This window comes from Phyllostomus hastatus, unplaced genomic scaffold, assembly GCF_019186645.2.
Source record: "Phyllostomus hastatus isolate PE091 unplaced genomic scaffold, TTU_PhHast_1.1 phas_contig_17, whole genome shotgun sequence".
NCBI classification, from domain to species: Eukaryota; Metazoa; Chordata; class Mammalia; order Chiroptera; family Phyllostomidae; genus Phyllostomus; species Phyllostomus hastatus.
In genome coordinates, this window is record NW_025333664.1 from 18,493,769 (window position 1) to 18,595,899 (window position 102,131).

General features: G+C 43.0%; 1 protein-coding gene across 2 annotated transcripts; it reads left to right on the plus strand.

Moving 5' to 3' along the window:
* Nucleotides 1-1,795: 1,795 nt before the first annotated feature.
* LOC123815311 (ubiquinol-cytochrome-c reductase complex assembly factor 1) lies at nt 1,796-98,560 on the plus strand. Of its 2 annotated transcripts, XM_045833587.1 has the most exons (10): nt 1,796-1,888; nt 14,597-14,701; nt 23,459-23,554; nt 24,493-24,600; nt 31,216-31,288; nt 37,462-37,519; nt 51,703-51,811; nt 86,870-86,947; nt 93,657-93,770; nt 97,060-98,560. In XM_045833587.1, the coding sequence occupies exons 1-10, from the start codon at nt 1,865-1,867 to the stop codon at nt 97,192-97,194; spliced, it is 900 nt and encodes a 299-aa protein (XP_045689543.1). In that variant the 5' UTR covers nt 1,796-1,864; the 3' UTR covers nt 97,195-98,560. The 2 variants fall into 2 exon arrangements, with proteins under 2 accessions (XP_045689543.1, XP_045689544.1); XM_045833588.1 differs by lacking the exon at nt 31,216-31,288 and having other exon boundaries at nt 24,493-24,610.
* Nucleotides 98,561-102,131: the final 3,571 nt, after the last annotated feature.

Below are 102,131 nucleotides of genomic sequence, written 5' to 3' on the forward strand. Positions count from 1 at the left end.
AAGATTTTATTTATTTATTTTTAGAGAGAGGGGAACGGAGAGAGGAAGAGAGAGAGAAACATCAATGTGTAGTTGCTTCTCGTGCACCCCCAGGAGGGGCCCAGCCCACAAGCCAGGCATGTGCCCTAACTGGGAATCGAACCAGCCACCCTTTGGTTTGCAGGTCAGTGCTCAATCCACTGAGCTACACCAGCCAGGGCTAAGTTTTTTATTGTTCACAGTTGTCCCCATTTCCTCCCACTATTCTCCCATGCCCTACCCAGCAACACCCCCATTCAGTTCTCTGAAGTCAGCTTCCTAAACCTGAACCAATCTTCCCTTGCTTAATATTCTCTACCTGTTTCACACTATACTTAGAATAAAATCTAGACTTCATCTAGAAGTCCTTGCATAATTTAGCCTCTGCCTATCAGTCTACCCATCTCTCTCAATTATCTCTTTAAATTAATTACAATTAATTCCAATACCACTCTGGTCTTCTTTGGATTCTTACAATAAACCCTTGTTCTCTTCCATCTCAGGACTCTTGTCCTGGAATCTTCTTTCCCTCTCTCACATTCCCAATGTTTGCTTATCAACTAGCATGTTCAAAGTCACTTCCCATGGGTAGCTCCCTCTTATCCTTTGGATTGCAACTTCTACATCACCTCCTCAGAGAGGCTTTACCTGGCTACACTCTCTAAATCTAGTTTACCACATTGTTCTCTAGTATAGCTGTTTCCTTCACAGCACTTCACACAATATTGTTATTTTCTATGTTCATGGGCTTACTAACTTTTGTGTGCTTTCTCCACCAGACAATGAGTTCTGCGAAAGCCAGTATCCACACCTGTCTTCTGTCCAGCACTTAAGTCACAGGTGGCAAACACAAGGTCCATGGGCTGAATCCAGCCTCCACCTTGTTTTATCTGGCCTTGCACTTTGTTTCTACCTGGCAGCACTGAGTTCTCACTTAACTGTTACGGAGTAGTTACATTTATACAGTCCTAAAATTACATTTGGCCCTTTGAAGGCAGCCTTGGGGCTGATGTGGTCCCCGGTGAAAATGAGTTTGACACCCCTGACTTAAGTGAACATGCAATGGGTCTTTGTTGACTAAATGAAAAGGCACAAGTCCTTCAGCATCCTGTCCCTCTGCTCCCAACCAACCCCAGGCAGGAGCACTGGCACGGACTCTCTACTATTCTTGGGATACACTGGAAGAGGTCCTCTAGCCACGCCTCTTCTCTCCAACCTCCTCAGGGAACTCCTTGCACCCTTTATTCCTTCTCCTGCATCTTCATCTCTACAATAATTTCCTCCAGTATTCGAAGATGTTTCCATTAAACAACCACACAACCAGAAACCCCAAAAGTTCCTTCCTCTTCAGACCTCAGGTCAGCACGTGGCTGGCCCCTTCCCCTGACTTTCAGGACTCAGTCGTGTCCTGTGTTCCTCTACTACCCTTTCTCGGGCTCTTTCAAGGGAGCTTCCAAGAGCCTGGGCAGTGGGGAACTTCGTGCGGGGGATGAAGGGCTCTGACGAGGGAGCACTGAGTAGTGAGGCTGGGTGAGTCGGGGGTTAAGGAGAGAGCTCTGAGAACCCCGAAGCCAGAGGTCAAGGAAGGACGGTATTGCGGAGAGGGCTTCAGCCTCTGCGACGCAGCAGGTGTAAACGAGAGAGGGAGGAAGGTGCGTCCCGTGGGCTGTTTGGGCCCCTGCAGCCTCACGCACCCAAGAAAAGCGAGCTCGCGGGGCAGCGGCCTTTGTGCGCCTGCGCTGCCGTTGCCGGGCACCCGCTAGCGAAGGGACAGCCGAGAGCAGCGGTGGTGGCAGCGGGGGACTCCGGAAGCTCACCCTTCACCCGGAAATGGTTGTTGAGGAACATGGCGTTGCTGGTGCGAGTCCTTGTGAGTGAAGGAGTAATTTTGCACGGTCGTCCTCCGGGGCCCGGGGTTGGAGTCGGAGAGGACGGGGTGGGAGAAACTGGAGGGAAGTGCAGGAGTGGAACCCGTGCGGCAGCGAGGCTGCGCGGCCGCCTCTCTGCGGGGAAACTGAGGCAGCTTCCCACCTCCTTTTACCCCTTTTGGCCGTATCTCCCTTCTCTTTGGAGGAAAAGGAGAGTGACATCTGACCTGAATTCTATGAAGTTTGGTTTCCCTTAGTCTACACCTGTGACATCCTTCCCTCAGGGAGAGGCAGCACGTGGGGCACTGATTGGAGTTTCGGGAGACCTAGGTTCTATCTCGCGTCTGTTATGTCACTGAAATACAGTGTGAAGTTGGGCAAGTCACTTTCAGACCTCAGGTGCTATATGTGAAAAGTGAGGACGTTAATCTGCGGTCCTTTCGGATTCTGAGGTTCCCTGGATTTGTTTCAGAGATCAGTGAGTCAGTTCTTAACGGTCATATTATTAAGTTGAAAGCTGCACCAGAACCGGGGTCATATCTGTCGTTTTCACTCTGCCTAGCACAGTGTCTGACATACCGTAGCTGTTCAATAAATATTTGTCGAATGAATGAATGAATGACTGAAGAATGGAGCAGAGAAGGAAGGACCACTCCATTTCTTAGCACCCTTATGGGAAGCTACTGCATCTCTTGTGATTCAGTCCCGATCTTTCTAGCACATTGCAACCTCTAGGAAGTAAAAAAGAAAGTGGCAGTGGAAAAGTTAGGAGGATACAGAGCTTTGTTGCTAACCATGGTGTGATGGGAGAGTATAATTTTAGCAAGTCTTTCAAAACCTGGGTCAAGGACATGGTTTTTTGCATAGCAGACACTTTCTGCCCCTGCCTGTTGCTATCTTTTGAGTTGTTACTTTATACTTGTGTTTCTAATCTTTTTCTGTATGGCTCACAAGGACTGCAGTTTTGCTTCTTGGGTTTCTTGTTAGCCTAGCTAAGTGCAGTGCCTGCGATTGCTGCTCAGTAAATAATTTGTTTGAAGAATAGTTCGTATAACATGTGGAAAATCCACTTGGTGGAGTATTGTTGATGCAAGGCCAGAAACGGATTCAGATCTGAGGACTGAGGAGGAAATGGCAACGAGGATATCCTGAGTTACTTGGTTCTTCAGATGGATATTTGGGGGAAGAGATGAAAAGTTTGTTGGGCTGTGTACCTACAATGAACACCTTGATTTGTTTTGGAAGTTAGTGGATGCCCCAGCCATGTTAAACATTCTTGCTCCTGAGTGTGTGGACTGTTTCAGGTTCATTTCCTTTTAGGTGGGAGCTTCCATAGAATCTACCTCTCTATTATGGGTGGGTTCTATTAGTTGGATCTGCCTTCTACTAGTCATCCCCTGCACTGTTTATCCTTTTCTATTCATCTTCTTAGGTATAAAGCAAGTTTAGATAAGGAAAGTCACTTTCACTTTATGCTGTGATTCTTTGAAGTCTTCTTAACATGTGTTGTAATGTAGTGTGTGACAAAGCAATGGAAGTCCCCTTAGGACGAGTTGAAAGTGTCAGTAAACATGAAGGTAGCAGATATTTATTGATCGCCTGCTCTGAAGAGGCATTTGGGTTAGGCACTGCGAGGACCTCATAAATACAGGAAAGTGCACGTTTAGGAGTCTGAAGGGCCTAGGCTGAAAGCTTGGCTCCATTACTTACAAATGGGTGTGACCTTGAGCAAGTCACCTAACATCTCTGAGCCTCAGATTTTCTGAACAGTAAATTTGATAGTATTGATCAGAGAATCAGCTGATACTAGTGATGCTTAAATGCTTTTATTCCCTTTTAGCCCAGCAACCATTTGAATGTTTACTATGTTCTAGGAACTGAGGGTCAAAAACATATACCTTATTCTTAGCTTTATAACCCAATAGGAGAGACAGAAGACTAATACAGTACTTGGAGTGTGTGATAGACATCTATACCAATTGCTATGGGGTCAGAGTAGAGAGACGCCTACTCTGAGAGCAGGCGTTCACCAGGGAAAGGTGCCTGAACTAAATGAGAGCACATTTAGTTGTGCTCTCCCCTCTGGTTGCTGTCAGTTAGAGAATGGGTGAAAGGGCATAAGAAGAGAAGCATTAGCTTGTGCTAAGAATGCTAGACAACCAAGTAACTAAACACATGTATGTGGCTGAACTCGGGGGGCATTTATGAGGAAATGGCAGGGGAAGAGGCTGGGCTTCTATATCATGGTTAGGAGCTGGAGGTTTATCTTGAGGCAGAGGGGAACCATTCAAGTATTTTAAACAGGGGAAGAGTTATTAAAAATTGTTATATCCACAGATTTTTAGAGAGAGAGAGAGAGACATCAACTTGTTCCACTTACATGTGCATTCATTGCTTGATTCCTGTATGTGCCCTGACCAGGGATCAAAACCACAACCTTGGCATATCCAGGACGTGATGCTCTAACCAACTGAGCTATCCAGCCAAGACATGGGAAGATTTATTCTTTAAGGTTTTTTGGGAGCACTTACTGTTTGTCCCCCTCATTTAAATTTTTTCCAATTTTAAAAAATATTTTATTGTTATTCTATTACAGTTGTCCCAGTTTCCCCCCCTTTGCCCTCCTCCACCCAGCCCATCCCCCATTTCCACACTCATTCCCCGCCCTGTTGTCCATGGGTCATTCATACATGTTCCTTGACTAGACCCTGCCCCTTCTTGCCACCCTTGTTCCCCTCCCCGCTTCCCCTCTGGTTGCTGTCAGTCTGTTTCTTGTTTCTGTGCCTCTGGTTCCATTATGCTGGTTAGTTAATTTTGTTCATTAGGTTCCTCTTATAGGTAAGATCATATGGTATTTCTCTTTCACTGACTGACTTATTTCACTTGGTGTAATAGTCTCCAGTTCCACCCATGCTGTTGTGAAAGGTAGGAGCTCCTTCCTTCTTTCTGCTTTGTAGTATTCCACTGTGCAAAGGTACCACAGTTTTTTGATCCACTCATTTACTGATGGGCGCTTAGGCTGTTTCCAGCATGTGGCTATTGTAAATAGCGCTGCTATGAACATGGGGGTGTTTAAGTTATTTTGAATTGGTGTTTCAGTATTCTTATGGTATATTCCCAGCAGTGGAATTGCTGAGTCAAAGGCAGTTCCATTTTTAGTGTTTTGAGGAAATTCCATCCTGTTTTCCACAGTGGATGCACCAGTCTGCATTCCCACCAACAGCACACTAGGTTTCCCTTTTCTCCACGTCCTCGCCAGCACTTGTTTGTGGATTTATTAATAATAGCCATTCTGACTGGTGTGAGGTGATATCTCATTGTGTTTTTAATTTGCATCTCTTGGATGGCTAGTGATGTTGAGTATCCTTCCATATATGTCTAGTGCCATCTGTATGTCCTCCTTGGAGAAGTGTCTATTCAGGTCTTTGTCCATTTTTTAATTGGATTGTTTGACTTCCTGACATTGAGTTGCATGATTTCTTTATGTATTTTGAAGATCAAACCCTTGTCTGAGATATAAGCAAATATGTTCTCCCATACGGTGGGTTCCTTTTTCATTTTGCTGATGTTTTCTTTAGCCGTGCAGAAGCTTTTTAATTTGATATAGTCCCATTTTAATTTTTTTTCCTTTATTTTACTTGCCCTAGGAGATATATCGGCAAAAATACTGCTACACGGGGTATCTAATATTTTACTGCCTATGTTGTTCTCTAGGACTTTTAAGATGTCACAACTAATATTTCAATTTTTATCCTTTTTGAATTTATTTTGGTGTAAATTTTTTAATCGAGGAATAATTTACATACAATAAATTGTACTTATTTAATTGTACAATTTGACAAGCTTTGACACTGGTATGCTTCTGAAAGGCCATCACAACAATAAAAATAATGAACATACCCATCACTCCCCCAGATTTCTTTCTGCCCTTTTGCAATTCTTTTTCTCCTGTTTCTCTCTCCTCCAGAAACCACTACTATTCAGGGAACACTTTTGTTTCTTCTCTAATTTTTAAATTGAAATTAAACAATTTTATTTTGAAAGTGTTGAAAAAGTTTTAAAAAGTCAACATAGTAAACACATACCCACTTTTATTTATTTGTTTAAAAGATTTTATTTATTTTATTTTTAGAGCGAGGGGAAGGGAGAGAGAAAGGGAGAGACACATCCATGTGTGGCTGCCTCTCACATGGCCCCCACTGGGGACCTGGCCTCCGACTCAGGCATGTGTCTTGACTGGGAATCGAACCAGTGACCCTTTGGTTCACAGCCCACGCTCAGTCCTCTAAGCTACACCAGCCAGGGCACATACCCCCTTTTAGAGTTTTGTCTTAATAGATCCCTGTAGCAGTTGTGGATGGATCAGAGAGAGCTGAGACTAGAGACCCCAAGGCCAGGAAGGAGCTACTTAAGTAATCCTGGAAGAAGTGATAAAAGCTATACTAAGAGGGGAGGAGCAGTGTGGTTAAAGAGGAAGGGATGGTTTCTGGAGGAAAGAGAGTCTGTAGAGCTTGGTGAGACGTTGGATGTTGAGGGTAAGGGAGGAGGAGTTTTTTTTTGTTTTGTTTTTAATCCTCATCTGAGGAAATGTTGGTTGACTTGAGAGAGAGAGACATTGATGTGTGAGAGAAACATCAATCTATGATCTCCTGTGTGTACTCTGACTGGGGTCCCACAACCTAGGTGTGTGCCCTGACTGGACTCGAACCCACAGCCTTTTGGTGTACGGGATGATGCTCCAACTAACCCAGCCACCCGGCCAGGGCAGAAGGAGGAATCTTAACAGTGAGTCCCAGGTCAGCAGTGTCCATTGAGAATATCCAACTAGAGGTTTTTAATTTTTTTTTTTTTTTTTAGCTGGAGAGTTAGTGTTCAGGGGAAGGAGGGAGGGAGGAGGGGAGAGAGGGAGCACTGAGATAAAGGATGTAGTAGAAGCAAGATGTTGTTGAGATTTCCTGGGCAATAATGTTGACAGCTAACATTTATGGGGCACTTACCACACGCTAAGCGCTCTTAAATCCTTTCTATATGTGAACTTAGTTCTTACAACAGCCTTTTGAAAGGTAAGCACTGTTATTTTCCCCATTTTACTGATAAGAAAATTGAACCACAGACAGGCAGTATTCCTGAAATATTCTCATTAGTCTTCCTTTACTTTTTCTTCTTTCAGACTTAATGGCCAATGCTTTTCCCCTCTCCGGTGATGGGTTTGGGAAGGAGGAGGGGACTGAAACACTGCTGTTGCTGAGTAGCTCCAGCAGGGGAACTGGACATTTGAGCAGTGCAAGGTGCCTTGCTTATTATATAGTTTTATGAGCTGCCCTGGGCATTAGTGATCATTTTTACTTTTCTTTGACAGTACTGAAAATTGCAGAAAGCTACTCTGTACTTAAACATTTTTTTTTTCAGTAAAATACACATGATGTAAAATTTACCGTTTTAACCATTTTTTATTTTATTTTTTATCCTTACCCTAGGACATGCTCATTGGTTTTAGAGAGAGAGGGAGGGAGAGAAACATTGATGTGAGACAGAAACATCGATCGATTGCCTCTTGCACACACCCTGACTGGGCACAGAACCACAACCTAGGCGTGTGCCCTGACTGGGAATCGACCCCATGACCTTTCATTTTATGGGACGATGCTCCAACCAGCCGAGCAACACTGGCCAGGGCCCCTTTTCAAGGATATAGGTCAGCGGTATTCAATGCATACACATTGTTGTGCTAGTATTACCACCATCATCCACAGAACTTTTTTCATCTTACAAAATGGAAACTCTGTAAATCCCCATGACCCCCTGTGCTCAGCCTGGGGCAACCACTGTTCTACTTTTTGTCTTTCTGATTTTCACTACTATAGGTAATTCATGTAAGTGGAATCACTATGTGTTTGTCCTTTTGTGACTGGCTTATTTCACTTAGCACACGTCTTCCAGGTTTGTCCAGATGTAGCATGTGTCAGGATGTCTTTCCTTTATAAGGCTGAATAATATTCCATTGTGTATATATATCACATTAGTTTGTCCATTCAGCTGTCAGAAGACACTTAGGTTATTCTACTTTTTGACTATTGTGAAATAGTGCTACATTGAACATAAGGCTATATAATATCTATCTGAGTCCCTGTTTTCATTTCTTTTGGGTATAAACCAAGAAGTAGAATTATTGGAACATATGTTTAATTTTTTAAGGAATCACCATTCCATTCTCAACAGCAGCTGAACCGTTTTACATTCCTACCAGCAAAACACAGTTCCAGTTTTCCACATCTTTACTGATACTTGTTCATTGTTTTTCATAGTGGCCATCTCAATGGGTGTGAGGTGGTATCTCATTGTAGTTTTGATTTGCATTTCTCTAATGATTAGTGATGGTGTACATATTTTATATGCCAAAGGGAAGGGAGGGAAAAAGAGAGGGAGGGAAACATCAATGTGAGAGAGAAACATCTACTGGTTGCCTCTTGTATGCACCCTGCCCAGGGACGGAACCTGCAGCCCGAGTGTGTGCCCTGATCATGAATCAAACCAGTGACCCTTTGCTTTGTGGAGTGATGCCCAAACAAATGAGCCACACTGGTCAGAGCATTAACCATTTTTTCCTTTGTTGCTTGTGCTTTTAGTGTTATATCCAAGAAATCATTGCCACATTCAGTGTCATGAGGCTTTCCCTTATCTTTTCTTCTACAAGTTTCCTTGTTTTAGGTCTTAAATTTGGGCCTTTGACCCATTTTGAGTTAATTTTTTGTATATCGTGTAAGGTTTTGCTATTTTTTTGTTATTTTCTTAGCATTTGCTCTGGGTATTATAATTAGCATCTTGATTCATAACACTCTATGTAGATCATTACTATCTTGATTTCAATAGCAGTATATAAAAACTTTGATTATATACAGCTCCATTCCTTCCCCCTCCTTTGTGCCAATATTGTCATTCAAATTGCATCTTTATAGATTTTGTCCCCATCAACATAGATTTATAATTCTTGTTTTATTCAGTTGTCGTTTAAAAAGTAAAAATAATTACAAGCAAAAAAAATACATTTATACTAGATCTTTAATTTGTTTAAATAGCTACCCTTACCAGTGCACTTTACTTCATGTGAATTTACATTATTGTAGTGTCAAAAGTCTAATTTTAGCCTGAAGTTCTCCCTTTAGTATTTGTTGTTGATCAGAAATCCGTTATTGATAGATTCCCTCAGTATTTATCTGGAAAGTTTTGTTTTCCTTTGCTTTTGAATGATAGTTTTGCTAGATACAGAATTCTTGTTTGACCATCTTTTTTCCTCCAGCATTTTGAATATTTCATCCCACTGCCTTTTGGCCTCCATGGTTTCTGAGGAGAAATTAGCTCTTCATGTTGTGGAGGATTGCTTATAAATGATGAATCACCTCTCTCGATACTTTCAAGATCTTATCTTTGTTATTGTCTTTCAGCAGCTTGGTTATGATATGCCTGTTTGTGGATCTCTTGAGTCTGTCTTACTTGGAGTTGAGCTTCTCGGATTTATAAACTGATTTTAGAAATCAAAATTGGGATGTTTTCTGCCAGTATTTCTTTAAATATTTATTTTATAATATATATTTTTTTATTTTTAAAACTTTTTTATTGTTGGCACTATTACAGATCAAATATTTTTTTTCTGTGCCTTTATTTCTCTCCTCCTTGTGAGACTCCCATTATACATATGTTGGTATGTTTGGTGGTGTTCTGTAGGTCTGTGAGGCTCTGTTAAATTTTCTTTATTCTTCTTTCTGTGATTCAGGCTGGATGGTTTCAGTTGACCTATCTTCAAAGCCACTGATTCCTGTGCTCAAGTCTGCTGTGCACACCTCTAGTGACATGTTTGTTTTTTTTAATTGTTCTTTTCAACTCCAGAATTTTTATTTTTAATTTCTCTCTTTATTGGTGTTCTCTCTCTGGTGAGATACCATTTTCATACTTTGCTGTAGTTCTTTAGATAAGATTTCCTGTAGATCTTAACTATTTAAAATGGCTGGTTCAAAATCTCTGTCTAGTTTGTCTAATGTCTGGGCTCCCTCAGAGACAGTTTCTATTGATATTTTCTCCCCTGTGTATGGACTTTTTTTTTTTAAATTACGTGTTTCATAAATTTTTGTTGAAAACTGGAAACTTCAAATAATATAACATCTTTGGAAATCAGTTTTTTCCTTTATAGAGTTTGTTACTGTTTTTCTATTTAGTGTTTGTGTTCAAGTAATCCTTATTTTACTTGATAATGGCCCCAAGGCACAAGAGTAGTGATGCTGGCAATTCACATACTCCAAGGGGAAGCTATAAAGTGCTTCCTTTAAGTGAAATGGTATCAGGCATCCACGGGGCTGGGGGGGGCGGGATTTATCCCCTACAGATAATGGGGACTACTTCCTAAATTTTTTTAAAAAAATGTTTTAAAAAAATTATAGAGAGGGAGAAAGAGAGGGAGAGAAACATCGATTGGTTGCCTTCTGCAAGTGCCCCATCCCAGGACGGAGCATGGAGCCTGCAATCCAGGCATGTGCCCTGACCAGGAATCAAACTGGCGACCTTTCAGTTTGCCGGATGAAGCCCAACCAGCTGAGCCATGCCTGCCAGGGTGGTACTTGCTAAATTTTATTTGTAGTCCAAAACCAGTACTCATGGAGCTTTTGCACTCATCTGTGGACGTGTGCAAGGGGGTGAAAAATTTGAGCTACAACATGCATGTTTCTTGCTGAGGTTGAACAAGGTCATACTCTATTCCTTGTTTCAGCTTTTAGACTGTAAGCAGGTGTCCTTTTCATGGTCTATTTAGTGCCATGGGTATGTGTGTATGTATTTATGTGTTTATTTGCATTTTTGTGCTTTTTTGGTGATTTCCCTGTTTAAAATGGCCTCCAAGTATAGTGGTAGGTGCTAATGATACAAAGTGCAAAAAGGTCATGATGTTTATTTTATTATGGGGAAAATTTGTATGTTAGATAAGTTTTGTTCAGGAGTGAGTTACAGTGCTTGCCATTGGCTATGAGTTCAATGTTAATGAATCAATAATATATATTAAATAAGGTATGTTTAAACAGAAACACATAAAACAAGGCTATGTATTGATTGGCTGATGAAAATGTTGTGAATTGAGGCTTGCAAGAACCTAACCCTGCATTTCCCCTAGGAGCAATGGTTCAGTATTTGCTAACTCTACTTGTGGTCACTTTATAAAATGTAACTGTAGGGAATAGGAGAATTGACTACCTGTAAAGCCTTTTCCTGCTCATGAGTGAGCCAAAATAAATACTATGTATCTTAAAAACTACATGCAGAAACAGATTGGTTAGTGGCCTGATTAAAGAATAGTAAAAATAAGAGCTGGGCTGTCAGAATGATTTGGAATATAAATAAAATTACATGCATTTTATAAAATGCATAGGAAATAACTTGAAACCTATCCTTAAAATTTTGGTTTTGAAGTGTTGGTGAAGCAAAAAGACAATAAAACTCCCACTTAGTAATGGTACATATATTATCCTAAGTTAGAGCAATAATTTTAACTGGGAATGTATTAGTACCTATAAGAGGGAGAGAAGTACTTCCACAGATTTATGTTTATTAAATGAAATATTATAAGAGGAGGAAAGGACAAAGAACTGGATAGGGTCAGCAGAGCCAGAACTTGGAGTCTAGGGAGACGCCCCGAAGCAAGGGAGCTCGTGGTTTGGGTGGAGAAGAGAGTCCCAGAGGAAGGGACTGCCAGGGGGTTAGCTCGTGTGGAGTGGGGTGGTGATTCTGAAACCAGAGGATTTGAGTTGGGCTCCAGACCTGCTAAGTGGAAAATAAAGGCAGGGTGTGCAACTATAGTGAGTCTGCCGGGGCCCAGTTGGTAAAGATCGGCTGTGTGAGTTTGACTAAAGAGGTGGATGGAGCCTCCTGCAAGCTTCTGAGAAAGGGAATTACAGGTTCAAAATAGTATCTTAAGGAAATGGTTCTTGCTGCTGACTGTTTGCTGGGGAAAGAGGGGTTTACTTGCATAATTCAGTGACAGTTGTTAATAACAATAATGATGCCTTTGTGTGTGTGTTTTACTGTTACCAAAGTGCTTTTACAAATGATCCTTGGAACACTCCTGAGAGGTAGCTTTTTTTTTTTAAGATTTTATTTTATTTTTAATTTTTTTAGAGAGAGGAGAAAGGAAGGAGAGAGGGAGGAAACATCAATGTATGGTTGCCTCTCACGTGTCCCCCATTGGGGACCTGGCCTGCAACCCGGGCATGTGCCCTGCCCGGGAATTGAACCTGTGATTCTTTGGTTCACAGTCCACACTCAATACACTGAGCTACACCAGCCAGGCAGCTGAGGTAGCTTTTGTTATTCCCACTTTACATAAGGGAAAATGGAGGCCCAAAGAACTGAGTAACTTAGCTCAGGGTCACCAAGCTATTTCATGGCGGGCTTGGGATTCAAACACCTTTCCTGCTATATACACCTCAGCAGTTTTAGTTAAGGGTCAGACAGGCATTGTTGTTGCAGGGTTGGAGAAGGACAGAACGGAGCCGATTGTTCCTTTCTTTGAATAAGAACTGATTTAACATATTGGCAGAAGACCAAGTAGAGCCAAAATTACAGAGCAAAATTTTGTTGACCCTGGAAAAAATATGATGAAATTCTTCAGAAAATTTTCCAAAAGTTTTCATTGTTTCTACTTGTAATTTTCTCTTACTCCCCCCACCCCCCACTTCTTTGAGCCTAAATCTGCAGAAGTTTCATCTTATCCCATATTTACATTTTTAGGAAAGGAACATTTGACACTGAATGATTCTGGTAAAACCCGTCAGCATTACTTAACAAAACCTAGTAGCTGTCTCTCACTTGAAAACCATCTCAACAGATCAAACCTCAGCTGAAATAAAATATTTTTAATCTTTACTCTTCATTTGAAACAAAGTGCCATGAGTGGCTTATTGGAAACAGTTGATACAGATTTAGAACTATGAGACACTTTAGAAAGCATCTCTGAGTTTAACATTCTAACCTCACTTCTGCCCCTTCCTACCTACTCGTAAGGAAATGGAGATTCAGACTTATTAGTTACTGAAGTGCATACACAACAAGGCACATTTGATGATTTTTCTTAAAATCCTGAAAAGCAAGGATTTTTCTTAATTTTATAGAGAAAGCAACAAATACTTGACGCTTACTAACAGTGGAGCCAGGAATCAGATCTGTGCTTTTTGATTCCTAGTACATGGCTCTTCCCACCTTACTATGCTGTGGTTTAATTGGTTCAAGACTAGGTCTAGTGTTAGAGCTAGAGGGACTTTGGAGATACTCCCGTGGTCCTTTCATTCCATAAATTATCATGGATCCTGGAGTTGTGCTGCCTGGGTTGAAACCCTAACCCTGCCATTTATTAACTATGTGGCCTTGGGAAGTCACTTATCCATACGTCAGTTTCTCTATCTATATAATTGGGACAATAACAATATACCTAGGTTGTTGGGTGGTGATTGGGAGGTTTAAATGAGTTCATATAAGAGCCCAGAAAAGTGTCTGGCATGTAGTAAGTGCTCATAAGAATAATCGTACCTCACTACTTGTTGGCTTCAGAACTTGTCAAATCCTGTACTCACTGCATTTTGATGAGAAAAAAATGTTTCAGCACTTGGGCACTTGTTAGGGACTCACTGCACTTGCTAGAACTTGTGTGAGCTGTGATGCCACTCCGCAGGAGAAAGTGCTTCATCATTAGGTACTGGTTGATTTCAGCACTCCTCACGAGTTCCAGAAAGATTAACGACAAGTACCGAAGTACCACTGTATTACTAATAATTGCTATGAGGAAACTGAGCATCATAGAGTTGAATTACGTGTAGAGATCTTATTAGAGTAGCTGAGTTTAAACTAGAATCCAGATCTTTGACTCCTGTGTTGTAGTTTATGCTTGGAAAATTGTTTTCAAATAATTTGTGTATCCAGTCCTCACTGTGACCCTATAAGGTCTCCTGGTCAAGTGTAAGAAATCCTTGGTTTCCCCTGAGTTGGTTCCTATAATAGAGATTTCCAGTGCTGTGTACATGGATGCCATTTATACAGTGGAGTGTATTTCAGGTTCATAAAATAAAGTAGGTTTCTCATTTAGCAAGATAGAGCTCCTCCTTTCTCCAGCCTAGCCTTTCACTTTGGCCCAGAGATGTTTCTGAGGTCAGTAATGCCAGAGGGAAAAACTGAATCACAGTCATAGCTCAGCCATTTAATCTCTCTTTTGTCTTGGGAATCAACTTGCCCGAGTGTGTTTTCCCAGCCCAAAATTTCAGCCGCAGTTTCTTTATCATTTTGGGGATGCTGGTAATCCCAGCACTGCTCACTATAAAAGAATTCTATGAATAACAGATAAATCAGTTTGAAAAGGCATTGCAAACGCTAATTTAAACGATGCTTTTATTGTCAAATGCCTGAAGTCTGCTTATTTTATTCCTCTCCTGAGAGGCAGCCTGTGTCCCCTGCTTGAGTCGTGTCTCACTAGAGTTCTTTCAGTCCGTGGATCACAAACAGGTTAAGGCACATCTAATCCTTAAAGTGACAGCTGCGGGGAGGCTTGATCCTGGTCCTGCTTTGGATGTTCTCCTTTCCTGTGCCCTGTTCTGCCGGGATTTTTAAACTTATATATGCTCTTTGCCTTCTACATGTTGAGTTTGATATAGATTCTTGACAGACTGTTTTTTTTCTTTCTTTAGAGGAACCAGATTAGCATCTCCCAGTGGGTTCCAGTATGCAGCTGGCTGGTACCTTTGTCTCCTACACAGGGACGGTGGGGCAGGCCTCTGTTTGGCACTTCCCAGGTAAGGTTTGATTTTCCTTTGGTTGGTGTGAAAACCCTAGTGTTTGTGTGCCAATGTCAAGTACTTATAGATCAGCCAACCAAGTTGTGTGATGGAAAAAACTCATGAGACCGCTTCTGGGTCTCTGTAGGTTTCTGGGTCTCAGCTCAGGACTGATTCCTACCGTATGGTGTCTAGGGCGTTGCTTCTAAATACCCCAACAGTGGAATCTAGCCTGGGATATGCTACAGCCTGATGATTTTTTACTGTTGGGAGTATTTCCAGATATTCATCTGAGTTAACTTCTCTTCAGTTTTCTTTTCATAGACACTTTTATTTGGGGGAAGAAATGTTTGTTTCTTTCTTTGTGTTTTTTTTTGTTGTTTTTTGTGTGTGTATGTGTGTTTTTTTTTACGAGCACTAAATCCAAAGAATTATTTGAGGCCTTAATTTACCATTGACTCATGATTTATTGTAGTTTACTATGGACCCTTCTTGAAAGTTTTTTTTCTAATGACTTTTGTTAAACATACAAATAATTTAGTAATGTAGGAAATAAAAATCACTCATGACTTCAAACCTGAAAACATCTGCTGATTTTTCCTAGTCTGTGTGTGTTTGTACTCATTTTTTTCCTAAGGTGCCTTAATAAATATCCATAGAATTTCATGTTTTGGTACCTTTTCACTTATTAGAGCAGATACTATTTATGTTGTTAGATAGATTTCATAATTACATTTTTTAATGATTACATGTTATTCTATTTACTTAGCCTTTGTTTGATATTAAAATTATTTCCAAAACTTTGGCATTATAGTCTCTAACGTAGATGTCATTGATTGTTCTCAAAGTCTCGATTTGATTGCTGTCCGCTTCAGCCAATCTACCCAGCCGTGGAGTATTGTCCAGTGAGAAATCTCCAGCATGAAACTTCATAAACTGCTTTTGACACTTTCAATCAGTCACAGCACCTTCTCTGTACAGTGCACAAATCCTTTTTTGAGTTTTTACCGTTCTTGACATAATCAAGCATAATGTGCCAAAAATGTTGCTTATTTTCTTACATCTTTATTCTTCAATATTAAAATAGCTACACAAAAATTCACCAATTTTGATAAGTTTTTTTTAAATACATGCTGATATGACAGCTGTCACAATACAGTCTAACAAAATTGTTTTGAATGAAGTTAAAGACAACCAAGTGCTACTATAGAGCCATCTTACGGAAAAAAACAAATGAACTTTTTGGCCAACCCAGCATGTTCTCATGTTTGAGAACCCTGGGTTGGAATCTTGTGCCTGAGCATAACGTTCTCAGGTACATGTCTGGCAGGGAGGCAGATTTGGCTGAGAATGAGGAAGAACTGTATTAATTAGAGTTGTGGTATAATGGAATGTGTGAGCTGCGTTTTGACATAGTTAATTTACTCTTGCTGGACATCACTGAGGCAGTGGTTGATGACTGTATGTTAAGGGCATGATATAAAAGAATCCTTCGTTGGGCCCTGGCTGGTGTGGCTTAGTTGAGCATTGTAACTTCCTATAACTGAAAGGTTGCGGGTTCAGTTCTCAGTGTAGGTGTGGTCTTGTGCGAGCCTAGGTCTGGACAAGTACGATCCTTGGTTGGGGCACAGTTCCCACTTTGGGAGCATATGGGAGGCAGCTGATTGATGCTTCTCTTGCACATTGATGTTTCTTTCCCTTCCTCTCTCTCCGAAAGCAATGAAGAGAAAGTCCCCAGGTGAGGATTAAAAAAAAAGAATCCTTTGTTGGATGAGTCATAGTGTCAGGTGATCTCTAAGGCAGTGTCAAGTGGTATAACCATATTATTTTAAAAAAGCTAGGGACATTGTACTCATCTCTGTCTTTTCTAAATAGTCTCTTGAAGTTCTGTCATACTATGATGAGTTTGCTTTTTAAAAATTTAAACTTACAGAAAAGTTGTAAAATAGTATATACCCTTCATCTAGCCTAGCCTCCTCAGATGTTAACCCCCTATATAACCATAGTGCACTTATTGAAACCAGGAAATTAACATTGATATAGTAATATTAACTAATCAACACAACTTTTTCCAGTATTACTAGTTTTTTTCCCCCTAATGAAGGGTACTTTTGTAATCTCTCAATTTGGGTTTGTCTAATATTTTCTAATAATTAGATTGAGGTTATACATTTTTGGCAAAAGTGATGTTGTTCCTTTCTCAGTGAGTTGTATCAGGAGATAATTGATACCAATATGTTTTATTACTAGTGATGTTAACTTTGGTCACTTGGTTATTAAATTGGTGTCTATCAGGTTCCCCCACTTTAGAGTTATCATTTTTCCATATTTAATTAGTAAGTATCATGTGAGAAGATAACTTTGAGACTATGCAGGTATTCTGTTTCTGATCCTTTTGCTCACTACTTTTAGCATCCATCAATGGTTCTTTTTTTAAATGATATATAACATTAATTAATATTAAAAATGTGGTTAAAAGAACATAACATTAAATTTACTACCTTAGCCCTAGCTGGTGTGGCTCAGTGGATTGAGCACCGGCCTGTGAATCAAAGGGTCGCCAGTTAGATTCCCAGTCTAGGGCACATGCCCGGGTTATGGGCCAGGTCTCCAGTAGAGGGCGCATGAGAGGCAACCACACTTTGATGTTTCTTTCCCTCTCTCCTCCCTCCCTTCCCCTCTCTAAAAATAAATAAAATCTTAAGAAAAAATTTACTACCTTAGTCATAGTGTAGTGTACATTCACATTTTTATACAACAGATCTCTAAACTCTGTAGCCAATCAACACTAACTCCCTACCTCCTGCTGTTAGCAACCACCTTTCTCCTTCCTGTTTGTTTGATTTTGACTGCTTCACATACTAGGTATGAGTGGAATTACACAGCCTGCTCTTTTGTGACTCACTTCACTAAGCATAATTTCCTCAAGTTGCATCCATGTTATACCATGTAACAATGTTTCCTTTTTAAGGCTGCATAATACTCCATTATATGTATATAGCACATTTTCTTTACCCATTCAGTGTTGATGGGCATTTGGTTTGCTTCTACATCTTGACTATTGTGAATAATGCTACAGTACACATAAGTGTGCAAATATTTCTTCAGGATCCTGTTTTAAATTCTTTTGGATATATACCTAGAAGTGGGATTGCTGCATCATATGATAATTCTGTTACTGGTTCTTCACTGTAACAATCATTACTGGGGTATATGCCTAATGGTGATTTTCTAGTTCTATCATTACTACTATATTGATTGGAATTCCTTGGTAAGAAAGAACTGTCACTTCCCCATTTATTTATTCTATTTATTTATATCAATAACTCATAAATATTAGTTTTCTTCTTTAAGTTATAATTCATCATTCTCATTATTTATTTTGTTGATGAGATTGTTCCAGATTTGGTTGTTGGGAATTCCTTCAAGTTCTTTTCTATTTGCCTTCATCATTAATTTTTTTTTTTTTTTAGTTTTATAGAGAGGGGAAGGGGGAGAGAGAGAGAGAGAAACATCAGTATGAGAGAGGAACATCAATTGGCTGCCTTTTGTGGGTGCCCCAACTGGGGACTGAACCTCCAACCCAGGCATATGCCCTGAGCATGAATCGAACTGGTGACCTTTTAGTTTGTGGGGCGATACCCAACCGAGCCACACCAGCCAGGGTGCCTCTATCATTTTTGGAACATTTCCATCTTTCCTGGCACCACAAGATATTGCAGGTTCATGTTGTATTTTCTTTGCTCTAGCCGGAGACCCAACAGTTTCTCCGAGCAGTCCTGGTTTCTTTTCTTGGCGAATGGTTGCCAAGTGTGCATGAGCCTGTGTTTTTCAATTCTACTTAAGGTTTTGACAGCTACTTGATATAGGGTCATCTGAATGTACGTATGTTCTACCTCTTAATGAACTTCTCTAAGCCTTAGTGTCCTCATTTCTCAAATGGGGAAAGAAATAGCCTCTATTTTGCAAGGTTGTTGTGAGGTAAACTTAAGTAGAGCACTCAGTGTATAGGTGCTGGGCATGTAGGAAATCTTCAGTAAGTTGTAATTAGTATTTTTGTTGCTATTTATATTCATGCTACTGGGGTTGATTTTCTCCTCACTGTGTAAATGGAAACTTTAAAAAAAACTTTGTGCTAAGCCTGTCTTAAGTTGTAACCTTTCCCTGTGTGTCTTAGTTTCCTCACCTGTGAAATGAAAAGGTTGGACTTAGATCTCTGAGATTTCTTCCAGCTCAAGTGTTGTTATTCTAAGTTACTTCTTAGTTCTTCAGTTGCTTTTGCTCCCAAGTTAAACAGCCTCAATTCATTTTAACCTTTCCACTAAGACCTTTCATTCATCTCTTTGATCATTCCTGTGGTTCTTTGCTGGACCTTCTCCAGGTTGTCCTTCTGCTTAAAAAAAATCCACCTAGTTTTTATTGAGTGTCGACTCCATGCCCAGAGTGGTGTTGAGCACTGGGTCAGAAAATAAAAGACGTTTAAGGTAGACTGTGCCTGGTGGAGCTTCTAGTTCTGCTAAAAGGACCAGGCACACCCATGGCATTCAAGAATTGCTTGAGCCCTTCCCTTCTTTCCTTTTCCTTTTTCCCTTTTCCCTCCTTCCCTCCCTCCCTGCCTCTCTCTCTCCCTTTCTTGCTGATCTCTTCATTTTCAGAACCTTTTGAGAAGCAAAATATAAGGGCAAAAAATTTATAATGCTTTTAACAAGGTGCTGCCTGAAAAAGAGTTTCTCACTGGAGTTGTCTGGAGCAGGTCTTTACATTTACATTATGCATTATAGTTTACACATCTCTTTAACATACATTGTTTTATTTAGTTCTCAGAACAAATTTATGAGGTAGGAAGAGCTGGGGCACCAGCCTGAGTCCTCTGACTCAGTGTTTTTCTCTCTCCATTACACCATGCTTCCTCACCTCTGCCTTCTCACTCGTCTTCTCTCGCCTGCTCACTTCTCTAATGATTCTAGGTCACATTGCCTATTCCACATCTTTGAGAAGTTTTGTACATTTTATTCAACTATAATAAAATAACAGAAAAAAGAATAAATCATAAGTGTATATCTCAATGAATTATTACAAAGTGAACATAATGGGCATCCAGATCAAGAAATAGGACCCCAGAAGCCTCCTTGACCCGCTTCTAGTCCCTACCCCTAGCCATGGTTAACCATGGCCTTCACTTTGAACACCGTAGTGTCATTTTACCTTTTATACATGTGGCATATACTTTCTTGTGTTTGTCTGCTTTTGTTTGACTTTGCTTTAGGAATTCATCCATGTTGCTTTGTGTAGTAAGAGTTTTATTCATTTTCATTGTGATAAAGTATCATCATATGGATATACTACAATTAATTTATCCAATCTTCTATTGATGGATACTTGTTTCTATTTTGGGCTTTTATTAGTAATGGTGCTATGAACACTCTTATATGTGTTTTTTGGTGAACGTATACACACATTTCTGTTGGGGTAAATACTTAGACATGGAATGACTGAGTCATATAGGATATGCAGGCATTCACCTTCAGTAGATACTGCAAAATAATTTTCCATAGTGATCGTACTGTTTTGCACTCCTACCAGCAGTCTGTGCAAGTTCTAGTTACTCTCTGTCTTTGCTAACCTTTTAGTGTGTGTATGGGTGGGTGAGCTTTAAAATGTGGTATTTGGTTCTGTTTCTTGGGTAGTGAGTCTTGTTTCTCTTCTCCACAAGATTATGAGCTTCTTAAGGATAGGGATTCTGTTTGTATCCTAAGTCCTGGTATAAGGGCTGACACACCCTGGGCATTTGATAGGGGCTGGATGAATGAAAAATGTGAGGACAGAAAGGAAATAATAAGACATAACCACACAAGTGGTTTCATTTGTTCCTACAACAAATGTCTGAGTGTTTCCCACGTACCATGCACTGTATGTGATTCTGGTATTATACCTAGTTCCTACTCTCAGGGATTTTTTAGGTAGTGGTGATGGAAAATAAGCAAGTACCTAAATAAGTATATAACTGTACACTGTAACCAGTACTGTGAGTAAAATGAACAGGTTACTACTGCTTTGATGGAGGATAATGCGATAAAAACTATTTTAGATGAAATGGTCAGAGAAGGCCTCTTTGAAAAAGGTGACATTTGAATATTTCAGGGTATTTTTCTCTTTTACAAAAATTATCACTATTTTTGTAATTTAAATGAAGGAAAATGATGTCTTTAAAGGTCAAGGGAGTCTTTTTTGGGGGCACAGGGGTACAAAGAAGTAAATGTGTGTGCTCACGGTGTGTGTAGGTATGAGGAAGCTAGATGTTGTCCTTGGTACTAGCTGCCTAGGTAATTTGGTAGTTGAGTACAATGTAAATGGTAGCTCATGAATAGTGGTAGGACAGAAATATGGCAGGTGGTGAGACTGTCACAGAAGGAATCCATTGGTTACTCCTGGAGCTAGGGGCAAAGAGAAAAATTATGTAATTTGATAGACAGGAACGCCCCCCAAAGCTGAAACTGCTGTTGGATATAGTTTTTGACCCTATCTATGTGCTTTGTGTTTTAGACGGACCATTACGTTAAAGTATGTGATGTAATGGGAGGTGTTCTGTGTTTAGTCTGTGTTTTACAAAGCCTGCTTGATACCTATGAATAAAAGCATTAAGTGTCTTTGGGGCTGACTAGAAGAATCTGACTAATCTTTTAATATCCTTGTTTGGAAGGAAAGAAAAGTAAATAGTAATGCTCCACAATTAGAAATGCCATTTTTTCCTCATTAGAATTAACAGAAAAATTATTTTCATTTCATGTGTTTCCTGTGTTCTTGGAAATAGCCAGAGATGAAGGAGTACCCTCCCACTGTCCCCTCCCCACCCCTTTTTATTGTAAAGATAACACAGTATTACTGAAAGCTTGGAAATTAGATTCTTAAACTCATCCATAGTTCTACTAATTAACAAAAAAACCTTTTCACATCAGTATGTTCCTTTCCAGGCTTGTCCATATGCATTCATATTTTCACCTATAATTTTATCCATATTTTCCCATGTCGCTAAAAATAATACTCCCTAATGTAAACTGTGGACTTTGAGTGATAGTGATGGGTCTTTGTAGGCTTATCGAGTGTAACAAATGCACCACTCTGGTGGAGGATGTTGATAGTCAGGATGGGGTGTGTGTTTTGGGGGGTGGACATAGATGTGGGAGCTCTCTGTACTTCCTGATCGTTTTTGCTGTGAACCTAAAACTGCTTTAAAAAATAAAGTCTACTAAGAAATCTCTGTGGTTCCAGATTTTCCATTGAGTACCTTAATTTAATTAACCATCTCCTTCCTTATGGGACTCTTCCCCCAGTTTTACCCATATTCACTCTACACTGAGGATCTCTTGCCTGTAGTTTTTTTTCTTAGGAAGTTATTTTCAAAAGTATTTTTTATTGGTCTTGATTATAATAATACTAACCTAAGAGGGTTATGGTGAGGATTGAATAAGGTAATATATGTAAGGTACTTAGCATAATACCTGGCACATAATAATTATAAATAATTTTGGTATTATATTGCCAAAATACTTTCAAATGCAACATAAAAGGAAGGCAATTCTGATCTGAGTGATGATGATGGCAATGATGGTGAAAGCCTCTGTTATTTACTATCTGTTTTGTAAAAGGCATTTTGCATATGCAGTAGTCCCCCTGTATCCATGGGGATGTGTTCCAGCACCCCCAGTGGATGCCTGAAACGGCAGGTAGTACTGAGCCCTTCTATACTATGTTTTTTCCTATACATACATACCTATGATAAATTTAATATATAAGCATAGTTAGAGATTAACTACAATAACTAATAATAAAACAACAATTATAACAATATACTTTAATAAAAGTTATGTGAATGTGGTCTCTCTCAAAGTATCTTACTGTATTCTAGTCATCTTTTCACTTGAGGAAGCACTTTATGGCTTCTTTTTGGCATATCCGAATTGCCAGCATCACTGTTCTTATGCTTTAGGGCCATTATTAAGTAAAGTAAGGGCTACTTGAACACAAGCACGGTGAAACTGTGGCAGGCAGTCTGATGACCGATGCAGCTCCGGTGTGACTGAGGGGCAGACAGCATACACAGTGCGGATCTGCTGGACCAAGGGGTGATTCATGTCCCGGAGGGGATGGAGTGGGAGGGCGTGAGACTTCACCACTCTGCTCAGAATGACGTGCAATTTAAAACTTATGAATTGTTATTTCTGCAATTTTCCATTTAATATTTTTGGATTGCATTTACCACAGGTAGCTGAAACCACTGAAAGTGAAACCCTGGATAAGGGGGAGACTACTGTATTAGTTCCTTCAGTCCTCATTACGGCTAAGTTTCAGTACTTCCCCATGGCCATCTAGCTTGTAAGTCGCAACAGCAGGTTTCAAACTTAAAACTAACTGATGTGAAAGTCTTTGTTTTTTTTCCTCTGTATGCGCACTGTTGCCAATATTTAAGTAGGTATTTATTGCAGTTCTGGTTCTTAGCAGTAACTCAGATGTATTTAGTTTCAGGTTTCCAGGGCCGACTCCTTTTATTTATTCAAGTATTCAACAGATATTTATTGAGCACCCACCATATATCTGACAGCATTCTGGGTGTCAATCTTGAATCCTGTTGGTGACCAGATCACCAGGAACTGGGCTGGAAAGATTCTGTGGTCTTGACTTTGAAACAAGTCTGCTTAGAGGAATTCACCCTGTAAGTGAATTAAGTGAATGCTCAGTGTTGCTTACATCTGTTTTTTTCTTTTTTAAATCCCCAAGTGGCCCCAGATGAGCCAGTTCCTAGCATGTGGTGGCTCAGAACAGATTCCTGGAATAGACATACAGCTGAGTAGGAAGTATCACACCACGAGTAAGGTGAGAATTATTATTGCTTTCTATGTGCATAGAGTGCTGTCACACAGGTGTTCTTTGAATCTCAGCAAGATTGTTAGCTGGATGAGGCAAGGAATTTTACCCACTGCAGGTGAGCTCAGGAAAGTGAGGTGGCTTGCCCAAGGTCACAAGGATGGTAAGTGACAGACCAACTGAACACTTGCTAAGGCTTCTGATCCCATGTTCTTTGTTTCTTCCACTGTACTCTCTTGCCTGGAAAAAGCTTTAGAGAAATAAGTCTTTATGAAATTTTTGCATGTCAAAAATAAAGTAATATTTAACTTCTGGAGAATTTCTTACTGGTTATATACCCTGCCTGGAGAGGCTTAGCATTAGAACAGGTTTTTCTTGGAGGTTATTTGCAAACTTCTAGACTCATCTTCTATAGTCATTAAGAAAATTTGTCACACTAAGGAAATACAAGGGTCTAAAAATGTTTATCCAGTGCTTATTTGACCTTTTTTAGACAGTATTTTTCTTTCTAATTCCTGTTATGTCAATAAGCGTAGAACAATCCTTTTCTCAGACTTGTTCTTTGGGACATGGTTGAGGGGGGGTGTTGTCAAGATTTCCTTTTAGAAGTACTCTTTTCTGTAGAACTTTTATTCTGACACCCAGAATTGATCCTTTCCTAGACAGTTTTCTGTAGAACTTTTATTCTCACACCCAGAATTGATCCTTTCCTAGACCTCGATGCGGAGGCATATGGTTGGTGAGGTGGGGATGTCTTGTTTGGAAATTTGGAGGACCTGGTGTGTTTGTGCTCAGTGATAAGATGACCAGAAAAATGATAATTAAAAATTCTAGGTGAAAACGAAAAGCTAAGCAATAAAAATGCTTTTAGACCTAATGAGAAGCACACACATTCTTACAAATATTTTTTTTTGCCACTAATTTTGGTTCCCTTTTTGGTTAAATAGTTTTCTAGTGCCAAGGATTTCCCAGAGCCCGTTGAGGAAAAGGTTGGTGCCTTCACGAAGATCATAGAAGCCATGGGGTTCACTGGACCTTTGAAATACAGTAAATGGGTAAGGACTTGTAAGTTCTTCTCATTTTTCTTTTGGGGCTTTGTGCTTCCTGCTCCTTATAGAAGATTTTTTAAAGCTTTTGTTTTATTTCTGTGAAATTCATACATTATTTTGAGAGCTTCAGAGTGTGTTGTAGGCCCCTTACCCCCTTTCTGAGTCAGATCTGTACAGCATGAGGGCCTGAAATATTCCCTCTGTTCGTTCCCTCAACTTGATTCCTTAGAAGTATCTCCGTGGCAGGCAGGCCAACAAGACTGGGCTTTCCAGGTTCTTGCTACATGGTGTGTCACATGGATGAGTTCTAAGGAATTAGACGGGCCAGGTGTTCTGATGGGCAGTGTTCTTAAGGACATGTTATTATGTCCATATTCATAAGTGATTTTCACTAGGTCATTGTAGTGACTTTCTGTAAAATTTTACTAATAAGCATCTTTTAAATTAATTGCCCCTTTGATTTATTATAATTCTTATTATGGAGGCATATTTGCTAGCTGTATCATGCCTAGTCAACTCTTGGCCTAGCATCTTATCTGATATATAGTAATTGCTATAAATTAATGAATTCCCTCTCTTCATTAGGTGCGTACTGCCCCTAGGCTTTTTGTTTAAAGGATGTTAAAGCTAGAATGACTTTTTTTTTAAAGATGTTATTTTTTTATTATTTATTTTTAGAGAGGGAAGGGAGGGAGAAAGAGAGAGAGAGAGAGAAACATCAATGTGCGGTTGCTGGGGGCCGTGGCCTGCAACCCAGGCATATGCCCTGACTGGGAATCGAACCTGTGACACTTTGGTTCACAGCCCACGCTCAATCCACTGAGCTACGCCAGCCAGGGCTACCCCCTAGGCTTTTTAAACATTGCCTCTAAGCAATTAAAGTAATTAAACTTTGGCCATTTTGTTTTCATCATTCCAGTCACCTTCAGTTCTACCAGTTTCTCTTTACCATTACAGCAGAAGGGCCTTTTAAAATGCTAGAATGTTGGATAAGCCTAATCAGTTATAAGTTATATATTAGTCAAAGAAGCCAATAGATGTTACCTATTTCTTAGATAACATCATAGTTTTGTCCAAATTACCAAGTAACACCATTTACACCATTTTAACAAGTTGGATTCAAATTAGAATTTCAGTTTTATTAGACTTCTACTTTTAGTTTCCTCTTACAATGTGTGGTTCTCTTCCTAATGCTTCTCACTGTACCAATATAGGCTTCTCTCTATAATCTTCCTTTTACATGAATTCTGAAAAGTGAACAGTGATTCCACGGGCATTTTGTTTGTAAGGGGCTTTTGAAAAGTATAGAAAATAACACACATACGAGATGATAATGGTATTCTTGAGACCCTAAAGTTTTGAAGTGCCTCCTTAATCATCAAAGAAATATTAGTTATGTTCATGAAAGTTATCTTTTCTGCATCTTAATTCTTTGAAAATTGGTAATCATTAGTATATTTGATAATGTTATTAACCAAAATCTTTTCCTCTATTAAAATGAATGGTTGTGATTATGGCATTTGGATAGAAAAACTTAAAATGCATTTTGTTTGAAAATCAGAAGTTAGTTAAAAGAAAAGGGAAATGAGAGCAGAAAGAAAGAAAAGAAAAGAAATTTACTGTTTTATTCATTTCTTGATGATTTGGTTTCACTTGGTTACTACTATATTCTTTGTCTAGTGCATTTTTTAATAATTCCAGAGGGAAAGTTGGCTACCATTTGGAGGATTATTAAACCACCAGAAAATTTCTTTACTGCTTTAGCTTGAGTTTGCCTCTGATTTTTCTTTATTCCCTTGTGATCTCAAACATCAAAGATGACATTCTAGTATAATTTAGGTGGGAAAATGCAGGTGTAACTTTCCATTTTGAAAGATTGTTAGCTCTTTTCAGGAAATACTGACTATGAAATCTGTGGCCAGATACTTGTTTTGGAATGCACTGGTAAGATCTTTTGAGTTTTGGGTTTTTACATGCCTTTGATTAGGGAGTAAAACACCTGCTTGCCTGGCCACATCAGCAGGATCAACCTTTTTTCCTCCATCTTTTTCTGCAGTCTTATGTGGAGTTCCATTTTTCTTCTAGGTTCATATTTAGGAATTTAAATGTAGCTTTTTCTTACCTATATGACTATTCTGAAGTAACCATGCTTTTTCATTATCTTCATGTAGTAGCATCAAGTAAACCAAGGACAACATTTATGAGATTCAGCCACGTGCCATAGAATAGGCAGTTTCCAGATTAGCATTTACCCAAAAGATTATTTCAGTTCTGAAGGACAACTGACAAGCTGGAATGCATTCAGAAAGAGGCACTGAGCTGTGTGGAGGCTTTAGAAACTGTGTTGGATGAAGAGTGATTGGAGGAAATAAAGATGCTTAGCCTGGAAAGGGGAAGACATGATGATTCTTCTCAGGTATTAGAGGGGCAAACATAAAGAAAAGGAAGGCCTAATCTGATGTATTCCAGTGGGCAGATGATTAGTGAATGTTACATGAAACAGATACAAGTTCAGTAAACAAAAACCTAACAAGAATTGTCCTCCAGTGGGATAGGTAGCCTCACAGGGTCATTGGACTTAATGAGCAGGGGCCCAGGTGGTTGACTGTGGCTTGGGAATGCCATAGAAAGAGCTCCAGGACAGAATAGAAGGTTCAAATGACTTCAAAGCCCCTTCCCATAGCGTAAGCCTTTTACTAGATTTCTTTTTCGTCTTGTAGGATGGGACAAAATGTATGTTTGTGGGAGAGCTGATTTTCATTTCCTAAAGCTTTCTTAAGTGTTTCTGTTTTAGCCAGGTAGATTTATGAAGTCTTCCAAAGTTAGAATGAAATAAAAACAATGTCATCTGAGGACCAGAATAATTTGTACACATGGACTGGGTGGAAATTTAGTTCACCTACCTCCTTAACTTGAAAGATACAGACTACCAATGCTCACTTATATTAATATGTGAATCTTGAAGAGGTTCTTTCCCTAAGTTGTTATTTCCAGTCCCTGTGTGATGGTATTAGGGACCGGCTTTAAAGATTTGTCCAGGAAAATGGCTCACCCAAGTATAAAGGTTTGGCTTCCCTGTAGGAAAAGTGAGGAACTATAAAATGCTCCCGATTGCCACAGTATGAGCACTGTATAAACACCTGGCCAATCTGGTGAAGTCTTCATTATTTGCAATGAATGCTTTCTTCATGAACATGTTGTGGAGGAAATCCTCCTTCTCAAGGAAAGATTTGGGCCTTGGACACAAGTCTGCCTTTCCTTAGGCAGAGGGATTAATTATGAACCTAAAGGACTCTCTATATAAGAATCTGAAGGGAACTGTGGAGTTAAAAAAATCAAGAATTAGCCATTGGGAATTTTACTTGAAACCGTAAATGTGTTTATAGTTGAATAGACTATAAGCTCTATGAAAGCAGGAGTTTTGTTAAAAAGTATGTTTATTGATTTGATTTTATTTCTTAAAAGATTTTTAATTTATTTATCTTTAGAGAGAGGGGAAGGGAGGGAGAAAGAGAAACATCAATGTGTGGTTGCCTCTCACGTGGCCCCTACTGGGGACCTAGCCCGCATTCCAGGCATGTGCCCTGACTGGAAATCGAACCAGCGACCCTTTGGTCTGCAGCCCACGTTGAGTCCACTGAGCTACAGCAGTCAGGGCCTATGTTTATTGATTTTAGAGAGAGAGAGAAAAAGAAAACATCTATGGGAGAGAGAAACATTTATTGGATGCCTCCCATATGCATGCCCCAACAGGTGATTGAACCTGCAACCTAGGTACACGCCCTGACTGGGAATGCCCTGACTGGGAATTGAACCTCCAGCTTTTTGTTGTACTAGCTGATGCTCTAACCAGCTGAGCCATACCAGCCAGGGCAAAAGCGGGAGTTTTTGACTGCTTTGTTTGCTGCTGTATTCCCAGCAAATTATTTACTGAATGAAGCAAAGAGCTAGCTAACAGGTGTCCTAAATTCCTTGCCTCAAGAATAGGAATAGACCTGTCAATGCCAAAGTATTAGGATAATGTTATCATTAATTTGGTGATGGTACAGACCATTGCTTTCCAAAGTATGTTCTGTGTCAGATACTTCCAAGAACCTGAAGGTGTTAGTGAAGTTACATGGGTTTTTTTTTAGCCTACTGATACAGTGAGTTACACTGATTCATTTGCAAATGTTGAATCAACTTTATATTCTTGGGATAAATTCCACTTGATCTATCATGATATATTATTCTTTTTTTTTAATATTGTACTTATTTATTTTTAGAGAGGGCAAAGAAGAGAAACGTCATTGTATGGTTGCCTCTCACGTGGCCCCCACTGGGGACCCAGGCGTATGCCCTGGTTGGGAATCAAACCCGCGACCTTTTGGTTCGCAGCCTGCATTTAATCCACTGAGCTACACCAGCCAGGGCTGTTCTTTTTAAATACTGATGGATTCTATAGGGTCTGGCAGAAGTAATTCCTGCTTGAGTGTGGTCATAGGGTAACAATATGGATGTAATAATTTATAGTTTTAATGTGAACCTAAAATGTCATATGGTGTGCTTGAGTGTAATATTGTTATGTTACAGAATTATATGCTTATGATTTTGTAATAAAAGAGGGGTGTTATTTGTGCTGGACCCTGTATTTGTTGATATTTTGTTCAGAATTTTTGATGCTGTATTCATGAAGGCTCTGGTTCTATAGTTTTGGTTTTGATATCAGAGTAAATAATGTTGATCTCATAGAATGATCTGGGAGATGTTCTTTCCTTTTGTTTTTTGGAAGAGTTTGTGTAGATTTGGTATCATTTCTTTTGTTTGGTAGAATCCTGTAGTGAATGCCATTGAGTGTTGAGTTTTTTTTAGGGAAAGATTTTTACCACAAATCCAATTTCTTTAATAGATACAAGACTATTCATGTTTTTTTATGCTAGTAAGCTTTGGTCATTTATATCTTTCAAGGAATTTGTCTGTTTCATCTAGGTGATTAAATGTATGAAATAATATTTTTTCTAATATTCCCTTATTATCCTATTAATAAATCCTTAGGATTTGTGATGATCCCTCTGATTCCTGATGTTGGTAATTTCTATAATTTGTATCTTCTCTGTTTCTTGGTTTGTTTGGTTTTTTCTTTATCAGTCTGACTAAAGTTTTATCAATTTTACTGGATTTCAAGAACCAGCTTTGGTTTCTTTGATTTTCTATATTTTTCTGTTCAATTTTATTGATTTCTGCTCTTTGTCTTTATTATATCTTTCTTTCTGCGTGCTTTTAGGTTTAATTTGCTGTTTTTCTAGTGTTGTACCATGGCTTTTGTTTAATCATGGGCTTCCAGTGCTGATTTACTCCCTACATAGGTATATCTGATTTCTGCTGGTTAACACGTTCTGTTCTGTTTTTCCCTATGTGAGCTTTATACTAAAAGCCTTGAAATCATGACAGGCCTCAACTTGGCAAATAAAAAATCTTAATTTCAGTCAGAGACATAATCCTTCCTTTATTTATCAGGGTTATTTCTGCCCATGAAAGTCTGTTGTTCTGACTCTAGAGGGTATAGAGAAATATGAAGATTGCATAGTATTGGAGATACAATATTCTTGGTGACTTTGAACCATAGTAATATACCTCTACTACCATTCCAGATTGGTTTTTCTTTAGTAGCTATGTCATTCTCAGTCTCTGCATATCTGTGCATATTTTTCTTTAGTTTGTGCATATTTGAGTTTGTAATTTTCTCTGGATGTTTTAAGAATAAATAAACTTCTATAAGCCTTTTGTCGATGTGCTAGTTTATTTAATTGTATCCTTAAGGAAATATTTTGAAAGTCCTTAGAAATACCTATTTAGTTAGTACTGAGTTGGTCTTCAGATTTACAGTTCAACTCTTAAAAGAACTTATTTATTTTCATTAAGGCATAATGTACATATAGTAAAATACACAAACCTTAAATTTACAGCTCAGAGAATAAATTAAAACTTCCACTCAGATCAAAATTCTAAGAAAATTCTTAGTGCTTTGGAAAATAGTGAAAAATCAGTCCTTCTACTATATTTTATATTCATTAGAAACTCTTATTTATAAACATAGTCTTCTGTTAATCAGCTAACTATAAAACTAGGGGAATATAGAAAAAAATGACTTTCCTCCAAGAGAAAAAGACTTGGGAATAGATACATGTGCTTCTAAGGAGAGGTTGAAGGAATAAGGGTTGGTTGGTTTGTTTGTTTGTTTGATTGATTGTGGTCAGAAGAATGGGTGATTTTGTTAATAACAAAGGATTTCGGATGAAAGAGAACTGATGTGGTAGGTGTGAAACAGTAGTTTAGAGACTTGCATGTGGTGAAATGGGCTTGAATCAGAGGAGAGATTTTGCTTAAATATTGGAAAAATCTTTTTGACATTTTCATACTAAAACCCTGAAATGTGAAACTTGTATGAAGTCTGTATGAATGACTAGCTTTAAAAGTAGAAAGAAATATCTTGTGTTTGTTTAGCCACTAAATTGCCTAGAGACAGGTTTGGATTCTTCCTTCTAGCTGAAGAAAAAATAGAAGGTTCTCCGACCTGTGTCTGATGGCCACAGCATGTCCACTCGGTCGTGTGTTGAGTCTGGTTTTGTTTTCTTTGTCTAGAAGATTAAGATTGCGGCACTACGCATGTACACTAGCTGTGTGAAGAAAACTGACTTCGAGGAATTCTTTCTAAGTAAGTTACTGTTTTTGATAGTTCTGGAAAGGAAAATGAATTTACTTTTTATTTTTTATGGTTTGTTTTTTAATAGGATATATTTTTTTAAAGTCACTGGTAAAATCATTTTTCCTTCACAATGTGTGTAATAAAAGCTGCTAATTTTTCTCTTTTAATAGAATAAACAAAGACCAGAAGAGCCCTATAAATAAAATATTTTAAGAAGTTTGGGGAAGAAAATCTGTCTAGTACAGTGATTTTCAACCTTTTTCACCTCATAAACTAATTATTAATTACTAAAATTCTGTGGCACACACACCAAAAAATACATTTTTTGCTGAGCTGATCAAAAAATAGATATAATTTTGATTCACTCACACCAAGCAGCTATGTTGTCTGTTGTCATTTCTTAATTTGAAAATCTAAGGGAAAAGGCATCAGTGTCCTGGCTCGATAGTTAGGCGTTGCATGCTTTACAGTGGCACACTGAAAACCGCTGGTCTAGTACTTTGACATTAACACCCCCCTGTCCACACACGCATCTTTTTTACATAGTAATGTGTACTCGTGTGAGCAGACCTCTTACGTTCTAGATGTTTTACTCAGCATTTCGATGTGAACTTTTTGCCAATTGGTCCCCTTTTATTTCTCATTAAAAAACCTTTTTTTATTGATTGATTTGAGAGAGAGAGAGAAAAAACAGAGCAAGAGAAACATTGATTTGTTGTTTTGCTCATTTATGTATTCATTCATTGATTCTTGCGTGTGCCCGGACCGAGAATCAACCCCACAGCCTTGGCGTGTCGTGACAACACTCTGACCACCTGAGCCACCCAGCCCGGGCCGTTTCTAGTTTTTTTTAAGTTTTTTATTTATTTATTTTTAGAGAGGGAAGGGAGGGAGATAGAGAGAGAGAAACATCAATGTGCGGTTGCTGGGGGCCATGGCCTGCAACCCAGGCATGTACCCTGACTGTGAATCGAACCTGTGACACTTTGGTTCGCAGCCCACACTCAATCCACTGAGCTACGCCAGCCTGGGCTGTTTCTAGTTTTTAATTGTCTCAGTTAATCCAGGAATGTGCCTCATGATTTTTCTTTTTTTTTCTGCTGAAGGACCGTTGGGTTAAAAGGCACATATAATTTTATTATTTATATCCCATCGATAAGTTGCTTTCCAGAGGGTTTTACTGGCTTAGACCATTGTGAGCCATTGATTGTATAGAGTATTCCTTTTGATGTTCTAAACCATTGTAGTTATAAACAAATTTAATTAAAGCAGGTACTTGTAAAGTTATTGGGCAGGCTTAAGCCGTTTCCAGTCCCATGCATCTGTTGGGGAGGCTGTGTGTGCACGGCGTGTCCATGCTGACAGCCATCAGCCTCCCAGCAGCAAACACCCGATCATCTGTACATGGTGTTTTTCACAGACAGAAAATATTTACATGCAGTTATGTTCACAAAAATAAAGAAAGCTAGATGTAGTTTTGATTATTTAATAACTCTTTTAGTTTTTAAACACCAAGTGCAAGTTTTGTTTGTTTCTACTATTTCAGCAGATATCATATTAGAAATTAAACATATCATACTAAGTTGTGATTCTGCCTTAGTACCCACCTTCCACTTCTTATGTATTCATAGTGAAGGAATAAAACTTTTCTGTTTTCCTTTTAATCTCAAACAGTTTCTCATTTTAGGAAAGATTAGTCTGAAAGGAAAAGATTCTTTCTGTATCTGATGAAGAAACTATTAATATTAGAAGCTGGATTTTTTAAAGTAGTTTCTTTAATCCATGAGCTTAAGTATTTTTCAACAGATACTAAAACCTTATCCTCAGACTTCTATTTACTATTTGATTCAATAAATAACTCAGAAATGAATTACAATTATTTTGAAATGATGTTTACTATTTATGTTTGTCTTAGCCAGTCCTCATTATTGAAGATTCTTGAGTTAATATAGCAAATAATGAGACATTTAAGTTTTGATTTATAATCTTATTGTAAGCTACTTACAAAAATAAAAGTTTATAAAAATTATTACTGTATATACTAATAATTCACAATTACATGGTATACTTTTATATTTTTTCATTAGAAGTTAAAGAAACTTTGTGGGATAGGAAGGGCTTTTATTCTTATTTTCATTTTTGTCATGTTTCCAGAAACAGTTGAAACTTAAAGATGCTAAGTGACTCGTCTAGATTGGGTTCGGCCAGCTTTGACCCTGTGTCATCTGGTTTAAAACCCAGGAATTTTCCCACTGTAACATATTGTTTGTGAGTTGAGGTAACTTCAAATGAGAAATTGCGATTCATCCTAATAGTTTTGTATTTTATTATACTTAAATGAGAACTGCCTGTGAGAAGTTCTATTAGCATAGTAAACTGATGTTTTTATATATTAAAGTGTGTACACCTTAGTGAGCTTTGTCCTAGCTTTGCCTCTTGAAGTAGTTAACTAGGGAGGCGGTTGTACAATTTTCAGTGACACCACTCTTGCTTATTTCAGGTTTTCCAAGACTCTATTTGAAGATTGCCTTTTAGAACCATAGAGTGTTCATTTATATTATGCTCCATTGTGGTCTATCTTTGTCATTTGTGGGTAGGTTAAAGTTTAAAATCAAACTAAGCTATGGCTGGTGTGGCTCACTCGGTTGGGCATCGTCCTGGGAACCAGAAAGATTACCAGCTTGGTTCCTGGTCGGGGCACATGCCTGGGGTGCAGGCTCGGTCCCCTAGGGCGCGTATAGAAGGCAGCCAATCGATGTTTCTTTCTTACACCAGTGTTTCTCACCCTCTCTTGCTCTCTCCCTTCCCCTCTCTAAAATAAAAAATAAAATAAAATGTTTAACATCAAATCAAAGTGGTTCCAGACTGTGGCTAGGGAATTAAAAAAAAGGGAGCCATTCTGAAAAGTGCTATTTGAAGGCAGATAAAGAATTTCTATAAAATAATGAGATTGACTTGTTTTTTTTCATCTTAGAGTCTAGACAGACAGATTTGGGGTAAAAGAGGAGAATATGTGTATTTATATTACACCTTTCAAGTGGTCATTGGTCCCTTGGGTTTTGGTATTTTAGGGCTTGACCTTTAGAGTCCTGAGAGTTTAGTAATTTTTTGAAAGGATGGAGAACTTCAGGTAGCTTATCAGTCTCATCCTCACTCCAGCAAAAGCAAGGCCAGTGCTCTTTTACGAAGAATGTGTAAGAATGAATGGTTTACTCACAGTGTACTTGTGAGTAAACAACATGTGTTTCAGCCTCTTGGACAGGTCCCCATAGAATGCCAAAGTAGACTGTCATCTCAGAGCCACAGTGTTCAAAGATCTTGATCCAGAGAGCTGGGAACTGTGGGTTCTGGCTGGTGAGACACCTTAGCAGCCCCCTGCTGTGCATAAATGAGTGCATCTTCTCTGAGCTTTGCTAGCTGGTCTTTTGGAGACCAGTTCTGTTTTGAAGGGCACTTTGGATCAGAGGTAGCCAATCAGTACAGTTGTGCTTAATTCCATACTGCCGTCTGTAGGCTGTTTTGTGATTAGGCCCTAACATGTAACACTTTGAGAGGAGGCTCCTTAATGAATGAGTCCATGATTGGAGTTCATCATTTTATTGACACAGTATTAAATAATCAGTGAGTTTTTTCTAAGATAATTGAACCCCTAGTGTTGAAATAACTCACTGAAAAATAACAATAGTGAATATTTATTGAGTACCTATTAAATATTAACCATTTTGCCAAATATTTTGCAGGCCTTGTTTAGTCCTCACAAAAATTTTATAAGGTAGCTTCTCTTGTTCTCCCCATTTTTACAGAGAAGAAAACTGAGGCCCTGAGAGGCTAAGTAACTTTATTCAGAGTCTTCAAGCTAGCGAGAGGTAGCCATGGTTTTGAATCAGGCAGTTTGACCCCAAAGCCTGCATTAAACAAACAACCGTGTTAACACTGGCGCCCTGTAACAGTGATGAATTTTATCTAACTCAGTGTCGAGGAAGAACGTGCCTCGTCTCAGAAAGTAATGCACTGAGTGTGTGTAGGAGCAAGAGTGTGGTTATGGCAAAAGACTCTACGGCAGGTTTTAACTTTGAAGTGTTTAAACTCATTTCATTGACCTAAAGAACCTGCTGTGTTTTTATGTTGAGTGGTCTTGTTTTTTAGGGCTTTGCCTTTGTAGGTTTCTGTTTTGACCCCAATGTGTACAGGGAATCAGTCATATGCCAGCTCTTTTCCCATCCTCAGTCCTGAGCTGATCCCCAGAAGGGGAAATTGTGACCCAGGTCCAGTTGCTGGCCTGTCTGTCTGTCTGTGCTTTCCAGCCCAAGAACTGATTCCCTCTCTGAGAAAATTGGAAAGGCTCCTGGAGGCTGCTGAGAAGCTTTGATGTAGAGGTAGCTCATTGAACAGATTGTCCTTTAGAAGCAGCCAAATTTCATTTTCCAGATTGAAAGACAGACTTCCAAGAAAACTTTTCTTTTTAATGTTTTGTTCTAGCATCCAAAAAAGACCCAACTTCAGATCCGGGCTTGAGAGTTTCTCATGGCTATTCTTGTTCTAGGTGGAGGGTGGTTGGCCCACTCTCAGATGGCATGTGTCTTAATAGCCGTATGGCCAGCCTTCACCTCCCTCCTGCTGGGCTCCAAGAGGAAGTCCACTTGACAGCTGCTGGGCACCTCCCAGTACGCTCACCAGAGTATTTTGGTGTCACTCTGTGACAGACCTGGACTTACACCCCAGCCCAGCCACTAGCTTGCTAATATTGTGGCTGCCCGCAAGTTACTTAGCTTTTCTGAGCCCGTTTCCTCATCTCTAGACTGAGAACTTTAATGCCTCCCTTCAGGGTTAAAGTGAGGATTAAGTGAGGTGATGTACTGACGTGACTAGCAGTGGACCTGGCCTGCCGTGCGGGCCTTCAGTGAATGTTAGTTTCTGGTGTTAGACAGGCGGTTGACAATTAAGACCACAGTGCCTGAAATCAGGCAGATCTGAATTTGGTCCCACATGTCTCATGTCATAGCTGTGACTCTGGGCAACTGTCCTGATCTCTCTAAGAGTCAGTGTTCTCACCTGTCAAATGGGGACAGTATCCAATGCCTGCTTCCTAGGACTGTCGGGAGGACTCACTGAGCCAGTGCATGTAAAGCGCCTCCTATAACACAAAGTAAGCCCACAATGGATTACAGCTCTTTATCACATTGGTGTGTTAGTGTGCCGCCCAGGGGTCCCGCCCTGTGTTTTCTCTCCCACTTGCTATTATTTAGTATGTTGCGTACTTCCCTGTTTCCTGAAAGGCAGAAGATACCACTTATTTCTTGAGTCATCGCTCCAAAGGACAGATTCTACCCAGTAATTCTCTTTTTTCTTTATCCCCTTACTTCAGCTTTTCCTCCCTGTCATGTACTAAGGAGAATATATTCGGTGGGGGACCCCTCACCCAGCCAGAGGCATTTCTTAGAGATCTGAGATGCTTGGATGCCTGAGCACTGACCCACGTGTGGTATCTTAAACTGAGCACTGACCCACGTGTGGTATCTTAAACCAAAGAGAAGGGAGTCCTGCCCAGTGTTGTCATTCCTGGAGGAGATAGACAGCCTTTTGTTGGAAGTGGTCTGCTTTCTTACTCAGCTGCAGCTCCACAGAGCCCCACTTCTTCCTTCTGGTTATTTATTTGGGGTGAATCATTCAGTAACACACTGGGTCACCTCAAAGAAAGAAGACAGGAAAAGGAGACTAGAAGAACTTAGACTTCCCAGCGGGGTGCAAGTGAGAAAAGCCTGTGCTTAATAAGTGAGGTAGGTAAGGTGGTGTCTGCCTAGTTTTCCAGAAGATTTTGAGACCAGGATGGGAAAATAACAGAATTACACGGAAATTGGAAGGGACCATGGAGATCATCTTGGTCGCATTAGACAAAGTGAGAAAACTGAGGCGCAGAGAGGAGAATTGATCTGCCCAAGGCTGCGCGGCACGGTGGTGGCCCGGCTGGAACCGAGAGGCTGGCTGTGTGACTGCAGTCGGTCCTCTTCCACCCGGGGGTCCTGCCCCCGTGGTTTCCCGGCCTGTCCCGCCCCGACAGTACCAGCACAGAGTCCCGTCACTGCTGTGTATTTTAGTTCAACAAATTCCTGCCAATATTTAAAAGATAATCAATATTTCTCCTCTAAACCCATACATATTTATGCTTTATTATTATTTTCTAGGGTGTCAGATGCCTGATACATTCAACTCATGGTTTCTCATAACTCTTCTTCATGTCTGGTAAGTGAGCAATTTCAATGAAGTCACCAAATGTATTTTTTTTTTTAAACGTTGCTAGCTTGAAATGTATAGCCTTCAGCAGGGCTGATTATATGAAATGGAAGTTGTTCGGGCATTAAAAACTGTTCCTTTCATTTTAATAACTGGTGTCTTGAAGCACATTTTTATTAAAAGGTCAAAGCATAGTCCCAGAAAGAAGCTAATATTTGTAGGATTTTCTCAAGGAACACCTAACCCAGGGAACAATGCTATCAGTATCTCAAAGAGGCTCCCTGAGCTTGGATGGAAAGTTCTCTCCCTTGGCTGTTTTAGGAAAGTTCACATTTACGTAAAAGTGGTTTGAATTGTGAGAATCCGTGGTCATTTCATTGCTGGTCATCAGAAACCTATAACAAATTATAGCGCTGACATTTACGCCTGCGCCTCTCAAATGTGCATACAGGTTAGATTCATGCCAGGGTTGTTGCATGTAAAAATATTTGACACCTTAAACAGTATATTTTTCTTCAGCTGCAAAATAAGTAGCCAAAAAAATTAATTTTTCATCTAATGTTACACAGTATTAAAGGTCAGAAGGATATAGGAGAGACATTGAAGTGGGGGCTGGGGAATGTATTTATTGAACTGCCAGGCCTTGGGAAAGTAAATTCTGGAGAACCAAGTTTACTACTCTGGCCATAGTCAGTACCTGAGGAACGTGGGGCAGGGTTGCCCTGTCAAAAGGACCCTTGTTTGAGGCTGCCTTCCGCTGAGCTGTGCATCACGGCCTGACTGCTATATAAAGACTTTTTGGTTTTGATCACCTCTGAAATATTTCTTCTTCTGAGCTCAGTCACTGAGATTGGCTGAGGGACCTAAGGTGGCAGTTCATTTTATGTTATTTTTTTTTTCCTCAGCTGGTAGTTTATTGAGTGCACACTATGTCCTGGGCAGTTCGCTGGAAGTTAGCAACAGTTCTAAGCTCAGAGTCTGGCGAGGGAGATAAGACATGTGAAATGGTCAGTTATAAATCAGAATGGCTCAGTCCCATAGTGAATTTGATGAAGTAGTGCTTGTGGGAGCACAGAGGAAGCTACGACAATCAAAAACTTCACCAGTTCTACCTATTTCTTTGAAATGTGCTATGCCTTTTAGCCAGACAGCTGAGAAGGCAGATTAGCTCCTGTCTGCATGGTGGAGGTTAGGGAAAGCTTCGGGGAGGGAAGCTGGGTATACTGAGAGAAAAACTACTTTTTTAAGAGGGGAGGACTGCAGAGGTGGCCCTGTGGAATTACTCACTGGAAAGGTGGGAGGGTTGAGAGGCTAGGCTGTTCCCAGAGGAGCTCAAAGATAATATTCAGAGGCTGTATGAAAGACTCTTTATTGCCCACATAGTTAGAGGTATCAGAGTGTTAGAGGGAGTGGATGGCAAAATAAAATACATAATCCCTGTGACCACATCCCAAGGTCAATACCTGACTAATAGCAGCTGAGAGAACCTTGAAACTACTTGCAGCTCTTTCAAGTTGACCACCCTTTCCAAACATGTCTGCCGAGTCTTCCGTGCTGAGGTTGGTTTAATTTCTCAGAGGAGTGGGGAGTACCACCACCAGTTAAGTGGGAGGAGAGAGGCTGTCTGCTTCAAACCTACCCTTGATCTCCCCTCCACCCTGCCTCCCGTAGTCCTTATGATCTGCAGGCTTTGGTGGAATGAGTCACTAGCTTTTCAGTTTGAATCAGCAAACTCAGATTGAGAACCTACTGTGTGTTAAGGATTGTGGGGCATTGGAGAGAAGGATTTGACATGGTTTGCACCTTCAAGAAACTCAGTCTAGTGGAAAACAGATGTGCCCTGGCTGGTGTGGCTCAGTGGATTGAGTGCAGGCCTGTGAAATAAGGGGTCGCTGGTTCAATTCCCCATCAAGGCACATGCCTGGGTTGAGGGCTAGGTCCCCAGTAGGGGGTGTGAGAGATGATCACACATTGATGTTTCTCTCCCTCTCTTTCTTCTTCCCTTCCCCTCTAAAAATGAATAAAGAGTATCTGTGTGGTAGAGGTCACATTTGAGATGTACCATGAAGGGTGAGGAGAATTTCTGTCAGAGAAGAGGGGGCATTTCTTCTGTCAGAGAAGAGGGAATATCAGGAGCTAAACACAGATCATAGACAATCACTTAGAAAGTGAAATAAGCTAGACACAAAAAGACAAATACTGTATCATTTCACTACATGAAGTACCTAAAATTGGCAAACTCAGAGGGAGAGAAAGGGGTAGATTGGAGGTTATCAGGGACTGAGAGTAGACAGGAACGGGGAGTTATTGCTTAATACTTAAGGGATTGTTTGGCGTGACGATAAGTTTTAAAAATAGATAGTGGTGATGGTTGCATAACATTGTGAATGTAATTGGTGCCACTAAATTGTACACTTAAATGGCTAAAATGGTGAAATGTGTGTTTTATGTATTTTACCACAATAAAAGAATGGGGGTGTGTGTGAAAAAAAAAAAAAGAACATGAATATTTAAAGGGCAGCCAGTTGTCTGAAGTATCTGGGCAGATTTGTGGAGGAATGGATGGGGAAGGGTCACCAGGAAGATCATTTGGGACCCAGCTGTGCTGTGATCCCCAAGAAAACATGGGGAACTCTTGTCTTCTAAGGGATAGGGGTGTTAGGAAGAGTAATGGATCCACCCCAAGTCTGTGGAGAAGCTTTGTCCTTCCAGCCCTTTTCTGTTGGCCTGGAGCCCCGAGCGGGGAGACTAAGGGATAGCCCAATTCGGTATTACTGGACTCAGTGGGCTTGCTAGAGGTGTGTAGGGACTGAAATGCCTCCTGGAGGCGGGGGTATGAGGGGGAGAGGCCGTAAGGCTTAGAAAGCAGTCTTTAGAGTAGGAAGAACTCCCAGTCCCTCCAAACCTCCCACACCACCTAGGAAACAGAATACCCTGACAGTGGGGCTTTCCAGAAAGCTTGCTTGGGTTCCCAAGAGTGACTCTTAGAATAGGGGCAGGATTCCTTACATCCTGTTTGTTCCCTGGAGGAGGTGTTGATGTTTCCATTATCCTGTCTGCTCTGTCTGGTTCCCAAGTTTTTCTGTGTGTTGGGATTTAGGACGGGGACCCTTCCAGAGGGCCCTTATCAGTTGTGTATTCATGTGAACTTGCAGCTGCAGTGACTGTGTGTTCTTTGTCTTTGCTGAACAATATCAGTATTGACTGTAGCGGCTGAAGAAGTGCTTAGAGAGGTTGCTGTCCAGCATCCCCACAAGGACTTGATAAAAGCAGGCCCCCTCCTCTGTCCCCTCACTTGGTCAGTGGTGTCACCATCTGTTCAGGCGCTCCCACCGGAAACCTGGGGGTCCGTGACTTTTCCCTCACTCCCTTCATCTGGTTAGTCACCAGTCACCAACTCAAAGGATTCTATTTTTTAACCATGATCCTTAGGAACAAATGCATTTTACTTTGTGGCCCAGAACATACACATGTGTCTGATACAATAGTTTTGTAAAACTTACCCTTACAAGGTCAGATAATCTCTGATGTTTTCTGTTCCATTTGAATTCATTTTAAACAAAAATTCAAGATGTCGCCCGTTAAATTGACTTACTGGGTTATAAGCAATAGCACCTGCAACTACCCTCTCCCTGTGCCAGTTAACTAATAATTAATTAAGGCCGCTCAGTGCCAATTGGATCAGCACACACACACATAATCCTTAATATTCTCCGTTGTTTTCAGGATAATGCATGTTTCTTAGCACAACATTTACATCCCACCAGCCATGCCCTCCTTTACTTATCTTCCTGGTGCCGTTCTAAGTACCAGTACTGCCACCACTCCTTCCTCTGCAAGAAAAAGAAAAACTGTATCATGGAAATACCGAGTCTTCTGTACAGAATTTTCTTCTGTCTAGAAGGACGCCTTCCTCTCCACCTGACAACTCCTGGTTTTCATTCATTATGCGACTTAGATACCATCTCCCCTTCGCAGCCTTCCCTTCCGTCTGAAGGCAGGCAGTCAGTCCCCATTGTGTTCCCGTAGGAGTTTGGGTGCCTGGGTTACAGCACCCACCACACGGCGTTTCTGTATTTTATTGTACATGTATCATCAGTCTTCCTTGTGGACAGTAACACCATTGAGAGCAAGAATTACTTTCACTACCTTTTTAAAAGAAGATTTTATTTCTTTATTTTTATAGAGAGGGGAAGCAGGGGAGGGAGGAAGAGAGGGAGAGAAACATCTGTTGGTTGCCTCTCGCAAGCCCCCAACTGGGGACCTGGCCTGCAACCTGGGCATGTGCCCTGACTGAGCATCAAACTGATGACCGTTCAGTTTGCGGGACGACGCCCAACCTACTGAGCCACCCTGTCAGGGCTTACTACCTTTTCAGTAAGATATGAAAATGAGCTACTTCTTTTCCTCAGCCCTATCTCTTACTCTTAGTTTTTATCAGTAAATGTTTATAAAATGATTGATGGCCTCAGATCTGACTTGGCTCCTGTGGCAGTTGGAAGTGTCCTGGCCATACCTGTTGGCCGATCAGGTGACAGCCACAAAGCTCTGCTTTTGGAATTTATGTTGGTGTTATAAATGTTAATAGATTTGTCATGGAATACTAGTACCTTCTAAGTGCACAGATTAATTTTAGAAAATGCAATGGAACAAGTAAAATTAGACTGTGCCTATGATGGAGGTGGAAGGTGGAGTAGAGAGAGAATAAAATGCAGTTTGTATTTTTAAAAATTATTTTAAAGTTGTGTATTATAAATACTATAACTCCTAAATCCTTTATAGATATTACCTTTTGTTTATTTACATATGTTATTCCATACATTCTTACAACTAGTTTGTTTCAGTTTTAAATATGAAGACTCAGAAACTTAGAGAAGTCAGAGAACTTGGCCAAAAACCCAGTTAGCACTTGGTGGAGGGGAAGTTTAAGTGTGGGTCTGGCCTCCTCCAAGTAAGTGTTAAGTTGTTTTCCTTATTGGTAATGAAAACTACCAAAGTAATTAATTAAATGATTATTTATTAATGTCCCAGTATTTAATATTAATTGACAGTAGCAATATTTAATATCAATTAATACTGTTACTTTATTAAGTACCTGATTACTTTTAAATCTGTAAAATTATAGCATTTCCCCTGTAATTGAACCTACTGTACGCAGAAGATTTGTTCCTTGCCCTCACAGGGCTTAGGGTTTGGAAGAGAGACGGTAAACAAATCGTTAATAAAATACACCTGGGACAGGTGCTCTGCACGCAGGAGCGACAGGGCTCTGTGGATGTGGAGGGGCACCTCAGTCAGTCGGGGGTGTGGGTCAGTCAGGGAGGGTGTCACCGAAGAGATGACTTCCACACAGACATCTGAATGATGAGCAGAAGTTAGCAAGACAACGTGGATGGAAAAGCATCCCAAGCAGAGGTACCTAGTGGTTTTCAAGGTGTGTGTGTGTGTTGTTGTTGTTGTTTTAACCAACAGAGTTTTCTTTCTTTATTTTTGTGCATGAAATTTTACGCTCAGCTGCAACTCGTGAGTACTGGTAGATGAAAGAGTCTCTGCTCAGGTGGGAGTGGGAATGACCAGCTCACTTCAGGTCTTCACGGCGTGCCCACTGGTGAAGGAGCCTTCCTCAGCCCCATGGAATCTGAGAACACAATCTAAAAATCACGGAGCTAGTCCACCCCCACCCCCATTTTACAAATGGGGAGACAATTTGGCCAGTTTTAAGGGATTTGTCAGTCCTGTTTATCAGTAACAGAGGATCCAAGGCACAGTTCCAAAGCTGACTGTGTGAACTGCTTCTTCCGCAACGCTTCCCCTCCTACCGGAGTGTCCCTTTTGGTGGTCCTGGGGGCGACAGAGGTTTCTTCCTCTGAAAATGAAAGGCATAGCACTGACCCATCACCTATATAAAACTGTGTTTCTTGACACTTACTGTCTGTGTTCTGGGCAGGCAACAAGTGAACCTGAAAGCAGTACAGGGTGATGAGTGCACTCAGCAGACACACAGATCTTACGGGAGCACAGCGGGAAGGAGGCCGGCTTCCTGGGGATGGTCAAGGAAAGCGGTCGCATTGGCCTCTGGGGGCTGGAACTGGAGGATGTGGGGTCTTACGGAGTTATTAGGAGGGGAAGAAGTAATAGTTAACTGTGTTTTAAGACGTTGCAAGTGAGAAAGATGAGAGGATGATCACTAGAGGGAGAAACGGGGCAGAGGGAGCATTTTGTTATTTTTTATTTTAAGGTGGGATAACTCTGAAATGTTTTTATAAACCTAGGGGAAGGAGCCTTTGGGAAAGAAGAGAAGTAAAGTGTGGAGGTAGGAAGGGGTTGGAAAACAGACTGGTTCCAGTCTCAGTCCAGCCAGAGAACGGCCCTGGCAGACATTCCCGGCCTTTGCAAGAGGGCTCTTGAAAACCACCGCTGCAGTTTGATGTAGCTGTAGGGCTTTCGAGCTCACGCTGGATTCCAGCAGCTCCAGACCTGCTATATATGGTGAGCCCTGGCCATGTGCACATCCTTTTTCTCCCTCCCCCGGCCAGAGTCGCTCTGTTCCAACACCCACACATGTAGCTTTTTGCCCAAACCAAAGGCCTCTGCAGCATCAGTTTACTAACATTGCATAACCTGCGAACGCCGGTACCTGCTACCCAGGAGCTTGTTCTTTATAGTGGATTTGACAGGCGGGCCTCAGGCCAGGTGTAGTTCTTGGAGGGGGCCCTCTGTCAGGTGAGAAGGCTTCAGGAAGTGCCTCACCCCACTTGTCTGTTTGCCCACAGACTGTCTCATGGCCCCCGTGCTCCCCACATAAAGGTTAGGCTTCGTGGGGAGGGAGTTTAGGAAACCAGGTGGAGATAGCCATGTACACAAGCCCCGGGAAAGGTTCAGTGTGCCAGCTCACAGATAGATAAACTTATTCATTAGCACACTGCTGAGGCTTGAGTGTGGCCATGTAGGCTCTGCTTTCCTGGCCTCAGGTGGTGGCACAGTATGGGAAACAAGCTATGTGAAAGTCCCCTTTGGAGTCCTTCGTAGCAGCCAGAATGACAGACCTGCCCAAGTGCCCACTACTTTTCGTTGAACTCAAAATCAGGTCCACTGTGAGCAGCTTATAAACTACCACGAGGGAGAAACAAGGCCAAAACACAACTGGCATTGTCAGAAGGCCCAAACAGAGTGAGACAGGATGCTCAGAGCTGCCAGCACATGGCAGGAGGTCAGCGTCAGGAATAACAAGAATTCTTTTCTCCCAGATTAGGCAGAGAGGAGGAAAGCTTGACTAGGAAAGGCTCGTTCCTTTGAACTCTGCAGGCCGAGCTGTCTTCCTCCTTGTCTGATCCAGCAGGAAGAGGCTCTGGGAGCTGTGCTTTCACAGAATGGGGGGAACAGCCAATGCTGACACTGTGCTGGGAGACTCTGTGGCTTGGGAGAAGAGGGGAAGGGAAACTCAGGCTTCATTCTAGCTGTTCTTCACTGCCGTACAACCTTGTTACTTAACCTCCTCAGAGCATGTTTTGTCTTCTGTGAAATGGGACAGTTATACTAGATAGGTGGTTAGGCAGATTGGTAGACATAGTGAATGCAAACGTATCTTACAGTGACAAGTCTCATATTAGAGGACTTAATAAATGGTAGTAATCATTATTATTTGCCATAATGCAGAATTCATACCTTAACCCTTTCTGTTTTGAGTTTCTTGGTCAATGAGTATTTCTTCCCCTTTCCCACCTCTATGCTTGCCTTTTGGAGATATTAGGGAGCAATTAGACTAGGGCTTGAACACTCCTTTTTTTCTTTACTTTGCTAGTTGGATTATTTGCTTTCCTTATATGTAAAAGAAATCAGTATTATTTATGAGCCACTGGAATCACTGAGAGGCAAGGATAGTACTGTGAAGCTGAAAACCTCAATAATAAATTGTAGGTTTAAGAACATTATCAAACTTAAGAAGGTAACTGGAAAGTGGAATTGCTCCAAACAGAGAATAATAGTTTGTGCAAAGATTAAGTCTATACTCAGAGTAGGTGTTTAGTAAATACTCGATAAGTGAATGATTAAATTAATTATTTAATGCAAGAATTTTTATTACCATATTGTCTTTCTCTTTTTTAAACATTCAGCCCATTATTATTATTATTATTCCTTACCTGAGGATATGTCATTGATCAGAGAGACAGAGACAGAGAGGGAGAAGGAGAAGAAGAAATATTGATTCATTGTCTCCCATATGCGCCCTGATTGGGGTTCAAACCTGCAATCTAGGTATGTGCCCTGATCAGGAATTAAACCCACAACATTTTGGTGCATAGAAAAATGCTCTAACCAACCAAGCCACCCGACCAGGCCCAGCCTTTTGTTATTTTTATACACTTCTTTTAGGTAACCAGTTTTCATTTGAAAATATTTTTGTTGTCTTAATCTAGGTTGTCTCTTTTAAAAAAGATTTTTATAAATAGACTATGTTTTTTAGAGCAGTTCACAGCAAAACTGAGCAGGCAGCTGTCTCTTTCTAAAGTTTATGTTGCATTCTTAAGGGCAATTTTTATTATGTTTTAGCATGAAAGTCCCTCCTTTTCTATTCCTCCCAGAACAGCTCTGAAATTATGAAATTGAATCAGCAACAAAATGTAATCTGAGCTCTCCACATTTAACTTGTTACGAGGAATGCATCCTTGATGTGTTTTGAAGTAGAGCTTACTCTGTTCTCTTATTTAAGCCTAGTGTTCTCAGTTGTTGTGGGACAGTTTGTTTGATGACTCAAACATTATTGTTGTTTGGTCAGGGCCTGTGACAAGTGTTAGCTTTGTTTTGCAGTGGGTACGAGGATGATCAGATCTTTCATCTTGTTCACCATTTTGACTTTGTTTCACTCATTTTCCTTTCACCTTCTAACATGCTTTTATGGAAACATTTTCTGGATGATTCGGGAGGTCCTGATAACTTTTACTGATTTTCGTGTGCTGTCTTCTTTGAGTTGCACTGGGTGGGTTTGCCCTCCCTGTTGAACCTCAGTGGCTGTTCTAGTTTTGGGGTCTGTTTTAAATACATTTTTAGTTTCTTTCCTGTTAGGCTGCCAGGAGTTACTTTTTGTTGTTGTAGTTATGCTTGTCTCCAGCTAGCCAGTCTTTTCCCTTCTGATAAGCTGTTTCTAATGTGATGCTAGTTTTGAAACTTAAATTATGCTTTTGTGGGGATTAAATAAAAAATGGAGTAAATGGATTCTGGAGGGTTTCTTCTTGTCATTAAAGAAGGTAGGAAAACAGTACAATTCTGACGTCAGGTTATCAGGGTTCAGATCTCCTTTGGCACTTACAAGGCTTGTAACTCTGGGCAAGTTACTTCTCCAAGACTCAGTTTCCTTATCTGTAAGATGGAGACAGGAAGAATACTAGCCTAATAGAGTATTATAAGGATTAAATGAAATAATGCTTCCAAATCACAGCACAGCGCCTGGCACGTGGTTGTGTTAGCTGTTAATTATAGCACTTGTTTATTTTTGCTACTAAGGATTTTTTCCTCTATTTCTTAGTCATTTTTAGAATAGGTAACATTGCCAGATAAGCTGAATTCAGCCTAGACCAGATGTTACCATAACGATTGCTATGTAAATTAGTGGAAATCTATCATCTCTGGCATCTAAGAAAAATGCTTTCACTGGGGTGACTGTGGTATTTGTGGTTGAAACAGTTGGAGTTGAGATTTCTTCACCCACATTTTTTGTAGCAGAGTAAATATATTCTCAACGTAAGAGCAGTGTGTGTAGAATACCACCATTGTGGAAAGTGGGGGGAAAGAGGCTATCATTTACATAAAAAGAATATGTATTCATTCATATAAGTTTGTGGATTATATTTGGAAAGATGCCTAAGAGATGACTAACTATGGTTGTCTTAGGGAGAAGAACAGGGTGGCTGGGGGATGTGGGTAGGAAGGAGACTTAGTTTTTATTACCGCATGCAAGTATTACCTATTTAAAATAATAAAGAGGTAGGAGTAGACTGAATGTGTAGGCCACAAGGTCAGGTGGCCTAAGAATTGACCTTCGGCTGCTTGGTCTGGACATCCCAGGCAGCTGACTATCTAAGATGTGGGCCCCGCCTTCTGCAGTGCATTTTCCTTGAAGAAGAAAACACAGAAGTTCTGCACAACAGGACTACTTTCTGTCCTTAACTACCTAGAGAATTTCATTTACAAGCTCAGGGTAAACATTAGTTGAGCTTTTAGTTAGCCGAGTGCGGTGCTAGTGAGTGGGCAGCTCTGTGGGTTAGAATCGTATTTTCCCATCGAGCTCATGGGAATCTTCATTATACTCCCTGCTGATGAGAAGACTGATTTTTTGTTTTGATTTTATAACTTTAGTTATGTGTGATTTATTTGAAAGTGTTTTGCATCAAATAAGTGACTATTGAACTAATTAGGTACAATGTTTTAGGAGTAATTAGAATTTGTCCTTTCATTTAGCAAGCTTGAATCCGTATTTTCTAAACTGTTAGTATCAGCAATAATAGGTACAGTTTATAACAAATTTTACTGATTGTGTAAAATCTTTGTGTAAATCTTTGCTGGTTACATAGCTCTTTTTTTAAGATATTATTTATTTTTAGAGAGAGGGGAAGGGAGGGAGAAAGAGAGGGAGACCAACATTGATGAGCTGCCTGTTGTACACACACCGTGACAGGGCACATGGCCTGCAACCCAGCCATGTGCCCTGACCAGGAATTGAACCTGCAACTTTTTGGTTTGTGGGACAACACCCAACCAACTCAGCCATGTTAGTTAGGTCAGGGCTGGTTGTGCAGCTCTTAAAAGGCATGTGCACACTTTAGCTTATACTTCTGGATCAGACTGTTCTGAATACCGTAGTTCAAATAAAGTAAATATTCACTAAGTAATTTTTCAGCTCTGGTGACGTTAATGTTTGATTACAGGGTTGAGGCTGGGAAGAAAGGGTTAAATTCTCAAGAGACTCATCTGCTCTCAATGCCAAGGTGCTAATGTTATTTATTACACCCCTTCTTCAGTGGCTCTCCATTGTCTACTGAATAAAGTCCAGACTTCTTTAGCATAGCATTTCAAAGCCTTTTATGACCTCGATAGCATATTTTTCTGTTTCCTAACTCTGCCCTCCCACAAAACCATTGTTCCTTTACGTCTGTTGAGCTCTTCCTTTGCCCTGCTTGTAATGTTCCATCTGCTGTAAATTCTCTTTATTTTTTGTCTCTACCTGTCCAACTTCAGCTCATCTTTCCACACCCCAGGTATAATGTTTCATTTTCCACGAAACTTTCTCTGTTCTCACTCAGCCAAAAGTAATCCTCTCAAACCCTTTTGCACTTTGTACTTCTCTTGGGTTACTTACCGTATTCTCTTGTAGGGCTAATTGTATATATGGCAGATTTGGTCTCCCCTGGGAGATTAACTGAGCCTTGGAAGCTGGGCCCTTTTTAGTCATCACTGTTATCCCCAGCAGCCTCCAACCATTACTGTTCACTCACACATTAGGAGCTCAGTTTATGTTCATTGGCATCTTGAAAGTGTCTTCAATTTGCTTTATCTTTTCAACCCAGATAACCCTTTGAGCCTGCTGTTATCTATAGGGGCTATAGAACAAACAGCTCCGAAACAAAAAACACTTCGCCCCGTGTTGATATAGTTGGTAAGTTTATGGCCTGAGAAAATCTGTGCCTTTTAAACCTCAGAGGGCAGGTGTATTAACAAACTACAGAATTTTCAAATAAATGAAGAATTCCATTACCTCACTGTTGCTGTTGATGAATTGGCCTCTGACGACACTTAAGCATCAAAACACACAGCTCTTTTTAGGTGAGAGGCTGACACGAGTGGTTTGATTAACTTCACAAAAAGTCTTATGAAAAGAACTGTTGAACTTTCCCCAGTTTGTTTCTGCTCGGAATATGCCCTGTATCGTAAAAAGTGGGCAAATCTTTTTCCATGACCTGTTTTTTATTGTCACAAAATGTTATTTCTAGGGCACAAACTAGGTTCAGAGGCTACACATTTAGAATCACAGAATCAGCGAATCCCAAGGTTGGAAGGGACATTAGAGATCGGGTTGTCGGGCAGCTGAATTCCCACCACGCATTTATTTGCCCTTCAGAAACAAGCCATTTACTTTTCGAGGTTATCCATTCCATCATTTGGATATTTAAAAACTCCTGTTAGAAAGTTTTGCTTTCAAAATTCAATGCTGAGTGAGTTCTTTCTCTTTCTGTGGCCCTCACATTAGTTCTGATTCTAACTCTTGGACAGTGTAATCACTTTGCTACAATATTTAAGGCAACGCTCCTGTTTTTTTCCAGGTTAAATATCATAGTGCTCAAACTATGGACAGAATTTCAGGTAGTCTGATCTGTGCTGAGTTCCTACTTTATCTCACTTAAATCTCACTTTATGCATTGAAGATAAATTGTATTTCTGTTACTGCATCTAAAATTACATTAATTTGGGGACAACCTCACCCCTCTTGCCTCCCTTCAAACATATACTGTTACTTAAGCCTGTAAAACGTTTTCATACATAGGTGGGTATGACTCACCTATGGTGTACCTCTGCAGTTGCTCTTTGGGCCAAAGTGCAGGACCTTAGATTTACTCCTGTTCAAATTCGTTCTCTTAGATCCAGCCTGTTAAAACAGCCTGTTGAAGTATTTTTGGTTCATGGTTGGGTCATCCAGCATATTTGTCTTCTTGCCCAGCTTCTTGTCATCTGCAAATTTGATAAGTATGTTTTCTTTTCTCCATCTTAGTTACTAAAAGAGATGTTAAGGCAGGCCAGGCTGAAATCATTCCATTGTACCATGCTATTGCTAGTAGATGTTAATGGGCAGGATTAATTCAGGGAGATAGAATTGTCAATGTAGTCTGAATATTCTACAATAATCACAGGAATTGTCTTTAGGTGAGTAATCCTGATGTCACTGCTTAGTAACTGTTTGATGAGAGAAATAGAAATTTAAGTGTGGTTATAGAATGAGATTAGAACTAGCTTGGAAAGTTGATGACCCTGTTTATATTCTTATATATCATTGCATATATTATTGTATTTATTAATAAGATGTAATTCTTGTATTTTTATGTAAGGTCTTAAGCAGAGGGAGCCCTCTGGACTGATTAAAGGCAAGGTGGAACAGGGGAAAGAGCCCTAAACTTGGTCCTGAGTTTAGTCATTTATTTATTTAGCAAATATATGTCAAGTGTCTGCTGTACTTAAACCCTGGAAATACAATGATAATTAAAAACCAGCCTTGATATTTGCCTTCAATGGAGCCACATTCTAAGGAGGGAAACAATTTGATAATTACACAGATGAAAGCATAATACTTTCTGTGATTTATATTCTGGACAAGTGCAAGTCATGTAAAAATTTTGAGGTATTTATATACTTTTTCTTGAATTAAGTTTTGAAATCTTAAACTTACACCCATCTCAACTTGAATTAGCCCTTTGTAAAGTGCTCCTGTGGCCATGTGTAGCCAGTGGCTTCCATACTGGACAGCACAGCACTGTACCCACCTTTACGGGCTGCTCTGTGGTTGGGCAGACCGCTTGCCTTCTGTAGGGCTCCCATCTTCATCAGTAAAATGAAGGTTTCAGACTGACTTATCTTCTACAAGTCGTCCCTTCCATGTGTGAGGGAGCCTTCAGGGATTTTCTGAGTAGTGCGTATCTTGGTCTGGGTGGTGTTCACACGGGTGTGAATAATATGAACACTTATGATTTATATACTTTATGGTATCTCTGTTACACCTCAGTAAAAGTCTTTTTTTTTTAAAGATTTTATTTATTTATTTATTTTTCCATAGAACCTTTATTATAAGATTTTATTTATTTTTAGAGAGAGGGGAGGGGAGAGAGAAAGAGAGGGAGAGAAGCATCAGTATGAGAGAGAAACATCGATCGGTTGCTTCTCGCACACACCCTGAGAGGGGAACTGAATGCACCACCCAGGCATGTGCCCTGACCGGGAATTGAACCAGCGACCTTTCACTTTGTGGGATGATGTCCAACCAGCTGAGCCACACTGGTCAGGGCACCTCAGCAAAAGTTTTTAAAAAATTACTTCTAATGTTTTTATTCTGTGCTCTGCTGAAATCGCTCAGATGAGCTGACCTTCAGTGGACATGTGTGATGTGAAAAATGCAAACAGCCAGTGACTCTTTATGTCTTCTTCCCACCCAGGATGTGCCTAGTCCGGATGAAGCAGGAAGGCCGGACTGGGAAATACATGTGTCGTATCATAGTTCATTTTATGTGGGAGGATGTCGAGCAGCGTGGCAGAGTCATGGGGGTAAGTGACTGCTGTCGGACGTGGTCCTGGAAGCCCCAGTGAGAGGTCGAGTTGAAGTTTGATGTATTCTAGAATGGCCTTGCTTTTATTTTATTTTTCAATTACAGTTTACATTTAATATTATTTTGTATTAGTTTCAGATGTACAGCGTAGTGGCAGACAATTGTACACTTTATAAAGTGGTCCCCCTGAAATTTCAAGTACCCACCTGGCAACATACATGTAAGGGGGGACCCCAAAAAACCCAAATTATCTTCTGAAGGGTAGGTGCCTTGTAGTATAGGCTTTCCGTACTAGGTGAGTATTCTAGGAACCCATCTGTACCAGCTGGTGTTGTGGTGAGAGGTTGCATTTGGCTTCAGTGAATTTTTTGAAGACTCTTTCAGTGTGTTTGCCCACTTCATGATGGGTGATGTGGGAGCACACCTGCCCACACCATGCTGAGTATTCAGCAGTTTTTGACCAAAACCAGCATGACCTCTCCATATTCATCTAATCTCACCCTGAGCAACTTTATTTTGTTTCCCTGAATGAAAAAAGCCCTTAAAGGGAAACATTTTGCTGGTATGGAAAAGGTGAAACAATAAATAGCAGAAGCACAAAAAGGCACCAAAATCAATCAATAGATGAATCAAAACTGTTATGAGCAGTGCAAAAACATCTCAATAGGTGTATTGCATCAAAAAGAGAGTGCTTTGAAGATGACTGAAGTTTAAATGTGTAAGAATAAATGCACAATTTTTTATAAATAAATTTCATTTTTTGGGTCCCTCATAGATGTAACAATGTCATTGACTATATTCCCTATGCTGTACTTGACATATTCATGATTATTTTGTAACTACCAGTTTCTTAATGTCTTCACCTTTTTCACCCATCCCCTCAACCCTCTTTCCCTCTGGCAACCATTATGCCTGTTCTCTGTATCTTTGTTTCTCTTTTGTTTGTTTATTTTGTTCTTTAGATTCTACATATAAATGAAATCATATGGTATTTGTCTTTCTCTGTCTGATTTATTTCACTTATCATAATACTCTCTAAGTCCGTTCATATTGTTGTGAATGGTAAGATTTAATTCTTTTTTATGGCTGAGTAATATTCCTTTGTATATATTTACAATGTTTTTATCCGTTTGTCTATTTTGGGGCACTTGGGTTACTTCCATATCTTCGCTATTGTAAGTGATGCTGCAGTGAGCACTACAAGTAGTGCTACAGTGAATTAGTGTTTTGAGTTTCTTTGGATATATACCCAGAAGTGGAATTGCTGGGTTGTACGGCAGCTCCATTTTTAAATGGTCAAGGAACCTCCATACTGCTTTCCACAGAGGCTGCACCAGTCTGTGTTCCCGCCAACAGTGCACGAGGGTTCACTTTTCTCCATATCCTCGTCAACACTTAGTTGTTTGTTGATTTGTTGATAATAGCCATTCTGACAGGAATGAGGTACTATCTCATTGTGGTTTTAATTTGCATGGATTCATTTGATTAACTACAGAGCAAAGCTCTTTCCGAAGGTTGAGAGGTAAACAAAGTGTATGGATGTATTATAAGTCATACATGTTTATAGAATAACATGATTGGTGACATTGAACATCTTTTGGTACAGATATTGGCCATCTGTATATCTTCTTTGAGGAAGTGTCTCTTTGAGTCTTCTTTTCATTTTTAAATTGGATTGATTGTTTTTTTGGTGTTGAGTTGTATGAATTCTTTCTTAGTTTTGGACATTAACCCCTTTTTGAACGTATCATTGGGGAATATCGTTTCCTATTCAGTGGGTTGTCTTTTTGTTTTGTTGATCGTTTCCTTTGCTATGCAAAAACTTTTTAGTTTGATGTAGACCCATTTATTTTATTTTATTTTTTGTTTCTGTTGCCCAAGGGTATATGTCAGCAAAAATATTGCTAGGAGAAATGTCAGATTTTACTGCCTAAGTTTTCTTCTAGGAGTTTTATGGTTTTAATCTTACATTTAAGTCTTTAATCTATTTTGAGTTTATAGAATGGCCTTGCTTTTAGATAGAGGTGAAATGCAACTGATGCAAGTAGTAATTCAGCTAGAGTCACTTTTGCATCTGCGGAGACTGACATGGCACAGACACCTTCTGTGTTTGCATGTATTATCCAGGTTTGTCAGTGTGAGGGCATCCTGTGTACAGAGATGGGATTATTAAACCCAAGTCATGGTGGTAGGAGGGATGGATTTGGTGAACGAATGGAAGAAATCAAATAATAACCCAGTTTAAGGACACTGCTTTGACACCGATTTCAGTGTTTGAACCAGTCCTCCTTCAATTTAGTCTGGACGAAAAGACCCTGTTAAGGGGCCGGCACTGTCCTCAGGAGCTGAAAAGTAAGCTCCTCGATCACTGACAACCTAGGATACTTTGTCAACTTATCTACTGAAAAGGCACATTAGTGCATTTAATGTTAAGCTGAGAAAGGAGAATATATAGTATTTATATGACATAGAATGATGACAATGGAAAAAATGAAACCAAAACATTAGAATACAGTTGGTTATATAAATAACACTCTCTTCCTTTGTGTATTTTGTGTATTTTATGTGTCTAGACCATGTTTTAGTAGCTTGTAGTTCTTTGTTTTTTCTCATTGTGTTGTCTCACAGCTTGGAAGCATCTAAAGTAAAGCAGAATCATCGGACAGGGTCACAAAATGGGTTAATTTGTTTTCTTTTATTATAGAGCAGAGCTCTCTCTGTAGATTGAGAGGTAAAAAATATTTATGGAGGTATTATAAAAGTCATAAATAGAATAAAAGTCAAACAGTGAAAAGCATTTAATGTAAAAAATAAGTGTCTTTTCCCTAGTCCAACTTCCCAGAAGTAATAACTGTTAACAATTGATGAGTATCTCTATAGTTGTTTTCTGTACATATACAGATGTATAACTGTATATTCTTTTCACATAACATAAGTGGGCTTATATACATACTGTTTTGCATCTTGGCTTTTTTTACTTAATATATACTAGGTATGTTTTTACTTTACAATTGCTTTCAAAACTCAAAATATTTTAACTATATTTTATTGATTATGCTGCTACAGTTGTACCAATTTTTCTCCCTTTCCCCTCTCCTTCCAGCACCCCCCACTCCCTCAGGCAATCCCCACACCGTTGTTCATATCTATAGGTCATGCGTATAGGTTCTTTGACTACTCTATTTCCTTTACTGTACTTTATATCTCCATGGCTATTCTGTAACTACCAGTTTGTACTTCTTAATCCCCTCACCTCTTCACACACTCCTATTTGGAAACCATCAAAATGCTCTCTGTATCCATGATTGTGTTTCTGTTCTTTTTTGCTTAGTTTGTTTTTTAGATTCATTTATTCAAAGATATGTATTTATTGCCATTTTATTGCTCATAGTTTTGATCTTTTTCTTAAATAAGTCCTTCTAACATTTCATATAATAATGGTTTCATGATGATGAACTCCTTTAGTTTTTTCTTGTCTGGGAAGCTCTTTATTTGCCCTTTGACTCTAAAGACTATCTTTGCTGGGTAGAGCAATCTTGGCTGTAGGTCCCTGCTTTTCATGACTTTGAATATTTCTTGCCAATCCCTTTTGCCTGCAAAGTTTCTTGTGAGAAATCAGCTGTCAGTCTTATAGGAATTCCCCTAAAGTAGTCCCTTTTCTCTTGCTGCTTTTAAGATTCTCTCTTTATTTTTAACCTTTGATGTTTTAATTATGATGTGTCTTGGAGTGGGCCTCTTTGCAACCATCTTGTTTGGGATTCTCTGTGGCTTCTTGGACTTGCATGTCTATTTCCTTCACTGAAGTTTTCTTTCATTATTTTTTCAAATAAATTTGGGAAGTTTTCTTTCATTATTTTTTCAAATAAATTTCTAATTTCTTGTTATTTCTTTTCTTCTGGCACCCCATTCATGCAAATGTTGGAATGCTTGAGGTTGTCCCAGAGGCTGCTTATACTAACCTCTTTTTTTGGATTCTTTTTTCTTTTTGTTGTTCTGATTGGTTGGTTTTTGCTTCCTTATGTTCCAAATCATTGATATTTGATTCTCAGCTCCATTCACTCTACTGTTGGTTCCCTGTAAATTGTTCTTTATTTCAATTAGTGTATCCTTTATTTCTGACTGGATCTTTTTTATGCTGTTGAAGTCCTAAGTTCCTTGAGCATCCTTATAACTGGTGTTTTGAACTCTGCATCTGATAGATTGCTTATATCTATTTTGTTTAGTTCTTTTTTTAGAGTTTTGATTTGTTCTCTTATTTGGACCATATTTCTTTGTCTCCTCATTTTGGCAGCCTCCCTGTGTTTGTTTCTGTGTATTAGGTAGAGCTGCTATGACTCTCTGTCTTGGTAAAGTAGCCTGATGTAGTAGATGTCCTGTAGGGTCCAGTGGCACAACCTCCCTATTACTGAAGCTGAATACTTGAGGTGCACCCTTTGTGTGAGCTGAGTACACCCTCTTCTTATAGTTGAGCCTTGATTGCTGGTAGGTCAATGAGAGGGATTTTACCCAGGCTGCAAGGTCTGGCTCTGACCACTGACCACCAACCTCTGCTCTCTGTGGAGGATCAGCAATGTGGGGGCAGGGTGGTGGTGCTTCAGTGTGGTCTGTAGCTGTCAACTGGGTGGGGGCACAGGTGCTCTGGGGTTTCCTGGGTGGTGCAGGGCACGGTCAGCCCCCAGCTGTGTTCTGCCCATGGACACTGTGCCTGAGCTATAAAGTGATCTGAGATGGCTGGTACTTGTGCTGGGCTTGGAGATTCCCAGGCAAAGCCAAGCTGTGAATCTAGGCTGGCTGCCGCTAGTGCTGGGCAGGGGCCACTTAGCAAGAGGTATGGGGGCTGGGGGCTCACTGAGGCTAGCTTTTGCTTGTTTGAAAGGATTTAGGAAGTTGTGAAGCATGAGCCAAGGCCAGTCATTTATATGGGGAAGCAGCTTGGGTGGGCCCATAAGTTGAGTAGGACTGAGTCTTTAGGGCAGGGCAAACAATGTTAGCCAGGTTGATGGAGTCTCAGATATAGTAGCAGCCTGCCAGTTCTGTGGCTCTGTAGGGGAGTGTTCAGAAAAGGGGCAGCGGTCTCTGTCTGCCTTGCTTCTGAGAAAAAGCTGTCTTCCAGCTCTTGCCTTGATTCCAGACACTTCAGTTTCTTCCTGTTTGCCACTGGTGCCTTTCAAGCTGCTCCCCAGTGCTGGAGCTCAGAGGAAGTGAGTCTGAGTAAACCTGTGTGTGGGTTCTTTAAGGGAAACTGCTTGGGGCTCCAGAAATTTCTTCCACTGACTCAATCCCTGCTGGTTTTTGCAGCCAGAAGTTATGGAGACTTATCTTCCTGGTGCTGGAATCCTGGGCTGGAGGGCCTGGTGTTGGGCTGGGACTCCTCACCCCAGAGATATCCCTTCTGGATTTTTATCCTCCACACGTGGGTGAGGGACTAGCCTGTTCTGTGTCTCCATACCTCCTACCAGTCTGGATGGATGTGGTTTCTTTAATTCCGTAGTTGTAGGACTTCCATTCAGCTCGATTTCTGATGGTTCTGAGTGATGGTTGTTCTATATTTTAATTGTAGTTTTGATGTGGTTGTGCGAAGAGGTCATGTTTACCTATGCCACCATCTTGGCTGGAGCTGCCAAGTGTTTTAACTAAGACTAAAATCCCTGTAATCATCAGTCTTTATCCTGGCCAATTATTTCCTTTCAAGAAGTAATCACTGTTTTACTTTGGTATATATCTTTTAAAACATTTTCCTATGTTTTCTATAGAAAATTTGTAGTATTCATTTTGTGCATACATATTTTATTATATATGATATGATCTTCTATGTACTTACATGCAACTTTCTCTTTTTCACTCAATAATAATGTCCAGGAGATTTTTCCATGCTGCATGGGAGTTAAGTGGGCAGTCTTCACCCACGCTTTAATTACTGTAATTATTTTCACATACTCCTATGTTACTGCCCAGTGGTTTCCTGTGCTTACTGTGTGCATAAAATTGTAGTCTTTGAGACTAACTTATGGACATGATGGTTGCCTACTGAGAGTCTGGGTTCAGGGTATTTTCAAATTCTCATGTCATCAGAGGATCTGCTTGTACAGGAAGCACAGCGGACATGGGTTCACCTATAGAACACTTCATTGGCATTTATGTGTCTTTCTTTGGGAAAACAGACCGTTGCCATTTCTGTTCATTCTAAGAAGATGATCTATCAGAGTTTTAGCTGTTGCCATTATCATCATCACCTATCTTGGAGTCAGTATTCATCTGTCTTTGTAATTGTGCTCTTTGGTTCCTTTTTCATTTTTTTCACTATCACGCTTTCTGCTGTCTTAGCTGCCCAGAATGGGATCAGCAGTCTTAAGATATTCATCCAGCAGAGTGTTCCACATGCTCTCAAATACTTACTACCCATCTCTGTACATAGGGTAGTGCGGGCAGTCTCAAAGCATCCCCCTTTAAGGATTTTATTTATTTATTTTTAGAGGGAGGGGAAGGGAGGAAGAAAGAGAGGGAGAGAAACATCGATGTTTGAGAAAAACATTAATCGGTTACCTCTTGTACGCGCCCTGAGTGGGGACCAAACCCACAACCCAGGCATGTGCTCTAGCCAGGAATCAAACAGACAACCTTCTGCTTTGCAGGATGACGCCCAGCCCACTAAGCCAAACCAGCCAGGGTTCATAGCATCCCATTTAATGATGATCAATGATACCTTCTGGCCAGCCAAAGCCTTGGCTGACTGCCATGCAGTTACACGGTGGCTCTTCTATTATTTAGCTTTGTTTTTCTTATCACTGTTGACTAAACTCTGCTGGAAGTTGGACCACTAGAGACACGTGGGCCACAGTTTGCCCCAGACCTGAATAGCTTAATGAGCCATATTATTGACTTTTGGACCATAGGAATCTTTTAGTGGCCTCACCTCCATGAGTTTCCTTTTGGACCTCCATCTATATCTCCATCACAATGTTCAACACTTTGAGCCTTCTGGTGTATTACTTTATGGTGTTCATTCCTTCTGCTTGACTGTGTGCTTTATAAAGTTGTGTTATCCACAGTTTTTTTGCTTACACAGTTAACATTGGATGAATAAATTGAACTTCAGCCTCTGAAATTGTTTTAAAGCCCACTTATTTATCAGATAAATCATACTTTATTTATTAGTCTCTGGTCCAGGTGTATACTCATGTAGTCCTCCTATAAGAATTAGTCTTTCCTCCTTTTTTCTCTTCCATTTTATTCAACCATTTTTTTCTGTCTGAATTATTCTAGATATAGTGCCTATAGAAAAATGTGTTAGATCAGTGTTTCTCAAACTTTAGCATGTCTAAAATTCACCTGGGATCTTGTTAAAATATAAATTCTGATTCAGTAGATTTGAGATAGGGCTAGAGAGTCCACATTTCTGAAAAGCTTGGTGATGCCAGTACCACCGGTAGAGTAAGGAAGGGGCAACCGCACTTTGACTAGCAAGGTATTTTTGTTGTTGTTGTTGTTGTTATTCCTCACCCAAAGTTATGTTTCATTGATTTGAGAGAGAGAGAGAGAGAAACATCATTGTGAGAAAGAAACAAACATCTTTCAGTTGCCTTCTCGGATGAGCCCTGACTTGGGGACCTAACCTGCAACCCAAGTGCTCTGACAGGGACTTGGACCCACAACGGTTTGGTATACAGGACGATGCTCCAACCAGCTGAGCCATCCAGCCAGGGTGAATAGCAAGGTTTTGATGTGCATAATACTCCCTAAAGACAGACTCTTTAATTTGCCTGCATGAGGGGAAATGCCATGCTCTAGTTTAGTTACAAAGACTATAAATAAAAGATGGTGACTTAAGAATAATAGAGATTTGGAAGAACTGGGGAATCATTGTTACTGCTTTTCTATCATAATTGACTTGATTCTCCCTTTCCAATCTCATGGTATAAGCAGCCACCTTTAAACAGGCAAGAAAATAATATACTAACCACTTCTAAGTTGTGAGTGTGGTTGTGTGTGTGTATATGTAGAGGGGATACCAGACGTCTGTGTGTGTAAAACCTAAAGAAACAGGACAGGTAGGGACACATGGCTGGAGAAAGTAGCAGGTACTAGGGAGCCCCTCTGGCCTGGTTCTGACCAGAGCTGGGAAGTCTTTCCTCCTTCGTGCTTCAGTTTTTCATTAAAAAAAGTACGCAAAAAAACATGATAGTGGGCTACATGATTTTCAGGTTTCTTTTCAGGCTTTGAAAACCTATGATTTAAAGGCAGTAATTTGCAGATCTATCTGTGTTATTTGGCATCCCTGGTGTACATTTTTAAGAAAATCCATATGAAAAGTAGAATTTATAAGACTGATCACTGTAGTAGTGATTTTTCTTGTGCCAAAGAATTCTTAGAAGCTATTACTTTACCTGAGTGGATTGGTGTGGGGAAGATTGAGAATTAACAGAGCCACTTGCAAATTAGTGATAAATCAGACATTTGAATCAGGGACTCCTTAGAAATTAGAATCCCAGTCTGATTTGGTGGGAAAATTTTTATTTTATAAAGATTTGCTTTTTATCTGCTTTTTAGTAGCCCAGCTATTGTGCAAAATGAGGCAGACTCATATATATATCTTCAGTGAAGCTGGTATAAAAAGCGAGTGTTAAATTTGAGGTTACAAAAATCACATCAGTAATTTAGAGTGTTCTGACTTTTTAAAAAAACATTATTTGGGATTTAAACATATAAATTAGCTGTGGAAATAAAGTTCATTATATCACCTCATCTGGTCTTGTTTTATTTCATTAACTGGTTCTTAAAAACCTTTGTGAGCTGCGTTGCAGCTGAAGAGGTTGGAGACCATTTTTCCTTGGGTCCTTGCCTCACTCCTGAGTGTTGGTAAGAGCAGAGAACTAAGACCTGACACAGCTGTAAAAACAGACAGCGCCTTTGGCCTCAGCTTTCTCCTGGTGCAGGCAGATTTCAGATGTAAATTTCACTTTCTGCCTCTCCTACTAATGAAGTAAGTTTCTTTTGCTGGGTTTGCAGCCAGGTGTGTCCAGTCTTGTGGCTAACGGGGCACTTTACTTAATTTTTCCATTTGTGACATTTCAACCAAACTTAAAAAACAAACATAAAAATTAGCTCAAGGCAGTGGCTCAAAGTGTTAATGGTAACCTTAGGCTGGCCAAACGACTTCCTCTCAGTTCTGTCCTGCCAGACATCTCCACCTTGTGGCTTACAATGAGCAGGTTTAAAAGCTTTCCAAGCCCTGGAGACTAGGTGGGAAGGGGTGGGGTGGGTTGTAGTTGAGAAAATGCAAGTTTATCTTTATCAGGGGTCCCTGGCGTGCCAGTTGCCTCAGCGGGACTCCAGGTGATTTTTTGCTAGCACCATTCCAGAATAATGATGAACTGCCTGTCACTTCAGGGTCTCCTGCTCTCTCTGGAGCAGAGCTGTTGGATGGGATGGTGCAGAGGGCCCTGGAAGAGGTGGAGGAGCTTAGGGCTGAACTGGACTCCTTTGTAAAGTTCTGCTTTGCTTTTCAGTACCAGCATTTTCTTTGCAAGGTTCTCTGGGATCATACTCCAGACTACTTTTCCAAACTCATTTCCCTTAGCTCTTCTTGAACCTTGAATATGTAAAACCTTCCAGCATATGTGCCTAGAACATAATAAGCACTCACTGAATATCACATCCCATCCTTGCTTCACATTCTTTGCTCCAGCCAAGCTGAATGCCTTGCTCTTCCTGTCTTGTGTCTTTCCTCATGTGGTACATAAACCTAGATTACCCTAACTCTCCACATCCCTTCACCCCAAACTGGAAGCCAGTCCCAGTCTCCTGTAGCTGGAAGTGCCATAGTAATTTATGTGTATTCTTCTTCTGGTCTTCACTGTTTCTGTTTGTATCGTTGTCATTCATGTATGTTGACTGCCTTCCAGGTGTATTGGGGGGCAGGGGTGGGGAGGAATGGGATCATATACATCCGTCTTTGTATTCTCCAAAGCGGTTGTCATTGCCCCTTGGCTGAATGCATGTCCAGTGACTATCCCATGAAAGAAGACAGTTTTGGAAGCCTATTATAAGTGCTGGAAAAAGCGGGATGGGAAGGTACCTTTTTTTATTTGGAGGACATTTGTTTGCTCTTAGTCTTAAGTATTGGAAGAAAAAAGAGAAATGAAATATTGTTTTCTCTACCCTCATTTTCTCGGTTTCTTTTTCCATGCTTTTCCATCTTCTAATGGAATTATTTGATTTAAAAAAACCAATTTATACATAAGGTATTTTATGTTTCTAAACTAACAAAGGCTTTATATCTATAAAGGATGGTAAAAATAAGAATTACAAGTACTTCAGTTTTGGGGAGGAATTTCCTTCCAGGCTTCTGTAATTCTACTCACATCTCCCTCCTCCCACAAAAATCTTCAACCAAACTCCTCTGTTTTACCATGAAATAAAAAACTTCGCTATTCTTTGCATCTCTAGCTCAGAATTAAAACTCACTGCCAAAGGTATTGTTTTAAAAGGTGAGAACCACTTTAAGGTTTAACTCCCATGCAGCATAGCTTTTGTGGTTAATGGTATAAATGGTGGAGAGTAAATACAGAGCAATCCCTTGGGCTTGAGCCCTTTCAATAAGAATGTACGTTCTCAGATATGAATCCTCCTTTTGAAAGTTTTAAAAATGTCCTAAGCTGTTGGAGTGGATACTTGTTTATTAGGGGAGAGAAGGCTAAATTCTTAGAAGGCAGAGCAGTTCCATTTTGGGGGTTGGCTAATGAATTTCAGCAGCGTCCGACTGAAGATGTACTTCTAGTAGATGTATGCCTTTCCCTACACAAGTTTCATACCTCCGGGCTTTAAGACGTAGCAAGAGTATACTAGTGAGCGGTATGTGCTTTGGTGGTTTTCCAACTGATTGGATGCCTGGGTGCTTGCAGCCAGCGTGCCAGTCTGATGATGGCTCACGTGCCTCTCCTCCGGAGCGCTGTACTGGATTCACTATTTCAGGAGTTTCCCCGAAAGAGAATTTATAAACTTTTCTGTGTTTGAATTTAAATGAAGCATGAATCTCCAGTCGTGTGCACATGATCATTTGTCTCTCTCGTGGCCATTTTAACCTTCAGCTATAGATCGAGGCTCCTGAGGTCTAATGCACATTTGTGTCCCTACGGTACCAAAAATGGAGTTTTGTACATCATAGGCATTCAGTAAATGCTTCTTGACCGGATGAGTTAGTAAGTGAGTCAGTTTGACCCCCTTTTGTTATCTTCAGCTTACCTCATGGAGTTACGAGAAAGACAGTGACCTAATTCCATTTTTCGAGGCCCTGGCTGCCTCAGTGCACTGACGCTGGCCTGCCTTTCTGTAATACTCCTGGTTAAGTGCTCCCGAAGCTAAGCACTCCCAGTTCAGCTCATCCCCTCTCCGACCCATCACATCTCTTGCCTCCAGTCTCTCTGGGTGCCCTGTTCCATTTGATTGTCTTTCGTGCCATAGTTATAATACTGCTTAGAGCTGTGTGCATCAGGCACAGCCAAAGCCACTTCCCCCGCCTCCTTTTTAGAGGTCACTGATGCTTCTAAGTAAGTCTCACTCAGCAGGCAAGGGAAGGATAGCTCCATGAACTCTTCTTCCTGTGTCCTGCCTTACTTCTGATGTCATCACCATCAATTCAGTCCCCCAGGCTAGAGTTCTTAGAATCATCCTCAACTCCTGCCTCATCTGCATGTAGCTGACCTGTCTGAGTTCCTCCCAAGGTATCTTTGGATTTGATCCCTTCCTCTGCTCCATTGTTTCATGTCAATCTTCGCCCTCTCTCTCTCTCATTTTATTTATTTATCTTTAGAGAGAGAGGGAGGGAGAAAGAGAGGGAGAGAAACATCAATGTGTTGTCACCGCTTGAGTGTCCCTTACTGGTGACCTGGCCTGCAACCCAGGCATGTGCCCTGACTGGGAATCAAACCAGTGACCCTTTGGTTCCCAAGCCAGCACTCAATCCACTGAGCCACACCAGCTGGGGCTCACTACCTCTCTCTTTTGTTGCTCATGGCCTGTTAACTAGTTCCTAGACTTTCCCCACTCTATTAAGCCCTCTCATCATGTAACAACAACAGGTTTTCTTTCTAAATCCCACATCTGAATATATCCCTTCTCTGTCTAGAAATCTGTGAGGGCTCTCAGCATGTACAGGACAAAATTCAAACTTCTTAGCAATGGCATGTGGGAGAATCCTCACAGTTATGCAGGAGAATATGCTTGTTCTTAGAAGATACATGCTGAAGTATTTTGGGGTGAAAGCTTTTCTTTGCAACTCTCTTCAGATGATTTAGCAAAAGAAAAAAGGATGTGTGTATAGACATGTGTGACATTGGCCCTTGAACAGTGGGGTGCTGGGGGCGCCGACGGCTCCCTCGGGCCGTGCGCAGTCAGAGATCCACATGCAGCGTTTGACACCCCTCAAATGTAACTGCTGTTGACAGGAAGCCTTCCTGATAATGGAAACTGTCGATTAGCACCCATTTTGTATGTTGTATGTATTATACACTGAGTTCTTACAGTAAAGTAAGCTAGAGAAAAGAAAATGTTATTAAGAAAAGCGTACAGAAGGGAAAATACATTTACAGTGTTTGCTGGAAAATATATGCATGTAAGTGGACTCGCAAAGTTCAAGCCACATAGTTTAAGGGTCAGCTGTAGAGGGATATAAAGCAAATGTCACAGAATATAAACTGTGAATCTAAAGACTATATAAGATTTTTATATTTTACATCTTTTTTAAAATTATTTATTGTGTTTTCTTTTTTTTGTCTTTTAAGATTTTATTTATTTATTTTTAGAGAGGGAAGGGAGGGAGAAAGAGAGAGAGAGAGAGAGAGAAACATCAATGTGCGGTTGCTAGGGGCCGTGGCCTGCAACCTAGGCATGTGCCCTGACTGGGAATCGAACCTGCGACACTTTGGTTTACAGCTCGCGCTCAATCCATTGAGCTACGCCAGCCAGGGCTATTTTACATCTTTTAAAAAAAATGTTTGAAATTCTTAAAATGGAAAACTGGGGTGGGGCGGGGGAGGGTGAAGAATCTTCATATTCTGGCCCCAGCCTGTCTTTCAACTCTAATTTCAAACAAACTCCACCCACACACAACTTTTTCACGAGTAGGTACATGCACAAGTACACTCAAACATGTGTTCCACTCATGCCACCTTTTCACCCATGCCACAGGCTGCCATGCTCTTTTATGGGTCCGGGCTTTTGTTTATTCTCTTCCCTCTGTCTGAAGTGTCTTAACCTCTGCCTCCTCTGCTCATGACACTGTAGGACACAGCTGGCTTGCACCTCCTCCAAGAAGCTGCTCCCAACACCCCCAGTAATGTTAGTGTATTGGGTGTCTCAGAGATTCTTTCATGAAATGGTTCTCAATTGGAAGGAGCTCAGTTGCGTATAGTTTGAAAAGTCTCCCCAAAAGGTCTCTGATGCTCATCTCCAGTTAAAGGCCATGGATCTCTTCCCACCCTCTCATTTCTGTAGTGAGGAAATGGCAGCCCAGAAAATTCATTGGTTTGCCTGAGGTCATGCAGCTAGGAAACAGCAGGATAGGGACCCAAACGAGGGTATGCCCACCCCGAGTCCAGGCTCCACTTTGCCATACCATGACATCTCCCCAAATCAACCTCGTGGCAGCTTCCATCTCCCCTGCTGTGTTACCAGGGGCTTCTGAAGGCCAGGAGGACAGCTTTTCTTGGATCTAGAAGCATTCCATTTCTGCAGCGCGGTCCCAGGCCTGAGGCCCCTTTATTCAGAGTGTCTAATCTAATACGGCAGAGGTTTCCTACGCCACAGAACTAATAGAGATTAAGGGGGGAAAAAAGACAGATGAGAATGCTAACAATGTTCTGAATTTGTTTCTTTTTCCAACATTTAGAGTCTGAGCGTCTCCACATCGTCTGAATTTGCCTTAGTTGATTTTACAATTATTTTTCAGAGACTCCTTGCTTATGTTTTTTTAAGAGTAGAGGAACATGGAGACTGAACACGGAGCTTGGAGAGGCTGGGCCGGGAGACTAACAAAGGCGGTATTATGCTGTGCACAGCGAAGCCAATAAATGAATTCAGGAGACACCTAGATGTGTTTCTAGAGGAGAGCGGGAGGAGGAGGGGGATGGTGAAAAGGCAGAAAGGTGGGATTAAGATAAATTAAAACGGAGCCAGCCTGTTGGATAAGGGGACAGCCTCTTCCTGTTCCCACCTTTGCTTACGAGTTTTCATTCTGGTTAGTTCAAGAGTTAAAACTAGCCTTTACCATATACCTCATAGTCATACTCTCATCCCCCACTCTCTCCCTAGGAAAGGAATTTAGTTTTAAGGCTCTTTCAGCCTGATACAGCAGTGTTTATTATCGGAGTGTTCCATCTATTAGATGTTCCCGGAGGACCTTAGGCTGTTAACACTGGGGCCCCACCTTGGGTCTGCTGATCAGGAAATCTGGAAGTGGGACCCAACAGTCTGTGTTTTAACAATTCCTTCAGTTTGAGAGCCACTGCTCTTGTCTGAGCTTCATTTTTAACTGATGGAAAAACTGGCTCTGGGAGAGCTGAGTAAGTGTATGTTAGAAACCCGCTGAAGAACAAGAACTCAAGCCTCCTCATTGCCAGCCCTCCCTGCTAACAAGAGCAGGGTCTGGATGGACGTGGGCTAGTGCCGTGTGGAAGTTGAGGATTTCAGCATGATGCAGAAACAGGGCTCACCGGGAATAACAGCGAACATTTACTGAGCATGCCCTCTTTGCGGCGTACTTTATAAGCACCATTTGAATTTTACATTTTACAACAATCTTACCTGTGAGATAGGTAATATTTCCATCTTCATTTTACAGAAGAAACTAAAGCTCTGAGAATTTGGTGTATTGATTCCCTGCAACTGCTATAACAGCTTACCACCAACTCAGTGGCTTAGAATATTAGAAATTTATTCTTTCAAAGTTTTGGAGGCCAGAAATCAGTTTCACTGAGCTGGAACCAAGGTGTTAGCAAGGTCATGCTCCTTCTGGAGGCTCTGGGTAAGAATTTGCTCCTTGCCCCTTCCAGTTTCTGGTGGCTGCTGGCATTCCTTGGCTTGTGGCCACATCACTCCGGTTTCTACCTCTGTGGTCATGTTGCCTTGTCCTCTTCTGCCTGGGTTTGAGTGCCCTCTGCCTCCCTTTTATGAGCATATATGTGATTACATTTAGGACCCACCTGGATAATCCAGGATACTCACCCTGTCTGAAGATCCTTAATCTAGTCACAATAGAAAATCCTTCTCTGCTTTATAAGGTAACATTCATAGATTCCAGGAATTAGTGTGCAAATATCTTTTGGAAGGCCGCTATTTAGCCTGCCAGTCAGGTGACTTAATCAGGCTTTCACAGTACATATGGCATCCCGGACTAGAACCCTAGCCTGCCAGACCCTAGAGCCCGTGCTCTTAACTACTGCTTTGTGTTGCCTGAAAAGATCATTACTGAAAACTATGCATGTAGTATTAGCATTAAGATTTTTAATTAAAGTATTGTTTTCTTCTTCCTCTAACTTATGTAACATCACTTGTTGCATAATGCTAAACCTATGAGTTCTTTAGTGTCTCTGTATGTTGGTCCTAAGTTAAATTGTTAGCTCCTAGAAGGCAGAGGTTGTATCATTTTTTTTTCCCATTTTAAAAAATGGAGGTAGCCATGCCTGGGTAAGCTCAGTTGATTAGAGCTTCATTCCAATACACCAAGGTTGTGGGTTCGATCCCCGGTCAGGGCACATACAGGAATCAACCAGTGGATGCTTAAATAAGTGGAGCAACAAATCAATGCTTCTCTGTCTCTCTCTGGAAAATCTATTTTAAAAATGGAGGTATAATTCATAAGCCATAAAATGCACTATCTTAAATGTGCTTTTTTGGTAAATTTGCAATGTTAGGCAACCATCACCACTGTCTAATTTCAAAACATTTTCATCACCTCAGAAAGAAACTTCACGCCCATTAGCATTCACTCCCCTTTCCCCCTTCCCACTAGCCCCTGGCAACTGCTACTCTACTTTCTGTCTCTGTGGATTTGCCTGTTCTGGTCATTTCATGTAAATGGAATTATATATTGTATGTGGCCTTTTATGTCTGGGTCCTGCCACTTAGCATAGTGTTTTCAAGTTTCATCTGTATTGTAGCATGTTTTCGTGCTTCATTACTTTTTAGAGCTAGTCTTATATGGATTAAACCACATTTTATCATCCATTCATCAGTCGAGAGACATTTGGGTGGTTTTCCTTTTCTGGCTTTTGTAAATAATGCTGCTATGAACACTCACATACAAGTGTTTGTCTGAACATACATTTTCATTTTGGGCACAGTATACATAGGTGTGGAATTGCTGGGTCATATGGTGACTCTGTGTTTAGCTTTTTGAGCAACTCATATATTGTGTCTTATCGAGTTATTTGGATTCCTAGCATGATATCCATTGTTCATTTGTTTATAAGGAAATATCATTCTCTCCATAGTAGCCTTAATTATATTTCCCATCCCGCTGCCAAATAAATATTTACACCTACAGTTTCCAGCAGTAAAGAGAAGGGATGGTGTGGTACAGTGGAAGGAGTGCTGGCCAGGCCAGCTGCTCTCGGGGTGGGTTTGAGTAAGTTAAATCGCTGCGCCTCTCTGGGGAGGAGAGCTAGATGATTTCTAAATTCTCCTCCAGACTTCACATTCTACAACTCTGCGCAAGTCTGAAAAGCTAGCCTTGTGTTGAATCCCAGAGCTTGTGTTCTGTTTATTTAGCAGTTCATCATTCTCTGTCTTACTTCTTTTCCCAGACACAAACAAGGTTTTACCCATCTATCCATCTATTTTATTGTGGCCCTAGCTTAGCTTCCAGGTACTTACGCTGTGCTTAGCTTCTAGGCAGGGAGATACAAAGATGATGAAGATACTGTCCCTGACTTCCAAGTCTAATAGGAGAAGATACATATAAACAGGTGATTATAATATTTAGGGATTGTTTGTGATATTTAAAAGTTGCTAAGAAGACCCACAGGAGAAAAATTTGGGTAAACGACATTTGGGCTATACCTTTTCAGATAAGTGTTTGCTGGGCAAGAAGAACATCGCTGGCAGAGAAGCACTGTGGGTGGGTAAAGGCAGAACGGTGTGAGAGGACAAAGCATGCTTGCCTTTGTTTACTGACCTTCCCCTTCTCTTCCTGCAGTGGTGGAGGCTCACCTTCTTTATCCACACTAGCTCCATTTTGAGATCCTCCTGTGTGTCCACTATTCGCACTCATTGACTGAAGGCCTGCCAAGTAATATGTTTTGTCTCAGTCCTGACACCATACGTCTTCCCTGTTTCTTACCAGGACTTCAGACTCAATTTCTGAGTAAGGAGGTTCACTGAATTACTAAAGAGCCTTGGTCAAGATTTGGGGTTTCTCCATAGCATCAGCTTCGTTTGGGCTCTGCAAATGCCCTTTCGTACCCTTAAGCATTTTAGTGACATAACAATATGGGGAATGTAAAATTTTACAATATGATCAGCACAGCGCAAACTAAATTTCTGACCTTTGACTGGAAATGTATATGGAAGGCTTTGTGTTTGAAACTGCCCCCTTCCCAGCCTCCTAGCTTTCATGAGAGGTCATTGTACAGCTCTTTCCATGGTCACTGTTCTCTTCCCTTTTACTGGAGGGCAAAACTAGGGCAGAGAAATAATTTTTATTCACTTCTGAAAGGTTACAGTAATAAAGAAACTCTTGTTAACATCAGAGAACGTTGCAGCCAAGAGTTTTCACAGTCTGGCATTGTTTATTTTACATGTAATTTGGAACCTTCTGCACTCTTAAAATATTGGCACAGAAATGTTTTAACTGTTGAAGTGCTTCACTGCACAGCAGTCGTGTGGTGTCAGAGGGGCAGCGGGGCTCCGGAGAGCCTTTTCCCTGTTCCTGTTGGAGAGAAAAGTGGTGTAAGCGTGTGTGTGTGTGCACATGCACATTCCCGGGTGTATACATGAGCCTCTCTGCATTTAGAATTAAGAACTTTCTCTGTCCTGATGAACTTGCATGCTTCCCTCTGTTTAATAGTGCGAATGGAATAACAGTCCTGCTTCCCTGTTGCCATGGCTGCCAGAAAGGGCAGGGCTTCTCTTACTGAGATCTTTTGATACCATTATTCATTATCCTCTTTCTCTCTCACGCACACTGTATTACTTACCTCTTCCCTTTTACTTTTGTTTTGGTTGAGATGCATACTGTGGGCCCAGCTCTGTGCCAGGTGTCTTTCAGGCACTGTCTCATTGAATCCTTACAAGTTGCTTGTTATGGAGATGAGAGTGTCCCCATTTTGCAGCTGCGGAGAACCGAGGGGCAGAGAAGTTAAAGGACTTGGCCTCCATAGTAAGTCACAGGTCCAGATCGGACTGATTTAAAAATTTGGCTGTTTTGGACTTACCACATGCCTTTTATTGTAAGCCAACTGGAGCCTTTTTTTCGAAGTAGGGAGAGTATAAATAATGAATGAGTGACCAAACGAATGAATAACCCATGCATGGATAGGAGGAAAGGCACCTGTGTTAATGAGATGATAGTACACAGAACTATGGAGCAGGGACTGCCCAGGACCCTCAGCCTTTCTCGGCCCAGAGCAAGCTCTGTTCCCTCTTGGAAGACAATTACCTGTGGCTTCTTGACCCACAAGAACCATCCCTATAATGGAGAATCCAAATTAGCACATATACATGCAGTTTTGGGCCAGGGAAACAGGCCATTCCCACCAAATTTAGTGAGGATCCCTGTGTTCTGTCCACCTTTACGAGGTGGATACTTCATACTAAAATGTCCAAAGGCCAGCACTTATCTACCATTCATTACATGGGCTTTGGAGCCAGGTGGACATGGGTTCTAGTTCCTGCTCTGCCGCACTTGGCCTTGAGATTGTGGGCAAGTCTCTTTACCGCTCATTGTTTCCATTCCTTCCCCTCTGAGACAGGCCACACATAGTGTATGACTTAAACAATGCGATGCTAGTGAAGACTTATTAACACATTGCTTGGCACATTTTTGGCACTTGATAAAATGGGCACTGTATTTGGATCTTTTCTATGGCACCCGACGTCGGCTGCCTTATTTCAAAAGGATTTATGTATACATCTGTCATGCCCTCACTGGATTCCGACTTTCTGGAGGACAGCAGTTATATCTTTCATCTTTGTATCTTCTGTTCTGCCTGGCATGGGTCACATGCATTGCAGGCGCTCGGTCCGTGTTGGCCGAATCTGTTGGGATGACTTGGACCCAGCAGGGCGGGCATGAACGTTTTAGTTTCTCCATCTGAACCTGGGGAAATAGAAACCCCTTACTTTGGAGCCTTTGAGGACAATTTAAAACGATATGTGTGAAGTGTTTGGAGCCCTTTGAAAGGAGGGTACTGGGGGAAATTAATGGTGTTTTTGCTGTTCTTGGGAAAGCCCTTTGTGGTTCCCAGCGAATAAATTACTTGGAGTGAGTTTTCTAACACCTCCTACTCTGCTCTGTTCGCTGAGGCTTTTTTTTTTTTTAATAACTGCTTTAATGCTTCTTTGCTCTGACTTATAAAGATATATATTTTTGGTTTTGGACTTTTGACCCCTTTCTGCTCCCAGGAGAGAAATTTCTATCAGAATAATAAAAGGTGTAAACTGTGTGTGTTGCCCCTTTTCTGGGCCTTGGAGCAGTTCAGCTGCTGGGGTTAAGAATCAGCAAGCTTGCGGTTTGTGCCTGCTTGTGGGGGAAGCAGGAGACAGTTCCCGGGAAGTGCTCAGCCGCCTTCCAAGTGTCTCCCACACTCCCGCTTTTCTTCCGTGTCCCATGCCCTGTTGCTAAGATTCTGCAGCTGTCAAATGAACGCTGTTGTCTCTGGTATTTGGGGTATATGTATTTATGGCCGTGCCTCTTCTCTTTCAAAGACAGAAAATGTTTATCATTTGTTGTACTTTAGGTCCCAAGCTGCGTCACTTGCCAAGGGAAGAGCCTCCATCTAGAGGAGAAGGAGGGGATGGAAGAGTTGAAAAACCACTCACTAGTCCTGGATCTAGAAGAGGAGGGTCTCTTCTAATGACTTGGTTCCACTGTTAACCAGTAGACTCAGGTGAAGAGTTGGACCGGGTTAATTTATTTCTAAGGCTCCTTCCAGTTTGGAAAAAAGTCTGTGAGATAAGAATTTTCCAACCCGTGATAGAATTTAAAAGAGTGAATAGCAGTTTACCAGACTTCCTGCTTGTTCTCCAAGCCCCTCTTGCCTTGTTGCCCTGGAATAGCTGACTGTGTCCCTAACATCCTCAGCTCAAAGGCCCAGGAGAGACTACAATGTTTTGGGGTCAAATAGTGGAATTCGGAGCATGTCCGAGTTGTCTTGTCTGAAGCAGTGGGTAGATGTGGATGTCAGAATCCCACTTGGTGATGACCCCTGGGACTGTAATGGAAGTCTAGACTGCTCTGGCCGATGGCAGGAAGCCCCAGTCAGGGCTAGACCTAACTGATCAGAATTGCAAAGCAGTCGGTGTCTGTATTTTGTGCCACTTCATTGGCCTGCAATCTTCTAGAAGCGTGACAGCCACAACGATGATCCCAATTTAGCTCTTTCCAGTTGAGGGCACTTAGTCCTAACAAGAAAAATGGTTTGTTCAGTGTGACAAGTTAGTAGCAGAGCAGAGGCTAAACTCACTACTGAATCATTGTTTCTGTTTCATTACATCATACTGAACAAGCCATTTCCCTTTGCCTTTCCCTAAAGTTACCGTACACACCCTCCATTTGTCTTTGTCTTACAGACCTTTTCTGATCTTTTTCTCTTAAGGTCAGTTCCAGTGTCTAGCACAGTGCTTAGTACATAATAGGCCTTCATCAGATGGTGGTGAGTGAGTCAGTGAACTTACAGAGCCTATTCCCAACCATACTTTCTAGAGTCAGTTCTCTATTGCTGCTTTAACTGATAAGCTAATTAATGCCAAAGCGTTAATGGATACTAATAAGATAATGGTTTAATGGTCTCAGGTAACATTTGCATTTTAATTTGGGCTTTCTGTAAAATCATGAATTCAGAAAAGGGAGTTATTGCAATAGCCCTGTGAGGAGCTCTTGGGGTGATACCCCTCAGCTCTTTGTCCTGCCACAAAGTAGGCATCCATTTGCTCCGTTCTTCTGTGGGTCTGACCCCTCATGGGCACGACCAGAAGGCAGTGGCTCTGCTAAGTTCTGGAAGCTAAGCAGTCAGACCTAGGTTACAGTAGAGCCAGACAGTGATTGCTAATGCCCTGGATGTGCTGTATTTCCGGACCCATTGGCGAGGCAGCTGTAACACCCCTCTTCCCTGTTGTTTCCCTAAAATGCTGGGGAATGACCCTGTGGGGTTGGTTAGAACTGAAGGGGCCTAGCTGGAAGGGAGGACTTCTTTCTCCATGGACACAGACAATAACAGTATAGTGATGACCAGAGGGAAGAGGAGTGGGGTAGGTGGAAGAGGGTAAATGAGGAATAAATGGTGATGGAAGGAGACTCAGCTTTGGATGGTGAACACACAATATACTATACAGGTGTGGTGTTATAGAATCGTACACTTGAAACTTACCTAATTTTATTAACCACTCTAACCCCAATAAATTCAATTAAAAATTGAGATAGATATTGAGACATCTGTGCTGGGTATATGGGTAAAATATTGTCTGAATAACATTTTCTTGATTGATTTTCCTGAACTATCCCCCTGATCCCCTTTCATCCAGCATGGTGGTGCAGAGCAGAGTGGTATGTGTGGAGGCCTGAGGCTTCCCATTCTCCCTCACAGTCCCCAGAGGCTCTGCGTTGTTGTGAAGTGTTCATTCGGTGCCTGCTGTGTGCCGGGCACTGCGCTGGGGATGCAGATGGAAGCAAACCATAGCCTTGTCCGCCAGGAGCTTACAGTCAGTCTTCCATCGTGTGTCCTTGGTTCTGTCCCTGAGCAGTGGCTTCTGCTTTCACGCCAGTGCTTCCCTGCTTTGAGCAGAGCACGTTCCCAACCTACCCCACATCTGGCAGTTCCCTAAGGACCTTGGATGACAGGATTAGGATGGTTGCACTAAATTATCATCTAACATTCTATATATTTTATTTTGCTTATTGTGTCCCTTCCTCCCTTTCCTAGAATGTAAGCTCCAGGACATTAGGATACCTTTTGTTTACTGCTGGAGCCTCAGCTCCTAGAAGAGGGCTTTGTGCGTGATCAGCACTGAATGCACCTTTGGTGAACGATAGAGGCATTATTGAATTTCTCCTCTTCCAGGTTCAGCAGTGTTTTTGATTTGTATGGCTCTATTAAGGATGGTTTAACTCATTTCATTTATTTATTCAAGGATCATTTATGTGTCCCCCCTCCCATGCTAATCCCTAAATGCCAAGTTGGTAGAGAGGGCATCAGAAGGAAGTGATCTCACAGGAATTACAATCTAGTTTTTGCAGAGAAGAGAAGTGAAGTTGGTTCTCCCCTAGGTTAAGTTCCAAACTAAACAGATGAAATCTGTTTAAGTATGAATTCACCTGGATTTGTTTGTTTGTTTGTTTGTTTTGCTCTGCTATTTCTGCAGACTTCCTAGAGAAGCTGGCCCAGGGCAGGGTTGAGAGTGATGGCAGGACGGTAGGAGACCAGGCAGCCCCAGGTACTGAAGGGAGGGACAGAGACTGTCAGGCCTGCGTCACAGATGGAGGCCTGGGTCTGGTTTGAACTCCTTTCTGAGGCAGTATCACAATGATTGAGAATGCCTGGGCACTGGAGCCAGACTTCAGGGGGTTTAGGTTCACCCCAGCCATGTGACCTCGGGCAAGGTCCTTAATGTCTGTTTCTTAGTTTTCTCTCTGTAAGATAGGGATAGTTAGAGTACCCACCTCACCTTACAGCAACTCTGTGAACAGTACTCAAAAGCTAGATAGACTTTTGCTGCTATTTATTTTATCACTTATTATTAGGCATTTTTATCTTACATGGTAATGTAAAAAGAAATGGAAAGGCAGTTTTGCGTGATTTTTGTGCAAAAACTGAGACTCAGAGATTTGTCTTTTCAGAGTCAGAAGATGAGGAAGTGGAGCTTTTGGGTCTAGAATTTACTTCAGTTTCAGAGCATTTCTTAGGTCCAAATAGGACTTGAATACAAATTGACAGAGAATCTCTAACAGATTCACCATTCTATTTGAAGTTTTCTTTTTCCTTTAGATAAAAACACTTAGCCTTTTAAGAACATTTTTCTGAAAAGAAGACAGAAAGAATTATCCTATTGAGATGGGGCCACACTCAGAGCTCATAAGGCCAAGTGTCTGTTCCACTTTCGGGCAGTGTCTGAACGTCACTCCCTGCCTCTCGCTCTTGGCCTCCTTAATACTCAGGCAGAAGTGATCATATCGCTGCTACCCAGAATCCAGGTTCAGCCATTCTCAGGGTACTTCTGCAGGATTCTGTAAGCTATCAGCTGAATGGCAATTCTGTATGAGCCTTAAAATAAAGGAACGTTGGACTAGAAATCAGGAGACCTTATTTCTGTGAATATCTCAAGCATCTGTGAGCAGAGTTTTAATTGTGAGAGTCCCCTGACCTTTCTGAGCCTTTGTTTCCTCATCTCTGCAGCATAAAACAGACTCTTTCTCAGATTACCACAGGGGCAATGTTTTGGAAATTGCACGGTTCTGAGCAGTAAACAGTAAAGAAACTACAGTAGAAGACAAGCAGTTTATAACCCATGGAGAACAATGGAAAGTGAACAATGTCCACTTTCCTGTTTGGAGCTGTGGACTTTGTTCTGACCTCCCCTGCCCAGCTGAAGCCTCCAGTTAACACGTGCTTCAGCTCATTAGAGTGGCCCATCTATTTTGTTCCTCATTACTTCAGAGAGAGAGAAGGCAGGGCTATTTGATGAAAGGGGTAGGAATCTCAAGATCAGGGACGGGCTAGATTTTGGATTCTTTGAGAAAATGTTGCTGTCCAGGCAACGTGATATCTGTCTTGGAATCGCTAAGTGGGAGAGGACTCTGGCTGGGGTCAGTGAGCTCAGTGTTGCCTCTAGGTTCTTTAGCTCCTCAGCACCCAGGACAGGTGACAGTGCCCAGGCTCCATTAGCAAAGAATTCACTAACCTGTTAATTGTCTGTTTTCAGCTGGCTGGCTTGTGTATCTGTGCATTTGAGATGGCTGGTATTGATGGGGAACACCCATCCTGTAATTTTCCACTGTCTACTGTCTGCCTAAATTTAACAGAAAATCATTCAAAAAGCATCGTTTTGCCCACAGCTTTTCTGCACTCATAAACATAGTCATGAGGACCAGGGTGCAATTGGGAGCCTGCAAGGGTCTGGAAAGCTAAGGGGTGTCAGCATCTCCTTGCCGACAGGAGTCAGATCTCACGGCTGCAGGGGGAGCACAGAGGTCCCAGAGGAGTGATGCCCACTGACGTGGATTGAGCAAGTTCCTGGGAAAGGGGCTCAGACTCCGAGGCCTTGGTGCGCTATATTCCTGCTCCGCTGGAGACGCCTGCCGGGCTCAATCTAAATACACATCTTGCTCATATTACATCTTGTCCAAGTAAGATTTTCCATTACCGCAACATAGGAGACACCGAGGGCACAGTGACTGTGAAAACCCTGCAAGACTGGTTGTCTGTGCTAGTGCTGTCACGGTCACAGAGTCAGCAGCTTACGATTACATGTACCTGCGGCTGCATTCTTTCTTCAGCTGACATTCAGCGAGGTCTGACGCGGTGCAGGTCATGGCCTTACCTTTTCTCCCCCACTTTCACTTGACACCAGATCCTGGTGACCTGCTGTAGACATTTCTCTCGACACATTCCTACTTCTTACTCCTCTCGCCACTTACATTAATTCAGTTTGTTACCAACTCCCACCTGAGCCACAGCAGCAGCCTCCTCTGGTATTCCTGCCTCTGAGTTACTTTTTGGAAATTAATCTGCCCTTACAACTTCCCTGTGCTTGGAATTCTTTGTTGTTCCTTCATGTGGTATTTAAGTCCATTTAGAATCAAAAGCAGACTACCTTCCCAACTTGACCTTTGCTTCCTCCCATCATGATCTCTTCATTACAGATTTTCCTCCGAAAATGCGATACTGTTCACCTCTCTGTGGCTTTGCACCTAACATCCTTTCCATCGAAAAAGTTCTAATTCCTGTTTATCCTGTAATACCCAGTATAATAAGTGTCGCCTCATCCCTGAAGCCTCCCAGCCCCCAGACGCCCCATTGCCGTTTCTTACGTACAGTGTGCTAAGTGTTCTCATCATCTGTGTGTGGTGTGCCTTTCACACGAGATGACAGACTTCTGGAGGACAGGTGTTGTGTTTTACTTACCTTTTACCTCCAGCTGCGTCTGGTAGGCCCTCGATGCGTGCTCGTCGAACGTGCGCAAGACGGGGTAGAATTCCGTGCCCGGTCGGCGGTTGGTCTGGCAGGGAACGTAGATTGCTTCCTGACACTGCTGCTCCAAACGGGGAAAGGGGTACAAGAGAGGCTTCAAGTCACAGATCGAAATACTTGTGGGGAAGAACCATTTGGATTGGAATTTTTTTTATTGTGGTAAACTATACATAATATTTATCATTTTAACCACTTATAAGTATACAATTTGGTGAGATTAAATACACTCAGAGTGTCATGTAAAAATCACCACTGTCACTCCCCAAAACTTTTTTATCATCCCTGACAATTTGTACCCATTAAATTCTCCTCCATTTCTACTCTCCCAGCCCCTGGTAACCTCTGTTCCACTTTGTCTCTATGAATTTGCCTGTCCTGTGTACCTCCTGTACTTAGGGTCACAATATTTGCGCTTCTGTGCCTGCCTGACTTCTCTAAGCATAGTGTTTTCAAGGCCCTTCTATGCTGTAGCGTGTATCAAAATTCATTCATTTCTGTGGCTGGACAATATTCCATTGTATGTCTGTACCACATCTTGTTTATCCATTTATCTCCTGATGAATAGTTAGGGCCTTTTGTCTATTGTAAATAACACCGTTACCAACATTGGTGTACGTATATCTGTTCCGGTCTCGCTTTTCAATTCTTTTGGATATATACTTAGGAGTAGAGTTACCGGAACAGTCAGAAAGCAGTTCTACGTTTCACCTTTTAGGAAATAAACCATTTTCCACAGCAGCTGTACCAATTTACATTCTCCCCAGCAATGCATGAGGGTTCCATCTTTTCCTACACCCTCGCCAGCACTTACTTTCTTTTTTCTTAAAAAACATATATAGCCATTCTAATACTATCCTCTGCTTATACTTAGTCAATTGTCTTGCTAAGTGGACCTTGATTATTGGTCATTCGTGACCACTGATAAATTAAACTGTTTTCACTTTCCAAACCTTGTATTTGACAACAGAAAACCAACACCTGACCAAAACTTTCATGCCCTGGCACTTGTTAGCAGGGCATAAGCCCTTTCTTAAACTTAGAAATATGAGCAGAAAGGCACTTTCTAGAAAGTTGCCTAATTATTCTTCCGTAGCGTTTATGATAGAGCAGGCAAGGGTCTGTTAATGTTTAACCCGTTCACTTCCGAGAGTTTGTTGCCTGTTATCTTGTTAGAGAGACCAGTGACTGAGAAAAATTCAGTGGTCCGTGTTGTGTTTTCTTACCTTTGCAATCTCAGAGTCCTTTCTTTGTTCAGTCAGTGGCCCCCCTTTTCACCCCAAACTGTGTATGAGTCTTTTTACTCCAAATCTAGAACTCTTGCAGATAGTAATAATGGGACTAAAGGTGGTCTTGAAACTTATTTCCTGGGGGAGGTTGATTTGAGGTGGGGTTGGGGTTCCAGAGGCCATGTGAGGACAGACTGAAAGGACAGGGGGTGGGCCTCTTCGGGCTGGGGCTGTGTTTGAAAGCCGTGAAGACCGCAGCAGCATGTACACAGACTTGCGCAACCCCTCCCCAATCCTTGTACCTGGGGAGCTTTTTGAAATTTGTGAAGTGCATGGGCATGAATAATATAAGAGCTCATTATGACAAGAAATATTATAGTGATTCCTTCTACAGACATGCTGAGCAGTGTGCGCCATCTTTGCCCTCAAGGAGCTCACAGTCTAATGCGGTGCGGAAGTGGGGGTGCAGCATGTCAACAGATTATTAAAATATTACAATTAACCTTCCCAGTGGAAATATTAAAAACCATGTGAAGGCAAAAGCAGCAAGCTTTGGAGAACTTGAAAGACTTCACAGAAAATGAGGTGATGCCTTTTCTATGAAGGGGGATGTAATATAACACCCCCTTTTTAGGATTATTGTGAAGATTAAAGAGATAACACATATAAAACTTTTAATATAATTACTGGCATATAGTAGGCATCCAACTAATTGTTCATGTTATTGTATTATTATGGGGAGGTTTTATTGAACTGATGAATAACAGTACGCCTACTGATTGCAAGCACGGGAGATCGACCTCTGCCACCTGAAGCAAACGGGACTGTATCGGAGGGTAACAAGGTCACTGAAAGGAAAGGGGAGTTGAACCACAGGCCTCAGATAGGAAAGATACCAGGAAGGCTAGGGATCCCAGCATTCATAGCAAAACTTCGCATGGTCTCTTTGGGATAATCCAACTTCAGGTACCTTTTCTCTTTTGATGTCTCTCCTCAGAAGTGAGAGTCTGATTAGGTTAGTTTGGACTGCGTGCCCGTCTCTGCGATGAGGGTACCAAATTCTAGGATCAGCAGTCTGCCAACTCATGTGGAGTGGGGTGAAGGTTCCAGCCCTAAGGAAGGGGTGCGGAGAGAGTAAATGAGAGTCACCTCAGGCAGTATCAGAGTATCTTGAAGACCTACTGACCCCTCAGGGCTGGAGATGGACACAACCAGGCCAGTCCCTGAAGCCACCTCTGGGTGTTTCTATGGCCATAGAACCTTGAGTCCCCTGGTTTGTGGTAAGTGCCAGCCTGCTGTGACCACACCTACCTGACACCTTTCACTGAAGTTTCTCTGGTTTTCCTGTGTTTATTCTTAAGTGCTGGCTAAAAAAAAAGATCTTGACTATTACATTAACAGGGGAAAAACAACTTTTTGACCTTTGTATATGGCATTTCTTTTATTGTGTTCAATTATGACTACCATTTCACATTTCTCATTTATTTGCTCATGATCAGGGATTATTAACTCAGGGATTTTATTATGTCTGCTTAGTCAAACCTTTTTACCTCCTTTTCTCCAGCCATCTGTCAGTCTATTTACTTATTCATTTAGGTATGTTATTTTGCACTTACCTTGTTGAATCACATCTTGTTTCTACAAGTCAGATTTTTACTCGTGTTTTTCAAAGCACCGAAATTAGCAATCTTAGCCTTTTGCTTGTGTGACTCTCCATTTCTGATATGACTTATCAGGAGAAGAAAGGTGTGACAGTCTAGAGAAGACCCTAGATTTAGGGACTGGCTGTCTGAGATAGAAGTCCCAGCACTACCACAGGCAGGGTGTGACTTTGGGGTAAGTCACTTAATATTTTTGCCTCTGTTGCCTGTATGTAGAATTGAGACAAAAGTAGCAGTTAGTCTGAGAGTTCCTGGAGTACAGGGTATGCCTGTGAGGCATGAGATCATATCCATCCTCTCCAATCCAATTCAGTGTGTGCTCATTGTTACTGCCACCATCATAATTATTACCAGTGCAGATTTTCAGTGGAGGCCCTCAGAACTGCTTCCTTTAGGACTCTGTGCCATCAGTGCTGTCGTTAAAGCATCAACCCTTTCAAGCCTGTATTGACCCCTCTAAATGTAATGTGTATACAAGCAACTTGTCCTGTGGGATACAGTCAAAACCCATCAGAAATGAGACTAGATTCTAGCCACCTTCCTCTTATCTGCATGTCCTGATATGGAAGAAAATTAAATCGGTGTGATAGTTTGATCTCCCCAGGACCTTACTGTACCTTACCAGCTTCTTTTCAAGGTGATCACAGACTTACTGATGTGTGTGAATGCCTTGTCAAGTGGGTAAAAGGCTGTAATTTTCAAGGACAGCTATCTCTTGATTGGCTATTTTCCAGGCCAAAGAAAGGACTCCTGTCCTCTGTGACCATTCAGAAATTAAGGCTACTGGTTCTGCATTTGTCTTTCGATCATGTAGTATCTCTAATACACACATTCCCACATGCACACACATACACAATTACAGCTGGTTTTATTTGTTGTATTTTGTGATCACTGCTAAAAGATCCTCAGTCATAAAGCAAGTGAATGACTTAGGTGCACACATGTGTATTTGGCCTCTCCATGTCCTTTTTCTCTTCTATCTGTGCTTACCGGTTCCTGTATATCTCACATAATACTGCACACTGAGCTAATTTCTAACATTTAATTTGGATTGTATGATGTTCTGCGCATATAGCCTGTTGGCATGCAATGACGGTGGCCCATGGTGTTGATACTGCAAAGCATGCTGATGGCATTCTTGGCTAGTAGAACGACAACTAAACCTGACATGCAATCCTTGCACTGCATTTTAACCTTATGATGAATTTGATATGTTCCTTATGCTTCAGTCAGCAACCCTAGCCACCCTTTATTGTTCATTCTTTCGTTCATTCTGTTAGCAACTTTGCCTCAAGCTTATTCTCACCTTTATGCTCATCAGTTCTTGGATTGTTCATGTCAACCTTCTTCCATTCTCCCCTCCCACACCATCGTTACACTGTTCCCACCCCCCAGGTTTTTCCAGAAGTGGGACTTAGCTATACTAGAGATGTCTGATGTGTTAGTAACTGGCCGCCGATGACCCATCTGCTGGCTCATCTCTACCTGCCATTGGAACTGGGATTCTTTGAGTTGTGTTTACCCAAGACCATATTAGCACTTCTTAGCCCTGCCTTTGCAAATAACCTGAGGTGTAGAGCACATGAAGGAGCAGCCACATTATTTATGGTGTCAGATTGCTGTGTATTCTAATCTTGACCCATTATTTCCTGGCTGTGTAACTTTTAACCTTCCTAAACCTGTTTCCTTTCCTCCAAAGTGGGCACATTAACAGTGCCCGTCTCATAGAGTTGTTGGGGAGGGTTAAATGAGCTCATATATATATATATGTATATGAGCTCATTTATATATATACACACACACACACACTATATACACACACACACTATATAAATATATAAATATAAATATATATATATATCCCTTAGCATATTTCTTGACACGGTAAACAGTTTCTGGATGCAAATCACTTTGTGGCACCTGCAGACTAGGGAAAGCTGCAGCTTTGTTGAAGAGATAATTAGAGAAGAAGGAGTCAGCACCCCAGTGAGTAAGGAAAGGAGAAGGATCCCCAGCAGCAGGATGCTTAAGAGCTCTAAGAGCACATGGCATGTTTGCGGAAATTGCTCACGGTTTATTCTGACTGAAAGACAAGGTAAAAGGGGAGAGGCAGGAGGAGGTGGGGCAGGAAAAACAACCAAGAGCAGATCACAAAGAACCTTGCAGAGCTCGTGGAGGAGTTTGAACTTGATCTTCCATCAGTCCCCCCATCTACCTAATCAGACTTCTCTGTTAAGCAGTCACATAAATGTGTTTAAGAGCAACAACAGCAAAAAGGGCAAAGAGGGCAGTGAATTGGCCTCAGATGAACTGACATCTCTTTAACGTTAATATTCCTCCTCAGGAATACTACATTAATTAAACATGTGCCTTGGAAGATTCATTATTGCTTTGCTTGTGCTCCCTGCTGGCTGTCTCATTCATTCATCTGCCGATTAGTGACCCTGAACTCTTGCATCCCCCTCCCTCCTTGCGTTCCCTTTTTCATAGACTGTGCTGTCCCCCCGGGACGTAAACTCCAGGACCCGTCTCTGGCCTGCTCACGTTTGTTTTCTTTGCCCCTTGTGCCTGCCTCTGCTGTAACATTTGTAGTATGTGTTAAGTAATCCTTAAGGTAACATTTTTATTATGTCATAAAAAGTGCATGGCAAATATATTATAACTCATGGACTTTGTTTAAAAATGAACGGATAATTTATTGAGTGCGTTACATGAGCCTTGCTCCCCTCCCCATTTCAGCTGAGGCTCGCTGCTCATTTAGCCTCGCCTCCTATTGAGTGCCCCCACCCTGTGACATGCTGGGAAAGCACACCCATGGTTGGCTAGAAATGACATCATAGTTTATGTACTCAATAAAAATTTAATTAAGTCATTACAGGAATTGCAGTCATCATTTAACCCTCTGATTTCTTCTGTTTAGTTTATTATTAAACATTCAGTAATACCAGTCACCAAATCCTGATGGCTTATAAAATATCTGCATGAATTTTAATAGCTTAAATAAATGGGAAAATATGAGTAACTGATATAAAAGGAACCTTTTCCTTGTGGTGGTGCTGTATGTATGGGTTTTTATAAAAAGCAAAGCATTATGAAGAAAAAAAGAAAAAGCCCAGCACTATGGAAAGGAGAAGCGTCTAATGAGGAGACAGCTGGTGCTGTCTGGGAGGAGCTCCTCCATCTGTGTATTCATGCACAGGGTGCTCCACATAGAACGGTCTGGCAGTGGGGACACAGGACCTGCACACCAGCAAACAAGAGCTGAGTGAGAGAGTGAAACCCCAACAGAGGCTCAGCCGAAGGAATATCCAACTCCCTTTGGCTGCTGGGCTGGCCAGAAGGGCCCAGTGGGTGAGTCCAGTAGTTAGGAAGCTGTTCTCACTTACTCTCACCTGTTGCCTGTATATCATGTGTCTGCACTAATCGAGCTTCCACCCTCTTCCAGGAAGGGCCCTTTTCATGATCTAATCCAGCCTGGGTGACGATATCTGAAAACCATTTCTTGCTGGGGCAGTGTGCCATTTCTCAGCTAGAGGTGAAGGGGAGAGGCAGCTGACAGGTCACTGGAGTTAGGATATAGGACAAAGAGGTAGAAGAGCCTTGCTAATGAAGAATTCCACTCCTGCTGTCCACTCTTGCTGGGTAATAGCCAGCCAGAATGCAGGTGCATCCCGAGAGGAGAAAGTGCGTTCATATGGAAGTAGTAGACCTTGCAGGGAAGCAAGAACCAAGGTCTGCAGGTTAATGTGTTGATGATCTCTGGAAACGCCCTGCAAATGGTAAAAGAGGAAAAAGCACCCATCCAGAAATCGGGTTCTAATCCTGACTCTAACACCTATGTGTGGCCTTGGATAAGTGTCTTCTCCTTTTTGGGTCTCAGTTTACCATTTTCTCAAAGGAATTAAGCTAGGCAATTTCTGAGGGTCCTTCCATCTCCAAAGCCACACGTGAACCAGCTCTGTGAGCAGATGCAGTGAATGTTTACATCTGAGAGATGCTCCTCCCTTCGTGTTTGACATTTCTGACGCTGTCCGTTTATGGCTCTGGTTCTTCTTGCACAGTTAGGAAAACAGCTAGTATGGAAGCAGGGAAAGCTCCAAAGCAGATATCAGCAGGTCCGGGTTGTAGTCCCATCCTCACAGTACAGAAGGAATTAAATCCAGCTCCTTTCACCCTAGTCCATTCTAGAAGATGAGGCAGTAGGAGTTTGGCAGCATATGTTTCTGAAGTTTCAGAAACATGCAAGGTACTCAGAAGCAAAAAAAGGAAACAAACAGACGGGTACCGCCGGACAGAACATGCTGTGCGTGGCAGTCAGGCCCTTGCGCGGGTTCAGTCATCGGCATTCCAGCCATAAACCCTGCTTGGGGCCGGGCGCTGGCCTGGGTGCCCGAGGTGCTGAGATAATCAGACAGAGTTCCTTACGACCTTTGAGTAGCACATAGACCAGTGGGAGAGACAGGTACGTAAGCAACTCTAAACCGTGCTATGCATCCACGGGGAGGAGTGTGGGCGGAGAGCTCTGGAAGCACAGAGGTTGGAGGGCTGATTCAGCCTGGCTGCAGGTGGCGTAGAAAGGTCGTGGATTGTGCGACCAGCCTGCATCTCGTCTTACATTTTCCAGTCTTGAGCTTCACAATTCTCTTTTCCTTTTTGAAAATTATTCATGACTATAAAGTATTAGAATTGATTCTAGTTTTATGCAGACAGACCAAAAAGGTATTATTCATAATTCCTTGAATTTACAGAGCAGTTCATAACATATTAAAGCTTTCAGCACACACTGTTGAATTAGTGAATGAATACATGCTAATTCATTTGCTCTTCAAACCAGCCCCGTGTCTGAGACATTTAAAAGACAAGGAAATAGACTCAGAGGTTACTTGACTTACCCAAGGTCACGTCCTATGTATATAGCAGAATTATGACTTGAACCCAGGTTTTCTGACTAAATTCCTCACTGTTCTTCTCCGCCCTTCTTCAGAGACCTGCTATAAGCCACAGGATTAAATCACCCAGTGATTGATTTATGGTCCAAAGTAAAATGATCCTCTTGAAGGCAGAAACCTGAGAGAACGTAAGGCACGTGGGCTCTGGGATCAGACTGACCTGGAAGCTCCTTCTCAGCTTTGTCACTGGTTTGTGGTGAGGCCTGGGGCAAGTCACTTCACCTGTCCGAGTCTCAGTTTTCCGTGTCTGTAAAAGCATGACTGCAGCACATCTGCCTCTCTGAGCTCCCGCAACAGTTAGAGGAGATGATGTCCACAAAGCACCTGCCCCTCACCAGTGCTCAGTGGATGGGAGGAATGATGCCACGGTCAGGGTTGTTAAGCACAGATCTTATTCTCCATATTAAGTTCCACATGACTTTTGGTTGTTTCTAAAACCTGTCAACTTAAATATTTAATGAGTCCCACCGTGTATTACACATTACACTAGGCTTTCTGCTGTAACGTGGGATTCCAGAGAGAAACGAAAGCTGGATCCTGCCCTTGAGCTACATCTGGAGGCCTGGAGGTCAAAGTCTGACCCTGTTGGATGGAGACTTTCAGTGAACTTCACTCTAGGCTCTGAAGGCCCTGCTGGCCATGCTCTGAGAGGAGCCCTGTCTGGGCCTCAGCGGTCTCTCTGGAATAGCGTTTCTAAAGTGGTCTCTTCGTATTAACCAACTCAGTGCCTCAGCCCCTGTTATTCTCTCCTCTGTCCAGGGCCTCAGAGTCCCCCGTTTCTCCTCAGCGTCTCGGAGTCCTGCCTCTCCCCTTTCTGTTCCCACATCCGTCACTACTTCTGTCCCTTCACCACATCAAGCTCTTTCCGATGATCCCTAGGACATTTCCCAACTAGACCCAACACACCTTACCATCCGCCCCTCTTGTCAGTGCCTGAATGTTCTTACGTGCCTTTGCCCCTTCGCACACCTTATTCACTCTGTCTAGGATGTCGTCTCTTCTCTCCTCCCTTTACTCTCTGCGGTCAGCCTCCTCCTCCTCCGAGGTCCACGTAAATGTCACCTCCTACAGCACTCTTCCCCAGGCCCCCCAGCAGAGATCATTCGTATCAAAATTCATTTCTGGCTCACCACTTTTAGAATAGAATTTGAGATAACATGTTGCAGGATAATTACAGTTAACCCTCAATGATCTGACACTGAACCCCCGTGCAGCTGAAAGCCCATGTATAACTTTTGACTCTCAAAACTTAACTACCCTTGGTGTCCACGGGGGATTGGTTCCAGGACCCCCCTCGGTCACCCAAATCTGTGGGTGCGCAAGTCCCCTATATAAACTGGTGCAGAGGGACACGTAGAGCTGGCCCTCGTCATCCACAGACTCCCACCTGTGGGTGGAAAACAGTACAGGCACTCACTGGGGGGAAGTCTGTGTGCAGGTGAACCCACACAGCTCAAACCCACGTTGTTCAGGGCTCACCCACAGTTTTTGCGTGTCCGTTTTCTAATGCTAGACTGCGCGCCCCTCCAGGCAAGCAGCTGTTTCTTCTACCTTGTGTTCGTGGGGTCCAGCACAAAGCCTGACATAACAACCTCATTAAACTGGGTTACTGCTTTGTGTAATTTGGCATCAAAACCTAAAAGAAGCCGTCAGACTGGGGAAAGTCCTGACAGATCAGGGACATGGGGCGAGCTGGCAGTTTGACCTGTTAAGGGACCATCTCTCCTTGTCCTAAGAGTATTTGACAGCGAACACCAAAGCGCCTACTTTTTGATTTGTTCCCTTCTTTCATGCTTTTGCTTTTGTGATTTTGTTTCTTATAGGTTAATCCCTATATCCTGAAGAAGAACATGATGATTATGACGAATAATTTCTATGCAGCAATCTTGGGATACGATGAGGTAAGACGGTTTGCAAAGCCTCGGGCAGAACAGCGGCTTCCCCCAACAAAGGCTTGTGATGAGCGCCTCCGCGGGAGGCGTCAGCGGCTGTCACGACCTGCCTGCCGTCATGGCTCAGTGTTCACTTCACCTCCAATGGCGACTAGAATGAACGTGCCCTCATTTGCCTGTGCCTGGGAAAGAGAGCACTCTACAATAAGGGCCCATCCTTCCACTGGTCAGCGTTTACTGAGTGCCTGTGGGGAGCTGGACGCGGGGACTAAGGCGGAGCCCTCACTCCCTCAGCCCCAGGTGCCCCCGGAGAGAGGAAGACACACCACGTAAATAGTGCCGTCTGCCAGGCAAATGGCACACTTTATTTTTGTCTTCAATTGTAAAGGCAGTACCTACTCATTTAAAAAATTCATACAATGATACATAAGTGTTGGAAGTAGAAAACAGAAGGCCCCTTTCCTATGCTGCCTACTTTCCTGCCCCGGGGGAAACTTCGTTAACACTGGCCTGGGTGTCCTCCCGGCCGTCCTCCGGGCAGACACAAGCTCCCGTGTGTTTATTTCCTTGATGCACATGGGACTCGCACCATACACACTGTTCTGCAGCTTGTTTTCTTCACTGAGCAGTATATTTGGGCATTCCTCCACATCAGGACACTTAGATCTATCTCATTTTTCTTATTATAAAATATACATAAGGTAACATTTTAACTGTTTTCACCATCTTTAAGTGTCCATTTCGGTCACATTAAGTACAATCACATTGTTGAGCAATAGTCACCGCCGTCCACCTCCAGAACGTCCCCATCTTCCCGAAGGGAAACTCTCCCCACGAACACTGTCTCCGTTCTCCGCCCCGCCCCCGCCCTGGCCCCTGGAAACCACCATTCTGCGTTCTGTCTCTGTGATGCTGACTGCCCTGAATACCTCATGTAAGTGGAATCACACTGGTTTTGTCCTCTGGTGTCTGGCTTATTTCACTTAGCATAATGTCTTCAAGGTTCATCCGTGTTGTAGCATCTGTCTCATCTTTTTTCCCCTAACTGTTATTATGGAAATTTCAAACACATAGAAAAGTTAAAAGAATGGTATAATGAATATCTGTGTGTACACCACCAAGATTCTTCATACCTCATCTTTTTTAGTAAACCATGTGCTTTTATGTTCACTTTGTGGTTACCTCCAGATTTAGTGTAAGCATCGCCCCTTCTGGGAAATGGTCCCAGAGCTTCCCCAGGCTCAGCTCACCCTGCCCTCCCCGGACTCCACAGCCTGGCTGCATTCGCGTTAACTCTCATCCTGGCTGGGTGGGGACTGTCTGGGTAGTGGCAGTGCCTACTGTGTTTGTGTTTCTGTTGGCTAGCATGGTGCCTGGCATGGGTTAGATGAAGAGGAAGGAAGGGAGGAAATGCATAAAAGGATGAAAGAAACTAAAGTGGAGGAAATGTTATCAGCCTAAAGATAATAATTAAAGCCAGGAGATAAGCTTACAAAAAAATTAAGTTAAATGACTTGCTCAGGGTTATAGGACTGGTTAAGATTGAGGTTTCCTCATTCCCAATCCACTAGATAATCTCAATTATAAAGAGCAATTTAGATTGCATACCATATGCATCGTTAATTTAACATGACCTTTCTGGGAATAGGATGGGAGTTGAGAAATATGCTTGAATCTACACATTAATTGTTAAATAGGATATATTCTGATTTCGGAGACCTTACAGTATATAAAAAAATGAAGCTTAGCCCAGGCTGGTGTGGCTCAGTGGATTGAGAGCCAGCCTGCAAACCAGGGGGTCACCAGTTCGGTTCCCGGTCAGGGCACATGCCTGGGTTGCAGGCTGGGTCCTGGGTTGGGGGAGTGCAAGAGGCAACCACACACTGATGTTTCTCTCCCTCTCTTTCTCTCTCCTTTCCCCTCTTTCTGGTAATAAATAAATAAAATATTTTTAGAAAATGAATTGAAGAACTGAAGCTTAGAATGGAGGAAATATAATTCTCTTTCTATTAGCATTTGTTTGAAGTCTTTGTATCAGGTGGCTCAGTTGATCCCTTTCCCCAATATTAATAAAGACATTCTGAACTGTATCTCTTCTGTCCCCCATCCCAGGCTGTCCTAGAAGAGCCACCTTACAGTCATGCCTGGTCACAGGAACTACCTGGAGTGCTTTTTTTTTTAAGTCCTCACCCGAGGATATGTTTTATTGATTCCAGAGAGGGAGGGAGAGAAAGAGATGCATATTGATGTGAGAGAGCATTGACCAGTTGCCTCCTGTATGTACCCCTGTCGGGGATCAAACCCATAACCTTGTTGGTGTAAGGGGCAGTGCTCCAACCAACTGAGCTGTGCAGCCAGGGCACCTAGGGTACTTTTAAAATTTGATTCTTGCCCTGACTGGTGTGGCTCAGCTGGTTGAGTATCATTCCGCAAAGCAAAAGGTCGCTGGTTCCATCCCCAGTGAGAGTATGTGCCTGGGTTGCGGGTTCTATCCCCGGTCAGGACACATATAAGAGGCAACTCAATGTTTCTCTCTCACATGGATGTTTCTCTTCCTCTCTTCCTCCCTTCCCCTCTTTCCAAAAATAAATAAATAAAGTGTAAAAAATGATTGATCCTTGAGCACCTCTTTGCAGATTCTGGTTCAATAGGAGGTGGGGCCTGGTATTTCAACAAGTACCCCAGGTGACTCTTAAATTAAGAGTGGGAAAGTTTGAGAAATATATTAATCACCTGGGACACTTTTTAGAAATACCAATATTTGGGCCCTGTCCCCCAAAAGTTTGGATTTCACTGGAGGAGGTAGGCATCTATAGTTGTGAAAGTTCCCTGGGTAATTTTAATGTGCAATTCTAGAACAGTTTTTCTTAAGTTCTAACATGCAGGCAAACTTCAGGTTTAGACTCAGCAAGTCTGGGCGAGGCCCGAGGCTCTGCGCTGCTACGAGCCGCGAGCGATGGGCGCGCAGCAGTTCTGTGGACCGCCCTGGGGGCCGCAAGGTTCCAGACGTGTGCTGTCCAGCACTGGCCACGTGTGGCTTTTTTATTTAAATCCGTTAAAATAAAATTTAAAATGCAGTTCCTCATTTGCACTAGCTGCATTTCAGGTGCTCCATCCTACCTGTGGGTGGTGGCGACTGTAGTGGACACAAATGGGAGACCAGAAACAAATGGGAGACCATTTGCTGTAGAACATCTCCGTCATCGCAGAGATTTCAGCTGGACAGTGTCGTACTGACGCACCCTTTTCCTAGGCTCTTGCTTGGATCGTCCCCCCACCCTGGACGCCCTGGACACTAGTTGCTACCCATTTGATCCAAAGAAACTCAGGCCTCTCGTGCACCTTCCCGCACCGTGACATGTTCTGTCCACATTCATTCCTGTTTCCTGTTGATGGGAGGCCAGTTGCCTCACTGCCCCGCAGACAAGCTGTGCCTGATGGAGGCTCCTCTGGACAACCAGGTGTAGCGGGCAGTAGCTGAACCTGTCAGCCGTGGCCTTGCGGGCCTGGTTGCAGGCCTGGCACCTTATAGGCACCCCCTCTGTAAGTATTTAGTAAACTAAAATTATTCTCTCCCACTTATAATGTCCTGTAGTTCTCCATATAGTCTCCATTCCTAAAGGCCCCACTTCTCCACAAAGCTTTCCCTGACCTCTCTAGGTCTCTGTCTTTGACTCTGAATTTCAATATCCATCCGTCAATTTAACAGGTATTTATTAAGTGCGTACCGTGTGTGATGCACTGGGAATATACTGGCGAATAAAAAACAAACATGGTCTTGTTCTTCCCCACTTATTTACTGTCTCCCCTTTACCTTCCAATGAGAAGACAAGCAACAAACAAGTATCTAATTACAAACAGAGTACTGTGATAGAGAATAACAGGAATGTGCTTAGTGTGGGAAGGTCTCTGAACAGTTATAGAAGCTAAGACTCCAGGATGGGGAGCCAGCCATGAACAGAGTATTTGCACCGCGGAGTCTCCCTGTACAGGTCAGCGTTCGCTCATTCTCCAGGGTTTAAGCCTGTTTGATGTGCATTAGCTGTGTCCCTTCAACTAAATCGCAGGCAGCCTGTGAGCTGGGACCATATTGCTCTGGCTGTGTTCCTGGCACCATGCCAAGCATATCGTGGGGTCAAATCAGTCTTCACTGAGCGAGACTCTGCTACTCTAAACCCTTAGTTATCACCAGAGCCCTCTGGCGCCAGGACAGTCCCTTTTAGCTTCCTCTTGGTTACTCTAGACCTGGGTGTCTTTGTTTCCTGAAGGATGCCTTTTTCCTTTTTTCTGTCGGAGAGAAAGCAAGTGGGCACCCTAGTAGGTGGCGGGAAGATCGCTGCGCAACCTATTATGTGCTCACAGGGCACCCTTTCTTCCTGCTTCCTGGGTCTGAACTTTACACTCTCACAGACCGGTCTCCCATTTGTTCCACTGACTTGCTAGCAGCGTGGGGGAACGAAGGCTGATGCTGGGTTTGTAGACTTACTTAACCATTTATTGCACTTCCACTGTGTGCCAGGTAGTGCTTCCTAACTAGAGCTAGAGCTAGCGCTGGCCCCTGACCTCACCAGTGCATTCTGGTTCTAGTTCTACCACCAGTTAGCTAGATAACCTCTAGGCCTTAGCGTACTTTTCTTTCAAATGGGGACAGTCATATCTGTTCTTGGCATCCATGGTCATTAGGAGCCAGGTGTGAGAAGGAACTTGGAGTAGTCAAGCTGTTATCCCTTTTGATCTGAATCTTGAGACATCCTTTTTCTTTTCACAATCCAGGAACTGATTATGGGTTTGCCCCTTCCCAGCCACCTCACCCACCACCAAGGCCGCTTGTCTGCTGCGGGCTGTGGCTCCCAGGCGTTTGCTGCCCGGTGCTCTGTGCTCATTCTCCAAGTCCTCATAGCACCCGCTCGCACTCCTGCTCCTCCCCAGTAGTGCCGGTGGGTCGCTGCCAGCAGCACTCCGGCATGTGCCCAGGGCACTTCAGACACAGGCAGGCTGTTGTGTTAGCAAGTGGCTTGGAAAGGGGTGATGTGCCTGAGCTTGTCCTTGGCGCCTGTCCCCATCTACCAGAAGAAGCTGGTTTTCCTGATTCAGCCATTGTGCCAGGATGGTCTCAAGTGGTGGGATTGTAGGGGTGTTTAGCAGGGGCATTTGGAATAGGCAGACTATTTCTGGACATGGCTTTTCCTGGCAGCAGACCTGAAGCCAGACCTCATACTGCAGTGCCCTGGAGGGTCAGCCCACAACATATGTCAGATACATGGTCTTGGGTCTTTGTGTAATGATTTGCCACATATAGGGTCTTTCTTGGCCATAATCTCTCTCATTTTAAAGATTTTATTTATTTCTTAGAGAGAGGCAAAGGGAGGGAGAAAGAGAGGGAGAGAAGCATCCATGTATGAGAGAAACATCAATTAGTTGCCTTTCACACACCCCTAACTAGGGCAGGCCGGTGCTCAACACACTGAGCCACACCAGCCAGGGTGTCACAGCCATGATCTCTTAATCCTCCCAACTCTGTGGGATAGGTATCACTGGCTTGTTTAGCCAGCAAGAAACTGAGGCTCAGGAAGGGCTAGTAGCTTTCCAAAGGCCACACAGCCATCAAGTGACAGAGCTGCCATTTGAACTCAAGTGGTCTGATCCCCAGATCCCACTTTTTCACCCGTTGTCCACAGTGCCTGCCAACGCAAGCTCCTAATTTTTGTATGTGACATATTACACTTAACAAAACATCTTTACGTCTTATGTTTATAATTCAAGGATGCTCTGAGGAGGGCAAGCATTTTCATCTCTGTTTCGTAGTCGAGAAGTTGGAAACTCAGGTTTAGTGAATTGCCTGCCGTCTCTGAGCCTGGCAGAAGCAGGGCTAGGACTCGATCCAGCTTTCTGACTCCCGGTCAGCACTTCGTCTGGTTCCACACGCTGCCTTGGCACCTGGACAGAGCAGCCTCTCAGGGCCCTTCCCTTCAGTCACCCTTACCCCAGGAAGCAAAACCCTCCCCCACCCTCCCTTAGAAGTCCAGGCTAGAAAATGGCTCTGGTCCGTGTCCCAGCTGCTGATTAGCCTCTGTGATATTTGGACTCTCCAACAGAGGTCTCCTCTGTGCCGGGAGAGACAGTGCTAGGCACATATGCACACAGGCTCTGCGCGGTCCCTCTGTGGCAATCCTGGCGGACTGCCTGTTTCCCTGCTTGGAGAGAGGCTGGGCCAGCCATGGCAGGTCTAGAGCTGGGTGGCATTGAGGCCAAGGTGCCTAGTTTCCTTCCTCAAAGGGCCAGCTGCCTTGCAGGTATGTGCCCTTGGTCCAGGCGAGAAGGTGCAATCCACGCCCACCTCTCTTCTTGGGAAAAAATATACACCCTGAATTGTTCTGAGCCTGTGCCTGCGGACAGCAGTGGAACCAGTGCTGAGTAGAGGGAGCTGTGGCTTGGGAGGGTCAGCCAGACATGAGCCCCATCTCTGCATCAACCTTAGCCAGTCACCCAGCCCTCTGGTTTCCGTGTTTCTCCTCTGTGTGAAAATGAGGAGTTTGGGCCAGACACTCTCTGAAGACCCCTTCCAGCTCTGCTGTGTAGCTCCCCCATTTCTCATAGTGTCTGTAGTGTCCTTCGGAGCCGGTTCTGTGGTTACCAGCATATTCACAATATCCTCAGCTTCTGCCCCGGGACTCTCCCCATCCCCCCGGAAGACCGGTCATTGTACTCTGTGTTCCAGGGACTCCTTTCGGATGATCACGGGCTGGCTGCCGCCCTCTGGAGAATGTTCTTCAACCAGAAATGTGAAGACCCTCGGCAGCTCGAACTGTTGGTGGAATACGTGAGGAAACAGGTGAGCGGCCATTCCCACCCCCTCCAGAGTCTCATGGAGAGCAGGCCCTTCCTGAGGCCTGTCGAGGCTGGACGGCCAGAGCACCGTGAGAGGCTGAGTTCCCAGAAGCCAGCCTGAGGGAATTCTGACCACATCACGTCAGCAGTGGGCACCGATGAAGAGCACTTTCCGTGTGTCCCCCGTCAGCTAGGCCAGGCGCTGGGGACGGGAATAGGAGAAAAGCCACTGAGTAGTCTCCTGCTTTCAGAAACCGTCATTCATTCATTGCATATTTCATTCTTTTCTGCGCTCCAAATGCTGTGCCAGACCCTGGCACACACAGTCCTGTAAAGTATGGGCATGGGGTACAGTGCAGCCACCCACTGTAGACCTCCTTCTGTACCCACTTGGAGCCCCAGGATTTGTGTTTCCTGCTCCTGATTTTGGCAGGGCTGGGCTCCAGATGGCATTCTACAGATACCCCTCAAGCCTCTCCCTAGTTTGCATAGTCAGGTGGGGTCCCCCCACTTCAGTCCTCACTGTCCTGGCTCTCCAGGGCTCCCTGACACCCAAGTTTCCAGGAGAAAGCTCCACGGAGAATTCACTCCTTGACCTCTCTGTCCCCTGATCCTGTATTGATGGGAAACCCTTGCTGTGTAGACTAGTGAGCTGAGTAGCAGGGAAGAGGAACATAGAGGCCCTTCCAGGGTCTCCCAGTGAGTCGGCCCGCACAGCTGGCCTGCAACCCCGAGCTGGTGATTCACGGAGCAGCCAGAGGCCTCAGCTGCTCCAGACAGCTCATCGGCTCAGGCTGTCCCATGAGTCACACCTTTGCTTCCTGGGCCCAGCCCCTGGAGCTGGAGGGGCCTCGCCCCACAGTAATTCTCTTGTTCACCTGTGTCCATGGCCTGCAAGCCTCCAACAGCCAGAAAATGGAAGGCCAGGCCCCAGCTCTTGAGGAGAAGATGGCCAACAGGACCATCTTGTTTGTCGATTTCTGGAAAGGCCGCATGCTGAGGCTTTTCAGACCCAAAGCGTAGAGAGCCCCCAAAGCCAGAAATTCTGTGTGAGCATTCTTCAAATCTGCCAGAGCCAGAGAGAAGGCACTGTGGCCAGAGGGCCCCACCCACGGAGAATTCTGAGACTCACACTGTTCACTGGGCTCGCCCTCAGCCAGGAGTAGCAATTGGCAAAGCAAATGCTATGTTTTCTGAAAGACCAGCCCAACTTTTCCATCTGCTGTGGTGGGCTTATGCCAGGGGCCATGACAAGGGCATAGCTGGGACCTCTCAGGGTCCTAAAGGAAGGGGCTGATATGCTAATGCCCCTATAAGAAGTCCCATATTTACCCCAGCTGGTGTGGCTCAGTGGATTGAGAGCTGGCCTGCAAACCATAAGGTCGCTGGTTAGATTCCCAGTCAGACCACACACTTGGGTTTGCAGGCCAGGTCCGCAGTTGGAGATGTACAAGAGGCAACCAATCGATGTATCTCTCACAAATATTGATGTTTCTCTCCCTCTGTTTTCATTCCCTTCCTCTCTCTAAAAATTAATTTTAAAAATCTTTAAAAAAAAGTAGCCCCATATTCCAGTGATGGGGCTCTTAGGGAAGCATGGAGCTTTGATGAGGACTCAGCTCTGTCACCAACCGTTTTGAGTACCTGCTGTGCCAGGCACTCTGTTCAGAAAGTAGAAATTAATGAATCTTAGTAGTGGCCTCAAGGAGGGGGCTTCTGGTTTGGTGAGGAAATCAATCAGGCATGAGGCTGCCCCTGGAAGAAGCCAGTCTGTGATGTGATGCTGGGAGGGACACAGAGAGGAGAGACTAAGTCTGACCGAGGGGACCGGGGAGACCGGGAAGCTGGGGTCTGAGCAGACTCCGGTCCTGCACCGCAGAGCTCGTTGGCGTGGTAGACTGCCCCGAGAGCCAGTCAGGGTATGTTGAGATTTTCTTCCCAGGAGATGGGCATAGGGTAGCCGTAGGGGGAGAAATGGAGTCCTCAGAAAGAGGAGTGGATTTGGGGTCAATTGATCTCCTTGCCCTGGGGGACAGCAGGACATGCAGAAATCTAGACCTGAGGCAATGTGAGAGACGGGTTCAGTTCGAAGGTCGGCAGGCTGAGGGGAAACACGGAAGTGAAGGATTCTTGGAAGAGGGAGATGGTCCAAGGCAGCGGTCCCCAGCCTTATTTTTCACCAGGGACTGGCTTCGTGGAAGACAGTTTTTCCATGTACCGGGGTGGGAGGTGGTTTGGGAATGATTCACGCACATTATGTTCAAGCTCAGCTTCTGCTGTGCAGCGCGGTTCCTAACAGGCCCTGACTGGTGCCAGTCTGCGACCCAGAGGCTGGGGACCCCTGGTCCAAGGCATAAATAACATGAGGCCTCTGGACTCCTGCCCCTCCCCTTACCCCCCGAGTTGCCTTCTTACCCCAGATGGAGTCTCGTCTTTCTAAGTCTCACGCTGACTCCTGCTCTGGTCCTGCTCTCACCCTAGTTTTCGCCTAGCCACTTGAAAGCATTTCTCATTCTTTGCTCTCATTAGGAACAGCCTGGGGAATCCTCCCAGGGATGGCCTTGCTCTCCTGAGACTCCCTCAGCTGCTCCTTAGATCACCTTCTTCTCGCCCTACTGCATCTCCCCTGCAGCCATTCCTGTTCTCCATCACAGGTGCCCCCCCCCCACCCAGAGCTGGGGGCGGGGCAGGGATAAAGTCCCCCAGCCGTCCTAGAGGGATGAAGCTGGAGCCCACTGACTGGAGTTAGGGCCAACTAACTGTGGGGCGAGGGCCCACTGGAAGACAGTGGAGACAGACATAGTTTTTAAAAGAAAGGAAGTCCCAGTGACCAGCAGTGTACATTCTGTCCTTTGATCTTGCCGTAAGTCCTGTGAGGTGCGCATTCCTGTCTGCTTTCTCAGGCAAGGCAGCTGGAATCTCAGAGAAGGGAACTGACTCACCTCGGGTACCATTCACTGCTGCTCTGAACGGACACACGCCCCTACCCTCAGGGCTCGTCTCCCTGACCCATCCTCCCTAGAAAGTCCTTTCAGTCCAGAAAGTCAGAGCTTGTGTGTCTGTGTGTCTGTTCGGGTGTGTGATGGGGAGTTCCCTACCCTTCCCGGCGATTTGTTTCTCAAAACCTCCTTAAGTAAACTGATCCGGGAGATCAGAGACCACCCTGGCCTGAGAGATGGCCTGGTCAGAGTGGCCTCATGCCCCGCTCCTCTCCTTTGCAAAGCTGGTTCCTTATGCCACCTCATGTCTATCCTGCCCTGAACCTTTCCTCTGTTTCCTGCCCACCCCTGCAGATTCAGTACCTGGACTCCATGAATGGTGAGGATCTGCTCCTGACAGGGGAGGTGAACTGGCGCCCTCTAGTGGAGAAGGATCCTCAGAGCGTCCTGAAGCCCCGTTCCCCGATTTATAATGACGAGGGTCTCTGATGAGCTGGTCCCTCTGAACAGCTGGCTGGGTGGCTTTGAAGAACAACCAGGAGCGAGGTGCCTCTTTGGCCCAGGACCCTGCAGAAAGTGGCCTGCACTGACCTATGAACAGCATCTGTCAAATACCTTGCCCCGTTTGTGTTGGTTTTCCTCTAGCATACCCAGGACTCTGATCTGGTAGGGTATGCAGCTGGGAGAAGCTGCATACCGAGTGTGCTCCCCCTCAAGAGAAGCCCCGAGCAGAAGCTCCCCAGCACACATTCCCCACAGCCCCTCCAGCCACCTTGTGATTGACAGCTTTTCTCAGAGGTTGCAGCAGAGACGGGCTGTGTTGGACAGGGGACACCCCCACCAAGGGCCCACCGCGGCCTAGGAGCAGTTCGTGATGCTGCTGCGTCAGGACGGGTAACCATGCTCCGTCCCCTGGCTTAGAGCTGTGGGGTGGCCATTAAAGACACAGAATTAACTCTCCCATGATTCTTCTTTATTCCAGAATCTTTCAGAAACTTACCTGAGGTGGGGTTGCTATAAGCCGAGGAGAACCCCACAGCTCAGAGACAGGGGCGGGGAGAGAAGGTCGGGAGGGTCTCTGCTGCTGCTTGTGCCTCCAGTTCACAGAGGGTCACCGTTCTGGCCAGGCCGCAGGCCGCCGGGCCTGGTGCCCGGGGACCCCAGAGGCCTCTGCTGGCCGAGGGCTTATCATACCCCAACTCATTTGGAAAGGGGCCTTGAGAACAAAGGTTCCTTTGTCACCCTCCAACGAGCCAGGTGAGGAACATGCTGTCTTTACTCTCTGTTCCCCCCTCATGTGAGACATTGGGGAGAAGAGAAGACGTTCTTCCTGGCTTTGTTGTACCATCGCAGGACCCGGCCCCGTGCCCGGCTTTCTGTGCCCTTCCCGACCCCCGGAGCGCGTGCTGCAGAGTCACCTTGGTCTGAGCACTCGCGGGCCAGTCCCCTCCCCCCTCTGAGTGTGGGTCATCTCTTGGGGGACTTTCTTTAAACTGCAGAAAGGGGGCGGGGAACCATACTGCCCCTCCTTCCCCCATCAAACTTCCTTCATTTAACTTGCTATAAAATGAGTCATATAAAGAAACTCTATATGGGTGAGGTATATCCCACTTCTGTGAAAACATTACAAATCAAACCGCCTTCTCTGCGTTTATTTAAGATGCTTTTGTCGTGAGCAGAGCTCTAGAGTGAAGCCTCCTCTGTGTGTGTGAGATAGTAACACCTTGTCGCTCATTACAGCTGGGCACTGTTTACACAAGCCAGAGCCGAGCCAGGCAGGAATTTGCTGATTAATTTATTTTTAATGGAGTGAAGTATACCGTGCACCAAAATAAACTTTACTGTGTATACCTAACTGCTCCTGGAATGGATGGAAAAATTAATGGAACAGATTTTGGCTCCCAACTCTACACATTAATTCATATATAAAAGTTATTTGGGCCTTAACCCATTTGCTGCCCACGGCAGCTCCTCAGTCCCAGATCCCAGTTCAGCTACCGGGCTTGCTTTGGAATCATGGAATCCCTGATTTGGAAGGAACTTGGAAGGTCCCGTGGTCCAGCCCTGGTCCAGAACTTGACTCCCTGTCTCAACTTTCCAGTCGGACTGTGTCCACACGGGCCCTGTGTGATTGCCTCCAGCAGGAGATGGCCCCGGCCTCTGAGTCACGTCCTGTCCTCACGAGTACTCGTCACACACCGCGCGCCACTTGTGTACGATGCTGCGCGTCAGAGGGCTGGATCAGTCCGTCACGTCTGCAATGTCCCCAGCCCTCACCTTCTGGCCATCGGCCTCTTTCACTGACTGCACCGCCCGCCCCCCTCCCCCGCCTTCAAGATAAAATCCAGGCCCCTCAGAGGCAGCAAGGCTCTTCTGCGTGTGACTTGTGCTCGTGTCTGTGAGTCTCTGACGCATTTCTTTCCTGAACCAACTGACCCACTCGGGGTTACGGGAGAGACCACCCTGCATGTTTCCTCTACCTGGATTCTCTCCTTAGGGAAGGAGTCCTGCGTGTTGTCAAACGCCCCTTCTCCTGTCCATGCCGGTGGCATCCTCCGGGGAAGCTGCTTTTACTCGCCCACCCTCCATCCTGCGCTGGGAGCTCCTTCAGAGTGGGCCCTGTGTTGGGGTCCTGGCCTTTGTTTCTCCAGCGCCCAGCAGGGTGCCTGCCTCGTGGTGGGCATCGACAGGTGTAAGCTTAGATAAATGAAAGAAGGAATGAGTGACTAAATCACCAATCGTTATCATGACGAGCCTCCCAAAAGCCCCTTTCTGGACTGTTCTCTCAGTCTGACCTACAGTTCAGCGCGTTCTCACAGTTCCGTACGAGGACCTGGAGTGTGCCGTGTGTGGCCCAGGCTTTTCCTGTTGCGCGTTGTTACTATACAAAGCGAGCGAGGGACAGGATTTCCTGTCCTCGGGGAGACTGGCCTCTAGGAATACTTTTGTCATTTATTTGCCCTCTGTGTACTTCCAGAAAGGACCACAGAAAATCAAGAGACACGGTTATAGTAAAATTGCAAAACAATTAAAGTTTAGAAGATAAGATACAAGCACTGGTAGGCAGGAGAAGGAAAATAATCCTGTTTCCTAACGTGATCATTTTAACCTCGGCTGCTAATACCAACTTTCATGTGACTTTTTGGGTGACGTGTGAAGTGTTTTTAATGTGTCATTCACAGCAGCCCTATAACTAGGTATTGTCCTCCTCGTCCTTGTCCCTGGGCACGAGGGAGGGGACTCGCCCGTGGGTCGCCCAGGGTGTGAAGGGCCAGAAGTGCCCCAGCCCACGCCTCCCACGCGCAGGGCCCTTGCTCTCCCCCATCTCCCTGCCTCGTGGGTCGGGGAGGAATTCTGCAGCAGGGCCTGAGCTGCTCTGAGCTTCCTGGCAGCCGAAGGCAGAAACGGGAAGGCCTTCACGTTCTGTAGTTCCCGCCGTCACGTGAGAGGAAGCGCACTTCCTCGTCAGAAGAAACGAGTGTTTTCCTGACTCTTCAGAGAAGAAGAATGTCTTCCAGGGGTTTTGCATGGGAAATACTGAACAATGTAGTGAATAATAGTACCCTTAGGATTGAATTTTACCTAGAAATTAGAAAATCATAAGCAATTGCTATTTCTCCCATCAAGCTAAGATTCAGGCCCAGGCCACAATTCAGCCGATATAGTTTGCACTTCTGTTCTGTGCCAGACACTGCTCGGTATGTCCACCTGCTTTCTCATGCAGTCCTCAGTGGCAGCTCTGTGAGGTGAGGGCTGTGAAAAACCAGAGAGCGCTCCTGGGAGCTGGGAGACGGCGCTGTCTGGCGGGTGAGGGGAGCTTGAAGAGAAGAACCCTCTTTTCCCCAAGTGTGCCCTGCAGTGCCCTAGGAGATAGACGGGGTGGGGGTCGATGCCCCCACCGTGCCGTGGGGAACCAGGGCCACTGAGGAGAAACCACCGACTGCCGCCAGGAGACCCTGTGGCAGCGCTGACCGTCCACCTCTTCGGAGCCGACCCATCGCTCTCAGTGCGCCTCCGCTGTGCCTGCACGGGGTCGGTCCGGTGGGGGACTCCACCCAGCGATTCTCCGCCATGGACTGTGGCTGGTGCGCCACGGGAGTCTTGAAGACATGCAGTGCCTGGCTCGTCGGGCACTGACCCCTTTTCCCTTAGACCAGCAAGCAAAAAATGACAGCGGCCAACACAACAGGAGCCGTCCGGTGTGAATGAATCAAAAGCACACCTATTTCTTTTGTCAGATGGGCAAAAAATATAACATATTGTGTGCCGCAGAAAGTTTAGTGATTAGTTTATGTGTGCCATGTGATGAAAAAGGTTGAACATCGCTGCTTTAGACAATACAGATCCCCAGGGAGGGCAAGGGGATGGGGCAGGGGTGGACCTCAGGACAGTTAGGACGGGTGGGGGACTGGCTTTGTTGGGTATGGAAGGGACACTTGAAATCCTGAAGCCGGGTAGGCTCCCAGAGGTGAAGGGCAGAGGGCAGACCGGGGACCGGGGAGGGCAGGGGTGGGTGGCAGGAAGAGCAGGACCTGGCACAGGAGGAGGGTACGGAGCGGAGGCCGGGGGAGGCGAGAGCTCCCAGGAGGAGGCTGTCAGTGCTGAGTGCTGCAGGGAGTAAGCGGGCGAGCGTGAGGGCTTGAGACTATTTCAGGAACAGGAATTTTGAGAGGATACAGATTGCAAAGGATGTGGCAGCAGCTGAGGTGTCTTGGGAGGTGCCCAGCCGAGAAGAAGTGGAGAAAACTTGGGCAGGAGTCAGGAGAGCAGGGCGAAAACAAAGGCCTCAGCACAGGGTGATGCCGCAGGTGTGGGCGGGGAGGGGCGGAGTCTGGGGAACTGCGAAGTACTGAGTGGAAGGAAACTTCTCATAAACGTTAGGCGGTATTTATTATTATTTTTTATTATTAGTAATATTAGTGTTAGTATTATTTCCCTCTGGAAGTGGAAGCCAGGACTTGAGAACAGGGGCTGGGCTTTGGAGGGGAGGAGGGAACCATTGCCTGAGACCAGAAGCTGGAGGACGGGTGGGGGACCAGGGGTTTCAGAGGTGGGGGCTGAGAAGGCAGGGGCAGCTCATGCTGGTCTAGGTGCCCAGAGAATCTAGTTGTTCTGCCATTTGGGTGAGGGGGGAGGGAAGGGCACCTGGCCGCTTCGTGGGCAGAGAGCTGGGCAGTCCCAAAGTGTCCGGACTCTCCCCCTGGGAGCAGCCCTCCTATACTCGTTGCCGTGGTACTGCCTGCGTCCAAGCGCCTTGTCCGCACCGCGTCCCACCGTGCCTTGACCCCCTCCCACCCCCGCACTGGGTTTGGCCTGGGGCCCCTGGCCGTAGTCCTCCACCCACGTACCCCTGGCTGGGTGTTAACTTACCCTTCACAAGTTTTTCCGGGCTTCCAGGTGGCTTCCCTTGAGCCATGCTGGCGAGC

What these genes read in the sequence shown, in the direction of transcription:
- LOC123815311 (XM_045833587.1), top strand. Translation starts at nt 1,865, where the DNA reads ATGGCGTTGCTGGTGCGAGTCCTT. An exon ending in CTTTGAAATACAGTAAATGG is followed by an intron (nt 24,601 to 31,215) that starts GTAAGGACTTGT and finishes TTCTTTGTCTAG; the next exon opens with AAGATTAAGATTGCGGCACT. An exon ending in AGCGTGGCAGAGTCATGGGG is followed by an intron (nt 51,812 to 86,869) that starts GTAAGTGACTGC and finishes TGTTTCTTATAG; the next exon opens with GTTAATCCCTATATCCTGAA.